Genomic DNA, 144,179 nt, shown 5'->3' with positions numbered 1-144,179 from the left:
GCAGTGACTTCAATGCAGGCTCGTCTTGCATCTCCCAGGACGAAAGGATGTCTGAATCCCCTGTGGAAAGCACAGAGAAAGACTTAGTTCCCCACCTCATCGCGACCGATAGCCTCACATCCTTTGAAAACTCCAGAGGTACGCGGAGATCAGTGCCTCCAAAGGAGACGATGCCTGACTCCTCGTGAAACTTGATAGGAGTCCCAGGATTCCTGTGGCACTTGGAAAGGGACCCTTGGTCTCCCGCCTCAGCTGGAGAGGCGTCCCAATTGCCCTGCCAAGCCTCGAGGAGAATCCAGAGTTGTCCCTCGCAACTAGGCAGGAGTCCTGACGTCGCTGAAGAAACACGTGGGTGGAAGGGCCATCCCCGTCGTAACTCGAGAATATACCCCAGGTTCCCGCCGCAACTCGAGAAAAACCATGAGACTTCCCCCTCGTCGCGAGATGAGGCCCGATTCCCCTGCACTGCGTGCAGAGCAATTCCGTGTTGCACATCACACATGAAAGGAGCCTTGATTTCCTTGATGGCACTCCAGAGAAACCCCAAGAACACTGTTTCAAGGCTAGAGGGATCCTGAGGTCACTGTAGCAACACGAAAGAGCTCCGTGGGCCAAAAATCAACTCGAGATGAGAGGTTAGTCCCTGGCTTCGACTCCAGAGGGATACCACCTTACCACAAGCACCTCAAGAGGAGGCTTCTCTCAGCTCTAGGTATGTGAGAGGGACCCTGAGTTTGCGGCCTCAAGTGGAATGGACACCGCGATGCCCTGACTCGAAATAAGGCTGGATATCCCTGCAGTGACATGAATGCAGGCTCGTCTTGCATCTCCCAAGATGAAAGGATGTCTGAATCCCCTGTGGAGACCACAGAGAAAGACCTAGTTCCCCACCTCATCGCGACCGGAGGCCTCACATCCTTTGAAAACTCCAGAGGTACGCGGAGATCAGTGCCTCCAAAGGAGACGATGCCTGACTCCTCGTGAAACTTGATAGGAGTCCCAGGATTCCTGTGGCACGTGGAAAGGGACCCTTGGTCTCCCGCCTCAGCTGGAGAGGCGTCCCAATTGCCTTGCCAAGCCTCGAGGAGAATCCCGAGTTGTGTCTCGCAACTAGGCAAGAGTCCTGACGTGGCTGAACAAACACGTGTGTGGAAGGGCCATCCCCGTCGTAACTCGAGAATATACCCCAGGTTCCCGCCGCAACTCGAGGAAAACCATGAGACTTCCCCCTCGCCGCGAGATGAGGCCCGATTCCCCTGCACTGCGTGCAGAGCAATTCTGTGTAGCACATCACACATGAAAGGAGCCTTGATTTCCTTCATGGAACGCCAGAGAAACCCCAAGAACACTGTTTCAAGGCTAGAGGGATCCTGAGGTCACTGTAGCAACACAAAAGAGCTCCGTGGACCAAAAATCAACTCGAGATGAGAGGTTAGTCCCTGGCTTCGTCTCCAGAGGAATACCACCTTACCACAAGCACCTCAAGAGGAGGCTTCTCTCAGCTATAGGTATGTGAGAGGGACCCTGAGTTTGCGGCCTCAAGTGGAATGGACACCGCGAAGCCCTGACTCGAAATAAGGCCGGATATCCCTGCAGTGACTGGAATGCAGGCTCGTCTTCCATCTCCCAAGAAGAAAGGGTGTCTGAATCCCCTGTGGAGACCACAGAGAAAGACCTAGTTCCCCACATCATCGCGACAGGAGGCCTCAAATCCTTTGAAAACTCCAGAGGTATGCGGAGATCAGTGCCTCCAAAGGAGACGATGCCTGACTCCTCGTGAAACTTGATAGGAGACCCAGGATTCCTGTGGCACGTGGAAAGGGACACTTGGTCTCCCGTCTCAGCTGGAGAGGCGTCCCAATTGCCCTGCAAAGCCTCGAGGAGAATCCAGAGTTGTCCCTCGCAACTAGGCAGGAGTCCTGACATGGCTGAACACACACGTGTGTGGAAGGGCCATCCCCGTCGTAACTCGAGAATATACCCCAGGTTCCCGCCGCAACTCGAGAAAAACCATGAGACTTCCCCCTCCCCGCGAGATGAGGCCCGATTCCTCTGCACTGCGTACAGAGCAATTCTGTGTTGCACATCACACATGAAAGGAGCCTTGATTTCCTTCATGGCACTCCAGAGAAACCCCAAGAACACTGTTTCAAGGCTAGAGGGATCCTGAGGTCACTGTAGCAACACGAAAGAGCTCCGTGGACCAAGAATCAACACGAGATGAGAGGTTAGTCCCTGGCTTCGACTCCTGAGGAATACCACCTTACCACAAGCACCTCAAGAGGAGGCTTCTCTCAGCTCTAGGTATGTGAGAGGGATCCTGAGTTTGCGGCCTCAAGTGGAATGGACACCGCGATGCCCTGACTCGAAATAAGGCCGGATATCCCTGCAGTGACTTGAATGCAGGCTCGTCTTGCATCTCCCAAGAAGAAAGGATGTCTGAATCCCCTGTGGAGACCACAGAGAAACACCTAGTTCCCCACCTCATCGCGACCGGAGGCCTCACATCCTTTGAAAACTCCAGAGGTACGCAGAGATCAGTGCCTCCAAAGGAGACGATGCCTGACTCCTCGTGAAACTTGATAGGAGTCCCAGGATTCTTGTGGCACGTGGAAAGGGACCCTTGGTCTCCCGCCTCAGCTGGAGAGGCGTCCCAATTGCCCTGCCAAGCCTCGAGGAGAATCCCGAGTTGTCCCTCGCAACTAGGCAGGAGTCCTGACGTGGCTGAACAAACACTTGGGTGGAAGGGCCATCCCCGTCGTAACTCGAGAATATACCCCAGGTTCCCGCCGCAACTCGAGAAAAACCATGAGACTTGCCCCTCGATGCGAGATGAGGCCCGATTCCCCTGTACTGCGAGCAGAGCAATTCCGTCTTGCACATCACACATGAAAGGAGCCTTGATTTCCTTGATGGCACTCCAGAGAAACCCCAAGAACACTGTTTTAAGGATAGAGGGATCCTGAGGTCACTGTAGCAACACGAAAGAACTCTGTGGACCAAAAATCAACTCGAAAAGAGAGGTTAGTCCCTGGATTCGTCTCCAGAGGAATACCACCTTACCACAAGCACCTCAAGAGGAGGCTTCTCTCAGCTCTAGGTATGTGAGAGGGACCCTGAGTTTGCGGCCTCAAGTGGAATGGACACCGCGATGCCCTGACTCGAAATAAGGCCGGATATCCCTGCAGTGACTTCAATGCAGGCTCGTCTTGCATCTCCCAGGACGAAAGGATGTCTGAATCCCCTGTGGAAAGCACAGAGAAAGACTTAGTTCCCCACCTCATCGCGACCGATAGCCTCACATCCTTTGAAAACTCCAGAGGTACGCGGAGATCAGTGCCTCCAAAGGAGACGATGCCTGACTCCTCGTGAAACTTGATAGGAGTCCCAGGATTCCTGTGGCACTTGGAAAGGGACACTTGGTCTCCCGCCTCAGCTGGAGAGGCGTCCCAATTGCCCTGCCAAGCTTCGAGGAGAATCCAGAGTTGTCCCTCGCAACTAGGCAGGAGTCCTGGCGTCGCTGAAGAAACACGTGGGTGGAAGGGCCATCCCCGTCGTAACTCGAGAATATACCCCAGGTTCCCGCCGCAACTCGAGAAAAACCATGAGACTTCCCCCTCGCCGCGAGATGAGGCCCGATTCCCCTGCACTGCGTGCAGAGCAATTCCGTGTTGCACATCACACATGAAAGGAGCCTTGATTTCCTTGATGGCACTCCAGAGAAACCCCAAGAACACTGTTTCAAGGCTAGAGGGATCCTGAGGTCACTGTAGCAACACGAAAGAGCTCCGTGGGACAAAAATCAACTCGAGATGAGAGCTTAGTCCCTGGCTTCGACTCCAGAGGAATACCACCTTACCACAAGCACCTCAAGAGGAGGCTTCTCTCAGCTCTAGGTATGTGAGAGGGACCCTGAGTTTGCGGCCTCAAGTGGAATGGACACCGCAATGCCCTGACGCGAAATAAGGCTGGATATCCCTGCAGTGACTTGAATGCAGGCTCGTCTTGCATCTCCCAAGATGAAAGGATGTCTGAATCCCCTGTGGAGACCACAGAGAAAGACCTAGTTCCCCACCTCATCGCGACCGGAGGCCTCACATCTTTGAAAACTCCAGAGGTATGCGGAGATCAGTGCCTCCAATGGAGACGATGCCTGACTCCTCGTGAAACTTGATAGGAGTCCCAGGATTCCTGTGGCACGTGGAAAGGGACCCTTGGTCTCCCGCCTCAGCTGGAGAGGCGTCCCAATTGCCCTGCCAAGCCTCGAGGAGAATCCCGAGTTGTCCCTCGCAACTAGGCAGGAGTCCTGACATGGCTGAACACACACGTGGGTGGAAGGGCCATCCCCGTCGTAACTCGAGAATATACCCCAGGTTCCCGCCGCAACTCGAGAAAAATCATGAGACTTCCCCCTCGCCGCGAGATGAGGCCCGATTCCCCTGCACTGCGTGCAGAGCAATTCCGTGTTGCACATCACACATGAAAGGAGCCTTGATTTCCTTGATGGCACTCCAGAGAAACCCCAAGAACACTGTTTCAAGGCTAGAGGGATCCTGAGGTCACTGTGGCAACACGAAAGAGCTCCGTGGACCAAGAATCAACACGAGATGAGAGGTTAGTCCCTGGCTTCGACTCCAGAGGATTACCACCTTACCACAAGCACCTCAAGAGGAGGCTTCTCTCAGCTCTAGGTATGTGAGAGGGACCCTGAGTTTGCGGCCTCAAGTGGAATGGACACCGCGATGCCCTGACGCGAAATAAGGCTGGATATCCCTGCAGTGACTTGAATGCAGGCTCGTCTTGCATCTCCCAAGATGAAAGGATGTCTGAATCCCCTGTGGAGACCACAGAGAAAGACCTAGTTCCCCACCTCATCGCGACCGGAGGCCTCACATCCTTTGAAAACTTCAGAGGTACACGGAGATCAGTGCCTCCAAAGGAGACGATGCCTGACTCCTCGTGAAACTTGACAGGAGTCCCAGGATTCCTGTGGCACGTGGAAAGGGACCCTTGGTCTCCCGCCTCAGCTGGAGAGGCGTCCCAATTGCCTTGCCAAGCCTCGAGGAGAATCCCGAGTTGTGTCTCGCAACTAGGCAAGAGTCCTGACGTGGCTGAACAAACACGTGGGTGGAAGGGCCATCCCCGTCGTAACTCGAGAATATACCCCAGGTTCCCGCCGCAACTCGAGAAAAACCATGAGACTTCCCCCTCGCCGCGAGATGAGGCCCGATTCCCCTGCACTGCGTGCAGAGCAATTCTGTGTGGCACATCACACATGAAAGGAGCCTTGATTTCCTTGATGGCACTCCAGAGAAACCCCAAGAACACTGTTTCAAGGCTAGAGGGATCCTGAGGTCACTGTAGCAACACGAAAGAGCTCCGTGGACCAAAAATCAATTCGAGATGAGAGGTTAGTCCCTGGCTTCGACTCCAGAGGAATACCACCTTACCACAAGCACCTCAAGAGGAGGCTTCTCTCAGCTCTAGGTATGTGAGAGGGACCCTGAGTTTGCGGCCTCAAGTGGAATGGACACCGCGATGCCCTGACTCGAAATAAGGCCGGATATCACTGCAGTGACTGGAATGCAGGCTCGTCTTGCATCTCCCAAGACGAAAGGATGTCTGAATCTCCTGTGGAGACCACAGAGAAAGACCTCGTTCCCCACCTCATAGCGACAGGAGGCCTCACATCCTTTGAAAACTCCAGAGGTATGCGGAGATCAGTGCCTCCAAAGGAGACGATGCCTGACTCCTCGTGAAACTTGATAGGAGACCCAGGATTCCTGTGGCACGTGGAAAGGGACCCTTGGTCTCCCGTCTCAGCTGGAGAGGCGTCCCAATTGCCCTGCAAACCCTCGAGGAGAATCCCGAGTTGTCCCTCGCAACTAGGCAGGAGTCCTGACATGGCTGAACACACACGTGTGTGGAAGGGCCATCCCCGTCGTAACTCGAGAATATACCCCAGGTTCCCGCCGCAACTCGAGAAAAACCATGAGACTTCCCCCTCGCCGCGAGATGAGGCCCGATTCCCCTGCACTGCGTGCAGAGCAATTCCGTGTTGCACATCACACATGAAAGGAGCCTTGATTTCCTTGATGGCACTCCAGAGAAACCCCAAGAACACTGTTTCAAGGCTAGAGGGATCCTGAGGTCACTGTAGCAACACAAAAGAGCTCCGTGGACCAAGAATCAACACGAGATGAGAGGTTAGTCCCTGGCTTCGACTCCTGAGTAATACCACCTTACCACAAGCACCTCAAGAGGAGGCTTCTCTCAGCTCTAGGTATGTGAGAGGAATCCTGAGTTTGCGGCCTCAAGTGGAATGGACACCGCGATGCCCTGATTCGAAATAAGGCCGGATATCCCTGCAGTGACTTCAATGCAGGCTCGTCTTGCATCTCCCAGGACGAAAGGATGTCTGAATCCCCTGTGGAAAGCACAGAGAAAGACTTAGTTCCCCACCTCATCGCGACCGATAGCCTCACATCCTTTGAAAACTCCAGAGGTACACGGAGATCAGTGCCTCCAAAGGAGACGATGCCTGACTCCTCGTGAAACTTGATAGGAGTCCCAGGATTCCTGTGGCACTTGGAAAGGGACACTTGGTCTCCCGCCTCAGCTGGAGAGGCGTCCCAATTGCCCTGCCAAGCCTCGAGGAGAATCCAGAGTTGTCCCTCGCAACTAGGCAGGAGTCCTGACATGGCTGAACACACACGTGGGTGGAAGGGCCACCCCCGTCGTAACTCGAGAATATACCCCAGGTTCCCGCCGCAACTCGAGAAAAACCATGAGACTTCCCCCTCGCCGCGAGATGAGGCCCGATTCCCCTGCACTGCGTGCAGAGCAATTCCGTGTTGCACATCACACATGAAAGGAGCCTTGATTTCCTTGATGGCACTCCAGAGAAACCCCAAGAACACTGTTTCAAGGCTAGAGGGATCCTGAGGTCACTGTAGCAACACAAAAGAGCTCCGTGGACCAAGAATCAACACGAGATGAGAGGTTAGTCCCTGGCTTCGACTCCTGAGGAATACCACCTTACCACAAGCACCTCAAGAGGAGGCTTCTCTCAGCTCTAGGTATGTGAGAGGGATCCTGAGTTTGCGGCCTCAAGTGGAATGGACACCACAATGCCCTGACTCGAAATAAGGCCGGATATCCCTGCAGTGACTTGAATGCAGGCTCGTCTTGCATCTCCCAAGAAGAAAGGATGTCTGAATCCCCTGTGGAGACCACAGAGAAACACCTAGTTCCCCACCTCATCGCGACCGGAGGCCTCACATCCTTTGAAAACTCCAGAGGTACGCGGAGATCAGTGCCTCCAAAGGAGACGATGCCTGACTCCTCGTGTAACTTGATAGGAGTCCCAGGATTCTTGTGGCATGTGGAAAGGGACCCTTGGTCTCCCGCCTCAGCTGGAGAGGCGTTCCAATTGCCCTGCCAAGCCTCGAGGAGAATCCCGAGTTGTCCCTCGCAACTAGGCAGGAGTCCTGACGTGGCTGAACAAACACGTGGGTGGAAGGGCCATCCCCGTCGTAACTCGAGAATATACCCCAGGTTCCCGCCGCAACTCGAGAAAAACCATGAGACTTCCCCCTCGCCGCGAGATGAGGCCCGATTCCCCTGTACTGCGTGCAGAGCAATTCCGTCTTGCACATCACACATGAAAGGAGCCTTGATTTCCTTGATGGCACTCCAGAGAAACCCCAAGAACACTGTTTCAAGGCTAGAGGGATCCTGAGGTCACTGTAGCAACACGAAAGAACTCTGTGGACCAAAAATCAACTCGAAAAGAGAGGTTAGTCCCTGGATTCGTCTCCAGAGGAATACCACCTTACCACAAGCACCTCAAGAGGAGGCTTCTCTCAGCTCTAGGTATGTGAGAGGGACCCTGAGTTTGCGGCCTCAAGTGGAATGGACACCGCGATGCCCTGACTCGAAATAAGGCCGGATATCCCTGCAGTGACTTCAATGCAGACTCGTCTTGCATCTCCCAGGACGAAAGGATGTCTGAATCCCCTGTGGAAAGCACAGAGAAAGACTTAGTTCCCCACCTCATCGCGACCGATAGCCTCACATCCTTTGAAAACTCCAGAGGTACGCGGAGATCAGTGCCTCCAAAGGAGACGATGCCTGACTCCTCGTGAAACTTGATAGGAGTCCCAGGATTCCTGTGGCACTTGGAAAGGGACACTTGGTCTCCCGCCTCAGCTGGAGAGGCGTCCCAATTGCCCTGCCAAGCCTCGAGGAGAATCCAGAGTTGTCCCTCGCAACTAGGCAGGAGTCCTGACGTCGCTGAAGAAACACGTGGGTGGAAGGGCCATCCCCGTCGTAACTCGAGAATATACCCCAGGTTCCCGCCGCAACTCGAGAAAAACCATGAGACTTCCCCCTCGCCGCGAGATGAGGCCCGATTCCCCTGCACTGCGTGCAGAGCAATTCCGTGTTGCACATCACACATGAAAGGAGCCTTGATTTCCTTGATGGCACTCCAGAGAAACCCCTAGAACACTGTTTCAAGGCTAGAGGGATCCTGAGGTCACTGTAGCAACACGAAAGAGCTCCGGGGACGAAAAATCAACTCGAGATGAGAGGTTAGTCCCTGGCTTCGACTCCAGAGGAATACCACCTTACCACAAGCACCTCAAGAGGAGGCTTCTCTCAGCTCTAGGTATGTGAGAGGGACCCTGAGTTTGTGGCCTCAAGTGGAATGGACACCGCGATGCCCTGACTCGAAATAAGGCCGGATATCCCTGCAGTGACTGGAATGCAGGCTCGTCTTGCATCTCCCAAGACGAAAGGGTGTCTGAATCCCCTGTGGAGACCACAGAGAAAGACCTAGTTCCCCACCTCATCGCGACAGGAGGCCTCAAATCCTTTGAAAACTCCAGAGGTATGTGGCGATCAGTGCCTCCAAAGGAGACGATGCCTGACTCCTCGTGAAACTTGATAGGAGACCCAGGATTCCTGTGGCACGTGGAAAGGGACCCTTGGTCTCCGGTCTCAGCTGGAGAGGCGTCCCAATTGCCCTGCAAAGCCTCGAGGAGAATCCCGAGTTGTCCCTCGCAACTAGGCAGGAGTCCTGACATGGCTGAACACACACGTGTGTGGAAGGGCCATCCCCGTCGTAACTCGAGAATATATCCCAGGTTCCCGCCGCAACTCGAGAAAAACCATGAGACTTCCCCCTCGCCGCGAGATGAGGCCCGATTCCCCTGCACTGCGTGCAGAGCAATTCCGTGTTGCACATCACACATGAAAGGAGCCTTGATTTCCTTGATGGCACTCCAGAGAAACCCCAAGAACACTGTTTCAAGGATAGAGGGATCCTGAGGTCACTGTAGCAACACGAAAGAACTCTGTGGACCAAAAATCAACTCGAAAAGAGAGGTTAGTCCCTGGATTCGTCTCCAGAGGAATACCACCTAACCACAAGCACCTCAAGAGGAGGCTTCTCTCAGCTCTAGGTATGTGAGAGGGACCCTGAGTTTGCGGCCTCAAGTGGAATGGACACCGCGATGCCCTGACTCGAAATAAGGCCGGATATCCCTGCAGTGACTTCAATGCAGGCTCGTCTTGCATCTCCCAGGACGAAAGGATGTCTGAATCCCCTGTGGAGACCACAGAGAAAGACTTAGTTCCCCACCTCATCGCGACCGATAGCCTCACATTCTTTGAAAACTCCAGAGGTACGCGGAGATCAGTGCCTCCAAAGGAGACGATGCCTGACTCCTCGTGAAACTTGATAGGAGTCCCAGGATTCCTGTGGCACTTGGAAAGGGACACTTGGTCTCCCGCCTCAGCTGGAGAGGCGTCCCAATTGCCCTGCCAAGCCTCGAGGAGAATCCCGAGTTGTCCCTCGCAACTAGGCAGGAGTCCTGACGTCGCTGAAGAAACACGTGGGTGGAAGGGCCATCCCCGTCGTAACTCGAGAATATACCCCAGGTTCCTGCCGCAACTCGAGAAAAACCATGAGACTTCCCCCTCGCCGCGAGATGAGGCCCGATTCCCCTGCACTGCGTGCAGAGCAATTCCGTGTTGCACATCACACATGAAAGGAGCCTTGATTTCCTTGATGGCACTCCAGAGAAACCCCAAGAACACTGTTTCAAGGCTAGAGGGATCCTGAGGTCACTGTAGCAACACGAAAGAGCTCCGTGGGCCAAAAATCAACTCGAGATGAGAGGTTAGTCCCTGGCTTCGACTCCAGAGGAATACCACCTTACCACAAGCACCTCAAGAGGAGGCTTCTCTCAGCTCTAGGTATGTGAGAGGGACCCTGAGTTTGCGGCCTCAAGTGGAATGGACACCGGGATGCCCTGACTCGAAATAAGGCCGGATATCCCTGCAGTGACTGGAATGCAGGCTCGTCTTGCATCTCCCAAGACGAAAGGGTGCCTGAATCCCCTGTGGAGACCCCAGAGAAAGACCTAGTTCCCCACCTCATCGCGACAGGAGGCCTCAAATCCTTTGAAAACTCCAGAGGTATGCGGAGATCAGTGCCTCCAAAGGAGACGATGTCTGACTCCTCGTGAAACTTGATAGGAGTCCCAGGATTACTGTGGCACGTGGAAAGGGACCCTTGGTCTCCCGCCTCAGCTGGAGAGGCGTCCCAATTGCCTTGCCAAGCCTCGAGGAGAATCCCGAGTTGTGTCTCGCAACTAGGCAAGAGTCCTGACGTGGCTGAACAAAAACGTGTGTGGAAGGGCCATCCCCGTCGGAACTCGAGAATATACCCCAGGTTCCCGCCGCAACTTGAGAAAAACCATGAGACTTCCCCCTCGTCGCGAGATGAGGCCCGATTCCCCTGCACTGCGTGCAGAGCAATTCCGTGTTGCACATCACACATAAAAGGAGCCTTGATTTCCTTGATGGCACTCCAGAGAAACCCCAAGAACACTGTTTCAAGGCTAGAGGGATCCTGAGGTCACTGTAGCAACACAAAAGAGCTCCGTGGACCAAGAATCAACACGAGATGAGAGGTTAGTCCCTGGCTTCGACTCCTGAGGAATACCACCTTACCACAAGCACCTCAAGAGGAGGCTTCTCTCAGCTCTAGGTATGTGAGAGGGATCCTGAGTTTGCGGCCTCAAGTGGAATGGACACCGCGATGCCCTGACTCGAAATAAGTCCGGATATCCCTGCAGTGACTGGAATGCAGGCTCGTCTTGCATCTCCCAAGAAGAAAGGATGTCTGAATCCCCTGTGGAGACAACAGAGAAACACCTAGTTCCCCACCTCATCGCGACCGGAGGCCTCACATCCTTTGAAAACTCCAGAGGTACGCGGAGATCAGTGCCTCCAAAGGAGACGATGCCTGACTCCTCGTGAAACTTGATAGGAGTCCCAGGATTCTTGTGGCACGTGGAAAGGGACCCTTGGTCTCCCGCCTCAGCTGGAGAGGCGTTCCAATTGCCCTGCCAAGCCTCGAGGAGAATCCCGAGTTGTCCCTCGCAACTAGGCAGGAGTCCTGACGTGGCTGAACAAACACGTGGGTGGAAGGGCCATCCCCGTCGCAACTCGAGAATATACCCCAGGTTCCCGCCGCAACTCGAGAAAAACCATGAGACTTCCCCCTCGATGCGAGATGAGGCCTGATTCCCCTGTGCTGCGTGCAGAGCAATTCCGTCTTGAACATCACACATGAAAGAGGCCTTGATTTCCTTGATGGCACTCCAGAGAAACCCCAAGAACACTGTTTCAAGGATAGAGGGATCCTGAGGTCACTGTAGCAACACGAAAGAACTCTGTGGACCAAAAATCAACTCGAAAAGAGAGGTTAGTCCCTGGATTCGTCTCCAGAGGAATACCACCTTACCACAAGCACCTCAAGAGGAGGCTTCTCTCAGCTCTAGGTATGTGAGAGGGATCCTGAGTTTGCGGCCTCAAGTGGAATGGACACCGTGATGCCCTGACTCGAAATAAGGCCGGATATCCCTGCAGTGACCTGAATGCAGGCTCGTCTTGCATCTCCCAAGAAGAAAGGATGTCTGAATCTCATGTGGAGACCACAGAGAAACACCTAGTTCCCCACCTCATCGCGACCGGAGGCCTCACATCCTTTGAAAACTCCAGAGGTACGCGGAGATCAGTGCCTCCAAAGGAGACGATGCCTGACTCCTCGTGAAACTTGATAGGAGTCCCAGGATTCCTGTGGCACTTGGAAAGGGACCCTTGGTCTCCCGCCTCAGCTGGAGAGGCGTCCCAATTGCCCTGCCAAGCCTCGAGGAGAATCCAGAGTTGTCCCTTGCAACTAGGCAGGAGTCCTGACGTGGCTGAACAAACACGTGGGTGGAAGGGCCATCCCCGTCGGAACTCGAGAATATACCCCAGGTTCCCGCCGCAACTCGAGAAAAACCATGAGACTTCCCCCTCGCTGCGAGATGAGGCCCGATTCCCCTGCACTGCATGCAGAGCAATTCCGTGTTGCACATCACACATGAAAGGAGCCTTGATTTCCTTGATGGCACTCCAGAGAAACCCCAAGAACACTGTTTCAAGGCTAGAGGGATCCTGAGGTCACTGTAGCAACACGAAAGAGCTCCGTGGGCCAAAAATCAACTCGAGATGAGAGGTTAGTCCCTGGCTTCGACTCCAGAGGAATACCACCTTACCACAAGCACCTCAAGAGGAGGCTTCTCTCAGCTCTAGGTATGTGAGAGGGACCCTGAATTTGCGGCCTCAAGTGGAATGGACACCGCGATGCCCTGACGCGAAATAAGGCTGGATATCCCTGCAGTGACTTGAATGCAGGCTCGTCTTGCATCTCCCAAGATGAAAGGATGTCTGAATCCCCTGTGGAGACCACAGAGAAAGACCTAGTTCCCCACCTCATCGTGACCGGAGGCCTCACATCCTTTGAAAACTCCAGAGGTACGCGGAGATCAGTGCCTCCAAAGGAGACGATGCCTGACTCCTCGTGAAACTTGATAGGAGACCCAGGATTCCTGTGGCACGTGGAAAGGGACCCTTGGTCTCCCGTCTCAGCTGGAGAGGCGTCCCAATTGCCCTGCCAAGCCTCGAGGAGAATCACGAGTTGTCCCTCACAACTAGGCAGGAGTCCTGACATGGCTGAACACACACGTGTGTGGAAGGGCCATCCCCGTCGGAACTCGAGAATATACCCCAGGTTCCCGCCGCAACTCGAGAAAAACCATGAGACTTCCCCCTCACCGCGAGATGAGGCCCGATTCCCCTGCACTGCGTGCAGAGCAATTCCGTGTTGCACATCACACATGAAAGGAGCCTTGATTTCCTTGATGGCACTCCAGAGAAACCCCAAGAACACTGTTTCAAGGCTAGAGGGATCCTGAGGTCACTGTAGCAACACGAAAGAGCTCCGTGGACCAAGAATCAACCCGAGATGAGAGGTTAGTTCCTGGCTTCGACTCCTGAGGAATACCACCTTACCACAAGCACCTCAAGAGTAGGCCTCTCTCAGCTCTAGGTATGTGAGAGGGACCCTGAGTTTGCGGCCTCAAGTAGAATGGACACCGCGATGCCCTGACTCAAAATAAGGCCGGATATCCCTGCAGTGACTGGAATGCAGGCTCATCTTGCATCTCCCAAGATGAAAGGGTGTCTGAATCCCCTGTGGAGACCACAGAGAAAGACCTAGTTCCCCACCTCATTGCGACCGAAGGCCTCACATCCTTTGAAAACTCCAGAGTTATGCGGAGATCAGTGCCTCCAAAGGAGACGATGCCTGACTCCTCGTGAAACTTGATAGGAGACCCAGGATTCCTGTGGCACGTGGAAAGGGACCCTTGGTCTCCCGTCTCAGCTGGAGAGGCGTCCCAATTGCCCTGCAAAGCCTCGAGGAGAATCCCGAGTTGTCCCTCGCAACTAGGCAGGAGTCCTGACATGGCTGAACACACACGTGGGTGGAAGGGCCATCCCCGTCGTAACTCGAGAATATACCCCAGGTTCCCGCCGCAACTCGAGAAAAACCATGAGACTTCCCCCTCGCCGCGAGATGAGGCCCGATTCCCCTGCACTGCGTGCAGAGCAATTCCGTGTTGCACATCACACATGAAAGGAGCCTTGATTTCCTTGATGGCACTCCAGAGAAACCCCAAGAACACTGTTTCAAGGCTAGAGGGATCCTGAGGTCACTGTAGCAACACGAAAGAGCTCCGTGGGACAAAAATCAACTCGAGATGAGAGGTTAGTCCCTGGCTTCGACTCCAGAGGAATACCACCTTACCACAAGCACCTCAAGAGGAGGCTTCTCTCAGCTCTAGGTATGTGAGAGGGACCCTGAGTTTGCGGCCTCAAGTGGAATGGACACCGCGATGCCCTGACTCGAAATAAGGCCGGATATCCCTGCAGTGACTGGAATGCAGGCTCGTCTTGCATCTCCCAAGAAGAAAGGGTGTCTGAATCCCCTGTGGAGACCACAGAGAAAGACCTAGTTCCCCACCTCATCGCGACAGGAGGCCTCAAATCCTTTGAAAACTCCAGAGGTATGCGGAGATCAGTGCCTCCAAAGGAGACGATGCCTGACTCCTTGTGAAACTTGATAGGAGACCCAGGATTCCTGTGGCACGTGGAAAGGGACCTTTGGTCTCCCGTCTCAGCTGGAGAGGCGTCCCAATTGCCCTGCAAAGCCTCGAGGAGAATCCCGAGTTGTGTCTCGCAACTAGGCAGGAGTCCTGACATGGCTGAACACACACGTGGGTGGAAGGGCCATCCCCGTCGTAACTCGAGAATATACCCCAGGTTCCCGCCGCAACTCGAGAAAAACCATGAGACTTCCCCCTCGCCGCGAGATGAGGCCCGATTCCCCTGCACTGCGTGCAGAGCAATTCCGTGTTGCACATCACACATGAAAGGAGCCTTGATTTCCTTGATGGCACTCCAGAGAAACCCCAAGAACACTGTTTCAAGGCTAGAGGGATCCTGAGGTCACTGTAGCAACACAAAAGAGCTCCGTGGACCAAGAATCAACACGAGATGAGAGGTTAGTCCCTGGCTTCGACTCCTGAGGAATACCACCTTACCACAAGCACCTCAAGAGGAGGCTTCTCTCAGCTCTAGGTATGTGAGAGGTATCCTGAGTTTGCGGCCTCAAGTGGAATGGACACCGCAATGCCCTGACTCGAAATAAGGCCGGATATCCCTGCAGTGACTGGAATGCAGGCTCGTCTTGCATCTCCCAAGAAGAAAGGATGTCTGAATCCCCTGTGGAGACCACAGAGAAACACCTAGTTCCCCACCTCATCGCGACCGGAGGCCTCACATCCTTTGAAAACTCCAGAGGTACGCGGAGATCAGTGCCTCCAAAGGAGACGATGCCTGACTCCTCGTGAAAATTGATAGGAGTCCCAGGATTCTTGTGGCACGTGGAAAGGGACCCTTGGTCTCCCGCCTCAGCTGGAGAGGCGTTCCAATTGCCCTGCCAAGCCTCGAGGAGAATCCCGAGTTGTCCCTCGCAACTAGGCAGGAGTCCTGACGTGGCTGAACAAACACGTGGGTTGAAGGGCCATCCCCGTCGTAACTCGAGAATATACCCCAGGTTCCCGCCGCAACTCGAGAAAAACCATGAGACTTCCCCGTCGATGCGAGATGAGGCCCGATTCCCCTGTACTGCGTGCAGAGCAATTCCGTCTTGCACATCACACATGAAAGGAGCCTTGATTTCCTTGATGGCACTCCAGAGAAACCCCAAGAACACTGTTTCAAGGCTAGAGGGATCCTGAGGTCACTGTAGCAACACGAAAGAACTCTGTGGACCAAAAATCAACTCGAAAAGAGAGGTTAGTCCCTGGATTCGTCTCCAGAGGAATACCACCTTACCACAAGCACCTCAAGAGGAGGCTTCTCTCAGCTCTAGGTATGTGAGAGGGACCCTGAGTTTGCGGCCTCAAGTGGAATGGACACCGCGATGCCCTGACTCGAAATAAGGCCAGATATCCCTGCAGTGACTGGAATGCAGGCTCGTCTTGCATCTCCCAAGAAGAAAGGGTGTCTGAATCCCCTGTGGAGACCACAGAGAAAGACCTAGTTCCCCACCTCATCGCGACAGGAGGCCTCAAATCCTTTGAAAACTCCAGAGGTATGCGGAGATCAGTGCCTCCAAAGGAGACGATGCCTGACTCCTCGTGAAACTTGATTGGAGACCCAGGATTCCTGTGGCACGTGGAAAGGGACCCTTGGTCTCCCGTCTCAGCTGGAGAGGCGTCCCAATTGCCCTGCAAAGCCTCGAGGAGAATCCCGAGTTGTGTCTCGCAACTAGGCAGGAGTCCCGACATGGCTGAACACACACGTGTGTGGAAGGGCCATCCCCGTCGTAACTCGAGAATATACCCCAGGTTCCCGCCGCAACTCGAGAAAAACCATGAGACTTCCCCCTCGCCGCGAGATGAGGCCCGATTCCCCTGCACTGCGTGCAGAGCAATTCCGTGTTGCACATCACACATGAAAGGAGCCTTGATTTCCTTGATGGCACTCCAGAGAAACCCCAAGAACACTGTTTCAAGGCTAGAGGGATCCTGAGGTCACTGTAGCAACACAAAAGAGCTCCGTGGACCAAGAATCAACACGAGATGAGAGGTTAGTCCCTGGCTTCGACTCCTGAGGAATACCACCTTACCACAAGCACCTCAAAAGGAGGCTTCTCTCAGCTCTAGGTATGTGAGAGGTATCCTGAGTTTGCGGCCTCAAGTGGAATGGACACCGCGATGCCCTGACTCGAAATAAGGCCGGATATCCCTGCAGTGACTGGAATGCAGGCTCGTCTTGCATCTCCCAAGAAGAAAGGATGTCTGAATCCCCTGTGGAGACCACAGAGAAACACCTAGTTCCCCACCTCATCGCGACCGGAGGCCTCACATCCTTTGAAAACTCCAGAGGTACGCGGAGATCAGTGCCTCCAAAGGAGACGATGCCTGACTCCTCGTGAAAATTGATAGGAGTCCCAGGATTCTTGTGGCACGTGGAAAGGGACCCTTGGTCTCCCGCCTCAGCTGGAGAGGCGTTCCAATTGCCCTGCCAAGCCTCGAGGAGAATCCCGAGTTGTCCCTCGCAACTAGGCAGGAGTCCTGACGTGGCTGAACAAACACGTGGGTGGAAGGGCCATCCCCGTCGTAACTCGAGAATATACCCCAGGTTCCCGCCGCAACTCGAGAAAAACCATGAGACTTCCCCCTCGATGCGAGATGAGGCCCGATTCCCCTGTACTGCGTGCAGAGCAATTCCGTCTTGCACATCACACATGAAAGGAGCCTTGATTTTCTTGATGGCACTCCAGAGAAACCCCAAGAACACTGTTTCAAGGCTAGAGAGATCCTGAGGTCACTGTAGCAACACGAAAGAACTCTGTGGACCAAAAATCAACTCGAAAAGAGAGGTTAGTCCCTGGATTCGTCTCCAGAGGAATACCACCTTACCACAAGCACCTCAAGAGGAGGCTTCTCTCAGCTCTAGGTATGTGAGAGGGACCCTGAGTTTGCGGCCTCAAGTGGAATGGACACCGCGATGCCCTGACTCGAAATAAGGCCAGATATCCCTGCAGTGACTGGAATGCAGGCTCGTCTTGCATCTCCCAAGAAGAAAGGGTGTCTGAATCCCCTGTGGAGACCACAGAGAAAGACCTAGTTCCCCACCTCATCGCGACAGGAGGCCTCAAATCCTTTGAAAACTCCAGAGGTATGCGGAGATCAGTGCCTCCAAAGGAGACGATGCCTGACTCCTCGTGAAACTTGATTGGAGACCCAGGATTCCTGTGGCACGTGGAAAGGGACCTTTGGTCTCCCATCTCAGCTGGAGAGGCGTCCCAATTGCCCTGCAAAGCCTCGAGGAGCATCCCGAGTTGTGTCTCGCAACTAGGCAGAAGTCCTGACATGGCTGAACACACACGTGTGTGGAAGGGCCATCCCCGTCGTAACTCGAGAATATACCCCAGGTTCCCGCCGCAACTCGAGAAAAACCATGAGACTCCCCCTCGCCGCGAGATGAGGCCCGATTCCCCTGCACTGCGTTCAGAGCAATTCCGTGTTGCATATCACACATGAAAGGAGCCTTGATTTCCTTGATGGCACTCCAGAGAAACCCCAAGAACACTGTTTCAAGGCTAGAGGGATCCTGAGGTCACTGTAGCAACACGAAAGAGCTCCGTGGACCAAGAATCAACACGAGATGAGAGGTTAGTCCCTGGCTTCGACTCCTGAGGAATACCACCTTACCACAAGCACCTCAAGAGGAGGCTTCTCTCAGCTCTAGGTTTGTGAGAGGGATCCTGAGTTTGCGGCCTCAAGTGGAATGGACACCGCGATGCCCTGACTCGAAATAAGGCCGGATATCCCTGCAGTGACTGGAATGCAGGCTCGTCTTGCATCTTCCAAGAAGAAAGGATGTCTGAATCCCCTCTGGAGACCACAGAGAAAGACCTAGTTCCCCACCTCATCGCGACCGGAGGCCTCACATCCTTTGAAAACTCCAGAGGTACGCGGAGATCAGTGCCTCCAAAGGAGACGATGCCTGACTCCTCGTGAAACTTGATAGGAGTCCCAGGATTCCTGTGGCACGTGGAAAGGGACCCTTGGTCTCCCGCCTCAGCTGGAGAGGCGTCCCAATTGCCTTGCCAAGCCTCGAGGAGAATCCTGAGTTGTGTCTCGCAACTAGGCAAGAGTCCTGACGTCGCTGAACAAACACGTGTGTGGAAGGGCCATCCCCGTCGTAACTCGAGAATATACCCCAGGTTCCCGCCGCAACTCGAGAAAAACCATGAGACTTCCCCCTCGCCGCGAGATGAGGCCCGATTCCCCTGCACTGCGTGCAGAGCAATTCTGTGTTGCACATCACACATGAAAGGAGCCTTGATTTCCTTCATGGCACTCCAGAGAAACCCCAAGAACACTGTTTCAAGGCTAGAGGGATCCTGAGGTCACTGTAGCAACACGAAAGAGCTCCGTGGACCAAAAATCAACTCGAAAAGAGAGGTTAGTCCCTGGCTTCGACTCCAGAGGAATACCACCTTACCACAAGCACCTCAAGAGGAGGCTTCTCTCAGCTCTAGGTATGTGAGAGGGACCCTGAGTTTGCGGCCTCAAGTGGAATGGACACCGCGATGCCCTGACTCGAAATAAGGCCGGATATCCCTGTAGTGACTGGAATGCAGGCTCGTCTTGCATCTACCAAGACGAAAGGGTGTCTGAATCCCCTGTGGAGACCACAGAGAAAGACCTAGTTCCCCACCTCATCGCGACAGGAGGCCTCAAATCCTTTGAAAACTCCAGAGGTACGCGGAGATCAGTGCCTCCAAAGGAGACGATGCCTGACTCCTTGTGAAACTTGATAGGAGTCCCAGGATTCCTGTGGCACGTGGAAAGGGACCCTTGGTCTCCCGCCTCAGCTGGAGAGGCGTCCCAATTGCCTTGCCAAGCCTCGAGGAGAATCCCGAGTTGTGTCTCGCAACTAGGCAAGAGTCCTGACGTGGCTGAACAAACACGTGTGTGGAAGGGCCATCCCCGTCGTAACTCGAGAATATACCCCAGGTTCCCGCCGCAACTCGAGAAAAACCATGAGACTTCCCAATCGCCGCGAGATGAGGCCCGATTCCCCTGCACTGCGTGCAGAGCAATTCTGTGTTGCACATCACACATGAAAGGAGCCTTGATTTCCTTCATGGCACTCCAGAGAAACCCCAAGAACACTGTTTCAAGGCTAGAGGGATCCTGAGGTCACTGTAGCAACACGAAAGAGCTCTGTGGACCAAAAATCAACTCGAGATGAGAGGTTGGTCCCTGGCTTCGACTCCAGAGGAATACCACCTTACCACAAGCACCTCAAGAGGAGGCTTCTCTCAGCTCTAGGTATGTGAGAGGGACCCTGAGTTTGCGGCCTCAAGTGGAATGGACACCGCGATGTCCTGACTCGAAATAAGGCCAGATATCCCTGCAGTGACTGGAATGCAGGCTCGTCTTGCATCTCCCAAGAAGAAAGGGTGTCTGAATCCCCTGTGGAGACCACAGAGAAAGACCTAGTTCCCCACCTCATCGCGACAGGAGGCCTCAAATCCTTTGAAAACTCCAGAGGTATGCGGAGATCAGTGCCTCCAAAGGAGACGATGCCTGACTCCTCGTGAAACTTGATAGGAGACCCAGGATTCCTGTGACACGTGGAAAGGGACCTTTGGTCTCCCGTTTCAGCTGAAGAGGCGTCCCAATTGCCCTGCAAAGCCTCGAGGAGAATCCCGAGTTGTGTCTCGCAACTAGGCAGGAGTCCTGACATGGCTGAACACACACGTGTGTGGAAGGGCCATCCCCGTCGTAACTCGAGAATATACCCCAGGTTCCCGCCGCAACTCGAGAAAAACCATGAGACTTCCCCCTCGCCGCGAGATGAGGCCCGATTCCCCTGCACTGCGTGCAGAGCAATTCCGTGTTGCACATCACACATGAAAGGAGCCTTGATTTCCTTGATGGCACTCCAGAGAAACCCCAAGAACACTGTTTCAAGGCTAGAGGGATCCTGAGGTCACTGTAGCAACACGAAAGAGCTCCGTGGACCAAGAATCAACACGAGATGAGAGGTTAGTCCCTGGCTTCGACTCCTGAGGAATACCACCTTACCACAAGCACATCAAGAGGAGGCTTCTCTCAGCTCTAGGTATGTGAGAGGTATCCTGACTTTGCGGCCTCAAGTGGAATGGACACCGCGATGCCCTGACTCGAAATAAGGCCGGATATCCCTGCAGTGACTGGAATGCAGGCTCGTCTTGCATCTCCCAAGAAGAAAGGATGTCTGAATCCCCTGTGGAGACCACAGAGAAAGACCTAGTTCCCCACCTCATCGCGTCCGGAGGCCTCACATCCTTTGAAAACTCCAGAGGTACGCGGAGATCAGTGCCTCCAAAGGAGACGATGCCTGACTCCTCGTGAAACTTGATAGGAGCCCCAGGATTCCTGTGGCACGTGGAAAGGGACCCTTGGTCTCCCGCCTCAGCTGGAGAGGCGTCCCAATTGCCTTGCCAAGCCTCGAGGAGAATCCCGAGTTGTGTCTCGCAACTAGGCAAGAGTCCTGACATGGCTGAACAAACACGTGTGTGGAAGGGCCATCCCCGTCGTAACTCGAGAATATACCCCAGGTTCCCGCCGCAACTCGAGAAAAACCATGAGACTTCCCCCTCGCCGCGAGATGAGGCCCGATTCCCCTGCACTGCGTGCAGAGCAATTCTGTGTTGCACATCACACATGAAAGGAGCCTTGATTTCCTTGATGGCACTCCAGAGAAACCCCAAGAACACTGTTTCAAGGCTAGAGGGATCCTGAGGTCACTGTAGCAACACGAAAGAGCTCCGTGGACCCAAAATCAACTCGAGATGAGAGGTTAGTCCCTGGCTTCGAATCCAGAGGAATACCACCTTACCACAAGCACCTCAAGAGGAGGCTTCTCTCAGCTCTAGGTATGTGAGAGGGACCCTGAGTTTGCGGCCTCAAGTGGAATGGACACCGCGATGCCCTGACTCGAAATAAGGCCGCATATCCCTGCAGTGACTGGAATGCAGGCTCGTCTTGCATCTACCAAGACGAAAGGGTGTCTGAATACCCTGTGGAGACCACAGAGAAAGACCTAGTTCCCCACCTCATCGCGACAGGAGGCCTCAAATCCTTTGAAAACTCCAGAGGTATGCGGAGATTAGTGCCTCCAAAGGAGACGATGCCTGACTCCTCGTGAAACTTGATAGGAGACCCAGGATTCCTGTGGCACGTGGAAAGGGACCCTTGGTCTGCCGTCTCAGCTGGAGAGGCGTCCCAATTGCCCTGCAAAGCCTCGAGGAGAATCCCGATTTGTCCCTCGCAACTACTCAGGAGTCCTGACGTCGCTGAAGAAACACGTGTGTGGAAGGGCCATCCGCGTCGTAACTCGAGAATATACCGCAGGTTCCCGCCGCAACTCGAGAAAAACCATGAGTCTTCCCCCTCGCCGCGTGATGAGGCCCGATTCCCCTGCACTGCGTGCAGAGCAATTCCGTGTTGCACATCACACATGAAAGGAGCCTTGATTTCCTTCATGGCACTCCAGAGAAACCCCAAGAACACTGTTTCAAGGCTAGAGGGATCCTGAGGTCACTGTAGCAACACGAAAGAGCTCCGTGGACCAAGAATCAACACGAGATGAGAGGTTAGTCCCTGGCTTCGACTCCAGAGGAATACCACCTTACCACAAGCACCTCAAGAGGAGGCTTCTCTCAGCTCTAGGTATGTGAGAGGGATCCTGAGTTTGCGGCCTCAAGTGGAATGGACACCGCGATGCCCTGACTCGAAATAAGGCCGGATATCCATGCAGTGACTTGAATGCAGGCTCGTCTTGCATCTCCCAAGATGAAAGGTTGTCTGAATCCCCTGTGGAGACCACAGAGAAACACCTAGTTCCCCACCTCATCGCGACCGATAGCCTCACATCCTTTGAAAACTCCAGAGGTACGCGGAGATCAGTGCCTCCAAAGGAGACGATGCCTGACTCCTCGTGAAACTTGATAGGAGTCCCAGGATTCTTGTGGCACGTGGAAAGAGACCCTTGGTCTCCCGCCTCAGCTGGAGAGGCGTTCCAATTGCCCTGCTAAGCCTCGAGGAGAATCACGAGTTGTCCCTCGCAACTAGGCAGGAGTCCTGACGTGGCTGAACAAACACGTGTGTGGAAGGGCCATCCCCGTCGTAACTCGAGAATATACCCCAGGTTCCCGCCGCAACTCGAGAAAAACCATGAGACTTCCCCCTCGCCGCGAGATGAGGCCCGATTCCCCTGCACTGCGTGCAGAGCAATTCTGTGTTGCACATCACACATGAAAGGAGCCTTGATTTCCTTCATGGCACTCCAGAGAAACCCCAAGAACACTGTTTCAAGGCTAGAGGGATCCTGAGGTCACTGTAGCAACAGGAAAGAGCTCTGTGGACCAAAAATCAACTCGCGATGAGAGGTTAGTCCCTGGCTTCGACTCCAGAGGAATACCTCCTTACCACAAGCACCTCAAGCGGAGGCTTCTCTCAGCTCTAGGTATGTGAGAGGGACCCTGAGTTTGCGGCCTCAAGTGGAATGGACACCGCGATGCCCTGACTCGAAATAAGGCCGGATATCCCTGCAGTGACTTGAATGCAGGCTCGTCTTGCATCTCCCAAGACGAAAGGGTGTCTGAATCCCCTGTGGAGACCACAGAGAAACACCAAGTTCCCCACCTTATCGCGACCGGAGGCCTCACATCCTTTGAAAACTCCAGAGGTACTCAGAGATCAGTGCCTCCAAAGGAGACGATGCCTGACTCCTCGTGAAACTTGATAGGAGTCCCAGGATTCTTCTGGCACGTGGAAAGGGACACTTGGTCTCCCGCCTCAGCTGGAGAGGCGTTCCAATTGCCCTGCCAAGCCTCGAGGAGAATCCCGAGTTGTCCCTCGCAACTAGGCAGGAGTCCTGACGTGGCTGAACAAACACTTGGGTGGAAGGGCCATCCCCGTCGTAACTCGAGAATATACCCCAGGTTCCCGCCGCAACTCGAGAAAAACCATGAGACTTCCCCCTCGATGCGAGATGAGGCCCGATTCCCCTGTACTGCATGCAGAGCAATTCCGTCTTGCACATCACACATGAAAGGAGCCTTGATTTCCTTGATGGCACTCCAGAGAAACCCCAAGAACACTGTTTCAAGGATAGAGGGATCCTGAGGTCACTGTAGCAACACGAAAGAACTCTGTGGACCAAAAATCAACTCGAAAAGAGAGGTTAGTCCCTGGATTCGTCTCCAGAGGAATACCACCTTACCACAAGCACCTCAAGAGGAGGCTTCTCTCAGCTCTAGGTATGTGAGAGGGACCCTGAGTTTGCGGCCTCAAGTGGAATGGACACCGCGATGCCCTGACTCGAAATAAGGCCGGATATCCCTGCAGTGACTTCAATGCAGGCTCGTCTTGCATCTCCCAGGACGAAAGGATGTCTGAATCCCCTGTGGAAAGCACAGAGAAAGACTTAGTTTCCCACCTCATCGCGACCGATAACCTTACATCCTTTGAAAACTCCAGAGGTACGCGGAGATCAGTGCCTCCAAAGGAGACGATGCCTGACTCCTCGTGAAACATGATAGGAGTCCCAGGATTCCTGTGGCACTTGGAAAGGGACCCTTGGCCTCCCGCCTCTGCTGGAGAGGCGTCCCAATTGCCCTGCCAAGCCTCGAGGAGAATCCAGAGTTGTCCCTCTCAACTAGGCAGGAGTCCTGACTTCGCTGAAGAAACACGTGGGTGGAAGGGCCATCCCCGTCGTAAGTCGAGAATATACCCCAGGTTCCCGCCGCAACTCGAGAAAAACCATGAGACTTCCCCCTCGCCGCGAGATGAGGCCCGATTCCCCTGCACTGCGTGCAGAGCAATTCCGTGTTGCACATCACACATGAAAGGAGCCTTGATTTCCTTGATGGCACTCCAGAGAAACCCCAAGAACACTGTTTCAAGGCTAGAGGGATCCTGGGGTCACTGTAGCAACACGAAAGAGCTCCGTGAGCCAAAAATCAACTCGAGATGAGAGGTTAGTCCCTGGCTTCGACTCCAGAGGAATACCACCTTACCACAAGCACCTCAAGAGGAGGCTTCTCTAAGCTCTAGGTATGTGAGAGGGACCTTGAGTTTGCGGCCTCAAGTGGAATGGACACCACGATGCCCTGACGCGAAATAAGGCTGGATATCCCGGCAGTGACTGGAATGCAGGCTCGTCTTGCATCTCCCAAGACGAAATGGTGTCTGAATCCCCTGTGGAGACCACAGAGAAAGACCTAGTTCCCCACCTCATCGCGACCGGAGGCCTCACATCCTTTGAAAACTCCAGAGGTACGCGGAGATCAGTGCCTCCAATGGAGAGGATGCCTGACTCCTCGTGAAACTTGATAGGAGTCCCAGGATTCCTGTGGCACTTGGAAAGGGACCCTTGGTCTCCCGCCTCAGCTGGAGAGGCGTCCCAATTGCCTTGCCAAGCCTCGAGGAGAATCCCGAGTTGTGTCTCGCAACTAGGCAAGAGTCCTGACGTGGCTGAACAAACACGTGTGTGGAAGGGCCATCCCCATCGTAACTCGAGAATATACCCCAGGTTCCCGCCTCAACTCGAGAAAAACCATGAGACTTCCCCCTCGCCGCGAGATGAGGCCCGATTCCCCTGCACTGCGTGCAGAGCAATTCCGTGTTGCACATCACACATGAAAGGAGACTTGATTTCCTTCATGGCACTCCAGAGAAACCCCAAGAACACTGTTTCAAGGCTAGAGGGATCCTGAGGTCACTGTAGCAACACGAAAGAGCTCTGTGGACCAAAAATCAACTCGAGATGAGAGGTTAGTCCCTGGCTTCGACTCCAGAGGAATACCACCTTACCACAAGCACCTCAAGAGGAGGCTTCTCTCAGCTCTAGGTATGTGAGAGGGACCCTGAGTTTGCGGCCTCAAGTGGAATGGACACCGCGATGCCCTGACTCGAAATAAGGCCGGATATCCCTGTAGTGACTTCAATGCAGGCTCGTCTTGCATCTCCCAGGACGAAAGGATGTCTGAATCCCCTGTGGAAAGCACAGAGAAAGACTTAGCTCCCCACCTCATCGCGACCGATAGCCTCACATCCGTTGAAAACTCCAGAGGTATGCGGAGATCAGTGCCTCCAAAGGAGACGATGCCTGACTCCTCGTGAAACTTGATAGGAGTCCCAGGATTCCTGTGGCACTTGGAAAGGGACACTTGGTCTCCCGCCTCAGCTGGAGAGGCGTCCCAATTGCCCTGCCAAGCCTCGAGGAGAATCCAGAGTTGTCCCTCGCAACTAGGCAGGAGTCCTGACGTCGCTGAAGAAACACGTGGGTGGAAGGGCCATCCCCGTCGTAAGTCGAGAATATACCCCAGGTTCCCGCCGCAACTCGAGAAAAACCATGAGACTTCCCCCTCGCCGCGAGATGAGGCCCGATTCCCCTGCACTGCGTGCAGAGCAATTCCGTGTTGCGCATCACACATGAAAGGAAACTTGATTTCCTTCATGGCACTCCAGAGAAACCCCAAGAACACTGTTTCAAGGCTAGAGGGATCCTGAGGTCACTGTAGCAACACGAAAGAGCTCCGTGGACCAAAAATCAACTCGAGATGAGAGGTTAGTCCCTGGCTTCGACTCCAGAGGAATACCACCTTACCACAAGCACCTCAAGAGGAGGCTTCTCTCAGCTCTAGGTATGTGAGAGGGACCCTGAGTTTGCGGCCTCAAGTGGAATGGACACCGCGATGCCCTGACTCGAAATAAGGCCGGATATCCCTGTAGTGACTTCAATGCAGGCTCGTCTTGCATCTCCCAGGACGAAAGGATGTCTGAATCCCCTGTGGAAAGCACAGAGAAAGACTTAGCTCCCCACCTCATCGCGACCGATAGCCTCACATCCGTTGAAAACTCCAGAGGTATGCGGAGATCAGTGCCTCCAAAGGAGACGATGCCTGACTCCTCGTGAAACTTGATAGGAGTCCCAGGATTCCTGTGGCACTTGGAAAGGGACACTTGGTCTCCCGCCTCAGCTGGAGAGGCGTCCCAATTGCCCTGCCAAGCCTCGAGGAGAATCCAGAGTTGTCCCTCGCAACTAGGCAGGAGTCCTGACGTCGCTGAAGAAACACGTGGGTGGAAGGGCCATCCCCGTCGTAAGTCGAGAATATACCCCAGGTTCCCGCCGCAACTCGAGAAAAACCATGAGACTTCCCCCTCGCCGCGAGATGAGGCCCGATTCCCCTGCACTGCGTGCAGAGCAATTCCGTGTTGCACATCACACATGAAAGGAGACTTGATTTCCTTCATGGGACTCCAGAGAAACCCCAAGAACACTGTTTCAAGGCTAGAGGGATCCTGAGGTCACTGTAGCAACACGAAAGAGCTCCGTGGACCAAAAATCAACTCGAGATGAGAGGTTAGTCCCTGGCTTCGACTCCAGAGGAATACCACCTTACCACAAGCACCTCAAGAGGAGGCTTCTCTCAGCTCTAGGTATGTGAGAGGGACCCTGAGTTTGCGGCCTCAAGTGGAATGGACACCGCGATGCCCTGACTCGAAATAAGGCCGGATATCCCTGTAGTGACTTCAATGCAGGCTCGTCTTGCATCTCCCAGGACGAAAGGATGTCTGAATCCCCTGTGGAAAGCACAGAGAAAGACTTAGCTCCCCACCTCATCGCGACCGATAGCCTCACATCCGTTGAAAACTCCAGAGGTATGCGGAGATCAGTGCCTCCAAAGGAGACGATGCCTGACTCCTCGTGAAACTTGATAGGAGTCCCAGGATTCCTGTGGCACTTGGAAAGGGACACTTGGTCTCCCGCCTCAGCTGAAGAGGCGTCCCAATTGCCCTGCCAAGCCTCGAGAAGAATCCCGAGTTGTGTCTCGCAACTAGGCAAGAGTCCTGACGTGGCTGAACAAACACGTGAGTGGAAGGGCCATCCCCGTCGTAACTCGAGAATATACCCCAGGTTCCCGCCGCAACTCGAGAAAAACCATGAGACTTCCCCCTCGCCGCGAGATGAGGCCCGATTCCCCTGCACTGCGTGCAGAGCAATTCTGTGTTGCACATCACACATGAACGGAGCCTTGATTTCCTTCATGGCACTCCAGAGAAACCCCAAGAACACTGTTTCAAGGCTAGAGGGATCCTGAGGTCACTGTAGCAACATGAAAGAGCTCCGTGGACCAAAAATCAACTCGAGATGAGAGGTTAGTCCCTGGCTTCGACTCCAGAGGAATACCACCTTACCACAAGCACCTCAAGAGGAGGCTTCTCTCAGCTCTAGGTATGTGAGAGGGATCCTGAGTTTGCGGCCTCAAGTGGAATGGACACCGCGATGCCCTGACTCGAAATAAGGCCGGATATCCCTGCAGTGACTTGAATGCAGGCTCGTCTTGCATCTCCCAAGAAGAAAGGATGTCTGAATCCCCTGTGGAGACCACAGAGAAAGACCTAGTTCCCCACCTCATCGCGACCGGAGGCCTCACATCCTTTGAAAACTCCAGAGGTACGCGGAGATCAGTGCCTCTAAAGGAGACGATGCCTGACTCCTCGTGAAACTTGATAGGAGTCCCAGGATTCTTGTGGCACGTGGAAAGGGACCCTTGGTCTCCTGCCTCAGCTGGAGAGCCGTTCCAGTTGCCCTGCCAAGCCTCGAGGAGAATCCCGAGTTGTCCCTCGCAACTAGGCAGGAGTCCTGACGTGGCTGAACAAACACGTGGGTGGAAGGGCCATCCCCGTCGTAACTCGAGAATATACCCCAGGTTCCCGCCGCAACTCGAGAAAAACCATGAGACTTCCCCCTCGATGCGAGATGAGGCCCGATTCCCCTGTACTGCGTGCAGAGCAATTCCGTCTTGCATATCACACATGAAAGGAGCCTTGATTTCCTTCATGGCACTCCAGAGAAACCCCAAGAACTCTGTTTCAAGGATAGAGGGATCCTGAGGTCACTGTAGCAACACGAAAGAACACTGTGGACCAAAAATCAACTCGAAAAGAGAGGTTAGTCCCTGGATTCGTCTCCAGAGGAATACCACCTTACCACAAGCACCTCAAGAGGAGGCTTCTCTCAGCTCTAGGTATGTGAGAGGGACCCTGAGTTTGCGGCGTCAAGTGGAATGGACAACGCGATGCCCTGACTCGAAATAAGGCCGGATATCCCTGCAGTGACTTCAATGCAGGCTCGTCTTGCATCTCCCAGGACGAAAGGATGTCTGAATCCCCTGTGGAAAGCACAGAGAAAGACTTAGTTCCCCACCTCACGGCGACCGATAGCCTCACATCCTTTGAAAACTCCAGAGGTACGCGGAGATCAGTGCCTCCAAAGGAGACGATGCCTGACTCCTCGTGAAACTTGATAGGAGTCCCAGGATACCTGTGGCACGTGGAAAGGGACCCTTGGTCTCCCGCCTCAGCTGGAGAGGCGTCCCAATTGCCTTGCCAAGCCTCGAGGAGAATCCCGAGTTGTGTCTCGCAACTAGGCAAGAGTCCTGATGTGGCTGAACAAACACGTGAGTGGAAGGGCCATCCCCGTCGTAACTCGAGAATATACCCCAGGTTCCCGCCGCAACTCGAGAAAAACCATGAGACTTCCCCCTCGCCGCGAGATGAGGCCCGATTCCCCTGCACTGCGTGCAGAGCAATTCTGTGTTGCACATCACACATGAACGGAGCCTTGATTTCCTTCATGGCACTCCAGAGAAACCCCAAGAACACTGTTTCAAGGCTAGAGGGATCCTGAGGTCACTGTAGCAACATGAAAGAGCTCCGTGGACCAAAAATCAACTCGAGATGAGAGGTTAGTCCCTGGCTTCGACTCCAGAGGAATACCACCTTACCACAAACACCTCAAGAGGAGGCTTCTCTCAGCTCTAGGTATGTGAGAGGGACCCTGAGTTTGCGGCCTCAAGTGGAATGGACACCACGATGCCCTGACTTGAAATAAGGCCGGATATCCCTGCAGTGACTGGAATGCAGGCTCGTCTTGCATCTCCCAAGACGAAAGGGTGTCTGAATCCCCTCTGGAGAACACAGAGAAATACCTAGTTCCCCACCTCATCGCGACAGGAGGCCTCAAATCCTTTGAAAACTCCAGAGGTATGCGGAGATCAGTGCCTCCAAAGGAGACGATGCCTGACTCCTCGTGAAACTTGATAGGAGACCCAGGATTCCTGTGGCACGTGGAAAGGGACCCTTGGTCTCCCGTCTCAGCTGGAGAGGCGTCCCAATTGCCCTGCAAAGCCTCGAGGAGAATCCCGAGTTGTCCCTCACAACTAGGCAGGAGTCCTGACATGGCTGAACACACACGTGTGTGGAAGGGCCATCCCCGTCGTAACTCGAGAATATACCCCAGGTTCCCGACGCAACTCGAGAAAAACCATGAGACTTCCCCCTCGCCGCGAGATGAGGCCCGATTCCCCTGAACTGCGTGCAGAGCAATTCCGTGTTGCACATCACACATGAAAGGAGCCTTGATTTCCTTGATGGCACTCCAGAGAAACCCCAAGAACACTGTTTCAAGGCTAGAGGGATCCTGAGGTCACTGTAGCAACACGAAAGAGCTCCGTGGACCAAGAATCAACACGAGATGAGAGGTTAGTCCCTGGCTTCGACTCCTGAGGAATACCACCTTACCACAAGCACCTCAAGAGGAGGCTTCTCTCAGCTCTAGGTATGTGAGAGGGACCCTGAGTTTGCGGCCTCAAGTGGAATGGACACCGCGATGCGCTGACTCGAAATAAGGCCGGATATCCCTGCAGTGACTTCAATGCAGGCTCGTCTTGCATCTCCCAGGACGAAAGGATGTCTGAATCCCCTGTGGAAAGCACAGAGAAAGACTTAGTTCCCCACCTCATCGCGACCGATAGCCTCACATCCTTTGAAAACTCCAGAGGTACGCGGAGATCAGTGCCTCCAAAGGAGACGATGCCTGACTTCTCGTGAAACTTGATAGTAGTCCCAGGATTCCTGTGGCACTTGGAAAGGGACCCTTGGTATCCCGCCTCAGCAGGAGAGGCGTCCCAATTGCCCTGCCAAGCCTCGAGGAGAATCCAGAGTTGTCCCTCGCAACTAGGCAGGAGTCCTGACGTCGCTGAAGAAACACGTGGGTGGAAGGGCCATCCCCGTCGTAACTCGAGAATATACCCCAGGTTCCCGCCGCAACTCGAGAAAAACCATGAGACTTCCCCCTCGCCGCGAGATGAGGCCCGATTCCCCTGCACTGCGTGCAGAGCAATTCCGTGTTGCACATCACACATGAAAGGAGCCTTGATTTCCTTGATGGCACTCCAGAGAAACCCCAAGAACACTGTTTCAAGGCTAGAGGGATCCTGAGGTCAATGTAGCAACACGAAAGAGCTCCGTGGGCCAAAAATCAACTCGAGATGAGAGGTTAGTCCCTGGCTTCGACTCCAGAGGAATACCACCTTACCACAAGCACCTCAAGAGGAGGCTTCTCTCAGCTCTAGGTATGTGAGAGGGACCCTGAGTTTGCGGCCTCAAGTGGAATGGACACCGCGATGCCCTGAGGCGAAATAAGGCTGGATATCCCTGCAGTGACTTCAATGCAGGCTCGTCTTGCATCTCCCAAGATGAAAGGATGTCTGAATCCCCTGTGGAGACCACAGAGAAAGACCTAGTTCCCCACCTCATCGCGACCGGAGGCCTCACATCCTTTGAAAACTCCAGAGGTACGCGGAGATCAGTGCCTCCAAAGGAGACGATGCCTGACTCCTCGTGAAACTTGATAGGAGTCCCAGGATTCCTGTGGCACTTGGAAAGGGACACTTGGTCTCCCGCCTCAGCTGGAGAGGCGTCACAATTGCCCTGCCAAGCCTCGAGGAGAATCCAGAGTTGTCCCTCGCAACTAGGCAGGAGTCCTGACGTCGCTGAAGAAACACGTGGGTGGGAGGGCCATCCCCGTCGTAACTCGAGAATATACCCCAGGTTCCCGCCGCAACTCGAGAAAAACCATGAGACTTCCCCCTCGCCGCGAGATGAGGCCCGATTCCCCTGCACTGCGTGCAGAGCAATTCCGTGTTGCACATCACACATGAAAGGAGCCTTGATTTCCTTGATGGCACTCCAGAGAAACCCCAAGAACACTGTTTCAAGGCTAGAGGGATCCTGAGGTCATTGTAGCAACACGAAAGAGCTCCGTGGGCCAAAAATCAACTCGAGATGAGAGGGTAGTCCCTGGCTTTAACTCCAGAGGAATACCACCTTACCACAAGCACCTCAAGAGGAGGCTTCTCTCAGCTCTAGGTATGTGAGAGGGACCCTGAGTTTGCGGCCTCAAGTGGAATGGACACCGCGATGCCCTGACGCGAAATAAGGCTGGATATCCCTGCAGTGACTTGAATGCAGGCTCGTCTTGCATCTCCCAAGATGAAAGGATGTCTGAATCCCCTGTGGAGACCACAGAGAAAGACCTAGGTCCCCACCTCATCGCGACCGGAGGACTCACATCCTTTGAAAACTCCAGAGGTACGCGGAGATCAGTGCCTCCAAAGGAGACGATGCCTGACTCCTCGTGAAACTTGATAGGAGTCCCAGGATTCCTGTGGCACGTGGAAAGGGACCCTTGGTCTCCCGCCTCAGCTGGAGAGGCGTCCCAATTGCCTTGCCAAGCCTCGAGGAGAATCCCGAGTTGTCCCTCGCAAGTAGGCAGGAGTCCTGACGTCGCTGAAGAAACACGTGGGTGGAAGGGCCATCCCCGTCGGAACTCGAGAATATACCCCAGGTTCCCGACGCAACTCGAGAAAAACCATGAGACTTCGCCCTCGCCGCGAGATGAGGCCCGATTCCCCTGCACTGCGTGCAGAGCAATTCTGTGTTGCACATCACACATGAAAGGAGCCTTGATTTCCTTGATGGCACTCCAGAGAAACCCCAAGAACACTGTTTCAAGGCTAGAGGGATCCTGAGGTCACTGTAGCAACACGAAAGAGCTCCGTGGACCAAGAATCAACACGAGATGAGAGGTTAGTCCCTGGCGTCGACTCCTGAGGAATACCACCTTACCACAAGCACCTCAAGAGGAGGCTTCTCTCAGCTCTAGGTATGTGAGAGGGATCCTGAATTTGCGGCCTCAAGTGGAATGGACACCGCGATGCCCTGACTCGAAATAAGGCCGGATATCCCTGCAGTGACTTGAATGCAGGCTCGTCTTGCATCTCCTAAGAAGAAAGGATGTCTGAATCCCCTGTGGAGACCACAGAGAAAGACCTAGTTCCCCACCTCATCGCGACCGGAGGCCTCACATCCTTTGAAAACTCCAGAGGTACGCGGAGATCAGTGCCTCCAAAGGAGACGATGCCTGACTCCTCGTGAAACTTGATAGGAGTCCCAGGATTCTTGTGGCACGTGGAAAGGGACCCTTGGTCTCCCGCCTCAGCTGGAGAGGCGTTCCAATTGCCCTGCCAAGCCTCGAGGAGAATCCCGAGTTGTCCCTCGCAACTAGGCAGGAGTCCTGACGTGGCTGAACAAACACGTGGGTGGAAGGGCCATCCCCGTCGTAACTCGAGAATATACCCCAGGTTCCCGCCGCAACTCGAGAAAAACCATGAGACTTCCCCCTCGATGCGAGATGAGGCCCGATTCCCCTGTACTGCGTGCAGAGCAATTCCGTCTTGCATATCACACATGAAAGGAGCCTTGATTTCCTTGATGGCACTCCAGAGAAACCCCAAGAACTCTGTTTCAAGGATAGAGGGATCCTGAGGTCACTGTAGCAACACGAAAGAACACTGTGGACCAAAAATCAACTCGAAAAGAGAGGTTAGTCCCTGGATTCGTCTCCAGAGGAATACCACCTTACCACAAGCACCTCAAGAGGAGGCTTCTCTCAGCTCTAGGTATGTGAGAGGGACCCTGAGTTTGCGGCCTCAAGTGGAATGGACACCGCGATGCCCTGACTCGAAATAAGGCCGGATATCCCTGCAGTGACTTCAATGCAGGCTCGTCTTGCATCTCCCAGGACGAAAGGATGTCTGAATCCCCTGTGGAAAGCACAGAGAAAGACTTAGTTCCCCACCTCACGGCGACCGATAGCCTCACATCCTTTGAAAACTCCAGAGGTACGCGGAGATCAGTGCCTCCAAAGGAGACGATGCCTGACTCCTCGTGAAACTTGACAGGAGTCCCAGGATACCTGTGGCACGTGGAAAGGGACCCTTGGTCTCCCGCCTCAGCTGGAGAGGCGTCCCAATTGCCTTGCCAAGCCTCGAGGAGAATCCCGAGTTGTGTCTCGCAACTAGGAAAGAGTCCTGATGTGGCTGAACAAACACGTGAGTGGAAGGGCCATCCCCGTCGTAACTCGAGAATATACCCCAGGTTCCCGCCGCAACTCGAGAAAAACCATGAGACTTCCCCCTCGCCGCGAGATGAGGCCCGATTCCCCTGCACTGCGTGCAGAGCAATTCTGTGTTGCACATCACACATGAACGGAGCCTTGATTTCCTTCATGGCACTCCAGAGAAACCCCAAGAACACTGTTTCAAGGCTAGAGGGATCCTGAGGTCACTGTAGCAACATGAAAGAGCTCCGTGGACCAAAAATCAACTCGAGATGAGAGGTTAGTCCCTGGCTTCGACTCCAGAGGAATACCACCTTACCACAAACACCTCAAGAGGAGGCTTCTCTCAGCTCTAGGTATGTGAGAGGGACCCTGAGTTTGCGGCCTCAAGTGGAATGGACACCACGATGCCCTGACTGGAAATAAGGCCGGATATCCCTGCAGTGACTGGAATGCAGGCTCGTCTTGCATCTCCCAAGACGAAAGGGTGTCTGAATCCCCTCTGGAGAACACAGAGAAATACCTAGTTCCCCACCTCATCGCGACAGGAGGCCTCAAATCCTTTGAAAACTCCAGAGGTATGCGGAGATCAGTGCCTCCAAAGGAGACGATGCCTGACTCCTCGTGAAACTTGATAGGAGACCCAGGATTCCTGTGGCACGTGGAAAGGGACCCTTGGTCTCCCGTCTCAGCTGGAGAGGCGTCCCAATTGCCCTGCAAAGCCTCGAGGAGAATCCCGAGTTGTCCCTCACAACTAGGCAGGAGTCCTGACATGGCTGAACACACACGTGTGTGGAAGGGCCATCCCCGTCGTAACTCGAGAATATACCCCAGGTTCCCGCCGCAACTCGAGAAAAACCATGAGACTTCCCCCATGCCGCGAGATGAGGCCCGATTCCCCTGAACTGCGTGCAGAGCAATTCCGTGTTGCACATCACACATGAAAGGAGCCTTGATTTCCTTGATGGCACTCCAGAGAAACCCCAAGAACACTGTTTCAAGGCTAGAGGGATCCTGAGGTCACTGTAGCAACACGAAAGAGCTCCGTGGACCAAGAATCAACACGAGATGAGAGGTTAGTCCCTGGCTTCGACTCCTGAGGAATACCACCTTACCACAAGCACCTCAAGAGGAGGCTTCTCTCAGCTCTAGGTATGTGAGAGGGACCCTGAGTTTGCGGCCTCAAGTGGAATGGACACCGCGATGCCCTGACGCGAAATAAGGCTGGATATCCCTGCAGTGACTTCAATGCAGGCTCGTCTTGCATCTTCCAAGATGAAAGGATGTCTGAATCCCCTGTGGAGACCACAGAGAAAGACCTAGTTCCCCACCTCATCGCGACCGGAGGCCTCACATCCTTTGAAAACTCCAGAGGTACGTGGAGATCAGTGCCTCCAAAGGAGACGATGCCTGACTCCTCGTGAAACTTGATAGGAGTCCCAGGATTCCTGTGGCACGTGGAAAGGGACCCTTGGTCTCCCGCCTGAGCTGGAGAGGCGTCCCAATTGCCTTGCCAAGCCTCGAGGAGAATCCCGAGTTGTGTCTCGCAACTAGGCAAGAGTCCTGACGTGGCTGAACAAACACGTGTGTGGAAGGGCCATCCCCGTCGTAACTCGAGAATATACCCCAGGTTCCCGCCGCAACTCGAGAAAAACCATGAGACTTCCCCCTCGCAGCGAGATGAGGCCCGATTCCCCTGCACTGCGTGCAGAGCAATTCCGTGTTGTACATCACACATGAAAGGAGCCTTGATTTCCTTGATGGCACTCCAGAGAAACCCCAAGAACACTGTTTCAAGGCTAGAGGGATCCTAAGGTCACTGTAGCAACACGAAAGAGCTCCGTGGACCAAGAATCAACACGAGATGAGAGGTTAGTCCCTGGCTTCGACTCCTGAGGAATACCACCTTACCACAAGCACCTCAAGAGGAGGCTTCTCTCAGCTCTAGGTATGTGAGAGGGATCCTGAGTTTGCGGCCTCAAGTGGAATGGACACCGCGATGCCCTGACTCGAAATAAGGCCGGATATCCCTCCAGTGACTTGAATGCAGGCTCGTCTTGCATCTCCCAAGATGAAAGGATGTTTGAATCCCCTGTGGAGACCACAGAGAAACACCTAGTTCCCCACCTCATCGCGACCGGAGGCCTCACATCCTTTGAAAACTCCAGAGGTACGCGGAGATCAGTGCCTCCAAAGGAGACGATGCCTGACTCCTCGTGAAACTTGATAGGAGTCCCAGGATTCTTGTGGCACGTGGAAAGTGACCCTTGGTCTCCCGCCTCAGCTGGAGAGGCGTCCCAATTGCCCTGCCAAGCCTCGAGGAGAATCCCGAGTTGTCCCTCGCAACTAGGCAGGAGTCCTGACGTGGCTGAACAAACACGTGGGTGGAAGGGCCATCCCCGTCGTAACTCGAGAATATACCCCAGGTTCCCGCCGCAACTCGAGAAAAACCATGAGACTTCCCCCTCGCCGCGAGATGAGGCCCGATTCCCCTGCACTGCATGCAGAGCAATTCCGTCTTGCACATCACACATGAAAGGAGCCTTGATTTCCTTGATGGCACTCCAGAGAAACCCCAAGAACACTGTTTCAAGGATAGAGGGATCCTGAGGTCACTGTAGCAACACGAAAGAACTCTGTGGACCAAAAATCAACTCGAAAAGAGAGGTTAGTCCCTGGATTCGTCTCCAGAGGAATACCACCTTACCACAAGCACCTCAAGAGGAGGCTTCTCTCAGCTCTAGGTATGTGAGAGGGACCCTGAGTTTGCGGCCTCAAGTGGAATGGACACCGCGATGCCCTGACTCGAAATAAGGCTGGATATCCCTCCAGTGACTTCAATGCAGGCTCGTCTTGCATCTCCCAGGACGAAAGGATGTCTGAATCCCCTGTGGAAAGCACAGAGAAAGACTTAGTTCCCCACCTCATCGCGACCGATAGCCTCACATCCTTTGAAAACTCCAGAGGTACGCGGAGATCAGTGCCTCCAAAGGAGACGATGCCTGACTTCTCGTGAAACTTGATAGTAGTCCCAGGATTCCTGTGGCACTTGGAAAGGGACCCTTGGTATCCCGCCTCAGCAGGAGAGGCGTCCCAATTGCCCTGCCAAGCCTCGAGGAGAATCCAGAGTTGTCCCTCGCAACTAGGCAGGAGTCCTGACGTCGCTGAAGAAACACGTGGGTGGAAGGGCCATCCCCGTCGTAACTCGAGAATATACCCCAGGTTCCCGCCGCAACTCGAGAAAAACCATGAGACTTCCCCCTCGCCGCGAGATGAGGCCCGATTCCCCTGCACTGCGTGCAGAGCAATTCCGTGTTGCACATCACACATGAAAGGAGCCTTGATTTCCTTGATGGCACTCCAGAGAAACCCCAAGAACACTGTTTCAAGGCTAGAGGGATCCTGAGGTCACTGTAGCAACACGAAAGAGCTCCGTGGGCCAAAAATCAACTCGAGATGAGAGGTTAGTCCCTGGCTTCGACTCCAGAGGAATACCACCTTACCACAAGCACCTCAAGAGGAGGCTTCTCTCAGCTCTAGGTATGTGAGAGGGACCCTGAGTTTGCGGCCTCAAGTGGAATGGACACCGCGATGCCCTGACGCGAAATAAGGCTGGATATCCCTGCAGTGACTTGAATGCAGGCTCGTCTTGCATCTCCCAAGATGAAAGGATGTCTGAATCCCCTGTGGAGACCACAGAGAAAGACCTAGTTCCCCACCTCATCGCGACCGGAGGCCTCACATCCTTTGAAAACTCCAGAGGTACGCGGAGATCAGTGCCTCCAAAGGAGACGATGCCTGACTCCTCGTGAAACTTGATAGGAGTCCCAGGATTCCTGTGGCACTTGGAAAGGGACACTTGGTCTCCCGCCTCAGCTGGAGAGGCGTCACAATTGCCCTGCCAAGCCTCGAGGAGAATCCAGAGTTGTCCCTCGCAACTAGGCAGGAGTCCTGACGTGGCTGAAGAAACACGTGGGTGGGAGGGCCATCCCCGTCGTAACTCGAGAATATACCCCAGGTTCCCGCCGCAACTCGAGAAAAACCATGAGACTTCCCCCTCGCCGCGAGATGAGGCCCGATTCCCCTGCACTGCGTGCAGAGCAATTCTGTGTTGCACATCACACATGAAAGGAGCCTTGATTTCCTTGATGGTACTCCAGAGAAACCCCAAGAACACTGTTTCAAGGCTAGAGGGATCCTGAGGTCACTGTAGCAACACGAAAGAGCTCCGTGGACCAAGAATCAACACGAGATGAGAGGTTAGTCCCTGGCGTCGACTCCTGAGGAATACCACCTTACCACAAGCACCTCAAGAGGAGGCTTCTCTCAGCTCTAGGTATGTGAGAGGGATCCTGAGTTTGCGGCCTCAAGTGGAATGGACACCGCGATGCCCTGACTCGAAATAAGGCCGGATATCCCTGCAGTGACTTGAATGCAGGCTCGTCTTGCATCTCCCAAGAAGAAAGGATGTCTGAATCCCCTGTGGAGACCACAGAGAAAGACCTAGTTCCCCACCTCATCGCGACCGGAGGCCTCACATCCTTTGAAAACTCCAGAGGTACGCGGAGATCAGTGCCTCCAAAGGAGACGATGCCTGACTCCTCGTGAAACTTGATAGGAGTCCCAGGATTCCTGTGGCACGTGGAAAGGGACCCTTGGTCTCCCGCCTCAGCTGGAGAGGCGTCCCAATTGCCCTGCCAAGCCTCGAGGAGAATCCCTAGTTGTCCCTCGCAACTAGGCAGGAGTCCTGACGTGGCTGAACAAACACGTGGGTGGAAGGGCCATCCCCGTCGTAACTCGAGAATATACCCCAGGTTCCCGCCGCAACTCGAGAAAAACCATGAGACTTCCCCCTCGATGCGAGATGAGGCCCGATTCCCCTGTACTGCGTGCAGAGCAATTCCGTCTTGCATATCACACATGAAAGGAGCCTTGATTTCCTTGATGGCACTCCAGAGAAACCACAAGAACTCTGTTTCAAGGATAGAGGGATCCTGAGGTCACTGTAGCAACACGAAAGAACACTGTGGACCAAAAATCAACTCGAAAAGAGAGGTTAGTCCCTGGATTCGTCTCCAGAGGAATACCACCTTACCACAAGCACCTCAAGAGGAGGCTTCTCTCAGCTCTAGGTATGTGAGAGGGACCCTGAGTTTGCGGCCTCAAGTGGAATGGACACCGCGATGCCCTGACTCGAAATAAGGCCGGATATCCCTGCAGTGACTTCAATGCAGGCTCGTCTTGCATCTCCCAGGACGAAAGGATGTCTGAATCCCCTGTGGAAAGCACAGAGAAAGACTTAGTTCCCCACCTCACGGCGACCGATAGCCTCACATCCTTTGAAAACTCCAGAGGTACGCGGAGATCAGTGCCTCCAAAGGAGACGATGCCTGACTCCTCGTGAAACTTGATAGGAGTCCCAGGATACCTGTGGCACGTGGAAAGGGACCCTTGGTCTCCCGCCTCAGCTGGAGAGGCGTCCCAATTGCCTTGCCAAGCCTCGAGGAGAATCCCGAGTTGTGTCTCGCAACTAGGCAAGAGTCCTGATGTGGCTGAACAAACACGTGTGTGGAAGGGCCATCCCCGTCGGAACTCGAGAATATACCCCAGGTTCCCGCCGCAACTCGAGAAAAACCATGAGACTTCCCCCTCGCCGCGAGATGAGGCCCGATTCCCCTGCACTGCGTGCAGAGCAATTCTGTGTTGCACATCACACATGAACGGAGCTTTGATTTCCTTCATGGCACTCCAGAGAAACCCCAAGAACACTGTTTCAAGGCTAGAGGGATCCTGAGGTCACTGTAGCAACATGAAAGAGCTCCGTGGACCAAAAATCAACTCGAGATGAGAGGTTAGTCCCTGGCTTCGACTCCAGAGGAATACCACCTTACCACAAGCACCTCAAGAGGAGGCTTCTCTCAGCTCTAGGTATGTGAGAGGGACCCTGAGTTTGCGGCCTCAAGTGGAATGGACACCACGATGCCCTGACTTGAAATAAGGCCGGATATCCCTGCAGTGACTGGAATGCAGGCTCGTCTTGCATCTCCCAAGACGAAAGGGTGTCTGAATCCCCTCTGGAGACGACAGAGAAAGACCTAGTTCCCCACCTCATCGCGACAGGAGGCCTCAAATCCTTTGAAAACTCCAGAGGTATGCGGAGATCAGTGCCTCCAAAGGAGACGATGCCTGACTCCTCGTGAAACTTGATAGGAGACCCAGGATTCCTGTGGCACGTGGAAAGGGACCCTTGGTCTCCCGTCTCAGCTGGAGAGGCGTCCCAATTGCCCTGCAAAGCCTCGAGGAGAATCCCGAGTTGTCCGTCACAACTAGGCAGGAGTCCTGACATGGCTGAACACACACGTGTGTGGAAGGGCCATCCCCGTCGTAACTCGAGAATATACCCCAGGTTCCCGCCGCAACTCGAGAAAAACCATGAGACTTCCCCCTCGCCGCGAGATGAGGCCCGATTCCCCTGAACTGCGTGCAGAGCAATTCCGTGTTGCACATCACACATGAAAGGAGCCTTGATTTCCTTGATGGCACTCCAGAGAAACCCCAAGAACACTGTTTCAAGGCTAGAGGGATCCTGAGGTCACTGTAGCAACACGAAAGAGCTCCGTGGACCAAGAATCAACACGAGATGAGAGGTTAGTCCCTGGCTTCGACTCCTGAGGAATACCACCTTACCACAAGCACCTCAAGAGGAGGCTTCTCTCAGCTCTAGGTATGTGAGAGGGACCCTGAGTTTGCGGCCTCAAGTGGAATGGACACCGCGATGCCCTGACGCGAAATAAGGCTGGATATCCCTGCAGTGACTTCAATGCAGGCTCGTCTTGCATCTTCCAAGATGAAAGGATGTCTGAATCCCCTGTGGAGACCACAGAGAAAGACCGAGTTCCCCACCTCATCGCGACCGGAGGCCTCACATCCTTTGAAAACTCCAGAGGTACGCGGAGATCAGTGCCTCCAAAGGAGACGATGCCTGACTCCTCATGAAACTTGATAGGAGTCCCAGGATTCCTGTGGCACGTGGAAAGGGACCCTTGGTCTCCCGCCTGAGCTGGAGAGGCGTCCCAATTGCCTTGCCAAGCCTCGAGGAGAATCCCGAGTTGTGTCTCGCAACTAGGCAAGAGTCCTGACGTGGCTGAACAAACACGTGTGTGGAAGGGCCATCCCCGTCGTAACTCGAGAATATACCCCAGGTTCCCGCCGCAACTCGAGAAAAACCATGAGACTTCCCCCTCGCCGCGAGATGAGGCCCGATTCCCCTGCACTGCGTGCAGAGCAATTCCGTGTTGCACATCACACATGAAAGGAGCCTTGATTTCCTTGATGGCACTCCAGAGAAACCCCAAGAACACTGTTTCAAGGCTAGAGGGATCCTGAGGTCACTGTAGCAACACGAAAGAGCTCCGTGGACCAAGAATCAACACGAGATGAGAGGTTAGTCCCTGGCTTCGACTCCTGAGGAATACCACCTTACCACAAGCACCTCAAGAGGAGGCTTCTCTCAGCTCTAGGTATGTGAGAGGGACCCTGAGTTTGCGGCCTCAAGTGGAATGGACACCGCGATGCCCTGACGCGAAATAAGGCTGGATATCCCTGCAGTGACTTCAATGCAGGCTCGTCTTGCATCTCCCAAGATGAAAGGATGTCTGAATCCCCTGTGGAGACCACAGAGAAAGACCTAGTTCCCCACCTCATCGCGACCGGAGGCCTCACATCCTTTGAAAACTCCAGAGGTACGCGGAGATCAGTGCCTCCAAAGGAGACGATGCCTGACTCCTCGTGAAACTTGATAGGAGTCCCAGGATTCCTGTGGCACGTGGAAAGGGACCCTTGGTCTCCCGCCTCAGCTGGAGAGGCGTCCCAATTGCCTTGCCAAGCCTCGAGGAGAATCCCGAGTTGTGTCTCGCAACTAGGCAAGAGTACTGACGTGGCTGAACAAACACGTGTGTGGAAGGGCCATCCCCGTCGTAACTCGAGAATATACCCCAGGTTCCCGCCGCAACTCGAGAAAAACCATGAGACTTCCCCCTCGCCGCGAGATGAGGCCCGATTCCCCTGCACTGCGTGCAGAGCAATTCCGTGTTGCACATCACACATGAAAGGAGCCTTGATTTCCTTGATGGCACTCCAGAGAAACCCCAAGAACACTGTTTCAAGGCTAGAGGGATCCTGAGGTCACTGTAGCAACACAAAAGAGCTCCGTGGAACAAGAATCAACACGAGATGAGAGGTTAGTCCCTGGCTTCGACTCCAGAGGAATACCACCATACCACAAGCACCTCAAGAGGAGGCTTCTCTCAGCTCTAGGTATGTGAGAGGGATCCTGAGTTTGCGGCCTCAAGTGGAATGGACACCGCGATGCCCTGACTCGAAATAAGGCTGGATATCCCTCCAGTGACTTGAATGCAGGCTCGTCTTGCATCTCCCAAGAAGAAAGGATGTTTGAATCCCGTGTGGAGACCACAGAGAAACTCCTAGTTCCCCACCTCATCGCGACCGGAGGCCTCACATCCTTTGAAAACTCCAGAGGTACGCGGAGATCAGTGCCTCCAAAGGAGACGATGCCTGACTCCTCGTGAAACTTGATAGGAGTCCCAGGATTCTTGTGGCACGTGGAAAGGGACCCTTGGTCTCCCGCCTCAGCTGGAGAGGCGTCCCAATTGCCCTGCCAAGCCTCGAGGAGAATCCCGAGTTGTCCCTCGCAACTAGGCAGGAGTCCTGACGTGGCTGAACAAACACGTGGGTGGAAGGGCCATCCCCGTCGTAACTCGAGAATATACCCCAGGTTCCCGCCGCAACTCGAGAAAAACCATGAGACTTCCCCCTCGCCGCGAGATGAGGCCCGATTCCCCTGCACTGCATGCAGAGCAATTCCGTCTTGCACATCACACATGAAAGGAGCCTTGATTTCCTTGATGGCACTCCAGAGAAACCCCAAGAACACTGTTTCAAGGATAGAGGGATCCTGAGGTCACTGTAGCAACACGAAAGAACTCTGTGGACCAAAAATCAACTCGAAAAGAGAGGTTAGTCCCTGGATTCGTCTCCAGAGGAATACCACCTTACCACAAGCACCTCAAGAGGAGTCTTCTCTCAGCTCTAGGTATGTGAGAGGGACCCTGAGTTTGCGGTCTCAAGTGGAATGGACACCGCGATGCCCTGACTCGAAATAAGGCCGGATATCCCTGCAGTGACTTCAATGCAGGCTCGTCTTGCATCTCCCAGGACGAAAGGATGTCTGAATCCCCTGTGGAAAGCACAGCGAAAGACTTAGTTCCCCACCTCATCGCGACCGATAGCCTCACATCCTTTGAAAACTCCAGAGGTACGCGGAGATCAGTGCCTCCAAAGGAGACGATGCCTGACTCCTCGTGAAACTTGATAGGAGTCCCAGGATTCCTGTGGCACTTGGAAAGGGACCCTTGGTATCCCGCCTCAGCAGGAGAGGCGTCCCAATTGCCCTGCCAAGCCTCGAGGAGAATCCAGAGTTGTTCCTCGCAACTAGGCAGGAGTCCTGACGTCGCTGAAGAAACACGTGGGTGGAAGGGCCATCCCCGTCGTAACTCGAGAATATACCCCAGGTTCCCGCCGCAACTCGAGAAAAACCATGAGACTTCCCCCTCGCCGCGAGATGAGGCCCGATTCCCCTGCACTGCATGCAGAGCAATTCCGTGTTGCACATCACACATGAAAGGAGCCTTGATTTCCTTGATGGCACTCCAGAGAAACCCCAAGAACACTGTTTCAAGGCTAGAGGGATCCTGAGGTCACTGTAGCAACACGAAAGAGCTCCGTTGGCCAAAAATCAACTCGAGATGAGAGGTTAGTCCCTGGCTTCGACTCCAGAGGAATACCACCTTACCACAAGCACCTCAAGAGGAGGCTTCTCTCAGCTCTAGGTATGTGAGAGGGACCCTGAGTTTGCGGCCTCAAGTGGAATGGACACCGCGATGCCCTGACGCGAAATAAGGCTGGATATCCCTGCAGTGACTTGAATGCAGGCTCGTCTTGCATCTCCCAAGATGAAAGGATGTCTGAATCCCCTGTGGAGACCACAGAGAAAAACCTAGTTCCCCACCTCATCGCGACCGGAGGCCTCACATCCTTTGAAAACTCCAGAGGTACGCGGAGATCAGTGCCTCCAAAGGAGACGATGCCTGACTCCTCGTGAAACTTGATAGGAGTCCCAGGATTCCTGTGGCACTTGGAAAGGGACACTTGGTCTCCCGCCTCAGCTGGAGAGGCGTCACAATTTCCCTGCCAAGCCTCGAGGAGAATCCAGAGTTGTCCCTCGCAACTAGGCAGGAGTCCTGACGTCGCTGAAGAAACACGTGGGTGGGAGGGCCATCCCCGTCGTAACTCGAGAATATACCCCAGGTTCCCGCCGCAACTCGAGAAAAACCATGAGACTTCCCCCTCGCCGCGAGATGAGGCCCGATTCCCCTGCACTGCGTGCAGAGCAATTCCGTGTTGCACATCACACATGAAAGGAGCCTTGATTTCCTTGATGGCACTCCAGAGAAACCCCAAGAACACTGTTTCAAGGCTAGAGGGATCCTGAGGTCACTGTAGCAACACGAAAGAGCTCCGTGGGCCAAAAATCAACTCGAGATGAGAGGGTAGTCCCTGGCTTCAACTCCAGAGGAATACCACCTTACCAAAAGCACCTCAAGAGGAGGCTTCTCTCAGCTCTAGGTATGTGAGAGGGACCCTGAGTTTGCGGCCTCAAGTGGAATGGACACCGCGATGCCCTGACGCGAAATAAGGCTGGATATCCCTGCAGTGACTTGAATGCAGGCTCGTCTTGCATCTCCCAAGATGAAAGGATGTCTGAATCCCCTGTGGAGACCACAGAGAAAGACCTAGGTCCCCACCTCATCGCGACCGGAGGACTCACATCCTTTGAAAACTCCAGAGGTACGCGGAGATCAGTGCCTCCAAAGGAGACGATGCCTGACTCCTCGTGAAACTTGATAGGAGTCCCAGGATTCCTGTGGCCCGTGGAAAGGGACTCTTGGTCTCCCGCCTCAGCTGGAGAGGCGTCCCAATTGCCCTGCAAAGCCTCGAGGAGAATCCCGAGTTGTCCCTCGCAACTAGGCAGGAGTCCTGACGTCGCTGAAGAAACACGTGGGTGGAAGGGCCATCCCCGTCGGAACTCGAGAATATACCCCAGGTTCCCGCCGCAACTCGAGAAAAACCATGAGACTTCCCCCTCGCCGCGAGATGAGGCCCGATTCCCCTGCACTGCGTGCAGAGCAATTCCGTCTTGCACATCACACATGAAAGGAGCCTTGATTTCCTTGATGGCACTCCAGAGAAACCCCAAGAACACTGTTTCAAGGCTAGAGGGATCCTGAGGTCACTGTAGCAACACGAAAGAGCTCCGTGGACCAAGAATCAACACGAGATGAGAGGTTAGTCCCTGGCGTCGACTCCTGAGGAATACCACCTTACCACAAGCACCTCAAGAGGAGGCTTCTCTCAGCTCTAGGTATGTGAGAGGGATCCTGAGTTTGCGGCCTCAAGTGGAATGGACACCGCGATGCCCTGACTCGAAATAAGGCCGGATATCCCTGCAGTGACTTGAATGCAGGCTCGTCTTGCATCTCCCAAGAAGAAAGGATGTCTGAATCCCCTGTGGAGACCACAGAGAAAGACCTAGTTCCCCACCTCATCGCGACCGGAGGCCTCACATCCTTTGAAAACTCCAGAGGTACGCGGAGATCAGTGCCTCTAAAGGAGACGATGCCTGACTTCTCGTGAAACTTGATAGGAGTCCCAGGATTCTTGTGGCACGTGGAAAGGGACCCTTGGTCTCCCGCCTCAGCTGGAGAGCCGGTCCAGTTGCCCTGCCAAGCCTCGAGGAGAATCCCGAGTTGTCCCTCGCAACTAGGCAGGAGTCCTGACGTGGCTGAACAAACACGTGGGTGGAAGGGCCATCCCCGTCGTAACTCGAGAATATACCCCAGGTTCCCGCCGCAACTCGAGAAAAACCATGAGACTTCCCCCTCGATGCGAGATGAGGCCCGATTCCCCTGTACTGCGTGCAGAGCAATTCCGTCTTGCATATCACACATGAAAGGAGCCTTGATTTCCTTCATGGCACTCCAGAGAAACCCCAAGAACTCTGTTTCAAGGATAGAGGGATCCTGAGGTCACTGTAGCAACACGAAAGAACACTGTGGACCAAAAATCAACTCGAAAAGAGAGGTTAGTCCCTGGATTCGTCTCCAGAGGAATACCACCTTACCACAAGCACCTCAAGAGGAGGCTTCTCTCAGCTCTAGGTATGTGAGAGGGACCCTGAGTTTGCGGCCTCAAGTGGAATGGACACCGCGATGCCCTGACTCGAAATAAGGCCGGATATCCCTGCAGTGACTTCAATGCAGGCTCGTCTTGCATCTCCCAGGACGAAAGGATGTCTGAATCCCCTGTGGAAAGCACAGAGAAAGACTTAGTTCCCCACCTCATCGCGACCGATAGCCTCACATCCTTTGAAAACTCCAGAGGTACGCGGAGATCAGTGCCTCCAAAGGAGACGATGCCTGACTTCTCGTGAAACTTGATAGTAGTCCCAGGATTCCTGTGGCACTTGGAAAGGGACCCTTGGTATCCCGCCTCAGCAGGAGAGGCGTCCCAATTGCCCTGCCAAGCCTCGAGGAGAATCCAGAGTTGTCCCTCGCAACTAGGCAGGAGTCCTGACGTCGCTGAAGAAACACGTGGGTGGAAGGGCCATCCCCGTCGTAACTCGAGAATATACCAGAGGTTCCCGCCGCAACTCGAGAAAAACCATGAGACTTCCCCCTCGCCGCGAGATGAGGCCCGATTCCCCTGCACTGCGTGCAGAGCAATTCCGTGTTGCACATCACACATGAAAGGAGCCTTGATTTCCTTGATGGCACTCCAGAGAAACCCCAAGAACACTGTTTCAAGGCTAGAGGGATCCTGAGGTCACTGTAGCAACACGAAAGAGCTCCGTGGGCCAAAAATCAACTCGAGATGAGAGGTTAGTCCCTGGCTTCGACTCCAGAGGAATACCACCTTACCACAAGCACCTCAAGAGGAGGCTTCTCTCAGCTCTAGGTATGTGAGAGGGACCCTGAGTTTGCGGCCTCAAGTGGAATGGACACCGCGATGCCCTGACGCGAAATAAGGCCGGATATCCCTGCAGTGACTTCAATGCAGGCTCGTCTTGCATCTCCCAAGATGAAAGGATGTCTGAATCCCCTGTGGAGACCACAGAGAAAGACCTAGTTCCCCACCTCATCGCGACCGGAGGCCTCACATCCTTTGAAAACTCCAGAGGTACGCGGAGATCAGTGCCTCCAAAGGAGACGATGCCTGACTCCTCGTGAAACTTGATAGGAGACCCAGGATTCCTGTGGCACGTGGAAAGGGACCCTTGGTCTCCCGTCTCAGCTGGAGAGGCGTCCCAATTGCCCTGCAAAGCCTCGAGGAGAATCCCGAGTTGTCCCTCACAACTAGGCAGGAGTCCTGACGTGGCTGAACAAACACGTGGGTGGAAGGGCCATCCCCGTCGTAACTCGAGAATATACCCCAGGTTCCCACCGCAACTCGAGAAAAACTATGAGACTTCCCCCTCGATGCGAGATGAGGCCCGATTCCCCTGTACTGCGTGCAGAGCAATTCCGTCTTGCATATCACACATGAAAGGAGCCTTGATTTCCTTGATGGCACTCCAGAGAAACCCCAAGAACACTGTTTCAAGGATAGAGGGATCCTGAGGTCACTGTAGCAACACGAAAGAACTCTGTGGACCAAAAATCAACTCGAAAAGAGAGGTTAGTCCCTGGATTCGTCTCCAGAGGAATACCACCTTACCACAAGCACCTCAAGAGGAGGCTTCTCTCAGCTCTAGGTATGTGAGAGGGACCCTGAGTTTGCGGCCTCAAGTCGAATGGACACCGCGATGCCCTGACTCGAAATAAGGCCGGATATCCCTGCAGTGACTTCAATGCAGGCTCGTCTTGCATCTCCCAGGACGAAAGGATGTCTGAATCCCCTGTGGAAAGCACAGAGAAAGACTTAGTTCCCCACCTCATCGCGACCGATAGCCTCACATCCTTTGAAAACTCCAGAGGTACGCGGAGATCAGTGCCTCCAAAGGAGACGATGCCTGACTCCTCGTGAAACTTGATAGGAGTCCCAGGATTCCTGTGGCACTTGGAAAGGGACACTTGGTCTCCCGCCTCAGCTGGAGAGGCGTTCCAATTGCCCTGCCAAGCCTCGAGGAGAATCCCGAGTTGTCCCTCGCAACTAGGCAGGAGTCCTGACGTGGCTGAACAAACACGTGGGTGGAAGGACCATCCCCGTCGTAACTCGAGAATATACCCCAGGTTCCCGCCGTAACTCGAGAAAAACCATGAGACTTCCCCCTCGATGCGAGATGATGCCCGATTCCCCTGTACTGCGTGCAGAGCAATTCCGTCTTGCACATCACACATGAAAGGAGCCTTGATTTCCTTGATGGCACTCCAGAGAAACCCCAAGAACACTGTTTCAAGGATAGAGGGATCCTGAGGTCACTGTAGCAACACGAAAGAACTCTGTGGACCAAAAATCAACTCGAAAAGAGAGGTTAGTCCCTGGATTCGTCTCCAGAGGAATACCACCTTACCACAAGCACCTCAAGAGGAGGCTTCTCTCAGCTCTAGGTATGTGAGAGGGACCCTGAGTTTGCGGCCTCAAGTGGAATGGACACCGCGATGCCCTGACTCGAAATAAGGCCGGATATCCCTGCAGTGACTTCAATGCAGGCTCGTCTTGCATCTCCCAGGACGAAAGGATGTCTGAATCCCCTGTGGATAGCACAGAGAAAGACTTAGTTCCCCACCTCATCGCGACCGATAGCCTCACATCCTTTGAAAACTCCAGAGGTACGCGGAGATCAGTGCCTCCAAAGGAGACGATGCCTGACTCCTCGTGAAACTTGATAGGAGTCCCAGGATTCCTGTGGCACTTGGAAAGGGACCCTTGGTATCCCGCCTCAGCTGGAGAGGCGTCCCAATTGCCCTGCCAAGCCTCGAGGAGAATCCAGAGTTGTCCCTCGCAACTAGGCAGGAGTCCTGACGTCGCTGAAGAAACACGTGGGTGGAAGGGCCATCCCCGTCGTAACTCGAGAATATACCCCAGGTTCCCGCCGCAACTCGAGAAAAACCATGAGACTTCCCCCTCGCCGCGAGATGAGGCCCAATTCCCCTGCATTGCGTGCAGAGCAATTCCGTGTTGCACATCACACATGAAAGGAGCCTTGATTTCCTTGATGGCACTCCAGAGAAACCCCAAGAACACTGTTTCAAGGCTAGAGGGATCCTGAGGTCACTGTAGCAACACGAAAGAGCTCCGTGGGCCAAAAATCAACTCGAGATGAGAGGTTAGTCCCTGGCTTCGACTCCAGAGGAATACCACCTTACCACAAGCACCTCAAGAGGAGGCTTCTCTCAGCTCTAGGTATGTGAGAGGGACCCTGAGATTGCGGCCTCAAGTGGAATGGACACCGCGATGCCCTGACGCGAAATAAGGCTGGATATCCCTGCAGTGACTTGAATGCAGGCTCGTCTTGCATCTCCCAAGAAGAAAGGATGTCTGAATCCCCTGTGGAGACCACAGAGAAAGACCTAGTTCCCCACCTCATCGCGACCGGAGGCCTCACATCCTTTGAAAACTCCAGAGGTACGCGGAGATCAGTGCCTCCAAAGGAGACGATGCCTGACTCCTCGTGAAACTTGATAGGAGTCCCAGGATTCCTGTGGCACGTGGAAAGGGACCCTTGGTCTCCCGCCTCAGCTGGAGAGGCGTCCCAATTGCCTTGCCAAGCCTCGAGGAGAATCCCGAGTTGTGTCTCGCAACTAGGCAAGAGTCCTGACGTGGCTGAACAAACACGTGTGTGGAAGGGCCATCCCCGTTGTAACTCGAGAATATACCCCAGGTTCCCGCCGCAACTCGAGAAAAACCATGAGACTTCCCCCTCGCCGCGAGATGAGGCCCGATTCCCCTGCACTGCGTGCAGAGCAATTCTGTGTTGCACATCACACATGAAAGGAGCCTTGATTTCCTTCATGGCACTCCAGAGAAACCCCAAGAACACTGTTTCAAGGATAGAGGGATCCTGAGGTCACTGTAGCAACACGAAAGAGCTCCGTGGACCAAAAATCAACTCGAGATGAGAGGTTAGTCCCTGGCTTCGACTCCAGAGGAATACCACCTTACCACAAGCACCTCAAGAGGAGGCTTCTCTCAGCTCTAGGTATGTGAGAGGGACCCTGAGTTTGCGGCCTCAAGTGGAATGGACACCGCGATGCCCTGACTCGAAATAAGGCCGGATATCCCTGCAGTGACTTGAATGCAGGCTCGTCTTGCATCTCCCAAGAAGAAAGGATGTCTGAATCCCCTGTGGAGACCACAGAGAAACACCTAGTTCCCCACCTCATCGCGACCGGAGGCCTCACATCCTTTGAAAACTCCAGAGGTACGCGGAGATCAGTGCCTCCAAAGGAGACGATGCCTGACTCCTCGTGAAACTTGATAGGAGACCCAGGATTCTTGTGGCACGTGGAAAGGGACTCTTGGTCTCCCGCCTCAGCTGGAGAGGCGTTCCAATTGCCCTGCCAAGCCTCGAGGAGAATCCCGAGTTGTCCCTCGCAACTAGGCAGGAGTCCTGACGTGGCTGAACAAACACGTGGGTGGAAGGGCCATCCCCGTCGTAACTCGAGAATATACCCCAGGTTCCCGCCGCAACTCGAGAAAAACCATGAGACTTCCCCCTCGATGCGAGATGAGGCCCGATTCCCCTGTACTGCGTGCAGAGCAATTCCGTCTTGCACATCACACATGAAAGGAGCCTTGATTTCCTTGATGGCACTCCAGAGAAACCCCAAGAACACTGTTTCTAGGATAGAGGGATGCTGAGGTCACTGTAGCAACACGAAAGAACTCTGTGGACCAAAAATCAACTCAAAAAGAGAGGTTAGTCCCTGGATTCATCTCCAGAGGAATACCACCTTACCACAAGCACCTCAAGAGGAGGCTTCTCTCAGCTCTAGGTATGTGAGAGGGACCCTGAGTTTGCGGCCTCAAGTGGAATGGACACCGCGATGCCCTGACTCGAAATAAGGCCGGATATCCCTGCAGTGACTTCAATGCAGGCTCGTCTTGCATCTCCCAGGATGAAAGGATGTCTGAATCCCCTGTGGAAAGCACAGAGAAAGACTTAGTTCCCCACCTCATCGCGACCGATAGCCTCACATCCTTTGAAAACTCCAGAGGTACGCGGAGATCAGTGTCTCCAAAGGAGACGATGCCTGACTCCTCGTGAAACTTGATAGGAGTCCCAGGATTCCTGTGGCACTTGGAAAGGGACACTTGGTCTCCCGCCTCAGCTGGAGAGGCGTCCCAATTGCCCTGCCAAGCCTCGAGGAGAATCCAGAGTTGTCCCTCGCAACTAGGCAGGAGTCCTGACGTCGCTGAAGAAACACGTGGGTGGAAGGGCCATCCCCGTTGTAACTCGAGAATATACCCCAGGTTCCCGCCGCAACTCGAGAAAAACCATGAGACTTCCCCCTCGCTGCGAGATGAGGCCCGATTCCCCTGCACTGCGTGCAGAGCAATTCCGTGTTGCACATCACACATGAAAGGAGCCTTGATTTCCTTGATGGCACTCCAGAGAAACCCCAAGAACACTGTTTCAAGGCTAGAGGGATCCTGACGTCACTGTAGCAACACGAAAGAGCTCCGTGGGCCAAAAATCAACTCGAGATGAGAGGTTAGTCCCTGGCTTCGACTCCAGAGGAATACCACCTTACCACAAGCACCTCAAGAGGAGGCTTCTCTCAGCTCTAGGTATGTGAGAGGGACCCTGAATTTGCGGACTCAAGTGGAATGGACACCGCGATGCCCTGACGCGAAATAAGGCTGGATATCAATGCAGTGACTTGAATGCAGGCTCGTCTTGCATCTCCCAGGACGAAAGGATGTCTGAATCCCCTGTGGAAAGCACAGAGAAAGACTTAGTTCCCCACCTCATCTCGACCGATAGCCTCACATCCTTTGAAAACTCCAGAGGTACGCGGAGATCAGTGCCTCCAAAGGAGACGATGCCTGACTCCTCGTGAAACTTGATAGGAGTCCCAGAATTCCTGTGGCACGTGGAAAGGGACCCTTGGTCTCCCGCCTCAGCTGGAGAGGCGTCCCAATTGCCTTGCCAAGCCTCGAGGAGAATCCCGAGTTGTGTCTCGCAACTAGGCAGGAGTCCTGACGTGGCTGAACAAACACGTGTGTGGAAGGGCCATCCCCGTCGTAACTCGAGAATATACCCCAGGTTCCCGTCGCAACTCGAGAAAAACCATGAGACTTCCCCCTCGCCGCGAGATGAGGCCCGATTCCCCTGCACTGCGTGCAGAGCAATTCTGTGTTGCACATCACACATGAAAGGAGCCTTGATTTCCTTCATGGCACTCCAGAGAAACCCCAAGAACACTGTTTCAAGGCTAGAGGGATCCTGAGGTCACTGTAGCAACACGAAAGAGCTCCGTGGACCAAAAATCAACTCGAGATGAGAGGTTAGTCCCTGGCTTCGACTCCAGAGGAAAACCACCTTACCACAAGCACCTCAAGAGGAGGCTTCTCTCAGCTCTAGGTATGTGAGAGGGACCCTAGGTTTGCGGCCTCAAGTGGAATGGACACCGCGATGCCCTGACTCGAAATAAGGCCGGATATCCCTGCAGTGACTGGAATGCAGCCTCGTCTTGCATCTCCCAAGACGAAAGGGTGTCTGAATCCCCTGTGGAGACGACAGAGAAAGACCTAGTTCCCCACCTCATCGCGACAGGAGGCCTCAAGTCCTTTGAAAACTCCAGAGGTATGCGGAGATCAGTGCCTCCAAAGGAGACGATGCCTGACTCCTCGTGAAACTTGATAGGAGACCCAGGATTCCTGTGGCACGTGGAAAGGGACCCTTGGTCTCCCGTCTCAGCTGGAGAGGCGTCCCAATTGCCCTGCAAAGCCTCGAGGAGAATCCCGAGTTGTCCCTCGCAACTAGGCAGGAGTCCTGACATGGCTGAACACACACGTGTGTGGAAGGGCCATCCCCGTCGTAACTCGAGAATATAACCCAGGTTCCCGCCGCAACTCGAGAAAAACCATGAGACTTCCCTCTCGCCGCGAGATGAGGCCCGATTCCCCTGCACTGCGTGCAGAGCAATTCCGTGTTGCACATCACACATGAAAGGAGCCTTGATTTCCTTGATGGTACTCCAGAGAAACCCCAAGAACACTGTTTCAAGGCTAGAGGGATCCTGAGGTCACTGTAGCAACACGAAAGAGCTCCGTGGACCAAGAATCAACACGAGATGAGAGGTTAGTCCCTGGCTTCGACTCCTGAGGAATACCACCTTACCACAAGCACCTCAAGAGGAGGCTTCTCTCAGCTCTAGGTATGTGAGAGGGATCCTGAGTTTGAGGCCTCAAGTGGAATGGACACCGCGATGCCCTGACTCGAAATAAGGCCGGATATCCCTGCAGTGACTTGAATGCAGGCTCGTCTTCCATCTCCCAAGAAGAAAGGATGTCTGAATCCCCTGTGGAGACCACAGAGAAACACCTAGTTCCCCACCTCATCGCGACCGGAGGCCTCACATCCTTTGAAAACTCCAGAGGTACGCGGAGATCAGTGCCTCCAAAGGAGACGATGCCTGACTCCTCGTGAAACTTGATAGGAGTCCCAGGATTCTTGTGGCACGTGGAAAGGGACCCTTGGTCTCCCGCCTCAGCTGGAGAGGCGTTCCAATTGCCCTGCCAAGCCTCGAGGAGAATCCCGAGTTGTCCTTCGCAACTAGGCAGGAGTCCTGACGTGGCTGAACAAACACGTGGGTGGAAGGGCCATCCCCGTCGTAACTCGAGAATATACCCCAGGTTCCCGCCGCAACTCGAGAAAAACCATGAGACTTCCCCATCGATGCGAGATGAGGCCCGATTCCCCTGTACTGCGTGCAGAGCAATTCCGTCTTGCACATCACACATGAAAGGAGCCTTGATTTCCTTGATGGCACTCCAGAGAAACCCCAAGAACACTGTTTCAAGGATAGAGGGATCCTGAGGTCACTGTAGCAACACGAAAGAACTCTGTGGACGAAAAATCAACTCGAAAAGAGAGGTTAGTCCCTGGATTCGTCTCCAGAGGAATACCACCTTACCACAAGCACCTCAAGAGGAGGCTTCTCTCAGCTCTAGGTATGTGAGAGGGACCCTGAGTTTGCGGCCTCAAGTGGAATGGACACCGCGATGCCCTGACTCGAAATAAGGCCGGATATCCCTGCAGTGACTTCAATGCAGGCTCGTCTTGCATCTCCCAGGACGAAAGGATGTCTGAATCCCCTGTGGAAAGCACAGAGAAAGACTTAGTTCCCCACCTCATCGCGACCGATAGCCTCACATCCTTTGAAAACTCCAGAGGTACGCGGAGATCAGTGCCTCCAAAGGAGACGATGCCTGACTCCTCGTGAAATTTGATAGGAGTCCCAGGATTCCTGTGGCACTTGGAAAGGGACACTTGGTCTCCCGCCTCAGCTGGAGAGGCGTCCCAATTGTCCTGCCAAGCCTCGAGGAGAATCCAGAGTTGTCCTTCGCAACTAGGCAGGAGTCCTGACGTCGCTGAAGAAACACGTGGGTGGAAGGGCCATCCCCGTCGTAACTCGAGAATATACCCCAGGTTCCCGCCGCAACTCGAGAAAAACTATGAGACTTCCCCCTCGATGCGAGATGAGGCCCGATTCCCCTGTACTGCGTGCAGAGCAATTCCGTCTTGCATATCACACATGAAAGGAGCCTTGATTTCCTTGATGGCACTCCAGAGAAACCCCAAGAACACTGTTTCAAGGATAGAGGGATCCTGAGGTCACTGTAGCAACACGAAAGAACTCTGTGGACCAAAAATCAACTCGAAAAGAGAGGTTAGTCCCTGGATTCGTCTCCAGAGGAATACCACCTTACCACAAGCACCTCAAGAGGAGGCTTCTCTCAGCTCTAGGTATGTGAGAGGGACCCTGAGTTTGCGGCCTCAAGTCGAATGGACACCGCGATGCCCTGACTCGAAATAAGGCCGGATATCCCTGCAGTGACTTCAATGCAGGCTCGTCTTGCATCTCCCAGGACGAAAGGATGTCTGAATCCCCTGTGGAAAGCACAGAGAAAGACTTAGTTCCCCACCTCATCGCGACCGATAGCCTCACATCCTTTGAAAACTCCAGAGGTACGCGGAGATCAGTGCCTCCAATGAGACGATGCCTGACTCCTCGTGAAACTTGATAGGAGTCCCAGGATTCCTGTGGCACTTGGAAAGGGACACTTGGTCTCCCGCCTCAGCTGGAGAGGCGTTCCAATTGCCCTGCCAAGCCTCGAGGAGAATCCCGAGTTGTCCCTCGCAACTAGGCAGGAGTCCTGACGTGGCTGAACAAACACGTGGGTGGAAGGGCCATCCCCGTCGTAACTCGAGAATATACCCCAGGTTCCCGCCGCAACTCGAGAAAAACCATGAGACTTCCCCCTCGATGCGAGATGAGGCCCGATTCCCCTGTACTGCGTGCAGAGCAATTCCGTCTTGCACATCACACATGAAAGGAGCCTTGATTTCCTTGATGGCACTCCAGAGAAACCCCAAGAACACTGTTTCAAGGCTAGAGGGATCCTGAGGTCACTGTAGCAACACGAAAGAACTCTGTGGACCAAAAATCAACTCGAAAAGAGAGGTTAGTCCCTGGATTCGTCTCCAGAGGAATACCACCTTACCACAAGCACCTCAAGAGGAGGCTTCTCTCAGCTCTAGGTATGTGAGAGGGACCCTGAGTTTGCGGCCTCAAGTGGAATGGACACCTCGATGCCCTGACTCGAAATAAGGCCGGATATCCCTGCAGTGACTTCAATGCAGGCTCGTCTTGCATCTCCCAGGACGAAAGGATGTCTGAATCCCCTGTGGAAAGCACAGAGAAAGACTTAGTTCCCCACCTCATCGCGACCGATAGCCTCACATCCTTTGAAAACTCCAGAGGTACGCGGAGATCAGTGCCTCCAAAGGAGACGATGCCTGACTCCTCGTGAAACTTGATAGGAGTCCCAGGATTCCTGTGGCACTTGGAAAGGGACCCTTGGTATCCCGCCTCAGCTGGAGAGGCGTCCCAATTGCCCTGCCAAGCCTCGAGGAGAATCCAGAGTTGTCCCTCGCAACTAGGCAGGAGTCCTGACGTCGCTGAAGAAACACGTGGGTGGAAGGGCCATCCCCGTCGTAACTGGAGAATATACCCCAGGTTCCCGCCGCAACTCGAGAAAAACCATGAGACTTCCCCCTCGCCGCGAGATGAGGCCCGATTCCCCTGCATTGCGTGCAGAGTAATTCCGTGTTGCACATCACACATGAAAGGAGCCTTGATTTCCTTGATGGCACTCCAGAGAAACCCCAAGAACACTGTTTCAAGGCTAGAGGGATCCTGAGGTCACTGTAGCAACACGAAAGAGCTCCGTGGGCCAAAAATCAACTCGAGATGAGAGGTTAGTCCCTGGCTTCGACTCCAGAGGAATACCACCTTACCACAAGCACCTCAAGAGGAGGCTTCTCTCAGCTCTAGGTATGTGAGAGGGACCCTGAGATTGCGGCCTCAAGTGGAATGGACACCGCGATGCCCTGACGCGAAATAAGGCTGGATATCCCTGCAGTGACTTGAATGCAGGCTCGTCTTGCATTTCCCAAGAAGAAAGGATGTCTGAATCCCCTGTGGAGACCACAGAGAAAGACCTAGTTCCCCACCTCATCGCGACCGGAGGCCTCACATCCTTTGAAAACTCCAGAGGTACGCGGAGATCAGTGCCTCCAAAGGAGACGATGCCTGACTCCTCGTGAAACTTGATAGGAGTCCCAGGATTCCTGTGGCACGTGGAAAGGGACCCTTGGTCTCCCGCCTCAGCTGGAGAGGCGTCCCAATTGCCTTGCCAAGCCTCGAGGAGAATCCCGAGTTGTGTCTCGCAACTAGGCAAGAGTCCTGACGTGGCTGAACAAACACGTGTGTGGAAGGGCCATCCCCGTCGTAACTTGAGAATATACCCCAGGTTCCCGCCGCAACTCGAGAAAAACCATGAGACTTCCCCCTCGCTGCGAGATGAGGCCCGATTCCCCTGCACTGCGTGCAGAGCAATTCTGTGTTGCACATCACACATGAAAGGAGCCTTGATTTCCTTCATGGCACTCCAGAGAAACCCCAAGAACACTGTTTCAAGGCTAGAGGGATCCTGAGGTCACTGTAGCAACACGAAAGAGCTCCGTGGACCAAAAATCAACTCGAGATGAGAGGTTAGTCCCTGGCTTCGACTCCAGAGGAATACCACCTTACCACAAGCACCTCAAGAGGAGGCTTCTCTCAGCTCTAGGTATGTGAGAGGGACCCTGAGTTTGCGGCCTCAAGTGGAATGGACACCGCGATGCCCTGACTCGAAATAAGGCCGGATATCCCTGCAGTGACTTGAATGCAGGCTCGTCTTGCATCTCCCAAGAAGAAAGGATGTCTGTATCCCCTGTGGAGACCACAGAGAAACACCTAGTTCCCCACCTCATCGCGACCGGAGGCCTCACATCCTTTGAAAACTCCAGAGGTACGCTGAGATCAGTGCCTCCAAAGGAGACGATGCCTGACTCCTCGTGAAACTTGATAGCAGTCCCAGGATTCTTGTGGCACGTGGAAAGGGACCCTTGGTCTCCCGCCTCAGCTGGAGAGGCGTTCCAATTGCCCTGCCAAGCCTCGAGGAGAATCCCGAGTTGTCCCTCGCAACTAGGCAGGAGTCCTGACGTGGCTGAACAAACACGTGGGTGGAAGGGCCATCCCCGTCGTAACTCGAGAATATACCCCAGGTTCCCGCCGCAACTCGAGAAAAACCATGAGACTTCCCCCTCGATGCGAGATGAGGCCCGATTCCCCTGTACTGCGTGCAGAGCAATTCCGTCTTGCACATCACACATGAAAGGAGCCTTGATTTCCTTGATGGCACTCCAGAGAAACCCCAAGAACACTGTTTCTAGGATAGAGGGATGCTGAGGTCACTGTAGCAACACGAAAGAACTCTGTGGACCAAAAATCAACTCAAAAAGAGAGGTTAGTCCCTGGATTCATCTCCAGAGGAATAACACCTTACCACAAGCACCTCAAGAGGAGGCTTCTCTCAGCTCTAGGTATGTGAGAGGGACCCTGAGTTTGCGGCCTCAAGTGGAATGGACACCGCGATGCCCTGACTCGAAATAAGGCCGGATATCCCTGCAGTGACTTCAATGCAGGCTCGTCTTGCATCTCCCAGGATGAAAGGATGTCTGAATCCCCTGTGGAAAGCACAGAGAAAGACTTAGTTCCCCACCTCATCGCGACCGGAGGCCTCACATCCTTTGAAAACTCCAGAGGTACGCGGAGATCAGTGTCTCCAAAGGAGACGATGCCTGACTCCTCGTGAAAGTTGATAGGAGTCCCAGGATTCCTGTGGCACTTGGAAAGGGACACTTGGTCTCCCGCCTCAGCTGGAGAGGCGTCCCAATTGCCCTGCCAAGCCTCGAGGAGAATCCAGAGTTGTCCCTCGCAACTAGGCAGGAGTCCTGACGTCGCTGAAGAAACACGTGGGTGGAAGGGCCATCCCCGTTGTAACTCGAGAATATACCCCAGGTTCCCGCCGCAACTCGAGAAAAACCATGAGACTTCCCCCTCGCTGCGAGATGAGGCCCGATTCCCCTGCACTGCGTGCAGAGCAATTCCGTGTTGCACATCACACATGAAAGGAGCCTTGATTTCCTTGATGGCACTCCAGAGAAACCCCAAGAACACTGTTTCAAGGCTAGAGGGATCCTGAGGTCACTGTAGCAACACGAAAGAGCTCCGTGGGCCAAAAATCAACTCGAGATGAGAGGTTAGTCCCTGGCTTCGACTCCAGAGGAATACCACCTTACCACAAGCACCTCAAGAGGAGGCTTCTCTCAGCTCTAGGTATGTGAGAGGGACCCTGAATTTGCGGACTCAAGTGGAATGGACACCGCGATGCCCTGACGCGAAATAAGGCTGGATATCAATGCAGTGACTTGAATGCAGGCTCGTCTTGCATCTCTCAAGATGAAAGGATGTCTGAATCCCCTGTGGAGACCACAGAGAAAGACCTAGTTCCCCACCTCATCGCGACCGGAGGCCTCACATCCTTTGAAAACTCCAGATGTACGCGGAGATCAGTGCCTCCAAAGGAGACGATGCCTGACTCCTCGTGAAACTTGATAGGAGTCCCAGGATTCCTGTGGCACGTGGAAAGGGACCCTTGGTCTCCCGCCTCAGCTGGAGAGGCGTCCCAATTGCCTTGCCAAGCCTCGAGGAGAATCCCGAGTTGTGTCTCGCAACTAGGCAGGAGTCCTGACGTGGCTGAACAAACACGTGTGTGGAAGGGCCATCCCCGTCGTAACTCGAGAATATACCCCAGGTTCCCGTCGCAACTCGAGAAAAAGCATGAGACTTCCCCCTCGCCGCGAGATGAGGCCCGATTCCCCTGCACTGCGTGCAGAGCAATTCTGTGTTGCACATCACACATGAAAGGAGCCTTGATTTCCTTCATGGCACTCCAGAGAAACCCCAAGAACACTGTTTCAAGGATAGAGGGATCCTGAGGTCACTGTAGCAACACGAAAGAGCTCCGTGGACCAAAAATCAACTCGAGATGAGAGGTTAGTCCCTGGCTTCGACTCCAGAGGAAAACCACCTTACCACAAGCACCTCAAGAGGAGGCTTCTCTCAGCTCTAGGTATGTGAGAGGGACCCTGAGTTTGCGGCCTCAAGTGGAATGGACACCGCGATGCCCTGACTCGAAATAAGGCCGGATATCCCTGCAGTGACTGGAATGCAGCCTCGTCTTGCATCTCCCAAGACGAAAGGGTGTCTGAATCCCCTGTGGAGACCACAGAGAAAGACCTCGTTCCCCACCTCATCGCGACCGGAGGCCTCAAGTCCTTTGAAAACTCCAGAGGTATGCGGAGATCAGTGCCTCCAAAGGAGACGATGCCTGACTCCTCGTGAAACTTCATAGGAGACCCAGGATTCCTGTGGCACGTGGAAAGGGACCCTTGGTCTCCCGTCTCAGCTGGAGAGGCGTCCCAATTGCCCTGCAAAGCCTCGAGGAGAATCCCGAGTTGTCCCTCGCAACTAGGCAGGAGTCATGACATGGCTGAACACACACGTGTGTGGAAGGGCCATCCCCGTCGTAACTCGAGAATATACCCCAGGTTCCCGCCGCAACTCGAGAAAAACCATGAGACTTCCCTCTCGCCGCGAGATGAGGCCCGATTCCCCTGCACTGCGTGCAGAGCAATTCCGTGTTGCACATCACACATGAAAGGAGCCTTGATTTCCTTGATGGTACTCCAGAGAAACCCCAAGAACACTGTTTCAAGGCTAGAGGGATCCTGAGGTCACTGTAGCAAAACGAAAGAGCTCCGTGGACCAAGAATCAACACGAGATGAGAGGTTAGTCCCTGGCTTCGACTCCTGAGGAATACCACCTTACCACAAGCACCTCAAGAGGAGGCTTCTCTCAGCTCTAGGTATGTGAGAGGGATCCTGAGTTTGAGGCCTCAAGTGGAATGGACACCGCGATGCCCTGACTCGAAATAAGGCCGGATATCCCTGCAGTGACTTGAATGCAGGCTCGTCTTGCATCTCCCAAGAAGAAAGGATGTCTGAATCCCCTGTGGAGACCACAGAGAAACACCTAGTTCCCCACCTCATCGCGACCGGAGGCCTCACATCCTTTGAAAACTCCAGAGGTACGCGGAGATCAGTGCCTCGAAAGGAGACGATGCCTGACTCCTCGTGAAACTTGATAGGAGTCCCAGGATTCTTGTGGCACGTGGAAAGGGACCCTTGGTCTCCCGCCTCAGCTGGAGAGGCGTTCCAATTGCCCTGCCAAGCCTCGAGGAGAATCCCGAGTTGTCCTTCGCAACTAGGCAGGAGTCCTGACGTGGCTGAACAAACACGTGGGTGGAAGGGCCATCCCCGTCGTAACTCGAGAATATACCCCAGGTTCCCGCCGCAACTCGAGAAAAACCATGAGACTTCCCCCTCGATGCGAGATGAGGCCCGATTCCCCTGTACTGCGTGCAGAGCAATTCCGTCTTGCACATCACACATGAAAGGAGCCTTGATTTCCTTGATGGCACTCCAGAGAAACCCCAAGAACACTGTTTCAAGGATAGAGGGATCCTGAGGTCACTGTAGCAACACGAAAGAACTCTGTGGACGAAAAATCAACTCGAAAAGAGAGGTTAGTCCCTGGATTCGTCTCCAGAGGAATACCACCTTACCACAAGCACCTCAAGAGGAGGCTTCTCTCAGCTCTAGGTATGTGAGAGGGACCCTGAGTTTGCGGCCTCAAGTCGAATGGACACCGCGATGCCCTGACTCGAAATAAGGCCGGATATCCCTGCAGTGACTTCAATGCAGGCTCGTCTTGCATCTCCCAGGACGAAAGGATGTCTGAATCCCCTGTGGAAAGCACAGAGAAAGACTTAGTTCCCCACCTCATCGCGACCGATAGCCTCACATCCTTTGAAAACTCCAGAGGTACGCGGAGATCAGTGCCTCCAAAGGAGACGATGCCTGACTCCTCGTGAAACTTGATAGGAGTCCCAGGATTCCTGTGGCACTTGGAAAGGGACACTTGGTCTCCCGCCTCAGCTGGAGAGGCGTCCCAATTGTCCTGCCAAGCCTCGAGGAGAATCCAGAGTTGTCCTTCGCAACTAGGCAGGAGTCCTGACGTCGCTGAAGAAACACGTGGGTGGAAGGGCCATCCCCGTCGTAACTCGAGAATATACCCCAGGTTCCCGCCGCAACTCGAGAAAAACCATGAGACTTCCCCCTCGCCGCGAGATGAGGCCCGATTCCCCTGCACTGCGTGCAGAGCAATTCTGTGTTGCACATCACACATGAAAGGAGCCTTGATTTCCATCATGGCACTCCAGAGAAACCCCAAGAACACTGTTTCCAGGCTAGAGGGATCCTGAGGTCACTGTAGCAACACGAAAGAGCTCCGTGGACCAAAAATCAACTCGAGATGAGAGGTTAGTCCCTGGCTTCGACTCCAGAGGAATACCACCTTACCACAAGCACCTCAAGAGGAGGCTTCTCTCAGCTCTAGGTATGTGAGAGGGACCCTGAATTTGCGCCCTCAAGTGGAATGGACACCGCGATGGGCTGACTCGAAATAAGGCCGGATATCCCTACAGTGACTGAAATACAGCCTCGTCTTGCATCTCCCAAGACGAAAGGGTGTCTGAATCCCCTGTGGAGACCACAGAGAAAGACCTCGTTCCCCACCTCATCGCGACCGGAGGCCTCAAATCCTTTGAAAACTCCAGAGGTATGCGGAGATCAGTGCCTCCAAAGGAGACGATGCCTGACTCCTCGTGAAACTTGATAAGAGACCCAGGATTCCTGTGGCACGTGGAAAGGGACCCTTGGTCTCCCGTCTCAGCTGGAGAGGCGTCCCAATTGCCCTGCAAAGCCTCGAGGAGAATCCCGAGTTGTCCCTCGCAACTAGGCAGGAGTCCTGACATGGCTGAACACACACGTGTGTGGAAGGGCCGTCCCCGTCGTAACTCGAGAATATACCCCAGGTTCCCGCCGCAACTCGAGAAAAACCATGAGACTTCCCCCTCTCCGCAAAATGAGGACCGATTCCCCTGCGCTGCGAGCAGAGCAATTCCGTCTTGCACATCACACATGAAAGGAGCCTTGATTTCCTTGATGGTACTCCAGAGAAACCCCAAGAACACTGTTTCAAGGCTAGAGGGATCCTGAGGTCACTGTAGCAACACGAAAGAGCTCCGTGGACCAAGAATCAACACGAGATGAGAGGTTAGTCCCTGGCTTCGACTCCTGAGGAATACCACCTTACCACAAGCACCTCAAGAGGAGGCTTCTCTCAGCTCTAGGTATGTGAGAGGGACCCTGAGTTTTTGGCCTCAAGTGGAATGGACACCGCGATGCCCTGACTCGAAATAAGGCCGGATATCCCTGCAGTGACTGGAATGCAGGCTTGTCTTGCATCTCCCAAGACGAAAGGGTGTCTGAATCCCCTGTGGAGACCACAGAGAATGACCTAGTTACCCACGTCATCGCGACAGGAGGCCTCAAATCCTTTGAAAACTCCAGAGGTATGCGGAGATCAGTGCCTCCAAAGGAGACGATGCCTGACTCCTCGTGAAACTTGATAGGAGACCCAGGAATCCTGTGGCACGTGGAAAGGGACCCTTGGTCTCCTGTCTCAGCTGGAGAGGCGTCCCAATTGCCCTGCAAAGCCTTGAGGAGAATCCCGAGTTGTGCCTCGCAACTAGGCAGGAGTCCTGACATGGCTGAACACACACGTGTGTGGAAGGGCCATCCCCGTCGGAACTCGAGAATATACCCCAGGTTCCCGCCGCAACTCGAGAAAAACCATGAGACTTCCCCCTCGCCGCGAGATGAGGCCCGATTCCCCTGCACTGCGTGCAGAGCAATTCCGTGTTGCACATCACACATGAAAGGAGCCTTGATTTCCTTGATGGCACTCCAGAGAAACCCCAAGAACACTGTTTCAAGGCTAGAGGGATCCTGAGGTCACTGTAGCAACACGAAAGAGCTCCGTGGACCAAGAATCAACACGAGATGAGAGGTTAGTCCCTGGCTTCGACTCCTGAGGAATACCACCTTACCACAAGCACCTCAAGAGGAGGCTTCTCTCAGCTCTAGGTATGTGAGAGGGACCCTGAATTTGCGGCCTCAAGTGGAATGGACACCGCGATGCCCTGACTCGAAATAAGGCCGGATATCCCTGCAGTGACTTCAATGCAGGCTCGTCTTGCATCTCCCAGGACGAAAGGATGTCTGAATCCCCTGTGGAAAGCACAGAGAAAGACTTAGTTCCCCACCTCATCGCGACCGATAGCCTCACATCATTTGAAAACTCCAGAGGTACGCGGAGATCAGTGCCTCCAAAGGAGACGATGCCTGACTTCTCGTGAAACTTGATAGGAGTCCCAGGATTCCTGTGGCACGTGGAAAGGGACACTTGGTCTCCCGCCTCAGCTGGAGAGGCGTCCCAATTGCCCTGCAAAGCCTCGAGGAGAATCCCGAGTTGTCCCTCGCAACTAGGCAGGAGTCCTGACGTCGCTGAAGAAACACGTGGGTGGAAGGGCCATCCCCGTCGTAACTCGAGAATATACCCCAGGTTCCCGCCGCAACTCGAGAAAAACCATGAGACTTCCCCCTCGCTGCGAGATGAGGCCCGATTCCCCTGCACTGCGTGCAGAGCAATTCCGTGCTGCACATCACACATGAAAGGAGCCTTGATTTCCTTGATGGCACTCCAGAGAAACCCCAAGAACACTGTTTCAAGGCTAGAGGGATCCTGAGGTCACTGTAGCAACACGAAAGAGCTCCGTGGGCCAAAAATCAACTCGAGATGAGAGGTTAGTCCCTGGCTTCGACTCCAGAGGAATACCACCTTACCACAAGCACCTCAAGAGGAGGCTTCTCTCAGCTCTAGGTATGTGAGAGGGACCCTGAGTTTGCGGCCTCAAGTGGAATGGACACCGCGATGCTCTGACGCGAAATAAGGCTGGATATCCCTGCAGTGACTTGAATGCAGGCTCGTCTTGCATCTCCCAAGATGAAAGGATGTCTGAATCCCCTGTGGAGACCACAGAGAAAGACCTAGTTCACCACCTCATCACGACCGGACGCCTCACATCCTTTGAAAACTCCAGAGGTACGCGGAGATCAGTGCCTCCAAAGGAGACGATGCCTGACTCCTCGTGAAACTTGATAGGAGTCCCAGGATTCCTGTGGCATGTGGAAAGGGAACCTTGGTCTCCCGCCTCAGCTGGAGAGGCGTCCCAATTGCCTTGCCAAGCCTCGAGGAGAATCCCGAGTTGTGTCTCGCAACTAGGCAAGAGTCCTGACGTGGCTGAACAAACACGTGTGTGGAAGGGCCATCCCCGTCGTAACTCGAGAATATACCCCAGGTTCCCGCCGCAACTCGAGAAAAACCATGAGACTTCCCCCTCGCCGCGAGATGAGGCCCGATTCCCCTGCACTGCGTGCAGAGCAATTCTGTGTTGCACATCACACATGAAAGGAGCCTTGATTTCCTTCATGGCACTCCAGAGAAACCCCAAGAACACTGTTTCAAGGCTAGAGGGATCCTGAGGTCACTGTAGCAACACGAAAGAGCTCCGTGGACCAAAAATCAACTCGAGATGAGAGGTTAGTCCCTGGCTTCGACTCCAGAGGAATACCACCATACCACAAGCACCTCAAGAGGAGGCTTCTCTCAGCTCTAGGTATGTGAGAGGGACCCTGAGTTTGTGGCCTCAAGTGGAATGGACATCGCGATGCCCTGACTTGATATAAGGCCGGATATCCCTGCAGTGACTGGAATGCAGGCTTGTCTTGCATCTCCCAAGACGAAAGGGTGTCTGAATCCCCTGTGGAGACCACAGAGAAAGACCTAGTTCCCCACCTCATCGCGACAGGAGGCCTCAAATCCTTTGAAAACTCCAGAGGTATGCGGAGATCAGTGCCTCCAAAGGAGACGATGCCTGACTCCTCGTGAAACTTGATAGGAGACCCAGGATTCCTGTGGCACGTGGAAAGGGACACTTGGTCTCCCGTCTCAGCTGGAGAGGCGTCCCAATTGCCCTGCAAAGCCTCGAGGAGAATCCCGAGTTGTCCCTCGCAACTAGGCAGGAGTCCTGACATGGCTGAACACACACGTGTGTGGAAAGGCCATCCCCGTCGGAACTCGAGAATATACCCCAGGTTCCCGCCGCAACTCGAGAAAAACCATGAGACTTCCCCCTCTCCGCAAAATGAGGCCCGATTCCCCTGCACTGCGTGAAGAGCAATTCCGTCTTGCACATCACACATGAAAGGAGCCTTGATTTCCTTGATGGCACTCCAGAGAAACCCCAAGAACACTGTTTCAAGGCTAGAGGGATCCTGAGGTCACTGTAGCAACACGAAAGAGCTCCGTGGACCAAGAATCAACACGAGATGAGAGGTTAGTCCCTGGCTTCGACTCCTGAGGAATACCACCTTACCACAAGCACCTCAAGAGGAGGCTTCTCTCAGCTCTAGGTATGTGAGAGGGACCCTGAGTTTGCGGCCTCAAGTGGAATGGACACCGGGATGCCCTGACTCGAAATAAGGCCGGATATCCCTCCAGTGACTTGAATGCAGGCTCGTCTTGCATCTCCCAAGAAGAAAGGATGTCTGAATCCCCTGTGGAGACCACAGAGAAAGACCTAGTTCCCCACCTCATCGCGACCGGAGGCCTCACATCCTTTGAAAACTCCAGAGGTACGCGGAGATCAGTGCCTCCAAAGGAGACGATGCCTGACTCCTCGTGAAACTTGATAGGAGTCCCAGGATTCCTGTGGCACTTGGAAAGGGACACTTGGTCTCCCGCCTCAGCTGGAGAGGCGTCCCAATTGCCCTGCCAAGCCTCGAGGAGAATCCAGAGTTGTCCCTCGCAACTAGGCAGGAGTCCTGACGTCGCTGAAGAAACACGTGTGTGGAAGGGCCATCCCCGTCGTAACTCGAGAATATACCCCAGGTTCCCGCCGCAACTCGAGAAAAACCATGAGACTTCCCCCTCGCTGCGAGATGAGGCCCGATTCCCCTGCACTGCGTGCAGAGCAATTCCGTGTTGCACATCACACATGAAAGGAGCCTTGATTTCCTTGATGGCACTCCAGAGAAACCCCAAGAACACTGTTTCAAGGCTAGAGGGATTCTGAGGTCACTGTAGCAACACGAAAGAGCTCCGTGGGCCAAAAATCAACTCGAGATGAGAGGTTAGTCCCTGGCTTCGACTCCAGAGGAATACCACCTTAACACAAGCACCTCAAGAGGAGGCTTCTCTCAGCTCTAGGTATGTGAGAGGGACCCTGAGTTTGCGGCCTCAAGTGGAATGGACACCGCGATGCCCTGACGCGAAATAAGGCTGGATATCCCTGCAGTGACTTGAATGCAGGCTCGTCTTGCATCTCCCAAGAAGAAAGGATGTCTGAATCCCCTGTGGAGACCACAGAGAAAGACCTAGTTCCCCACCTCATCGCGACCGGAGGCCTCACATCCTTTGAAAACTCCAGAGGTACGCGGAGATCAGTGCCTCCAAAGGAGACGATGCCTGACTCCTCGTGAAACTTGATAGGAGTCCCAGGATTCCTGTGGCACGTGGAAAGGGACCCTTGGTCTCCCGCCTGAGCTGGAGAGGCGTCCCAATTGCCTTGCCAAGCCTCGAGGAGAATGCCGAGTTGTGTCTCGCAACTAGGCAAGAGTCCTGACGTGGCTGAACAAACACGTGTGTGGAAGGGCCATCCTCGTCGTAACTCGAGAATATACCCCAGGTTCCCGCCGCAACTCGAGAAAAACCATGAGACTTCCCCCTCGCCGCGAGATGAGGCCCGATTCCCCTGCACTGCGTGCAGAGCAATTCTGTGTTGCACATCACACATGAAAGGAGCCTTGATTTCCTTCATGGCACTCCAGAGAAACCCCAAGAACACTTTCAAGGCTAGAGGGATCCTGAGGTCACTGTAGCAACACGAAAGAGCTCCGTGGACCAAAAATCAACTCGAGATGAGAGGTTAGTCCCTGGCTTCGACTCCAGAGGAATACCACCTTACCACAAGCACCTCAAGAGGAGGCTTCTCTCAGCTCTAGGTATGTGAGAGGGACCCTGAGTTTGCGGCCTCAAGTGGAATGGACACCGCGATGCCCTGACTCGAAATAAGGCCGGATATCCCTGCAGTGACTGGAATGCAGGCTTGTCTTGCATCTCCCAAGACGAAAGGGTGTCTGAATCCCCTGTGGAGACCACAGAGAAAGACCTAGTTCCCCACCTCATCGCGACAGGAGGCCTCAAATCCTTTGAAAACTCCAGAGGTATGCGGAGATCAGTGCCTCGAAAGGAGACGATGCCTGACTCCTCGTGAAACTTGATAGGAGACCCAGGATTCCTGTGGCACGTGGAAAGGGACACTTGGTCTCCCGCCTCAGCTGGAGAGGCGTCCCAATTGCCCTGCAAAGCCTCGAGGAGAATCCCGAGTTGTCCCTCGCAACTAGGCAGGAGTCCTGACGTCGCTGAAGAAACACGTGGGTGGAAGGGCCATCCCCGTCGTAACTCGAGAATATACCCCAGGTTCCCGCCGCAACTCGAGAAAAACCATGAGACTTCCCCCTCGCCGCGAGATGAGGCCCGATTCCCCTGCACTGCGTGCAGAGCAATTCCGTGTTGCACATCACACATGAAAGGAGCCTTGATTTCCTTGATGGCACTCCAGAGAAACCCCAAGAACACTGTTTCAAGGCTAGAGGGATCCTGAGGTCACTGTAGCAACACGAAAGAGCTCCGTGGACCAAGAATCAACACGAGATGAGAGGTTAGTCCCTGGCTTCGACTCCTGAGGAATGCCACCTTTCCACAAGCACCTCAAGAGGAGGCTTCTCTCAGCTCTAGGTATGTGAGAGGGACCCTGAGTTTGCGGCCTCAAGTGGAATGGACACCGCGATGCCCTGACTCGAAATAAGGCCGGATATCCCTGCAGTGACTTCAATGCAGGCTCGTCTTGCATCTCCCAGGATGAAAGGATGTCTGAATCCCCTGTGGAAAGCACAGAGAAAGACTTAGTTCCCCACCTCATCGCGACCGATAGCCTCACATCATTTGAAAACTCCAGAGGTACGCGGAGATCAGTGCCTCCAAAGGAGACGATGCCTGACTCCTCGTGAAACTTGATAGGAGTCCCAGGATTCCTGTGGCACTTGGAAAGGGACACTTGGTCTCCCGCCTCAGCTGGAGAGGCGTCCCAATTGCCCTGCCAAGCCTCGAGGAGAATCCAGAGTTGTCCCTCGCAACTAGGCAGGAGTCCTGACGTCGCTGAAGAAACACGTGGGTGGAAGGGCCATCCCCGTCGTAACTCGAGAATATACCCCAGGTTCCCGCCGCAACTCGAGAAAAACCATGAGACTTCCCCCTCGCTGCGAGATGAGGCCCGATTCCCCTGCACTGCGTGCAGAGCAATTCCGTGTTGCACATCACACATGAAAGGAGCCTTGATTTCCTTGATGGCACTCCAGAGAAACCCCAAGAACACTGTTTCAAGGCTAGAGGGATTCTGAGGTCACTGTAGCAACACGAAAGAGCTCCGTGGGCCAAAAATCAACTCGAGATGAGAGGTTAGTCCCTGGCTTCGACTCCAGAGGAATACCACCTTACCACAAGCACCTCAAGAGGAGGCTTCTCTCAGCTCTAGGTATGTGAGAGGGACCCTGAGTTTGCGGCCTCAAGTGGAATGGACACCGCGATGCCCTGACGCGAAATAAGGCTGGATATCCCTGCAGTGACTTGAATGCAGGCTCGTCTTGCATCTCCCAAGATGAAAGGATGTCTGAATCCCCTGTGGAGACCACAGAGAAAGACCTAGTTCCCCACCTCATCGCGACCGGAGGCCTCACATCCTTTGAAAACTCCAGAGGTACGCGGAGATCAGTGCCTCCAAAGGAGACGATGCCTGACTCCTCGTGAAACTTGATAGGAGTCCCAGGATTCCTGTGGCACGTGGAAAGGGACCCTTGGTCTCCCGCCTGAGCTGGAGAGGCGTCCCAATTGCCTTGCCAAGCCTCGAGGAGAATGCCGAGTTGTGTCTCGCAACTAGGCAAGAGTCCTGACGTGGCTGAACAAACACGTGTGTGGAAGGGCCATCCTCGTCGTAACTCGAGAATATACCCCAGGTTCCCGCCGCAACTCGAGAAAAACCATGAGACTTCCCCCTCGCCGCGAGATGAGGCCCGATTCCCCTGCACTGCGTGCAGAGCAATTCTGTGTTGCACATCACACATGAAAGGAGCCTTGATTTCCTTCATGGCACTCCAGAGAAACCCCAAGAACACTGTTTCAAGGCTAGAGGGATCCTGAGGTCACTGTAGCAACACGAAAGAGCTCCGTGGACCAAAAATCAACTCGAGATGAGAGGTTAGTCCCTGGCTTCGACTCCAGAGGAATACCACCTTACCACAAGCACCTCAAGAGGAGGCTTCTCTCAGCTCTAGGTATGTGAGAGGGACCCTGAGTTTGCGGCCTCAAGTGGAATGGACACCGCGATGCCCTGACTCGAAATAAGGCCGGATATCCCTGCAGTGACTGGAATGCAGGCTTGTCTTGCATCTCCCAAGACGAAAGGGTGTCTTAATCCCCTGTGGAGACCACAGAGAAAGACCTAGTTCCCCACCTCATCGCGACAGGAGGCCTCAAATCCTTTGAAAACTCCAGAGGTATGCGGAGATCAGTGCCTCGAAAGGAGACGATGCCTGACTCCTCGTGAAACTTGATAGGAGACCCAGGATTCCTGTGGCACGTGGAAAGGGACCCTTGGTCTCCCGTCTCAGCTGGAGAGGCGTCCCAATTGCCCTGCAAAGCCTCGAGGAGAATCCCGAGTTGTCCCTCGCAACTAGGCAGGAGTCCTGACGTCGCTGAAGAAACACGTGGGTGGAAGGGCCATCCCCGTCGTAACTCGAGAATATACCCCAGGTTCCCGCCGCAACTCGAGAAAAACCATGAGACTTCCCCCTCGCCGCGAGATGAGGCCCGATTCCCCTGCACTGCGTGCAGAGCAATTCCGTGTTGCACATCACACATGAAAGGAGCCTTGATTTCCTTGATGGCACTCCAGAGAAACCCCAAGAACACTGTTTCAAGGCTAGAGGGATCCTGAGGTCACTGTAGCAACACGAAAGAGCTCCGTGGACCAAGAATCAACACGAGATGAGAGGTTAGTCCCTGGCTTCGACTCCTGAGGAATACCACCTTTCCACAAGCACCTCAAGAGGAGGCTTCTCTCAGCTCTAGGTATGTGAGAGGGACCCTGAGTTTGCGGCCTCAAGTGGAATGGACACTGCGATGCCCTGACTCGAAATAAGGCCGGATATCCCTGCAGTGACTTCAATGCAGGCTCGTCTTGCATCTCCCAGGATGAAAGGATGTCTGAATCCCCTGTGGAAAGCACAGAGAAAGACTTAGTTCCCCACCTCATCGCGACCGATAGCCTCACATCATTTGAAAACTCCAGAGGTACGCGGAGATCACTGCCTCCAAAGGAGACGAGGCCTGACTTCTCGTGAAACTTGATAGGAGTCCCAGGAATCCTGTGGCACTTGGAAAGGGACACTTGGTCTCCCGCCTCAGCTGGAGAGGCGTCCCAATTGCCCTGCCAAGCCTCGAGGAGAATCCCGAGTTGTCCCTCGCAACTAGGCAGGAGTCCTGACGTCGCTGAAGAAACACGTGTGTGGAAGGGCCATCCCCGTCGTAACTCGAGAATATACCCCAGGTTCCCGCCGCAACTCGAGAAAAACCATGAGACTTCCCCCTCGCTGCGAGATGAGGCCCGATTCCCCTGCACTGCATGCAGAGCAATTCCGTGTTGCACATCACACATGAAAGGAGCCTTGATTTCCTTGATGGCACTCCAGAGAAACCCCAAGAACACTGTTTCAAGGCTAGAGGGATACTGAGGTCACTGTAGCAACACGAAAGAGCTCCGTGGGCCAACAATCAACTCGAGATGAGAGGTTAGTCCCTGGCTTCGACTCCAGAGGAATACCACCTTACCACAAGCACCTCAAGAGGAGGCTTCTCTCAGCTCTAGGTATGTGAGAGGGACCCTGAGTTTGCGGCCTCAAGTGGAATGGACACCGCGATGCCCTGACGCGAAATAAGGCTGGATATCCCTGCAGTGACTTGAATGCAGGCTCGTCTTGCATCTCCCAAGATGAAAGGATGTCTGAATCCCCTGTGGAGACCACAGAGAAAGACCTAGTTCCCCACCTCATCACGACCGGACGCCTCACATCCTTTGAAAACTCCAGAGGTACGCGGAGATCAGTGCCTCCAAAGGAGACGATGCCTGACTCCTCGTGAAACTTGATAGGAGTCCCAGGATTCCTGAGGCACGTGGAAAGGGACCCTTGGTCTCCCGCCTCAGCTGGAGAGGCGTTCCAATTGCCTTGCCAAGCCTCGAGGAGAATCCCGAGTTGTGTCTCGCAACTAGGCAAGAGTCCTGACCTGGCTGAACAAACCCGTGTGTGGAAGGGCCATCCCCGTCGGAACTCGAGAATATACCCCAGGTTCCCGCCGCAACTCGAGAAAAACCATGAGACTTCCCCCTCGCCGCGAGATGAGGCCCGATTCCCCTGCACTGCGTGCAGAGCAATTCTGTGTTGCACATCACACATGAAAGGAGCCTTGATTTCCTTCATGGCACTCCAGAGAAACCCCAAGAACACTGTTTCAAGGCTAGAGGGATCCTGAGGTCACTGTAGCAACACGAAAGAGCTCCGTGGACCAAGAATCAACTCGAGATGAGAGGTTAGTCCCTGGCTTCGACTCCAGAGGAATACCACCTTACCACAAGCACCTCAAGAGGAGGCTTCTCTCAGCTCTAGGTATGTGAGAGGGACCCTGAGTTTGTGGCCTCAAGTGGAATGGACACCGCGATGTCCTGACTCGAAATAAGGCCGGATATCCCTGCAGTGACTGGAATGCAGGCTCGTCTTGCATCTCCCAAGACGAAAGGGTGTCTGAATCCCCTGTGGAGACCACAGAGAAAGACCTAGTTCCCCACCTCATCGCGACAGGAGGCCTCAAATCCTTTGAAAACTCCAGAGGTATGCGGAGATCAGTGAATCCAAAGGAGACGATGCCTGACTCCTCGTGAAACTTGATAGGAGACCCAGGATTCCTGTGGCACGTGGAAAGGGACACTTGGTCTCCCGTCTCAGCTGGAGAGGCGTCCCAATTGCCCTGCAAAGCCTCGAGGAGAATCCCGAGTTGTCCGTCGCTACTAGGCAGGTGTCCTGGCGTCGCTGAAGAAACACGTGTGTGGAAGGGCCATCCCCGTCGTAACTCGAGAATATACCCCAGGTTCCCGCCGCAACTCGAGAAAAACCATGAGACTTCCCCCTCGCCGCGAGATGAGGCCCGATTCCCCTGCACTGCGTGCAGAGCAATTCCGTGTTGCACATCACACATGAAAGGAGCCTTGATTTCCTTGATGGCACTCCAGAGAAACCCCAAGAACACTGTTTCAAGGCTAGAGGGATCCTGAGGTCACTGTAGCAACACGAAAGAGCTCCGTGGACCAAGAATCAACACGAGATGAGAGGTTAGTCCCTGGCTTCGACTCCTGAGGAATACCACCTTACCACAAGCACCTCAAGAGGAGGCTTCTCTCAGCTCTAGGTATGTGAGAGGGACCCTGAGTTTGCGGCCTCAAGTGGAATGGACACCGCGATGCCCTGACGCAAAATAAGGCTGGATATCCCTGCAGTGACTTGAATGCAGGCTCGTCTTGCATCTCCCAAGATGAAAGGATGTCTGAATCCCCTGTGGAGACCACAGAGAAAGACCTAGTTCCCCACCTCATCGCGACCGGAGGCCTCACATCCTTTGAAAACTCCGGATGTACGCGGAGATCAGTGCCTCCAAAGGAGACGATGCCTGACTCCTCGTGAAACTTGATAGGAGTCCCAGGATTCCTGTGGCACGTGGAAAGGGACCCTTGGTCTCCCGCCTCAGCTGGAGAGGCGTCCCAATTGCCTTGCCAAGCCTCGAAGAGAATCCCGAGTTGTGTCTCGCAACTAGGCAAGAGTCCTGACGTGGCTGAACAAACACGTGTGTGGAAGGGCCATCCCCGTCGTAACTCGAGAATATACCCCAGGTTCCCACCGCAACTCGAGAAAAACCATGAGATTTCCCCTCGCTGCGAGATGAGGCCCGATTCCCCTGCACTGCGTGCAGACCAATTCTGTGTTGCACATCACACATGAAAGGAGCCTTGATTTCCTTCATGGCACGCCAGAGAAACCCCAAGAACACTGTTTCAAGGCTAGAGGGATCCTGAGGTCACTGTAGCAACACGAAAGAGCTCCGTGGACCAAAAATCAACTCGAGATGAGAGGTTAGTCCCTGGCTTCGACTCCAGAGGAATACCACCTTACCACAAGCACCTCAAGAGGAGGCTTCTCTCAGCTCTAGGTATGTGAGAGGGACCCTGAGTTTGTGGCCTCAAGTGGAATGGACACCGCGATGCCCTGACTCGAAATAAGGCCGGATATCCCTGCAGTGACTGAAATACAGCCTCGTCTTGCATCTCCCAAGACGAAAGGGTGTCTGAATCCCCTGTGGAGACCACAGAGAAAGACCTAGTTCCCCACCTCATCGCGACAGGAGGCCTCAAATCCTTTGAAAACTCCAGAGGTATGCGGAGATCAGTGCCTCCAAAGGAGACGATGCCTGACTCCTCGTGAAACTTGATAGGAGACCCAGGATTCCTGTGGCACGTGGAAAGGGAACCTTGGTCTCCCGTCTCAGCTGGAGATGCGTCCCAATTGCCCTGCAAAGCCTCGAGGAGAATCCCGAGTTGTCCCTCGCAACTAGGCAGGAGTCCTGACATGGCTGAACACACACGTGTGTGGAAGGGCCATCCCCGTCGGAACTCGAGAATATACCCCAGGTTCCCGCCGCAACTCGAGAAAAACCATGAGACTTCCCCCTCTCCGCAAAATGAGGCCCGATTCCCCTGCGCTGCGTGCAGAGCAATTCCGTCTTGCACATCACACATGAAAGGAGCCTTGATTTCCTTGATGGCACTCCAGAGAAACCCCAAGAACACTGTTTCAAGGCTAGAGGGATCCTGAGGTCACTGTAGCAACACGAAAGAGCTCCGTGGACCAAGAATCAACACGAGATGAGAGGTTAGTCCCTGGCTTCGACTCCTGAGGAATACCACCTTACCACAAGCACCTCAAGAGGAGGCTTCTCTCAGCTCTAGGTATGTGGGAGGGATCCTGAGTTTGCGGCCTCAAGTGGAATGGACACCGCGATGCCCTGACTCGAAATAAGGCTGGATATCCCTGCAGTGACTTCAATGCAGGCTCGTCTTGCATCTCCCAGGACGAAAGGATGTCTGAATCTCCTGTGGAAAGCACAGAGAAAGACTTAGTTCCCCACCTCATCGCGACCGATAGCCTCACAACATTTGAAAACTCCAGAGGTACGCGGAGATCAGTGCCTCCAAAGGAGACGATGCCTGACTTCTCGTGAAACTTGATAGGAGTCCCAGGATTCCTGTGGCACTTGGAAAGGGACACTTGGTCTCCCGCCTCAGCTGGAGAGGCGTCCCAATTGCCCTGCCAAGCCTCGAGGAGAATCCCGAGTTGTCCCTCGCAACTAGGCAGGAGTCCTGACGTCGCTGAACAAACACGTGTGTGGAAGGGCCATCCCCGTCGTAACTCGAGAATATACCCCAGGTTCCCGCCGCAACTCGAGAAAAACCATGAGACTTCCCCCTCGCCGCGAGATGAGGCCCGATTCCCCTGCACTGCGTGCAGAGCAATTCCGTGTTGCACATCACACATGAAAGGAGCCTTGATTTCCTTCATGGCACTCCAGAGAAAACCCAAGAACACTGTTTCAAGGCTAGAGGGATCCTGAGGTCACTGTAGCAACACGAAAGAGCTCCGTGGACCAAGAATCAACACGAGATGAGAGGTTAGTCCCTGGCTTCGACTCCTGAGGAATACCACCTTACCACAAGCACCTCAAGAGGAGGCTTCTCTCAGCTCTAGGTATGTGAGAGGGACCCTGAGTTTGCGGCCTCAAGTGGAATGGACACCGAGATGCCCTGACGCGAAATAAGGCTGGATATCCCAGCAGTGACTGAAATGCAGCCTCGTCTTGCATCTCCCAAGACGAAAGGGTGTCTGAATCCCCTGTGGAGACCACAGAGAAAGACCTAGTTCCCCACCTCATCGCGACAGGAGGCCTCAAATCCTTTGAAAACTCCAGAGGTATGCGGAGATCAGTGCCTCCAAAGGAGACGATGCCTGACTGCTCGTGAAACTTGATAGGAGACCCAGGATACCTGTGGCACGTGGAAAGGGAACCTTGGTCTCCCGTCTCAGCTGGAGAGGCGTCCCAATTGCCCTGCAAAGCCTCGAGGAGAATCCCGAGTTGTCCCTCGCAACTAGGCAGGAGTCCTGACATGGCTGAACACACACGTGTGTGGAAGGGCCATCCCCGTCGGAACTCGAGAATATACCCCAGGTTCCCGCCGCAACTCGAGAAAAACCATGAGACTTCCCCCTCTCCGCAAAATGAGGCCCGATTCCCCTGCGCTGCGTGCAGAGCAATTCCGTCTTGCACATCACACATGAAAGGAGCCTTGATTTCCTTGATGGCACTCCAGAGAAACCCCAAGAACACTGTTTCAAGGCTAGAGGGATCCTGAGGTCACTGTAGCAACACGAAAGAGCTCCGTGGGCCAAAAATCAACTCGAGATGAGAGGTTAGTCCCTGGCTTCGACTCCAGAGGAATACCACCTTACCACAAGCACCTCAAGAGGAGGCTTCTCTCAGCTCTAGGTATGTGAGAGGGACCCTGAGTTTGCGGCCTCAAGTGGAATGAACACCGCGATGCCCTGACTCGAAATAAGGCCGGATATCCCTGCAGTGACTTGAATGCAGGCTCGTCTTGCATCTCCCAAGATGAAAGGATGTCTGAATCCCCTGTGGAGACCACAGAGAAACACCTAGTTCCCCACCTCATCGCGACCGGAGGCCTCACATCCTTTGAAAACTCCAGAGGTACGCGGAGATCAGTGCCTCCAATGGAGACGATGCCTGACTCCTCGTGAAACTTGATAGGAGTCCCAGGATTCTTGTGGCACGTGGAAAGGGACCCTTGGTCTCCCGCCTCAGCTGGAGAGGCGTTCCAATTGCCCTGCCAAGCCTCGAGGAAAATCCCGAGTTGTCCCTCGCAACTAGGCAGGAGTCCTGACATGGCTGAACAAACACGTGTGTGGAAGGGCCATCCCCGTCGTAACTGGAGAATATACCCCAGGTTCCCGCCGCAACTCGAGAAAAACCATGAGACTTACCCCTCGCCGCGAGATGAGGCCCGATTCCCCTGTACTGCGTGCAGAGCAATTCCGTGTTGCACATCACACATGAAAGGAGCCTTGATTTCCTTGATGGCACTCCAGAGAAACCCCAAGAACACTGTTTCAAGGCTAGAGGGATCCTGAGGTCACTGTAGCAACACGAAAGAACTCTGTGGACCAAAAATCAACTCGAAAAGAGAGGTTAGTCCCTGGATTCGTCTCCAGAGGAATACCACCTTACCACAAGCACCTCAAGAGGAGGCTTCTCTCAGCTCTAGGTATGTGAGAGGGATCCTGAGTTTGCGGCCTCAAGTGGAATGGACACCACGATGCCCTGACTCGAAATAAGGCCGGATATCCCTGCAGTGACTTCAATGCAGGCTCGTCTTGCATCTCCCAGGACGAAAGGATGTCTGAATCCCCTGTGGAAAGCACAGAGAAAGACTTAGTTCCCCACCTCATCGCGACCGATAGCCTCACATCCTTTGAAAACTCCAGAGGTACGCGGAGATCAGTGCCTCCAAAGGAGACGATGCCTGACTTCTCGTGAAACTTGATAGGAGTCCCAGGATTCCTGTGGCACTTGTAAAGGGACACTTGGTCTCCCGCCTCAGCTGGAGAGGCGTCCCAATTGCCCTGCCAAGCCTCGAGGAGAATCCCGAGTTGTCCCTCGCAACTAGGCAGGAGTCCTGACGTCGCTGAAGAAACACGTGTGTGGAAGGGCCATCCCCGTCGTAACTCGAGAATATACCCCAGGTTCCCGCCGCAACTCGAGAAAAACCATGAGACTTCCCCCTCGCCGCGAGATGAGGCCCGATTCCCCTGCACTGCGTGCAGAGCAATTCCGTGTTGCACATCAGACATGAAAGGAGCCTTGATTTCCTTGATGGCACTCCAGAGAAACCCCAAGAACACTGATTCAAGGCTAGAGGGATCCTGAGGTCACTGTAGCAACACAAAAGAGCTCCGTGGGCCAACAATCAACTCGAGATGAGAGGTTAGTCCCTGGCTTCGACTCCAGAGGAATACCCCCTTAACACAAGCACCTCAAGAGGAGGCTTCTCTCAGCTCTAGGTATGTGAGAGGGACCCTGAGTTTGCGGCCTCAAGTGGAATGGACACCGCGATGCCCTGACTCGAAATAAGGCCGGATATCCCTGCAGTGACTGGAATGCAGGCTCGTCTTGCATCTCCCAAGACGAAAGGTTGTCTGAATCCCCTGTGGAGACCACAGAGAAAGACCTAGTTCCCCACCTCATCGCGACAGGAGGCCTCAAATCCTTTGAAAACTCCAGAGGTATGCGGAGATAAGTGCCTCCAAAGGAGACGATGCCTGACTCCTCGTGAAACTTGATAGGAGACCCAGGATTCCTGTGGCACGTGGAAAGGGACCCTTGGTCTCCCGCCTCAGCTGGAGAGGCGTCCCAATTGCCTTGCCAAGCCTCGAAGAGAATCCCGAGTTGTGTCTCGCAACTAGGCAAGAGTCCTGACGTGGCTGAACAAACACGTGTGTGGAAGGGCCATCCCCGTCGTAACTCGAGAATATACCCCAGGTTCCCGCCGCAACTCGAGAAAAACCATGAGATTTCCCCTCGCCGCGAGATGAGGCCCGATTCCCCTGCACTGCGTGCAGACCAATTCTGTGTTGCACATCACACATGAAAGGAGCCTTGATTTCCTTCATGGCACTCCAGAGAAACCCCAAGAGCACTGTTTCAAGGCTAGAGGGATCCTGAGGTCACTGTAGCAACACGAAAGAGCTCCGTGGACCAAAAATCAACTCGAGATGAGAGGTTAGTCCCTGGCTTCGACTCCAGAGGAATACCACCTTACCATAAGCACCTCAAGAGGAGGCTTCTCTCAGCTCTAGGTATGTGAGAGGGACTCTGAGTTTGCGGCCTCAAGTGGAATGGACACCGCGATGCCCTGACTCGAAATAAGGCCGGATATCCCTGCAGTGACTGGAATGCAGGCTCGTCTTGCATTTCCCAAGAGGAAAGGGTGTCTGAATCCCCTGTGGAGACCACAGAGAAAGACCTAGTTCTCCACCTCATCGCGACAAGAGGCCTCAAATCCTTTGAAAACTCCAGAGGTATGCGGAGATCAGTGCCTCCAAAGGAGACGATGCCTGACTCCTCGTGAAACTTGATAGGAGACCCAGGATTCCTGTGGCACGTGGAAAGGGACACCTGGTCTCCCGTCTCAGCTGGAGAGGCGTCCCAATTGCCCTGCAAAGCCTCGAGGAGAATCCCGAGTTGTCCCTCGCAACTAGGCAGGAGTCCTGACGTCGCTGAAGAAACACGTGGGTGGAAGGGCCATCCCCGTCGTAACTCGAGAACATACCCCAGGTTCCCGCCGCAACTCGAGAAAAACCATGAGACTTCCCCCTCGCCGAGAGATGAGGCCCGATTCCCCTGCACTGCGTGCAGAGCAATTCCGTGTTGCACATCACACATGAAAGGAGCCTTGATTTCCTTGATGGCACTCCAGAGAAACCCCAAGAACACTGTTTCAAGGCTAGAGGGATCCTGAGGTCACTGTAGCAACACGAAAGAGCTCCGTGGACCAAGAATCAACACGAGTTGAGAGGTTAGTCCCTGGCTTCGACTCCTGAGGAATACCACCTTACCACAAGCACCTCAAGAGGAGGCTTCTCTCAGCTCTAGGTATGTGAGAGGGACCCTGAGTTTGCGGCCTCAAGTGGAATGGACACCGCGATGCCCTGACTCGAAATAAGGCCGGATATCCCTGCAGTGACTTGAATGCAGGCTCGTCTTGCATCTCCCAAGAAGAAAGGATGTCTGAATCCCCTGTGGAGACCACAGAGAAACACCTAGTTCCCCACCTCATCGCGACCGGAGGCCTCACATCCTTTGAAAACTCCAGAGGTACGCGGAGATCAGTGCCTCCAAAGGAGACGATGCCTGACTCCTCGTGAAACTTGATAGGAGTCCCAGGATTCCTGTGGCACTTGGAAAGGGACACTTGGTCTCCCGCCTCAGCTGGAGAGGCGTCCCAATTGCCCTGCCAAGCCTCGAGGAGAATCCCGAGTTGTCCCTCGCAACTAGGCAGGAGTCCTGACGTCGCTGAAGAAACACGTGTGTGGAAGGGCCATCCCCGTCGTAACTCGAGAATATACCCCAGGTTCCCGCCGCAACTCGAGAAAAACCATGAGACTTCCCCCTCGCCGCGAGATGAGGCCCGATTCCCCTGCACTGCGAGCAGAGCAATTCCGTGTTGCACATCACACATGAAAGGAGCCTTGATTTCCTTGATGGCACTCCAGAGAAACCCCAAGAACACTGTTTCAAGGCTAGAGGGATCCTGAGGTCACTGTAGCAACACGAAAGAGCTCCGTGGGCCAAAAATCAACTCGAGATGAGAGGTTAGTCCCTGGCTTCGACTCCAGAGGAATACCACCTTACCACAAGCACCTCAAGAGGAGGCTTCTCTCAGCTCTAGGTATGTGAGAGGGACCCTGAGTTTGCGGCCTCAAGTGGAATGAACACCGCGATGCCCTGACTCGAAATAAGGCCGGATATCCCTGCAGTGACTTGAATGCAGGCTCGTCTTGCATCTCCCAAGAAGAAAGGATGTCTGAATCCCCTGTGGAGACCACAGAGAAACACCTAGTTCCCCACCTCATCGCGACCGGAGGCCTCACATCCTTTGAAAACTCCAGAGGTACGCGGAGATCAGTGCCTCCAATGGAGACGATGCCTGACTCCTCGTGAAACTTGATAGGAGTCCCAGGATTCTTGTGGCACGTGGAAAGGGACCCTTGGTCTCCCGCCTCAGCTGGAGAGGCGTTCCAATTGCCCTGCCAAGCCTCGAGGAAAATCCCGAGTTGTCCCTCGCAACTAGGCAGGAGTCCTGACATGGCTGAACAAACACGTGTGTGGAAGGGCCATCCCCGTCGTAACTCGAGAATATACCCCAGGTTCCCGCCGCAACTCGAGAAAAACCATGAGACTTACCCCTCGCCGCGAGATGAGGCCCGATTCCCCTGTACTGCGTGCAGAGCAATTCCGTGTTGCACATCACACATGAAAGGAGCCTTGATTTCCTTGATGGCACTCCAGAGAAACCCCAAGAACACTGTTTCAAGGCTAGAGGGATCCTGAGGTCACTGTAGCAACACGAAAGAACTCTGTGGACCAAAAATCAACTCGAAAAGAGAGGTTAGTCCCTGGATTCGTCTCCAGAGGAATACCACCTTACCACAAGCACCTCAAGAGGAGGCTTCTCTCAGCTCTAGGTATGTGAGAGGGATCCTGAGTTTGCGGCCTCAAGTGGAATGGACACCACGATGCCCTGACTCGAAATAAGGCCGGATATCCCTGCAGTGACTGGAATGCAGGCTCGTCTTGCATCTCCCAAGAGGAAAGGGTGTCTGAATCCCCTGTGGAGACCACAGAGAAAGACGTAGTTCCCCACCTCATCGCGACAAGAGGCCTCAAATCCTTTGAAAACTCCAGAGGTATGCGGAGATCAGTGCCTCCAAAGGAGACGATGCCTGACTCCTCGTGAAACTTGATAGGAGACCCAGGATTCCTGTGGCACGTGGAAAGGGACACTTGGTCTCCCGTCTCAGCTGGAGAGGCGTCCCAATTGCCCTGCAAAGCCTCGAGGAGAATCCCGAGTTGTCCCTCACAACTAGGCAGGAGTCCTGACGTCGCTGAAGAAACACGTGGGTGGAAGGGCCATCGCCGTCGTAACTCGAGAACATACCCCAGGTTCCCGCCGCAACTCGAGAAAAACCATGAGACTTCCCCCTCGCCACGAGATGAGGCCCGATTCCCCGGCACTGCGTGCAGAGCAATTCCGTGTTCCACATCACACATGAAAGGAGCCTTGATTTCCTTGATGGCACTCCAGAGAAACCCCAAGAACACTGTTTCAAGGCTAGAGGAATCCTGAGGTCACTGTAGCAACACGAAAGAGCTCCGTGGACCAAGAATCAACACGAGATGAGAGGTTAGTCCCTGGCTTCGACTCCTGAGGAATACCACCTTACCACAAGCACCTCAAGAGGACGCTTCTCTCAGCTCTAGGTATGTGAGAGGGATCCTGAGTTTGCGGCCTCAAGTGGAATGGACACCGCGATGCCCTGACTCGAAATAAGGCCGGATATCCCTGCAGTGACTTGAATGCAGGCTCGTCTTGCATCTCCCAAGAAGAAAGGATGTCTGAATCCCCTGTGGAGACCACAGAGAAACACCTAGTTCCCACCTCATCGCGACCGGAGGCCTCACATCCTTTGAAAACTCCAGAGGTACGCGGAGATCAGTGCCTCCTATGGAGACGATGCCTGACTCCTCGTGAAACTTGATAGAAGTCCCAGGATTCTTGTGGCACGTGGAAAGGGACCCTTGTTCTCCCGCCTCAGCTGGAGAGGCGTTCCAATTGCCCTGCCAAGCCTCGAGGAGAATCCCGAGTTGTCCCTCGCAACTAGGCAAGAGTCCTGACGTGGCTGAACAAACACGTGGGTGGAAGGGCCATCCCCGTCGTAACTCGAGAGTATACCCCATGTTCCCGCCACAACTCGAGAAAAACCATGAGACTTCCCCCTCGATGCGAGATGAGGCCCGATTCCCCTGTACTGCGTGCAGAGCAATTCCGTCTTGCACATCACACATGAAAGGAGCCTTGATTTCCTTGATGGCACTCCAGAGAAACCCCAAGAACACTGTTTCAAGGCTAGAGGGATCCTGAGGTCACTGTAGCAACACGAAAGAGCTCCGTGGACCAAGAATCAACACGAGATGAGAGGTTAGTCCCTGGCTTCGACTCCTGAGGAATACCACCTTACCACAAGCACCTCAAGAGGAGGCTTCTCTCAGCTCTAGGTATGTGAGAGGGACCCTGAGTTTGTGGCCTCAAGTGGAATGGACACCGCGATGCCCTGACTCGAAATAAGGCCGGATATCCCTGCAGTGACTGGAATGCAGGCTCGTCTTGCATCTCCCAAGACGAAAGGGTGTCTGAATCCCCTGTGGAGACCACAGAGAAAGACCTAGTTCCCCACCTCATCGCGACAGGAGGCCTCAAATCCTTTGAAAACTCCAGAGGTATGCGGAGATCAGTGCCTCCAAAGGAGACGATGCCTGACTCCTCGTGAAACTTGATAGGAGACCCAGGATTCCTGTGGCACGTGGAAAGGGACCCTTGGTCTCCCGTCTCAGCTGTAGAGGCGTCCCAATTGCCCTGCAAAGCCTCGAGGAGAATCCCGAGTTGTCCCTCGCAACTAGGCAGGAGTCCTGACGTGGCTGAACACACACGTGTGTGGAAGGGCCATCCCCGTCGTAACTCGAGAATATACCCCACGTTCCCGCCGCAACTCGAGAAAAACCATGAGACTTCTCCCTCGCCGCGAGATGAGGCCCGATTCCCCTGCACTGCGTGCAGAGCAATTCCGTGTTGCACATCACACATGAAAGGAGCCTTGATTTCCTTCATGGCACTCCAGAGAAACCCCAAGAACACTGTTTCAAGGCTAGAGGGATCCTGAGGTCACTGTAGCAACACGAAAGAGCTCCGTGGACCAAGAATCAACACGAGATGAGAGGTTAGTCCCTGGCTTCGACTCCTGAGGAATACCACCTTACCACAAGCACCTCAAGAGGAGGCTTCTCTCAGCTCTAGGTATGTGAGAGGGACCCTGAGTTTGCGGCCTCAAGTGGAATGGACACCGCGATGCCCTGACGCGAAATAAGGCTGGATATCCCTGCAGTGACTTGAATGCAGGCTCGTCTTGCATCTCCCAAGATGAAAGGATGTCTGAATCCCCTGTGGAGACCACAGAGAAAGACCTAGTTCCCCACCTCATCGCGACCGGAGGCCTCACATCCTTTGAAAACTCCGGATGTACGCGGAGATCAGTGCCTCCAAAGGAGACGATGCCTGACTCCTCGTGAAACTTGATAGGAGTCCCAGGATTCCTGTGGCACGTGGAAAGGGACCCTTGGTCTCCCGCCTCAGCTGGAGAGGCGTCCCAATTGCCTTGCCAAGCCTCGAAGAGAATTCCGAGTTGTGTCTCGCAACTAGGCAAGAGTCCTGACGTGGCTGAACAAACACGTGTGTGGAAGGGCCATCCCCGTCGTAACTCGAGAATATACCCCAGGTTCCCACCGCAACTCGAGAAAAACCATGAGATTTCCCCTCGCCGCGAGATGAGGCCCGATTCCCCTGCACTGCGTGCAGTCCAATTCTGTGTTGCACATCACACATGAAAGGAGCCTTGATTTCCTTCATGGCCCTCCAGAGAAATCCCCAAGAGCACTGTTTCAAGGCTAGAGGATTCCTGAGGTCACTGTAGCAACACGAAAGAGCTCCGTGGACCAAAAATCAACTCGAGATGAGAGGTTAGTCCCTGGCTTCGACTCCAGAGGAATACCACCTTACCACAAGCACCTCAAGAGGAGGCTTCTCTCAGCTCTAGGTATGTGAGAGGGACTCTGAGTTTGCGGCCTCAAGTGGAATGGACACCGAGATGCCCTGACTCGAAATAAGGCCGGATATCCCTGCAGTGACTGGAATGCAGGCTCGTCTTGCATTTCCCAAGAGGAAAGGGTGTCTGAATCCCCTGTGGAGACCACAGAGAAAGACCTAGTTCCCCACCTCATCGCGACAAGAGGCCTCAAATCCTTTGAAAACTCCAGAGGTATGCGGAGATCAGTGCCTCCAAAGGAGACGATGCCTGACTCCTCGTGAATCTTGATAGGAGACCCAGGATTCCTGTGGCACGTGGAAAGGGACACTTGGTCTCCCGTCTCAGCTGGAGAGGCGTCCCAATTGCCCTGCAAAGCCTCGAGGAGAATCCCGAGTTGTCCCTCGCAACTAGGCAGGAGTCCTGACGTCGCTGAAGAAACACGTGTGTGGAAGGGCCATCCCCGTCGTAACTCGAGAACATACCCCAGGTTCCCGCCGCAACTCGAGAAAAACCATGAGACTTCCCCCTCACCACGAGATGAGGCCCGATTCCCCTGCACTGCGTGCAGAGCAATTCCGTGTTGCACATCACACATGAAAGGAGCCTTGATTTCCTTGATGGCACTCCAGAGAAACCCCAAGAACACTGTTTCAAGGCTAGAGGGATCCTGAGGTCACTGTAGCAACACGAAAGAGCTCCGTGGACCAAGAATCAACACGAGATGAGAGGTTAGTCCCTGGCTTCGACTCCTGAGGAATACCACCTTACCACAAGCACCTCAAGAGGAGGCTTCTCTCAGCTCTAGGTATGTGAGAGGGACCCTGAGTTTGTGGCCTCAAGTGGAATGGACACCGCGATGCCCTGACTCGAAATAAGGCCGGATATCCCTGCAGTGACTGGAATGCAGGCTCGTCTTGCATCTCCCAAGACGAAAGGGTGTCTGAATCCCCTGTGGAGACCACAGAGAAAGACCTAGTTCCCCACCTCATCGCGACAGGAGGCCTCAAATCCTTTGAAAACTCCAGAGGTATGCGGAGATCTGTGCCTCCAAAGGAGACGATGCCTGACTCCTCGTGAAACTTGATAGGAGACCCAGGATTCCTGTGGCACGTGGAAAGGGACCCTTGGTCTCCCGTCTCAGCTGTAGAGGCGTCCCAATTGCCCTGCAAAGCCTCGAGGAGAATCCCGAGTTGTCCCTCGCAACTAGGCAGGAGTCCTGACGTGGCTGAACAAACACGTGGGTGGAAGGGCCATCCCCGTCGTAACTCGAGAATATACCCCAGGTTCCCGCCGCAACTCGAGAAAAACCATGAGACTTCCCCCTCGCCGCGAGATGAGGCCCGATTCCCCTGTACTGCGTGCAGAGCAATTCCGTCTTGCACATCACACATGAAAGGAGCCTTGATTTCCTTGATGGCACTCCAGAGAAACCCCAAGAACACTGTTTCAAGGATAGAGGGATCCTGAGGTCACTGTAGCAACACGAAAGAACTCTGTGGACCAAAAATCAACTCGATAAGAGAGGTTAGTCCCTGGATTCGTCTCCAGAGGAATACCACCTTACCACAAGCACCTCAAGAGGAGGCTTCTCTCAGCTCTAGGTATGTGAGAGGGACCCTTAGTTTGCGGCCTCAAGTGGAATGGACACCGCGATGCCCTGACTCGAAATAAGGCCGGATATCCCTGCAGTGACTTCAATGCAGGCTCGTCTTGCATCTCCCAGGACGAAAGGATGTCTGAATCCCCTGTGAAAAGCACAGAGAAAGACTTAGTTCCCCAACTCATTGCGACCGATAGCCTCACATCCTTTGAAAACTCCAGAGGTACGCGGAGATCAGTGCCTCCAAAGGAGACAATGCCTGACTCCTCGTGAAACTTGATAGGAGTCCCAGGATTCCTGTGGCACTTGGAAAGGGACACTTGGTCTCCCGCCTCAGCTGGAGAGGCGTCCCAATTGCCCTGCCAAGCCTCGAGGAGAATCCAGAGTTGTCCCTCGCAACTAGGCAGGAGTCCTGACGTCGCTGAAGAAACACGTGGGTGGAAGGGCCATCCCCGACGTAACTCGAGAATATACCCCAGGTTCCCGCCGCAACTCGAGAAAAACCATGAGACTTCCCCCTCCCCGCGAGATGAGGCCCGATTCCCCTGCACTGCGTGCAGAGCAATTCCGTGTTGCACATCACACATGAAAGGAGCCTTGATTTCCTTGATGGCACTCCAGAGAAACCCCAAGAACACTGTTTCAAGGCTAGAGGGATCCTGACGTCACTGTAGCAACACGAAAGAGCTCCGTGGGCCAAAAATCAACTCGAAAAGAAAGGTTAGTCCCTGGTTTCGACTCCAGAGGAATACCACCTTACCACAAGCACCTCAAGAGGAGGCTTCTCTCAGCTCTAGGTATGTGAGAGGGACCCTGAGTTTGCGGCCTCAAGTGGAATGGACACCGCGATGCCCTGACGCGAAATAAGGCTGGATATCCCTGCAGTGACTTGAATGCAGGCTCGTCTTGCATCTCCCAAGAAGAAAGGATGTCTGAATCCCCTGTGGAGACCACAGAGAAAGACCTAGTTCCCCACCTCATCGCGACCGGAGGCCTCACATCCTTTGAAAACTCCAGAGGTACGCGGAGATCAGTGCCTCCAAAGGAGACGATGCCTGACTCCTCGTGAAACTTGATAGGAGTCCCAGGATTCCTGTGGCACGTGGAAAGGGACCCTTGGTCTCCCGCCTCAGCTGGAGAGGCGTCCCAATTGCCTTGCCAAGCCTCGAGGAGAATCCCGAGTTGTGTCTCGCAACTAGGCAAGAGTCCTGACTTGGCTGAACAAACACGTGTGTGGAAGGGCCATCCCCGTCGTAACTCGAGAATATACCCCCGGTTCCCGCCGCAACTCGAGAAAAACCATGAGACTTCCCCCTTGCCGCGAGATGAGGCCCGATTCCCCTGCACTGCGTGCAGAGCAATTCTGTGTTGCACATCACACATGAAAGGAGCCTTGATTTCCTTCATGGCACTCCAGAGAAACCCCAAGAACACTGTTTCAAGGCTAGAGGGATCCTGAGGTCACTGTAGCAACACGAAAGAGCTCCGTGGACCAAAAATCAACTCGAGATGAGAGGTTAGTCCCTGGCTTCGACTCCAGAGGAATACCACCTTACCACAAGCACCTCAAGAGGAGGCTTCTCTCAGCTCTAGGTATGTGAGAGGGACCCTGAGTTTGCGGCCTCAAGTGGAATGGACACCGCGATGCCCTGACTCGAAATAAGGCCGGATATCCCTGCAGTGACTGGAATGCAGGCTCGTCTTGCATCTCCCAAGACGAAAGGATGTCTGAATCCCCTGTGGAAAGCACAGAGAAAGACTTAGTTCCCCACCTCATCGCGACCGATAGCCTCACATCCTTAGAAAACTCCAGAGGTACGCGGAGATCAGTGCCTCCAAAGGCGACGATGCCTGACTTCTCGTGAAACTTAATAGGAGTCCCAGGATTCCTGTGGCACTTGGAAAGGGACACTTGGTCTCCTGCCTCAGCTGGAGAGGCGTCCCAATTGCCCTGCCAAGCCTCGAGGAGAATCCCGAGTTGTCCCTCGCTACTAGGCAGGAGTCCTGGCGTCGCTGAAGAAACACGTGGGTGGAAGGGCCATCCCCGTCGTAACTCGAGAATATACCCCAGGTTCCCGCCGCAACTCGAGAAAAACCATGAGACTTCCCCCTCGCCGCGAGATGAGGCCCGATTCCCCTGCACTGCGTGCAGAGCAATTCCGTGTTGCACATCACACATGAAAGGAGCCTTGATTTCCTTGATGGCACTCCAGAGAAACCCCAAGAACACTGTTTCAAGGCTAGAGGGATCCTGAGGTCACTGTAGCAACACGAAAGAGCTCCGTGGGCCAAAAATCAACTCGAGATGAGAGGTTAGTCCCTGGCTTCGACTCCTGAGGAATACCACCTTACCATAAGCACCTCAAGAGGAGGCTTCTCTCAGCTCTAGGTATGTGAGAGGGACCCTGAGTTTGCGGCCTCAAGTGGAATGGACACCGCGATGCCCTGACGCGAAATAAGGCTGGATATCCCTGCAGTGACTTGAATGCAGGCTCTTCTTGCATCTCCCAAGATGAAAGGATGTCTGAACCCCTGTGGAGACCACAGAGAAAGACCTAGTTCCCCACCTCATCGCGACCGGAGGCCTCAGATCCTTTGAAAACTCCAGAGGTACGCGGAGATCAGTGCCTCCAAAGGAGACGATGCCTGACTCCTCGTGAAACTTGATAGGAGTCCCAGGATTCCTGTGGCACGTGGAAAGGGACCCTTGGTCTCCCGCCTCAGCTGGAGAGGCGTCCCAATTGCCTTGCCAAGCCTCGAGGAGAATCCCGAGTTGTGTCTCGCAACTAGGCAAGAGTCCTGATGTGGCTGAACAAACACGTGTGTGGAAGGGCCATCCCCGTCGTAACTCGAGAATATACCCCAGGTTCCCGCCGCAACTCGAGAAAAACCATGAGACTTCCCCCTCGCCGCGAGATGAGGCCCGATTTCCCTGCACTGCGTGCAGAGCAATTCTGTGTTGCACATCACACATGAAAGGAGCCTTGATTTCCTTGATGGCACTCCAGAGAAACCCCAAGAACACTGTTTCAAGGCTAGAGGGATCCTGAGGTCACTGTAGCAACACGAAAGAGCTCCGTGGACCAAAAATCAACTCGAGATGAGAGGTTAGTCCCTGGCTTCGACTCCAGAGGAATACCACCTTACCACAAGCACCTCAAGAGGAGGCTTCTCTCAGCTCTAGGTATGTGAGAGGGACCCTGAGTTTGTGGCCTCAAGTGGAATGGACACCGCGATGCCCTGACTCGAAATAAGGCCGGATATCCCTGCAGTGACTGGAATGCAGGCTCGTCTTGCATCTCCCAAGACGAAAGGGTGTCTGAATCCCCTGTGGAGACCACAGAGAAAGACCTAGTTCCCCACCTCATCGCGACAGGAGGCCTCAAATCCTTTGAAAACTCCAGAGGTATGCGGAGATCAGTGCCTCCAAAGGAGACGATGCCTGACTCCTCGTGAAACTTGATAGGAGAACCAGTATTCCTGTGGCACGTGGAAAGGGACTCCTGGTCTCCCGTCTCAGCTGGAGAGGCGTCCCAATTGCCCTGCCAAGCCTCGAGGAGAATCCCGAGTTGTCCCTCGCTACTAGGCAGGAGTCCTGGCGTCGCTGAAGAAACACGTGGGTGGAAGGGCCATCCCCGTCGTAACTCGAGAATATACCCCAGGTTCCCGCCGCAACTCGAGAAAAACCATGAGACTTCCCCCTCGCCGCGAGATGAGGCCCGATTCCCCTGCACTGCGTGCAGAGCAATTCCGTGTTGCACATCACACATGAAAGGAGCCTTGATTTCCTTGATGGCACTCCAGAGAAACCCCAAGAACACTGTTTCAAGGCTAGAGGGATCCTGAGGTCACTGTAGCAACACGAAAGAGCTCCGTGGACCAAGAATCAACACGAGATGAGAGGTTAGTCCCTGGCTTCGACTCCTGAGGAATACCACCTTACCACAAGCACCTCAAGAGGAGGCTTCTCTCAGCTCTAGGTATGTGAGAGGGACCCTGAGTTTGCGGCCTCAAGTGGAATGGACACCGCGATGCCCTGACGCGAAATAAGGCTGGATATCCCTGCAGTGACTTGAATGCAGGCTCATCTTGCATCTCCCAAGATGAAAGGATGTCTGAATCCCCTGTGGAGACCACAGAGAAAGACCTAGTTCCCCACCTCATCGCGACCGGAGGCCTCACATCCTTTGAAAACTCCAGATGTACGCGGAGATCAGTGCCTCCAAAGGAGACGATGCCTGACTCCTCGTGAAACTTGATAGGAGTCCCAGGATTCCTGTGGCACGTGGAAAGGGACACTTGGTCTCCCGCCTCAGCTGGAGAGGCGTCCCAATTGCCTTGCCAAGCCTCGAGGAGAATCCCGAGTTGTGTCTCGCAACTAGGCAAGAGTCCTGACGTGGCAGAACAAACACGTGTGTGGAAGGGCCATCCCCGTCGTAACTCGAGAATATACCCCAGGTTCCCGCCGCAACTCGAGAAAAACCATGAGACTTCCCCCTCGCCGCGAGATGAGGCCCGATTCCCCTGCACTGCGTGCAGAGCAATTCCGTGTTGCACATCACACATGAAAGGAGCCTTGATTTCCTTGATGGCACTCCAGAGAAACCCCAAGAACACTGTTTCAAGGATAGAGGGATCCTGAAGTCACTGTAGCAACACGAAAGAGCTCCGTGGACCAAGAATCAACACGAGATGAGAGGTTAGTCCCTGGCTTCGACTCCAGAGGAATACCACCTTACCACAAGCACCTCAAGAGGAGGCTTCGCTCAGCTCTAGGTATGTGAGAGGGATCCTGAGTTTGCGGCCTCAAGAGGAATGGACACCGCGATGCCCTGACTCGAAATAAGGCCGGATATCCCTGCAGTGACTTGAATGCAGGCTCGTCTTGCATCTCCCAAGAAGAAAGGATGTCTGAATCCCCTGTGGAGACCACAGAGAAACACCTAGTTCCACACCTCATCGCGACCGGGGGCCTCACATCCTTTGAAAACTCCAGAGGTACGCGGAGATCAGTGCCTCCAAAGGAGACGATGCCTGACTCCTCATGAAACTTGATAGGAGTCCCAGGATTCTTGTGACCCGTGGAAAGGGACCCTTGGTCTCCCGCCTCAGCTGGAGAGGCGTTCCAATTGCCCTGCCAAGCCTCGAGGAGAATCCAGAGTTGTCCCTCACAACTAGGCAGGAGTCCTGACGTGGCTGAACAAACACGTGGGTGGAAGGGCCATCCCCGTCGTAACTCGAGAATATACCCCAGGTTGCCGCCGCAACTCGAGAAAAACCATGAGACTTCCCCCTCGATGCGAGATGAGGCCCGATTCCCCTGTACTGCGTGCAGAGCAATTCCGTCTTGCACATCACACATGAAAGGAGCCTTGATTTCCTTGATGGCACTCCAGAGAAACCCAAAGAACACTGTTTCAAGGATAGAGGGATCCTGAGGTCACTGTAGCAAAACGAAAGAACTCTGTGGACCAAAAATCAACTCGAAAAGAGAGGTTAGTCCCTGGATTCGTCTCCAGAGGAATACCACCTTACCACAAGCACCTCAAGAGGAGGCTTCTCTCAGCTCTAGGTATGTGAGAGGGACCCTGAGTTTGCGGCCTCAAGTGGAATGGACACCGCGATGCCCTGACTCGAAATAAGGCCGGATATCCCTGCAGTGACTTCAATGCAGGCTCGTCTTGCATCTCCCAGGACGAAAGGATGTCTGAATCCCCTGTGGAAAGCACAGAGAAAGACTTAGTTCCCCACCTCATCGCGACCGATAGCCTCACATCCTTTGAAAACTCCAGAGGTACGCGGAGATCAGTGCCTCCAAAGGAGACGACGCCTGACTCCTCGTGAAACTTGATAGGAGTCCCAGGATTCCTGTGGCACTTGGAAAGGGACACTTGGTCTCCCGCCTCAGCTGGAGAGGCGTCCCAATTGCCCTGCCAAGCCTCGAGGAGAATCCAGAGTTGTCCCTCGCAACTAGGCAGGAGTCCTGACGTCGCTGAAGAAACACGTGGGTGGAAGGGCCATCCCCGTCGTAACTCGAGAATATACCCCAGGTTCCCGCCGCAACCCGAGAAAAACCATGAGACTTCCCCCTCGCCGCGAGATGAGGCCCGATTCCCCTGCACTGCGTGCAGAGCAATTCCGTGTTACACATCACACATGAAAAGAGCCTTGATTTCCTTCATGGCACTCCAGAGAAACCCCAAGAACACTGTTTCAAGGCTAGAGGGATCCTGAGGTCACTGTAGCGACAAGAAAGAGCTCCGTGGGCCAAAAATCAACTCGAGATGAGAGGTTAGTCCCTGGCTTCGACTCCAGAGGAATACCACCTTACCACAAGCACCTCAAGAGGAGGCTTCTCTCAGCTCTAGGTATGTGAGAGGGACCCTGAGTTTGCGGCCTAAAGTGGAATGGACACCGCGATGCCCTGACTCGAAATAAGGCCGGATATCCCTGCAGTGACTGGAATGCAGGCTCGTCTTGCATCTCCCAAGACGAAAGGGTGTCTGAATCCCCTGTGGAGACCACAGAGAAACACCTAGTTCCCCACCTCATCGCGACAGGCGGCCTCAAATCCTTTGAAAACTCCAAAGGTATGCGGAGATCAGTGCCTCCAAAGGAGACGATGCCTGACTCCTCGTGAAACTTGATAGGAGACCCAGGATTCCTGTGGCACGTGGAAAGGGACACTTGGTCTCCCGTCTCAGCTGGAGAGGCGTCCCAATTGCCCTGCAAATCCTCGAGGAGAATCCCGAGTTGTCCCTCGAAACTAGGCAGGAGTCCTGACGTCGCTGAACACACACGTGTGTGGAAGGGCCATCCCCGTCGTAACTCGAGAATATACCCCAGGTTCCCGCCGCAACTCCAGAAAAACCATGAGACTTCCCCCTCGCCGCGAGATGAGGCCCGATTCCCCTGCACTGCGTGCAGAGCAATTCCGTGTTGCACATCACACATGAAAGGAGCCTTGATTTCCTTGATGGCACTCCAGAGAAACCCCAAGAACACTGTTTCAAGGCTAGAGGGATCCTGAGGTCACTGTAGCAAAACGAATGAGCTCCGTGGACCAAAAATCAACTCGAGATGAGAGGTTAGTCCCTGGCTTCGACTCCAGAGGAATACCACCTTACCACAAGCACCTCAAGAGGAGGCTTCTCTCAGCTCTAGGTATGTGAGAGGGACCCTGAGTTTGTGGCCTCAAGTGGAATGGACACCGCGATGCCCTGACTCGAAATAAGGCCTGATATCCCTGCAGTGACTGGAATGCAGGCTCGTCTTGCATCTCCCAAGACGAAAGGGTGTCTGAATCCCCTGTGAAGACCACAGAGAAAGACCTAGTTCCCCACCTCATCGCGACAGGAGGCCTCAAATCCTTTGAAAACTCCAGAGGTATGCGGAGATCAGTGCCTCCAAAGGAGACGATGCCTGACTCCTCGTGAAACTTGATAGGAGACCCAGGATTCCTGTGGCACGTGGAAAGGGACACTTGGTCTCCCGTCTCAGCTGGAGAGGCGTCCCAATTGCCCTGCAAAGCCTCGAGGAGAATCCCGAGTTGTCCCTCGCAACTAGGCAGGAGTCCTGGCGTCGCTGAAGAAACACGTGGGTGGAAGGGCCATCCCCGTCGTAACTCGAGAATATACCCCAGATTCCCGCCGCAACTCGAGAAAAACCATGAGACTTCCCCCTCCCCGCGAGATGAGGCCCGATTCCCCTGCACTGCGTGCAGAGCAATTCCGTGTTGCACATCACACATGAAAGGAGCCTTGATTTCCTTGATGGCACTCCAGAGAAACCCCAAGAACACTGTTTCAAGGCTAGAGGGATCCTGAGGTCACTGTAGCAACACGAAAGAGCTCCGTGGGCCAAAAATCAACTCGAGATGAGAGGTCAGTCCCTGGCTTCGACTCCAGAGGAATACCACCTTACCACAAGCACCTCAAGAGGAGGCTTCTCTCAGCTCTAGGTATGTGAGAGGGACCCTGAGTTTGCGGCCTCAAGTGGAATGGACACCGCGATGCCCTGACGCGAAATAAGGCTGGATATCCCTGCAGTGACTTGAATGCAGGCTCGTCTTGCATCTCCCAAGATGAAAGGATGTCTGAATCCCCTGTGAAGACCACAGAGAAAGACCTAGTTCCCCACCTCATCGCGACCGGGGGCCTCACATCCTGTGAAAACTCCAGAGGTACGCGGAGATCAGTGCCTCCAAAGGAGACGATGCCTGACTCCTCGTGAAACTTGATAGGAGTCCCAGGATTCTTGTGGCCCGTGGAAAGGGACCCTTGGTCTCCCGCCTCAGCTGGAGAGGCGTTCCAATTGCCCTGCCAAGCCTCGAGGAGAATCCCGAGTTGTCCGTCACAACTAGGCAGGAGTCCTGACGTGGCTGAACAAACACGTGGGTGGAAGGGCCATCCCCGTCGTAACTCGAGAATATACCCCAGGTTGCCGCCGCACTTCGAGAAAAACCATGAGACTTCCCCCTTGATGCGAGATGAGGCCCGATTCCCCTGTACTGCGTGCAGAGCAATTCCGTCTTGCACATCACACATGAAAGGAGCCTTGATTTCCTTGATGGCACTCCAGAGAAACCCCAAGAACACTGTTTCAAGGATAGAGGGATCCTGAGGTCACTGTAGCAACACGAAAGAACTCTGTGGACCAAAAATCAACTCGAAAAGAGAGGTTAGTCCCTGGATTCGTCTCCAGAGGAATACCACCTTACCACAAGCACCTCAAGAGGAGGCTTCTCTCAGCTCTAGGTATGTGAGAGGGACCCTGAGTTTGCGGCCTCAAGTGGAATGGACACCGCGATGCCCTGACTCGAAATAAGGCCGGATATCCCTGCAGTGACTTCAATGCAGGCTCGTCTTGCATCTCCCAGGACGAAAGGATGTCTGAATCCCCTGTGGAAAGCACAGAGAAAGACTTAGTTCCCCACCTCATCGCGACCGATAGCCTCACATCCTTTGAAAACTCCAGAGGTACGCGGAGATCAGTGCCTCCAAAGGAGATGACGCCTGACTCCTCGTGAAACTTGATAGGAGTCCCAGGATTCCTGTGGCACTTGGAAAGGGACACTTGGTCTCCCGCCTCAGCTGGAGAGGCGTCCCAATTGCCCTGCCAAGCCTCGAGGAGAATCCAGAGTTGTCCCTCGCAACTAGGCAGGAGTCCTGACGTCGCTGAAGAAACACGTGGGTGGAAGGGCCATCCCCGTCGTAACTCGAGAATATACCCCAGGTTCCCGCCACAACTCGAGAAAAACCATGAGACTTCCCCCTCGCCGCGATATGAGGCCCGATTCCCCTGCACTGCGTGCAGAGCAATTCCGTGTTACACATCACACATGAAAGGAGCCTTGATTTCCTTCATGGCACTCCAGAGAAACCCCAAAACACTGTTTCAAGGCTAGAGGGATCCTTAGGTCACTGTAGCGACAAGAAAGAGCTCCGTGGGCCAAAAATCAACTCGAGATGAGAGGTTAGTCCCTGGCTTCGACTCCAGAGGAATACCACCTTACCACAAGCACCTCAAGAGGAGGCTTCTCTCAGCTCTAGGTATGTGAGAGGTATCCTGAGTTTGCGGCCTCAACTGGAATGGACACCGCGATGCCCTGACTCGAAATAAGGCCGGATATCCCTGCAGTGACTTGAATGCAGGCTCGTCTTGCATCTTCCAAGAAGAAAGGATGTCTGAATCCCCTGTGGAGACCACAGAGAAACACCTAGTTCCCCACCTCATCGCGACCGGAGGCCTCACATCCTTTGAAAACTCCAGAGGTACGCGGAGATCAGTGCCTCCAAAGGAGACGATGCCTGACTCCTCGTGAAACTTGATAGGAGTCCCAGGATTCTTGTGGCACGTGGAAAGGGACCCTTGGTCTCCCGCCTCAGCTGGAGAGGCGTTCCAATTGCCCTGCCAAGCCTCGAGGAGAATCCCGAGTTGTCCCTCGCAACTAGGCAGGAGTCCTGACGTGGCTGAAGAAACACGTGGGTGGAAGGGCCATCCCCGTCGTAACTCGAGAATATACCCCAGGTTCCCGCCGCAACTCGAAAAAAACCATGAGACTTCCCCCTCGCCGCGAGATGAGGCCCAATTCCCCTGTACTGCGTGCAGAGCAATTCCGTCTTGCACATCACACATGAAAGGAGCCTTGATTTCCTTGATGGCACTCCAGAGAAACCCCAAGAACACTGTTTCAAGGATAGAGGGATCCTGAGGTCACTGTAGCAACACGAAAGAACTCTGTGGACCAAAAATCAACTCGAAAAGAGAGGTTAGTCCCTGGATTCGTCTCCAGAGGAATACCACCTTACCACAAGCACCTCAAGAGGAGGCTTCTCTCAGCTCTAGGTATGTGAGAGGGACCCTGAGTTTGCGGCCTCAAGTGGAATGGACACCGCGATGCCCTGATGCGAAATAAGGCTGGATATCCCTGCAGTGACTTGAATGCAGGCTCGTCTTGCATCTCCCAAGATGAAAGGATGTCTGAATCCCCTATGGAGACCACAGAGAAAGACCTAGTTCCCCACCTCATCGCGACCGGAGGCCTCACATCCTTTGAAAACTCCAGAGGTACGCGGAGATCAGTGCCTCCAAAGGAGACGATGCCTGACTCCTCGTGAAACTTGATAGGAGTCCCAGGATTCCTGTGGCACGTGGAAAGGGACCCTTGGTCTCCCGTCTCAGCTGGAGAGGCGTCCCAATTGCCTTGCCAAGCCTCGAGGAGAATCCCGAGTTGTGTCTCGCAACTAGGCAGGAGTCCTGACGTGGCTGAAGAAACACGTGTGTGGAAGGGCCATCCCCGTCGGAACTCGAGAATATACCCCAGGTTCCCGCCGCAACTCGAGAAAAACCATGAGACTTCCCCCTCGATGCGAGATGAGGCCCGATTCCCCTGTACTGCGTGCAGAGCACTTCCGTCTTGCACATCACACATGAAAGGAGCCTTGATTTCCTAGATGGCACTCCAGAGAAACCCCAAGAACACTGTTTCAAGGATAGAGGGATCCTGAGGTCACTGTAGCAACACGAAAGAACTCTGTGGACCAAAAATCAACTCGAAAAGAGAGGTTAGTCCCTGAATTCGTCTCCAGAGGAATACCACCTTACCACAAGCACCTCAAGAGGAGGCTTCTCTCAGCTCTAGGTATGTGAGAGGGACCCTCAGTTTGCGGCCTCAAGTGGAATGGACACCACGATGCCCTGACTCGAAATAAGGCCGGATATCCCTGCAGTGACTTCAATGCAGGCTCGTCTTGCATCTCCCAGGACGAAAGGATGTCTGAATCCCCTGTGGAAAGCACAGAGAAAGACTTAGTTCCCCACCTCATCGCGACCGATAGCCTCACATCCTTTGAAAACTCCAGAGGTACGCGGAGATCAGTGCCTCCAAAGGAGACGATGCCTGACTCCTCGTGAAACTTGATAGGAGTCCCAGGATTCCTGTGGCACTTGGAAAGGGACACTTGGTCTCCCGCCTCAGCTGGAGAGGCGTCCCAATTGCCCTGCCAAGCCTCGAGGAGAATCCAGAGTTGTCCCTCGCAACTAGCCAGGAGTCCTGACGTCGATGAAGAAACACGTGGGTGGAAGGGCCATCCCCGACGTAACTCGAGAATATACCCCAGGTTCCCGCCGCAACTCGAGAAAAACCATGAGACTTCCCCCTCGCCGCGAGATGAGGCCCGATTCCCCTGCACTGCGTGCAGAGCAATTCCGTGTTGCACATCACACATGAAAGGAGCCTTGATTTCCTTGATGGCACTCCAGAGAAACCCCAAGAACACTGTTTCAAGGCTAGAGGGATCCTGAGGTCACTGTAGCAACACGAAAGAGCTCCGTGGGCCAAAAATCAACTCGAAAAGAGAGGTTAGTCCCTGGTTTCGACTCCAGAGGAATACCACCTTACCACAAGCACCTCAAGAGGAGGCTTCTCTCAGCTCTAGGTATGTGAGAGGGACCCTGAGTTTGCGGCCTCAAGTGGAATGGACACCGCGATGCCCTGACGCGAAATAAGGCTGGATATCCCTGCAGTGACTTGAATGCAGGCTCGTCTTGCATCTCCCAAAATGAATGGATGTCTGAATCCCCTGTGGAGACCACAGAGAAAGACCTAGTTCCCCACCTCATCGCGACCGGAGGCCTCACATCCTTTGAAAACTCCAGAGGTACGCGGAGATCAGTGCCTCCAAAGGAGACGATGCCTGACTCCTCGTGAAACTTGATAGGAGTCCCAGGATTCCTGTGGCACGTGGAAAGGGACCCTTGGTCTCCCGCCTCAGCTGGAGAGGCGTCCCAATTGCCTTGCCAAGCCTCGAGGAGAATCCCGAGTTGTGTCTCTCAACTAGGCAAGAGTCCTGACGTGGCTGAACAAACACGTGTGTGGAAGGGCCATCCCCGTCGTAACTCGAGAATATACCCCAGGTTCCCGCCGCAACTCGAGAAAAACCATGAGACTTCCCCCTCGCCGCGAGATGAGGCCCGATTCCCCTGCACTGCGTGCAGAGCAATTCTGTGTTGCACATCACACATGAAAGGAGCCTTGATTTCCTTGATGGCACTCCAGAGAATCCCCAAGAACACTGTTTCAAGGCTAGAGGGATCCTGAGGTCACTGTAGCAACACGAAAGAGCTCCGTGGACCAAAAATCAACTCGAGATGAGAGGTTCGTCCCTGGCTTCGACTCCAGAGGAATACCACCTTACCACAAGCACCTCAAGAGGAGGCTTCTCTCAGCTCTAGGTATGTGAGAGGGACCCTGAGTTTGCGGCCTCAAGTGGAATGGACACCGCGATGCCCTGACTCGAAATAAGGCCGGATATCCCTGCAGTGACTGGAATGCAGGCTCGTCTTGCATCTCCCAAGACGAAAGCATGTCTGAATCCCCTGTGGAAAGCACGGAGAAAGACTTAGTTCCCCACCTCATCGCGACCGATAGCCTCACATCCTTTGAAAACTCCAGAGGTACGCGGAGATCAGTGCCTCCAAAGGAGACGATGCCTGACTTCTCGTGAAACTTAATAGGAGTCCCAGGATTCCTGTGGCACTTGGAAAGGGACACTTGGTCTCCCGCCTCAGCTGGAGAGGCGTCCCAATTGCCCTGCCAAGCCTCGAGGAGAATCCAGAGTTGTCCCTCGCAACTAGGCAGGAGTCCTGACGTCGCTGAAGAAACACGTGGGTGGAAGGGCCATCCCCGTCGTAACTCGAGAATATACCCCAGGTTCCCGCCGCAACTCGAGAAAAACCATGAGACTTCCCCCTCGCCGCGAGATGAGGCCCGATTCCCCTGCACTGCGTGCAGAGCAATTCCGTGTTGCACATCACACATGAAAGGAGCCTTGATTTCCTTGATGGCACTCCAGAGAAACCCCAAGAACACTGTTTCAAGGCTAGAGGGATCCTGAGGTCACTGTAGCAACACGAAAGAGCTCCGTGGGCCAAAAATCAACTCGAAAAGATAGGTTAGTCCCTGGTTTCGACTCCAGAGGAATACCACCTTACCACAAGCACCTCAAGAGGAGGCTTCTCTCAGCTCTAGGTATGTGAGAGGGACCCTGAGTTTGCGGCCTCAAGTGGAATGGACACCGCGATGCCCTGACGCGAAATAAGGCTGGATATCCCTACAGTGACTTGAATGCAGGCTCGTCTTGCATCTCCCAAAATGAATGGATGTCTGAATCCCCTGTGGAGACCACAGAGAAAGACCTAGTTCCCCACCTCATCGCGACCGGAGGCCTCACATCCTTTGAAAACTCCAGAGGTACGCGGAGATCAGTGCCTCCAAAGGAGACGATGCCTGACTCCTCGTGAAACTTGATAGGAGACCCAGGATTCCTGTGGCACGTGGAAAGGGACCCTTGGTCTCCCGCCTCAGCTGGAGAGGCGTCCCAATTGCCTTGCCAAGCCTCGAGGAGAATCCCGAGTTGTGTCTCGCAACTAGGCAAGAGTCCTGACGTGGCTGAACAAACACGTGTGTGGAAGGGCCATCCCCGTCGTAACTCGAGAATATACCCCAGGTTCCCGCCGCAACTCGAGAAAAACCATGAGACTTCCCCCTTGCCGCGAGATGAGGCCCGATTCCCCTGCACTGCATGCAGAGCAATTCTGTGTTGCACATCACACATGAAAGGAGCCTTGATTTCCTTCATGGCACTCCAGAGAATCCCCAAGAACACTGTTTCAAGGCTAGAGGGATCCTGAGGTCACTGTAGCAACACGAAAGAGCTCCGTGGACCAAAAATCAACTCGAGATGAGAGGTTAGTCCCTGGCTTCGACTCCAGAGGAATACCACCTTACCACAAGCACCTCAAGAGGAGGCTTCTCTCAGCTCTAGGTATGTGAGAGGGACCCTGAGTTTGCGGCCTCAAGTGGAATGGACACCGCGATGCCCTGACTCGAAATAAGGCCGGATATCCCTGCAGTGACTGGAATGCAGGCTCGTCTTGCATCTCCCAAGACGAAAGGGTGTCTGAATCCCCTGTGGAGACCACAGAGAAAGACCTAGTTCCCCACCTCATCGCGACAGGAGGCCTCAAATCCTTTCAAAACTCCAGAGGTATGCGGAGATCAGTGCCTCCAAAGGAGACGATGCCTGACTCCTCGTGAAACTTGATAGGAGACCCAGTATTCCTGTGGCACGTGGAGAGGGACACCTGGTCTCCCGTCTCAGCTGGAGAGGCGTCCCAATTGCCCTGCCAAGCCTCGAGGAGAATCCCGAGTTGTCCGTCGCTACTAGGCAGGAGTCCTGGCGTCACTGAAGAAACACGTGTGTGGAAGGGCCATCCCCGTCGTAACTCGAGAATATACCCCAGGTTCCCGCCGCAACTCGAGAAAAACCATGAGACTTCCCCCTCGCCGCGAGATGAGGCCCGATTCCCCTGCACTGCGTGCAGAGCAATTCCGTGTTGCACATCACACATGAAAGGAGCCTTGATTTCCTTGATGGCACTCCAGAGAAACCCCAAGAACACTGTTTCAAGGCTAGAGGGATCCTGAGGTCACTGTAGCAACACGAAAGAGCTCCGTGGGCCAAAAATCAACTCGAGATGAGAGGTTAGTCCCTGGCTTCGACTCCAGAGGAATACCACCTTACCACAAGCACCTCAAGAGGAGGCTTCTCTCAGCTCTAGGTATGTGAGAGGGACCCTGAGTTTGCGGCCTCAAGTGGAATGGACACCGCAATGCCCTGACACGAAATAAGGCTGGATATCCCTGCAGTGACTTGAATGAAGGCTCGTCTTGCATCTCCCAAGATGAAAGGATGTCTGAATCCCCTGTGGAGACCACAGAGAAAGACCTAGTTCCCCACCTCATCGCGACCGGAGGCCTCACATCCTTTGAAAACTCCAGATGTACGCGGAGATCAGTGCCTCCAAAGGAGACGATGCCTGACTCCTCGTGAAACTTGATAGGAGTCCCAGGATTCCTGTGGCACGTGGAAAGGGACCCTTGGTCTCCCGCCTCAGCTGGAGAGGCGTCCCAATTGCCTTGCCAAGCCTCGAGGAGAATCCCGAGTTGTGTCTCGCAACTAGGCAAGAGTCCTGACATGGCTGAACAAACACGTGTGTGGAAGGGCCATCCCCGACGTAACTCGAGAATATACCCCAGGTTCCCGCCGCAACTCGAGAAAAACCATGAGATTTCCCCTCGCCGCGAGATGAGGCCCGATTCCCCTGCACTGCGTGCAGAGCAATTCTGTGTTGCACATCACACATGAAAGGAGCCTTGATTTCCTTCATGGCACTCCAGAGAAACCCCAAGAACACTGTTTCAAGGCTAGAGGGATCCTGAGGTCACTGTAGCAACACGAAAGAGCTCCGTGGACCAAAAATCAACTCGAGATGAGAGGTTAGTCCCTGGCTTCGACTCCAGAGGAATACCACCTTACCACAAGCACCTCAAGAGGAGGCTTCTCTCAGCTCTAGGTATGTGAGAGGGACCCTGAGTTTGCGGCCTCAAGTGGAATGGACACCGCGATGCCCTGACTCGAAATAAGGCCGGATATCCCTGCAGTGACTGGAATGCAGGCTCCTCTTGCATCTCCCAAGACGAAAGGGTGTCTGAATCCCCTGTGGAGACCACAGAGAAAGACCTAGTTCCCCACCTCATCGCGACAGGAGGCCTCAAATCCTTTGAAAACTCCAGAGGTATGCGGAGATCAGTGCCTCCAAAGGAGACGATGCCTGACTCCTCGTGAAACTTGATAGGAGACCCAGGATTCCTGTGGCACGTGGAAAGGGACCCTTGGTCTCCCGTCTCAGCTGGAGAGGCGTCCCAATTGCCCTGCAAAGCCTCGAGGAGAATCCCGAGTTGTCCCTCGCAACTAAGCAAGAGTCCTGACATGGCTGAACACACACGTGTGTGGAAGGGCCATCCCCGTCGTAATTCGAGAATATACCCCAGGTTCCCGCCGCAACTCGAGAAAAACCATGAGACGTCCCCCTCGCCGCGACATGAGGCCCGATTCCCCTGTACTGCGTGCAGAGCAATTCCGTCTTGCACATCACACATGAAAGGAGCCTTGATTTCCTTGATGGCACTCCAGAGAAACCCCAAGAACACTGTTTCAAGGATAGAGGGATCCTGAGGTCACTGTAGCAATACGAAAGAACTCTGTGGACCAAAAATCAACTCGAAAAGAGAGGTTAGTCCCTGGATTCGTCTCCAGAGGAATACCACCTTACCACAAGCACCTCAAGAGGAGGCTTCTCTCAGCTCTAGGTATGTGAGAGGGACCCTGAGTTTGCGGCCTCAAGTGGAATGGACACCGCGATGCCCTGACTCGAAATAAGGCCGGATATCCCTGCAGTGACTTCAATGCAGGCTCGTCTTGCATCTCCCAGGACGAAAGGATGTCTGAATCCCCTGTGGAAAGCACAGAGAAAGACTTAGTTCCCCACCTCATCGCGACCGATAGCCTCACATCCTTAGAAAACTCCAGAGGTACGCGGAGATCAGTGCCTCCAAAGGAGACGATGCCTGACTTCTCGTGAAACTTGATAGGAGTCCCAGGATTCCTTTGGCACTTGAAAAGGGACACTTGGTCTCCCGCCTCAGCTGGAGAGGCGTCCCAATTGCCCTGCCAAGCCTCGAGGAGAATCCAGAGTTGTCCCTCGCAACTAGGCAGGAGTCCTGACATCGCTGAAGAAACACGTGGGTGGAAGGGCCATCCCCGTCGTAACTCGAGAATATACCCCAGGTTCCCGCCGCAACTCGAGAAAAACCATGAGACTTCCCCCTCGCCGCGAGATGAGGCCCAATTCCCCTGCACTGCGTGCAGAGCAATTCCGTGTTGCACATCACACATGACAGGAGCCTTGATTTCCTTGATGGCACTCCAGAGAAACCCCAAGAACACTGTTTCAAGGCTAGAGGGATCCTGAGGTCACTGTAGCAACACGAAAGAGCTCCGTGGGCCAAAAATCAACTCGTGATGAGAGGTTAGTCCCTGGCTTCGACTCCAGAGGAATACCACCTTACCACAAGCACCTCAAGAGGAGGCTTCTCTCAGCTCTAGGTATGTGAGAGGGACCCTGAGTTTGCGGCCTCAAGTGGAATGGACACCGCGATGCCCTGACGCGAAATAAGGCTGGATATCCCTGCAGTGACTTGAATGCAGGCTCGTCTTGCATCTCCCAAGATGAAAGGATGTCTGAATCCCCTGTGGAGACCACAGAGAAAGAACTAGTTCCCCACCTCATCGCGACCGGAGGCTTCACAGCCTTTGAAAACTCCAGTGGTACGCGGAGATCAGTGCCTCCAAAGGAGACGATGCCTGACTCCTCGTGAAACTTGATAGGAGTCCCAGGATTCCTGTGGCACGTGGAAAGGGACCCTTGGTCTCCCGCCTCAGCTGGAGAGGCGTCCCAATTGCCTTGCCAAGCCTCGAGGAGAATCCCGAGTTGTGTCTCGCAACTAGGCAAGAGTCCTGACGTGGCAGAACAAACACGTGTGTGGAAGGGCCATCCCCGTCGTAACTCGAGAATATACCCCAGGTTCCCGCCGCAACTCGAGAAAAACCATGAGACTTCCCCCTCGCCGCGAGATGAGGCCCGATTCCCCTGCACTGCATGCAGAGCAATTCCGTGTTGCACATCACACATGAAAGGAGCCTTGATTTCCTTGATGGCACTCCAGAGAAACCCCAAGAACACTGTTTCAAGGCTAGAGGGATCCTGAGGTCACTGTAGCAAAACGAATGAGCTCCGTGGACGAAAAATCAACTCGAGATGAGAGGTTAGTCCCTGGCTTCGACTCCAGAGGAATACCACCTTACCACAAGCACCTCAAGAGGAGGCTTCTCTCAGCTCTAGGTATGTGCGAGGGACCCTGAGTTTGTGGCCTCAAGTGGAATGGACACCGCGATGCCCTGACTCGAAATAAGGCCTGATATCCCTGCAGTGACTGGAATGCAGGCTCGTCTTGCATCTCCCAAGACGAAAGGGTGTCTGAATCCCCTGTGAAGACCACAGAGAAAGACCTAGTTCCCCACCTCATCGCGACCGGAGGCCTCACATCCTTTGAAAACTCCAGAGGTACGCGGAGATCAGTGCCTCCAAAGGAGACGATGCCTGACTCCTCGTGAAACTTGATAGGAGTCCCAGGATTCCTGTGGCACGTGGAAAGGGACCCTTGGTCTCCCGCCTCAGCTGGAGAGGGGTCCCAATTGCCTTGCCAAGCCTCGAGGAGAATCCCGAGTTGTGTCTCGCAACTAGGCAAGAGTCCTGACGTGGCTGAACAAACACGTGTGTGGAAGGGCCATCCCCGTCGTAACTCGAGAATATACCCCAGGTTCCCGCCGCAACTCGAGAAAAACCATGAGATTTCCCCTCGCCGCGAGATGAGGCCCGATTCCCCTGCACTGCGTGCAGACCAATTCTGTGTTGCACATCACACATGAAAGGAGCCTTGATTTCCTTCATGGCACTCCAGGGAAACCCCAAGAACACTGTTTCAAGGATAGAGGGATCCTGAGGTCACTGTAGCAACACGAAAGAGCTCCGTGGACCAAGAATCAACACGAGATGAGAGGTTAGTCCCTGGCTTCGACTCCAGAGGAATACCACCTTACCACAAGCACCTCAAGAGGAGGCTTCTCTCAGCTCTAGGTATGTGAGAGGGATCCTGAGTTTGCGGCCTCAAGAGTAATGGACACCGCAATGCCCTGACTCGAAATAAGGCCGGATATCCCTGCAGTGACTTGAATGCAGGCTCGTCTTGCATCTCCCAAGAAGAAAGGATGTCTGAATCCCCTGTGGAGACCACAGAGAAACACCTAGTTCCCCACCTCATCGCGACCGGGGGCCTCACATCCTTTGAAAACTCCAGAGGTACGCGGAGATCAGTGCCTCCAAAGGAGACGATGCCTGACTCCTCGTGAATCTTGATAGGAGTCCCAGGATTCTTGTGGCACGTGGAAAGGGACCCTTGGTCTCCCGCCTCAGCTGGAGAGGCGATCCAATTGCCCTGCCAAGCCTCGAGGAGAATCCCGAGTTGTCCCTCACAACTAGGCAGGAGTCCTGACGTGGCTGAACAAACACGTGGGTGGAAGGGCCATCCCCGTCGTAACTCGAGAATATACCCCAGGTTCCCGCCGCAACTCGAGAAAAACCATGAGACTTCCCCCTCGATGCGAGATGAGGCCCGATTCCCCTGTACTGCGTGCAGAGCAATTCCGTCTTGCACATCACACATGAAAGGAGCCTTGATTTCCTTGATGGCACTCCAGAGAAACCCCAAGAACACTGTTTCAAGGCTAGAGGGATCCTGAGGTCACTGTAGCAACACGAAAGAAATCTGTGGACCAAAAATCAACTCGAAAAGAGAGGTTAGTCCCTGGATTCGTCTCCAGAGGAATACCACCTTACCACAAGCACCTCAAGAGGAGGCTTCTCTCAGCTCTAGGTATGTGAGAGGGACCCTGAGTTTGCGGCCGCAAGTGGAATGGACACCGCGATGCCCTGACTCGAAATAAGGCCGGATATCCCTGCAGTGACTTCAATGCAGGCTCGTCTTGCATCTCCCAAGACGAAAGGGTGTCTGAATCCCCTGTGGAGACCACAGAGAAAGACCTAGTTCCCCACCTCATCGCGACAGGAGGCCTCACATCCTTTGAAAACTCCAGAGGTACGCGGAGATCAGTGCCTCCAAAGGAGACGATGCCTGACTCCTCGTGAAACTTGATAGGAGACCCAGGATTCCTGTGGCACGTGGAAAGGGACCCTTGGCCTCCCGTCTCAGCGGGAGAGGCGTCCCAATTGCCCTGCAAAGCCTCGAGGAGAATCCCGAGTTGTCCCTCGCAACTAGGCAGGAGTCCTGACATGGCTGAACACACACGTGTGTGGAAGGGCCATCCCCGTCGTAACTCGAGAATATACCCCAGGTTCCCGCCGCAACTCGAGAAAAACCATGAGACTTCCCCCTCTCCGCAAAATGAGGCCCGATTCCCCTGCACTGCGTGCAGAGCAATTCCGTCTTGCACATCACACATGAAAGGAGCCTTGATTTCCTTGATGGCACTCCAGAGAAACCCCAAGAACACTGTTTCAAGGATAGAGGGATCCTGAGGTCACTGTAGCAACACGAAAGAACTCTGTGGACCAAAAATCAACTCGAAAAGAGAGGTTAGTCCCTGGATTCGTCTCCAGAGGAATACCACCTTACCACAAGCACCTCAAGAGGAGGCTTCTCTCAGCTCTAGGTATGTGAGAGGGACCTTGAGTTTGCGGTCTCAAGTGGAATGGACACCGCGATGCCCTGACTCGAAATAAGGCCGTATATCCCTGCAGTGACTTCAACGCAGGCTCGTCTTGCATCTCCCAAGACGAAAGGATGTCTGAATCCCCTGTGGAAAGCACAGAGAAAGACTTAGTTCCCCACCTCATCGCGACCGATAGCCTCACATCCTTTGAAAACTCCAGAGGTACGCGGAGATCAGTGCCTCCAAAGGAGACGATGCCTGACTTCTCGTGAAACTTGATAGGAGTCCCAGGATTCCTGTGGCACTTGGAAAGGGAAACTTGGTCTCCCGCCTCAGCTGGAGAGGCGTCCCAATTGCCCTGCCAAGCCTCGAGGAGAATCCCGAGTTGTCCCTCGCAACTAGGCTGGAATACTGACGTCGCTGATGAAACACGTGGGTGGAAGGGCCATCCCCGTCGTAACTCGAGAGTATACCCCAGGTTCCCGCCGCAACTCGAGAAAAATCATGAGACTTCCCCCTCGCTGCGAGATGAGGCCCGATTCCCCGGCACTGCGTGCAGAGCAATTCCGTGTTGCACATCACACATGAAAGGAGCCTTGATTTCCTTGATGGCACTCCAGAGAAACCCCAAGAACACTGTTTCAAGGCTAGAGGGATCCTGAGGTCACTGTAGCAACACGAAAGAGCTCCGTGGGCCAAAAATCAACTTGAGATGAGAGGTTAGTCCCTGGCTTCGACTCCAGAGAAATACCACCTTACCAAAAGCACCTCAAGAGGAGGCTTCTCTCAGCTCTAGGTATGTGAGAGGGACCCTGAGTTTGCGGCCTCAAGTGGAATGGACACCGCGATGCCCTGACTCGAAATAAGGCCGGATATCCCTGCAGTGACTTCAACGCAGGCTCGTCTTGCATCTCCCAGGACGAAAGGATGTCTGAATCACCTGTGGAAAGCACAGAGAAAGACTTAGTTCCCCACCTCATCACGACCGATAGCCTCACATCCTTTGAAAACTCCAGAGGTACGCGGAGATCAGTGCCTCCAAAGGAGACGATGCCTGACTCCTCGTGAAACTTGATAGGAGTCCCAGGATTCCTGTGGCACGTGGAAAGGGACCCTTGGTCTCCCGCCTCAGCTGGAGAGGCGTCCCAATTGCCTTGCCAAGCCTCTAGGAGAATCCCGAGTTGTGTCTCGCAACTAGGCAAGAGTCCTGACGTGGCTGAACAAACACGTGTGTGGAAGGGCCATCCCCGTCGTAACTCGAGAATATACCCCAGGTTCCCGCCGCAACTCGAGAAAAACCATGAGACTTCCCCCTCGCCGCGAGATGAGGCCCGATTCCCCTGCACTGCGTGCAGAGCAATTCTGTGTTGCACATCACACATGAAAGGAGCCTTGATTTCCTTGATGGCACTGCAGAGAAACCCCAAGAACACTGTTTCAAGGATAGAGGGATCCTGAGGTCACTGTAGCAACACGAAAGAACTCTGTGGACCAAAAATCAACTCGAAAAGAGAGGTTAGTCCCTGGATTCATCTCCAGAGGAATACCACCTTACTACAAGCACCTCAAGAGGAGGCTTCTCTCAGCTCTAGGTATGTGAGAGGGACCCTGAGTTTGCGGCCTCAAGTGGAATGGACACCGCGATACCGTGACTCGAAATAAGGCCGGATATCCCTGCAGTGACTGGAATGCAGGCTCGTCTTGCATCTCCCAGGACGAAAGGATGTCTGAATCCCCTGTGGAAAGCACAGAGAAAGACTTAGTTCCCCACCTCATCGCGACCGATAGCCTCACATCCTTTGAAAACTCCAGAGGTACGCGGAGATCAGTGCCTCCAAAGGAGACGATGCCTGACTCCTCGTGAAACTTGATAGGAGTCCCAGGATTCCTGTGGCACTTGGAAAGGGACACTTGGTCTCCCGCCTCAGCTGGAGAGGCGTCCCAATTGCCCTGCCAAGCCTCGAGGAGAATCCAGAGTTGTCCCTCGCAACTAGGCAGGAGTCCTGACGTCGCTGAAGAAACACGTGTGTGGAAGGGCCATCCCCGTCGTAACTCGAGAATATACCCCAGGTTCCCGCCGCAACTCCAGAAAAACCATGAGACTTCCCCCTCGCCGCGAGATGAGGCCCGATTCCCCTGCATTGCGTGCAGAGCAATTCCGTGTTGCACATCACACATGAAAGGAGCCTTGATTTCCTTGATGGCACTCCAGAGAAACCCCAAGAACACTGTTTCAAGGCTAGAGGGATCCTGAGGTCACTGTAGCAACACCAAAGAGCTCCGTGGACCAAGAATCAACACGAGATGAGAGGTTAGTCCCTGGCTTCGACTCCTGAGGAATACCACCTTACCACAAGCACCTCAAGAGGAGGCTTCTCTCAGCTCTAGGTATGTGAGAGGGACCCTGAGTTTGCGGCCTCAAGTGGAATGGACACCGCGATGCCCTGACTCGAAATAAGGCCGGATATCCCTGCAGTAACTTCAATGCAGGATCGTCTTGCATCTCCCAGGACGAAAGGATGTCTGAATCCCCTGTGGAAAGCACAGAGAAAGACTTAGTTCCCCACCTCATCGCGACCGATAGCCTCACATCCTTTGAAAACTCCAGAGGTACGTGGAGATCAGTGCCTCCAAAGGAGACGATGCCTGACTCCTCGTGAAACTTGATAGGAGTCCCAGGATTCCTGTGGCACTTGGAAAGGGACCCTTGGTCTCCCGCCTCAGCTGGAGAGGCGTCCCAATTGCCTTGCCAAGCCTCGAGGAGAATCCCGAGTTGTGTCTCGCAACTAGGCAAGAGTCCTGACGTGGCTGAACAAACACGTGTGTGGAAGGGCCATCCCCGTCGTAACTCGAGAATATACCCCAGGTTCCCGGCACAACTCGAGAAACACCATGAGACTTCCCCCTCGCCGCGAGATGAGGCCCGATTCCCCTGCACTGCGTGCAGAGCAATTCTGTGTTGCACATCACACATGAAAGGAGCCTTGATTTCCTTGATGGCACTCCTGAGAAACCCCAAGAACACTGTTTCAAGGCTAGAGGGATCCTGAGGTCACTGTAGCAACACGAAAGAGCTCCGTGGACCAAAAATCAACTCGAGATGAGAGGTTAGTCCCTGGCTTCGACTCCAGAGGAATACCACCTTACCACAAGCACCTGAAGAGGAGGCTTCTCTCAGCTCTAGGTATGTGAGAGGGACCCTGAGTTTGCGGCCTCAAGTGGAATGGACACCGCGATGCCCTGACTCGAAATAAGGCCGGATATCCCTGCAGTGACTGGAATGCAGGCTCGTCTTGCATCTCCCAAGACGAAAGGGTGTCTGAATCCCCTGTGGAGACCACAGAGAAAGACCTAGTTCCCCACCTCATCGCGAAAGGCGGCCTCAAATCCTTTGAAAACTCCAGAGGTATGCGGAGATCAGTTCCTCCAAAGGAGACGATGCCTGACTCCTCGTGAAACTTGATAGGAGACCCAGGATTCCTGTGGCACGTGGAAAGGGACACTTGGTCTCCCGTCTCAGCTGGAGAGGCGTACCAATTGCCCTGCAAAACCTCGAGGAGAATCCCGAGTTGTCCCTCGCAACTAGGCAGGAGTCCTGACGTCGCTGAACACACACGTGTGTGGAAGGGCCATCCCCGTCGTAACTCGAGAATATAACCCAGGTTCCCGCCGCAACTCGAGAAAAACCATGAGACTTCCCCCTCGCCGCGAGATGAGGCCCGATTCCCATGCACTGCGTGCAGAGCAATTCCGTGTTGCACATCACACATGAAAGGAGCCTTGATTTCCTTGATGGCACTCCAGAGAAACCCCAAGAACACTGTTTCAAGGCTAGAGGGATCCTGAGGTCACTGTAGCAACACGAAAGAGCTCCGTGGACCAAGAATCAACACGAGATGAGAGGTTAGTCCCTGGCTTCGACTCCTGAGGAATACCACCTTACCACAAGCACCTCAAGAGGAGGCTTCTCTCAGCTCTAGGTATGTGAGAGGGACCCTGAATTTGTGGCCTCAAGTGGAATGGACACCGCGATGCCCTGACTCGAAATAAGGCCGGATATCCCTGCAGTGACTGGAATGCAGGCTCGTCTTGCATCTCCCAAGACGAAAGGGTGTCTGAATCCCCTGTGGAGACCACAGAGAAAGACCTAGTTCCCCACCTCATCGCGACAGGAGGCCTCAAATCCTTTGAAAACTCCAGAGGTATGCGGAGATCAGTGCCTCCAAAGGAGACGATGCCTGACTCCTCGTGAAACTTGATAGGAGACCCAGGATTCCTGTGGCACGTGGAAAGGGACACTTGGTCTCCCGTCTCAGCTGGAGAGGCGTCCCAATTGCCCTGCAAAGCCTCGAGGAGAATCCCGAGTTGTCCCTCGCAACTAGGCAGGAGTCCTGACGTGGCTGAACAAACACGTGGGTGGAAGGGCCATCCCCGTCGTAACTCGAGAATATACCCCAGGTTCCCGCCGCAACTCGAGAAAAACCATGAGACTTCCCCCTCGCCGCGAGATGAGGCCCGATTCCCCTGCACTGCGTGCAGAGCAATTCCGTGTTGCACATCACACATGAAAGGAGCCTTGATTTCCTTCATGGCACTCCAGAGAAACCCCAAGAACACTGTTTCAAGGCTAGAGGGATCCTGAGGTCACTGTAGCAACACGAAAGAGCTCCGTGGACCAAGAATCAACACGAGATGAGAGGTTAGTCCCTGGCTTCGACTCCTGAGGAATACCACCTTACCACAAGCACCTCAAGAGGAGGCTTCTCTCAGCTCTAGGTATGTGAGAGGGACCCTGAGTTTGCGGCCTCAAGTGGAATGGACACCGCGATGCCCTGACGCGAAATAAGGCTGGATATCCCTGCAGTGACTTGAATGCAGGCTCGTCTTGCATCTCCCAAGATGAAAGGATGTCTGAATCCCATGTGGAGACCACAGAGAAAGACCTAGTTCCCCACCTCATCGCGACCGGAGGCCTCACATCCTTTGAAAACTCCGGATGTACGCGGAGATCAGTGCCTCCAAAGGAGACGATGCCTGACTCCTCGTGAAACTTGATAGGAGTCCCAGGATTCCTGTGGCACGTGGAAAGGGACCCTTGGTCTCCCGCCTCAGCTGGAGAGGCGTCCCAATTGCCTTGCCAAGCCTCGAAGAGAATCCCGAGTTGTGTCTCGCAACTAGGCAAGAGTCCTGACGTGGCTGAACAAACACGTGTGTGGAAGGGCCATCCCCGTCGTAACTCGAGAATATACCCCAGGTTCCCACCGCAACTCGAGAAAAACCATGAGATTTCCCCTCGCCGCGAGATGAGGCCCGATTCCCCTGCACTGCGTGCAGACCAATTCTGTGTTGCACATCACACATGAAAGGAGCCTTGATTTCCTTCATGGCCCTCCAGAGAAACCCCAAGAGCACTGTTTCAAGGCTAGAGGGATCCTGAGGTCACTGTAGCAACACGAAAGAGCTCCGTGGACCAAAAATCAACTCGAGATGAGAGGTTAGTCCCTGGCTTGGACTCCAGAGGAATACCACCTTACCACAAGCACCTCAAGAGGAGGCTTCTCTCAGCTCTAGGTATGTGAGAGGGACTCTGAGTTTGCGGCCTCAAGTGGAATGGACACCGCGATGCCCTGACTCGAAATAAGGCCGGATATCCCTGCAGTGACTGGAATGCAGGCTCGTCTTGCATTTCCCAAGAGGAAAGGATGTCTGAATCCCCTGTGGAGACCACAGAGAAAGACGTAGTTCCCCACCTCATCGCGACAAGAGGCCTCAAATCCTTTGAAAACTCCAGAGGTATGCGGAGATCAGTGCCTCCAAAGGAGACGATGCCTGACTCCTCGTGAAACTTGATAGGAGACCCAGGATTCCTGTGGCACGTGGAAAGGGACACTTGGTCTCCCGTCTCAGCTGGAGAGGCGTCCCAATTGCCCTGCAAAGCCTCGAGGAGAATCCCGAGTTGTCCCTCGCAACTAGGCAGGAGTCCTGACGTCGCTGAAGAAACACGTGTGTGGAAGGGCCATCCCCGTCGTAACTCGAGAACATACCCCAGGTTCCCGCCGCAACTCGAGAAAAACCATGAGACTTCCCCCTCGCCGCGAGATGAGGCCCGATTCCCCTGCACTGCGTGCAGAGCAATTCCGTGTTGCACATCACACATGAAAGGAGCCTTGATTTCCTTCATGGCACTCCAGAGAAACCCCAAGAACACTGTTTCAAGGCTAGAGGGATCCTGAGGTCACTGTAGCAACACGAAAGAGCTCCGTGGACCAAGAATCAACACGAGATGAGAGGTTAGTCCCTGGCTTCGACTCCTGAGGAATACCACCTTACCACAAGCACCTCAAGAGGAGGCTTCTCTCAGCTCTAGGTATGTGAGAGGGACCCTGAGTTTGCGGCCTCAAGTGGAATGGACACCGCGATGCCCTGACGCGAAATAAGGCTGGATATCCCTGCAGTGACTTGAATGCAGGCTCGTCTTGCATCTCCCAAGATGAAAGGATGTCTGAATCCCATGTGGAGACCACAGAGAAAGACCTAGTTCCCCACCTCATCGCGACCGGAGGCCTCACATCCTTTGAAAACTCCGGATGTACGCGGAGATCAGTGCCTCCAAAGGAGACGATGCCTGACTCCTCGTGAAACTTGATAGGAGTCCCAGGATTCCTGTGGCACGTGGAAAGGGACCCTTGGTCTCCCGCCTCAGCTGGAGAGGCGTCCCAATTGCCTTGCCAAGCCTCGAAGAGAATCCCGAGTTGTGTCTCGCAACTAGGCAAGAGTCCTGACGTGGCTGAACAAACACGTGTGTGGAAGGGCCATCCCCGTCGTAACTCGAGAATATACCCCAGGTTCCCACCGCAACTCGAGAAAAACCATGAGATTTCCCCTCGCCGCGAGATGAGGCCCGATTCCCCTGCACTGCGTGCAGACCAATTCTGTGTTGCACATCACACATGAAAGGAGCCTTGATTTCCTTCATGGCCCTCCAGAGAAACCCCAAGAGCACTGTTTCAAGGCTAGAGGGATCCTGAGGTCACTGTAGCAACACGAAAGAGCTCCGTGGACCAAAAATCAACTCGAGATGAGAGGTTAGTCCCTGGCTTCGACTCCAGAGGAATACCACCTTACCACAAGCACCTCAAGAGGAGGCTTCTCTCAGCTCTAGGTATGTGAGAGGGACTCTGAGTTTGCGGCCTCAAGTGGAATGGACACCGCGATGCCCTGACTCGAAATAAGGCCGGATATCCCTGCAGTGACTGGAATGCAGGCTCGTCTTGCATTTCCCAAGAGGAAAGGATGTCTGAATCCCCTGTGGAGACCACAGAGAAAGACGTAGTTCCCCACCTCATCGCGACAAGAGGCCTCAAATCCTTTGAAAACTCCAGAGGTATGCGGAGATCAGTGCCTCCAAAGGAGACGATGCCTGACTCCTCGTGAAACTTGATAGGAGACCCAGGATTCCTGTGGCACGTGGAAAGGGACACTTGGTCTCCCGTCTCAGCTGGAGAGGCGTCCCAATTGCCCTGCAAAGCCTCGAGGAGAATCCCGAGTTGTCCCTCGCAACTAGGCAGGAGTCCTGACGTCGCTGAAGAAACACGTGTGTGGAAGGGCCATCCCCGTCGTAACTCGAGAACATACCCCAGGTTCCCGCCGCAACTCGAGAAAAACCATGAGACTTCCCCCTCGCCGCGAGATGAGGCCCGATTCCCCTGCACTGCGTGCAGAGCAATTCCGTGTTGCACATCACACATGAAAGGAGCCTTGATTTCCTTGATGGCACTCCAGAGAAACCCCAAGAACACTGTTTCAAGGCTAGAGGGATCCTGAGGTCACTGTAGCAACACGAAAGAGCTCCGTGGACCAAAAATCAACTCGAAAAGAGAGGTTAGTCCCTGGATTCGTCTCCAGAGGAATACCACCTTACCACAAGCACCTCAAGAGGAGGCTTCTCTCAGCTCTAGGTATGTGAGAGGGACCCTGAGTTTGCGGCCTCAAGTGGAATGGACACCGAGATGCCCTGACGCGAAATAAGGCTGGATATCCCTGCAGTGACTTGAATGCAGGCTCGTCTTGAATCTCCCAAAATGAATGGATGTCTGAATCCCCTGTGGAGACCACAGAGAAAGACCTAGTTCCCCACCTCATCGCGACCGGAGGCCTCACATCCTTTGAAAACTCCAGAGGTACTCGGAGATCAGTGCCTCCAAAGGAGACGATGCCTGACTCCTCGTGAAACTTGATAGGAGTCCCAGGATTCCTGTGGCACGTGGAAAGGGACCCTTGGTCTCCCGCCTCAGCTGGAGAGGGGTCCCAATTGCCTTGCCAAGCCTCGAGGAGAATCCCGAGTTGTGTCTCGCAACTAGGCAAGAGTCCTGACGTGGCTGAACAAACACGTGTGTGGAAGGGCCATCCCCGTCGTAACTCGAGAATATACCCCAGGTTCCCGCCGCAACTCGAGAAAAACCATGAGACTTCCCCCTTGCCGCGAGATGAGGCCCGATTCCCCTGCACTGCGTGCAGAGCAATTCTGTGTTGCACATCACACATGAAAGGAGCCTTGATTTCCTTCATGGCACTCCAGAGAAACCCCAAGAACACTGTTTCAAGGCTAGAGGGATCCTGAGGTCACTGTAGCAACACGAAAGAGCTCCGTGGACCAAAAATCAACTCGAGATGAGAGGTTAGTCCCTGGCTTCGACTCCAGAGGAATACCACCTTACCACAAGCACCTCAAGAGGACGCTTCTCTCAGCTCTAGGTATGTGAGAGGGACCCTGAATTTGCGGCCTCAAGTGGAATGGACACCGCGATGCCCTGACTCGAAATAAGGCCGGATATCCCTGCAGTGACTGGAATGCAGGCTCGTCTTGCATCTCCCAAGACGAAAGGATGTCTGAATCCCCTGTGGAAAGCACAGAGAAAGACTTAGTTCCCCACCTCATCGCGACCGATAGCCTCACATCCTTTGAAAACTCCAGAGGTACGCGGAGATCAGTGCCTCCAAAGGAGACGATGCCTGACTTCTCGTGAAACTTAATAGGAGTCCCAGGATTCCTGTGGCACTTGGAAAGGGACACTTGGTCTCCCGCCTCAGCTGGAGAGGCGTCCCAATTGCCCTGCCAAGCCTCGAGGAGAATCCAGAGTTGTCCCTCGCAACTAGGCAGGAGTCCTGAAGTCGCTGAAGAAACACGTGCGTGGAAGGGCCATCCCCGTCGTAACTCGAGAATATACCCCAGGTTCCCGCCGCAACTCGAGAAAAACCATGAGACTTCCCCCTCGCTGCGAGATGAGGCCCGATTCCCCTGCACTGCGTGCAGAGCAATTCCGTGTTGCACATCACACATGAAAGGAGCCTTGATTTCCTTGATGGCACTCCAGAGAAACCCCAAGAACACTGTTTCAAGGCTAGAGGGATCCTGAGGTCACTGTAGCAACACGAAAGAGCTCCGTGGGCCAAAAATCAACTCGAGATGAGAGGTTAGTCCCTGGCTTCGACTTCTGAGGAATACCACCTTACCATAAGCACCTCAAGAGGAGGCTTCTCTCAGTTCTAGGTATGTGAGAGGGACCCTGAGTTTGCGGCCTCAAGTGGAATGGACACCGCGATGCCCTGACGCGAAATAAGGCTGGATATCCCTGCAGTGACTTGAATGCAGGCTCTTCTTGCATCTCCCAAGATGAAAGGATGTCTGAATCCCCTGTGGAGACCACAGAGAAAGACCTAGTTCCCCACCTCATCGCGACCGGAGGCCTCACATCCTTTGAAAACTCCAGAGGTACGCGGAGATCAGTGCCTCCAAAGGAGACGATGCCTGACTCCTCGTGAAACTTGATAGGAGTCCCAGGATTCCTGTGGCACGTGGAAAGGGACCCTTGGTCTCCCGCCTCAGCTGGAGAGGCGTCCCAATTGCCTTGCCAAGCCTCGAGGAGAATCCCGAGTTGTGTCTCGCAACTAGGCAAGAGTACTGACGTGGCTGAACAAACACGTGTGTGGAAGGGCCATCCCCGTCGTAACTCGAGAATATACCCCAGGTTCCCGCCGCAACTCGAGAAAAACCATGAGACTTCCCACTCGACGCGAGATGAGGCCCGATTCCCCTACACTGCGTGCAGAGCAATTCTGTGTTGCACATCACACATGAAAGGAGCCTTGATTTCCTTCATGGCACTCCAGAGAAACCCCAAGAACACTGTTTCAAGGCTAGAGGGATCCTGAGGTCACAGTAGCAACACGAAAGAGCTCCGTGGACCAAAAATCAACTCGAGATGAGAGGTTAGTCCCTGGCTTCGACTCCAGAGGAATACCACATTACCACAAGCACCTCAAGAGGAGGCTTCTCTCAGCTCTAGGTATGTGAGAGGGACCCTGAGTTTGTGGCCTCAAGTGGAATGGACACCGCGATGCCCTGACTCGAAATAAGGCCGGATATCCCTGCAGTGACTGGAATGCAGGCTCGTCTTGCATCTCCCAAGACGAAAGGGTGTCTGAATTCCCTGTGGAGACCACGGAGAAACACCTAGTTCCCCACCTCATCGCGACAGGAGGCCTCAAATCCTTTGAAAACTCCAGAGGTATGCGGAGATCAGTGCCTCCAAAGGAGACGATGCCTGACTCCTCGTGAAACTTGATAGGAGACCCAGTATTCCTGTGGCACGTGGAAAGGGACCCCTGGTCTCCCGTCTCAGCTGGAGAGGCGTCCCAATTGCCCTGCCAAGGCTCGAGGAGAATCCCGAGTTGTCCCTCGCTATTAGGCAGGAGTCCTGACATGGCCGAAACACACGTGTGTGGAAGGGCCATCCCCGTCGTAACTCGAGAATATACCCCAGGTTCCCGCCGCAACTCGAGAAAAACCATGAGACTTCCCCCTCGCCGCGAGATGAGGCCCGATTCCCCTGCACTGCGTGCAGAGCAATTCCGTGTTGCACATCACACATGAAAGGAGCCTTGATTTCCTTCATGGCACTCCAGAGAAACCCCAAGAACACTGTTTCAAGGCTAGAGGGATCCTGAGGTCACTGTAGCAACACGAAAGAGCTCCGTGGACCAAGAATCAACACGAGATGAGAGGTTAGTCCCTGGCTTCGACTCCTGAGGAATACCACCTTACCACAAGCACCTCAAGAGGAGGCTTCTCTCAGCTCTAGGTATGTGAGAGGGACCCTGAGTTTGCGGCCTCAAGTGGAATGGACACCGCGATGCCCTGACGCGAAATAAGGCTGGATATCCCTGCAGTGACTTGAATGCAGGCTCATCTTGCATCTCCCAAGATGAAAGGATGTCTGAATCCCCTGTGGAGACCATAGAGAAAGACCTAGTTCCCCACCTCATCGCGACCGGAGGCCTCACATCCTTTGAAATCTCCAGATGTACGCGGAGATCAGTGCCTCCAAAGGAGACGATGCCTGACTCCTCGTGAAACTTGATAGGAGTCCCAGGATTCCTGTGGCACGTGGAAAGGGACACTTGGTCTCCCGCCTCAGCTGGAGAGGCGTCCCAATTGCCCTGCAAAGCCTCGAGGAGAATCCCGAGTTGTCCCTCGCAACTAAGCAAGAGTCCTGACATGGCTGAACACACACGTGTGTGGAAGGGCCATCCCCGTCGTAACTCGAGAATATACCCCAGGTTCCCGCCGCAACTCGAGAAAAACCATGAGACGTCCCCCTCGCCGCGAGATGAGGCCCGATTCCCCTGCACTGCGTGCAGAGCAATTCCGTCTTGCACATCACACATGAAAGGAGCCTTGATTTCCTTGATGGCACTCCAGAGAAACCCCAAGAACACTGTTTCAAGGCTAGAGGGATCCTGAGGTCACTGTAGCAACACGAAAGAACTCTGTGGACCAAAAATCAACTCGAAAAGAGAGGTTAGTCCCTGGATTCGTCTCCAGAGGAATACCACCTTACCACAAGCACCTCAAGAGGAGGCTTCTCTCAGCTCTAGGTATGTGAGAGGGACCCTGAGTTTGCGGCCTCAAGTGGAATGGACACCGCGATGCCCTGACTCGAAATAAGGCCGGATATCCCTGCAGTGACTTCAATGCAGGCTCGTCTTGCATCTCCCAGGACGAAAGGATGTCTGAATCCCCTGTGGAAAGCACAGAGAAAGACTTAGTTCCCCACCTCATCGCGACCGATAGCCTCACATCCTTTGAAAACTCCAGAGGTACGCGGAGATCAGTGCCTCCAAAGGAGACGATGCCTGACTTCTCGTGAAACTTGATAGGAGTCCCAGGATTCCTTTGGCACTTGGAAAGGGACACTTGGTCTCCCGCCTCAGCTGGAGAGGCGTCCCAATTGCCCTGCCAAGCCTCGAGGAGAATCCAGAGTTGTCCCTCGCAACTAGGCAGGAGTCCTGACGTCGCTGAAGAAACACGTGGGTGGAAGGGCCATCCCCGTCGTAACTCGAGAATATACCCCAGGTTCCCGCCGCAACTCGAGAAAAACCATGAGACTTCCGCCTCGATGCGAGATGAGGCCCGATTCCCCTGTACTGCGTGCAGAGCAATTCCGTCTTGCACATCACACATGAAAGGAGCCTTGATTTCCTTGATGGCACTCCAGAGAAACCCCAAGAACACTGTTTCAAGGCTAGAGGGATCCTGAGGTCACTGTAGCAACACGAAAGAAATCTGTGGACCAAAAATCAACTCGAAAAGAGAGGTTAGTCCCTGGATTCGTCTCCAGAGGAATACCACCTTACCACAAGCACCTCAAGAGAAGGCTTCTCTCAGCTCTAGGTATGTGAGAGGGACCCTGAGTTTGCGGCCTCAAGTGGAATGGACACCGCGATGCCCTGACTCGAAATAAGGCCGGATATCCCTGCAGTGACTGGAATGCAGGCTCGTCTTGCATCTCCCAAGACGAAAGGGTGTCTGAATCCCCTGTGGAGACCACAGAGAAAGACCTAGTTCCCCACCTCATCGCGACAGGAGGCCTCAAATCCTTTGAAAACTCCAGAGGTACGCGGAGATTAGTGCCTCCAAAGGAGACGATGCCTGACTCCTCGTGAAACTTGATAGGAGACCCAGGATTCCTGTGGCACGTGGAAAGGGACCCTTGGTCTCCCGCTTCAGCGGGAGAGGCGTCCCAATTGCCCTGCAAAGCCTCGAGGAGAATCCCGAGTTGTCCCTCGCAACTAGGCAGGAGTCCTGACATGGCTGAACACACACGTGTGTGGAAGGGCCATCCCCGTCATAACTCGAGAATATACCCCAGGTTCCCGCCGCAACTCGAGAAAAACCATGAGACTTCCCCCTCTCCGCAAAATGAGGCCCGATTCCCCTGCACTGCGTGCAGAGCAATTCCGTCTTGCACATCACACATGAAAGGAGCCTTGATTTCCTTGATGGCACTCCAGAGAAACCCCAAGAACACTGTTTCAAGGATAGAGGGATCCTGAGGTCACTGTAGCAACACGAAAGAACTCTGTGGACCAAAAATCAACTCGAAAAGAGAGGTTAGTCCCTGGATTCGTCTCCAGAGGAATACCACCTTACCACAAGCACCTCAAGAGGAGGCTTCTCTCAGCTCTAGGTATGTGAGAGGGACCCTGAGTTTGCGGTCTCAAGTGGAATGGACACCGCGATGCCCTGACTCGAAATAAGGCCGTATATCCCTGCAGTGACTTCAACGCAGGCTCGTCTTGCATCTCCCAAGACGAAAGGATGTCTGAATCCCCTGTGGAAAGCACAGAGAAAGACTTAGTTCCCCACCTCATCGCGACCGATAGCCTCACATCCTTTGAAAACTCCAGAGGTACGCGGAGATCAGTGCCTCCAAAGGAGACGATGCCTGACTTCTCGTGAAACTTGATAGGAGTCCCAGGATTCCTGTGGCACTTGGAAAGGGACACTTGGTCTCCCGCCTCAGCTGGAGAGGCGTCCCAATTGCCCTGCCAAGCCTCGAGGAGAATCCCGAGTTGTCCCTCGCAACTAGGCAGGAGTCCTGGCGTCGCTGAAGAAACACGTGGGTGGAAGGGCCATCCCCGTCGTAACTCGAGTATATACCCCAGGTTCCCGCCGCAACTCGAGAAAAACCATGAGACATCCCCCTCGCCGCGAGATGAGGCCCGATTCCCCTGCACTGCGTGCAGAGCAATTCCGTGTTGCACATCACACATGAAAGGAGCCTTGATTTCCTTGATGGCACTCCAGAGAAACCCCAAGAACACTGTTTCAAGGCTAGAGGGATCCTGAGGTCACTGTAGCAACACGAAAGAGCTCCGTGGACCAAGAATCAACACGAGATGAGAGGTTAGTCCCTGGCTTCGACTCCTGAGGAATACCACCTTACCACAAGCACCTCAAGAGGAGGCTTCTCTCAGCTCTAGGTATGTGAGAGGGATCCTGAGTTTGCGGCCTCAAGAGGAATGGACACCGCGATGCCCTGACTCGAAATAAGGCCGGATATCCCTGCAGTGACTTGAATGCAGGCTCGTCTTGCATCTCCCAAGAAGAAAGGATGTCTGAATCCCCTGTGGAGACCACAGAGAAACACCTAGTTCCCCACCTCATCGCGACCGGAGGCCTCACATCCTTTGAAAACTCCAGAGGTACGCGGAGATCAGTGCCTCCAAAGGAGACGATGCCTGACTCCTCGTGAAACTTGATAGGAGTCCCAGGATTCTTGTGGCACGTGGAAAGGGACCCTTGGTCTCCCGCCTCAGCTGGAAAGGCGTTCCAATTGCCCTGCCAAGCCTCGAGGAGAATTCCGAGTTGTCCCTCGCAACTAGGCAGGAGTCCTGACGTGGCTGAACAAACACGTGGGTGGAAGGGCCATCCCCGTCGTAACTCGAGAATATACCCCAGGTTCCCGCCGCAACTCGAGAAAAACCATGAGACTTCCCCCTCGATGCGAGATGAGGCCCGATTCCCCTGTACTGCGTGCAGAGCAATTCCGTCTTGCACATCACACATGAAAGGAGACTTGATTTCCTTGATGGCACTCCAGAGAAACCCCAAGAACACTGTTTCAAGGCTAGAGGGATCCTGAGGTCACTGTAGCAACACGAAAGAGCTCCGTGGGCCAAAAATCAACTCGAGATGAGAGGTCAGTCCCTGGCTTCGACTCCAGAGGAATACCACATTACCACAAGCACCTCAAGAGGAGGCTTCTCTCAGCTCTAGGTATGTGAGAGGGACCCTGAGTTTGCGGCCTCAAGTGGAATGGACACCGCGATGCCCTGACTCGAAATAAGGCCGGATATCCCTGCAGTGACTGGAATGCAGGCTCGTCTTGCATCTCCCAAGACGAAAGGGTGTCGGAATCCCCTGTGGAGACCACAGAGAAAGACCTAGTTCCCCACCTCATCGCGACAGGAGGCCTCAAATCCTTTGAAAACTCCAGAGGTACGCGGAGATTAGTGCCTCCAAAGGAGACGATGCCTGACTCCTCGTGAAACTTGATAGGAGACCCAGGATTCCTGTGGCACGTGGAAAGGGACCCTTGGTCTCCCGTCTCAGCGGGAGAGGCGTCCCAATTGCCCTGCAAAGCCTCGAGGAGAATCCCGAGTTGTCCCTCGCAACTAGGCAGGAGTCCTGACATGGCTGAACACACACGTGTGTGGAAGGGCCATCCCCGTCGTAACTCGAGAATATACCCCAGGTTCCCGCCGCAACTCGAGAAAAACCATGAGACTTCCCCCTCTCCGCAAAATGAGGCCCGATTCCCCTGCACTGCGTGCAGAGCAATTCCGTCTTGCACATCACACATGAAAGGAGCCTTGATTTCCTTGATGGCACTCCAGAGAAACCCCAAGAACACTGTTTCAATGATAGAGGGATCCTGAGGTCACTGTAGCAACACGAAAGAACTCTGTGGACCAAAAATCAACTCGAAAAGAGAGGTTAGTCCCTGGCTTCGACTCCAGAGGAATACCACCTTACCATAAGCACCTCAAGAGGAGGCTTCTCTCAGCTCTAGGTATGTGAGAGGGACCCTGAGTTTGCGGCCTCAAGTGGAATGGACACCGCGATGCCCTGACTCGAAATAAGGCCGGATATCCCTGCAGTGACTGGAATGCAGGCTCGTCTTGCATCTCCCAAGACGAAAGGGTGTCTGAATCCCCTGTGGAGACCACAGAGAAAGACCTAGTTCCCCACCTCATCGCGACAGAAGGCCTCAAATCCTTTGAAAACTCCAGAGGTATGCGGAGATCAGTGCCTCCAAAGGAGACAATGCCTGACTCCTCGTGAAACTTGATAGGAGACCCAGGATTCCTGTAGCACGTGGAAAGGGACACTTGGTCTCCCGTCTCAGCTGGAGAGGCGTCCCAATTGCCCAGCAAAGCCTCGAGGAGAATCCCGAGTTGTCCCTCGCAACTAGGCAGGAGTCCTGACATGGCTGAACACACACGTGTGTGGAAGGGCCATCCCCGTCGTAACTCGAGAATATACCCCAGGTTCCCGCCGCAACTCGAGAAAAACCATGAGACTTCCCCCTCTCCGCAAAATGAGGCCCGATTCCCCTGCACTGCGTGCAGAGCAATTCCGTCTTGCACATCACACATGAAAGGAGCCTTGATTTCCTTGATTGCATTCCAGAGAAACCCCAAGAACACTGTTTCAAGGATAGAGGGATCCTGAGGTCACTGTAGCAACACGAAAGAACTCTGTGGACCAAAAATCAACTCGAAAAGAGAGGTTAGTCCCTGGATTCGTCTCCAGAGAAATACCACCTTACCACAAGCACCTCAAGAGGAGGCTTCTCTCAGCTCTAGGTATGTGAGAGGGACCCTGAGTTTGCGGCCTCAAGTGGAATGGACACCGCGATGCCCTGACTCGAAATAAGGCCGGATATCCCTGCAGTGACTTCAACGCAGGCTCGTCTTGCATCTCCCAGGACGAAAGGATGTCTGAATCACCTGTGGAAAGCACAGAGAAAGACTTAGTTCCCCACCTCATCACGACCGATAGCCTCACATCCTTTGAAAACTCCAGAGGTACGCGGAGATCAGTGCCTCCAAAGGAGACGATGCCTGACTCCTCGTGAAACTTGATAGGAGTCCCAGGATTCCTGTGGCATGTGGAAAGGGACCCTTGGTCTCCCGCCTCAGCTGGAGAGGCGTCCCATTTGCCTTGCCAAGCCTCGAGGAGAATCCCGAGTTGTGTCTCGCAACTAGGCACGAGTCCTGACGTGGCTGAACAAACACGTGTGTGGAAGGGCCATCCCCGTCGTAACTCGAGAATATACCCCAGGTTCCCGCCGCAACTCGAGAAAAACCATGAGACTTCCCCCTCGCCGCGAGATGAGGCCCGATTCCCCTGCACTGCGTGCAGACCAATTCCGTGTTGCACATCACACATGAAAGGAGCCTTGATTTCCTTGATGGCACTCCAGAGAAACCCCAAGAACACTGTTTCAAGGCTAGAGGGATCCTGAGGTCACTGTAGCAACACGAAAGAGCTCCGTGGACCAAGAATCAACACGAGATGAGAGGTTAGTCCCTGGCTTCGACTCCTGAGGAATACCACCTTACCACAAGCACCTCAAGAGGAGGCTTCTCTCAGCTCTAGGTATGTGAGAGGGACCCTGAATTTGTGGCCTCAAGTGGAATGGACACCGCGATGCCCTGACTCGAAATAAGGCCGGATATCCCTGCAGTGACTGGAATGCAGGCTCGTCTTGCATCTCCCAAAACGAAAGGGTGTCTGAATCCCCTGTGGAGACCACAGAGAAAGACCTAGTTCCCCACCTCATCGCGACAGGAGGCCTCAAATCCTTTGAAAACTCCAGAGGTATGCGGAGATCAGTGCCTCCAAAGGAGACGATGCCTGACTCCTCGTGAAACTTGATAGGAGACCCAGGATTCCTGTGGCACGTGGAAAGGGACACTTGGTCTCCCGTCTCAGCTGGAGAGGCGTCCCAATTGCCCTGCAAAGCCTCGAGGAGAATCCCGAGTTGTCCCTCGCAACTAGGCAGGAGTCCTGTCGTGGCTGAACAAACACGTGGGTGGAAGGGCCATCCCCGTCGTAACTCGAGAATATACCCCAGGTTCCCGCCGCAACTCGAGAAAAACCATGAGACTTCCCCCTCGCCGCGAGATGAGGCCCGATTCCCCTGCACTGCGTGCAGAGCAATTCCGTGTTGCACATCACACATGAAAGGAGCCTTGATTTCCTTCATGGCACTCCAGAGAAACCCCAAGAACACTGTTTCAAGGCTAGAGGGATCCTGAGGTCACTGTAGCAACACGAAAGAGCTCCGTGGACCAAGAATCAACACGAGATGAGAGGTTAGTCCCTGGCTTCGACTCCTGAGGAATACCACCTTACCACAAGCACCTCAAGAGGAGGCTTCTCTCAGCTCTAGGTATGTGAGAGGGACCCTGAGTTTGCGGCCTCAAGTGGAATGGACACCGCGATGCCCTGACGCGAAATAAGGCTGGATATCCCTGCAGTGACTTGAATGCAGGCTCGTCTTGCATCTCCCAAGATGAAAGGATGTCTGAATCCCATGTGGAGACCACAGAGAAAGACCTAGTTCCCCACCTCATCGCGACCGGAGGCCTCACATCCTTTGAAAACTCCGGATGTACGCGGAGATCAGTGCCTCCAAAGGAGACGATGCCTGACTCCTCGTGAAACTTGATAGGAGTCCCAGGATTCCTGTGGCACGTGGAAAGGGACCCTTGGTCTCCCGCCTCAGCTGGAGAGGCGTCCCAATTGCCTTGCCAAGCCTCGAAGAGAATCCCGAGTTGTGTCTCGCAACTAGGCAAGAGTCCTGACGTGGCTGAACAAACACGTGTGTGGAAGGGCCATCCCCGTCGTAACTCGAGAATATACCCCAGGTTCCCACCGCAACTCGAGAAAAACCATGAGATTTCCCCTCGCCGCGAGATGAGGCCCGATTCCCCTGCACTGCGTGCAGACCAATTCTGTGTTGCACATCACACATGAAAGGAGCCTTGATTTCCTTCATGGCCCTCCAGAGAAACCCCAAGAGCACTGTTTCAAGGCTAGAGGGATCCTGAGGTCACTGTAGCAACACGAAAGAGCTCCGTGGACCAAAAATCAACTCGAGATGAGAGGTTAGTCCCTGGCTTGGACTCCAGAGGAATACCACCTTACCACAAGCACCTCAAGAGGAGGCTTCTCTCAGCTCTAGGTATGTGAGAGGGACTCTGAGTTTGCGGCCTCAAGTGGAATGGACACCGCGATGCCCTGACTCGAAATAAGGCCGGATATCCCTGCAGTGACTGGAATGCAGGCTCGTCTTGCATTTCCCAAGAGGAAAGGATGTCTGAATCCCCTGTGGAGACCACAGAGAAAGACGTAGTTCCCCACCTCATCGCGACAAGAGGCCTCAAATCCTTTGAAAACTCCAGAGGTATGCGGAGATCAGTGCCTCCAAAGGAGACGATGCCTGACTCCTCGTGAAACTTGATAGGAGACCCAGGATTCCTGTGGCACGTGGAAAGGGACACTTGGTCTCCCGTCTCAGCTGGAGAGGCGTCCCAATTGCCCTGCAAAGCCTCGAGGAGAATCCCGAGTTGTCCCTCGCAACTAGGCAGGAGTCCTGACGTCGCTGAAGAAACACGTGTGTGGAAGGGCCATCCCCGTCGTAACTCGAGAACATACCCCAGGTTCCCGCCGCAACTCGAGAAAAACCATGAGACTTCCCCCTCGCCGCGAGATGAGGCCCGATTCCCCTGCACTGCGTGCAGAGCAATTCCGTGTTGCACATCACACATGAAAGGAGCCTTGATTTCCTTCATGGCACTCCAGAGAAACCCCAAGAACACTGTTTCAAGGCTAGAGGGATCCTGAGGTCACTGTAGCAACACGAAAGAGCTCCGTGGACCAAGAATCAACACGAGATGAGAGGTTAGTCCCTGGCTTCGACTCCTGAGGAATACCACCTTACCACAAGCACCTCAAGAGGAGGCTTCTCTCAGCTCTAGGTATGTGAGAGGGACCCTGAGTTTGCGGCCTCAAGTGGAATGGACACCGCGATGCCCTGACGCGAAATAAGGCTGGATATCCCTGCAGTGACTTGAATGCAGGCTCGTCTTGCATCTCCCAAGATGAAAGGATGTCTGAATCCCATGTGGAGACCACAGAGAAAGACCTAGTTCCCCACCTCATCGCGACCGGAGGCCTCACATCCTTTGAAAACTCCGGATGTACGCGGAGATCAGTGCCTCCAAAGGAGACGATGCCTGACTCCTCGTGAAACTTGATAGGAGTCCCAGGATTCCTGTGGCACGTGGAAAGGGACCCTTGGTCTCCCGCCTCAGCTGGAGAGGCGTCCCAATTGCCTTGCCAAGCCTCGAAGAGAATCCCGAGTTGTGTCTCGCAACTAGGCAAGAGTCCTGACGTGGCTGAACAAACACGTGTGTGGAAGGGCCATCCCCGTCGTAACTCGAGAATATACCCCAGGTTCCCACCGCAACTCGAGAAAAACCATGAGATTTCCCCTCGCCGCGAGATGAGGCCCGATTCCCCTGCACTGCGTGCAGACCAATTCTGTGTTGCACATCACACATGAAAGGAGCCTTGATTTCCTTCATGGCCCTCCAGAGAAACCCCAAGAGCACTGTTTCAAGGCTAGAGGGATCCTGAGGTCACTGTAGCAACACGAAAGAGCTCCGTGGACCAAAAATCAACTCGAGATGAGAGGTTAGTCCCTGGCTTCGACTCCAGAGGAATACCACCTTACCACAAGCACCTCAAGAGGAGGCTTCTCTCAGCTCTAGGTATGTGAGAGGGACTCTGAGTTTGCGGCCTCAAGTGGAATGGACACCGCGATGCCCTGACTCGAAATAAGGCCGGATATCCCTGCAGTGACTGGAATGCAGGCTCGTCTTGCATTTCCCAAGAGGAAAGGATGTCTGAATCCCCTGTGGAGACCACAGAGAAAGACGTAGTTCCCCACCTCATCGCGACAAGAGGCCTCAAATCCTTTGAAAACTCCAGAGGTATGCGGAGATCAGTGCCTCCAAAGGAGACGATGCCTGACTCCTCGTGAAACTTGATAGGAGACCCAGGATTCCTGTGGCACGTGGAAAGGGACACTTGGTCTCCCGTCTCAGCTGGAGAGGCGTCCCAATTGCCCTGCAAAGCCTCGAGGAGAATCCCGAGTTGTCCCTCGCAACTAGGCAGGAGTCCTGACGTCGCTGAAGAAACACGTGTGTGGAAGGGCCATCCCCGTCGTAACTCGAGAACATACCCCAGGTTCCCGCCGCAACTCGAGAAAAACCATGAGACTTCCCCCTCGCCGCGAGATGAGGCCCGATTCCCCTGCACTGCGTGCAGAGCAATTCCGTGTTGCACATCACACATGAAAGGAGCCTTGATTTCCTTGATGGCACTCCAGAGAAACCCCAAGAACACTGTTTCAAGGCTAGAGGGATCCTGAGGTCACTGTAGCAACACGAAAGAGCTCCGTGGACCAAAAATCAACTCAAAAAGAGAGGTTAGTCCCTGGATTCGTCTCCAGAGGAATACCACCTTACCACAAGCACCTCAAGAGGAGGCTTCTCTCAGCTCTAGGTATGTGAGAGGGACCCTGAGTTTGCGGCCTCAAGTGGAATGGACACCGAGATGCCCTGACGCGAAATAAGGCTGGATATCCCTGCAGTGACTTGAATGCAGGCTCGTCTTGAATCTCCCAAAATGAATGGATGTCTGAATCCCCTGTGGAGACCACAGAGAAAGACCTAGTTCCCCACCTCATCGCGACCGGAGGCCTCACATCCTTTGAAAACTCCAGAGGTACGCGGAGATCAGTGCCTCCAAAGGAGACGATGCCTGACTCCTCGTGAAACTTGATAGGAGTCCCAGGATTCCTGTGGCACGTGGAAAGGGACCCTTGGTCTCCCGCCTCAGCTGGAGAGGGGTCCCAATTGCCTTGCCAAGCCTCGAGGAGAATCCCGAGTTGTGTCTCGCAACTAGGCAAGAGTCCTGACGTGGCTGAACAAACACGTGTGTGGAAGGGCCATCCCCGTCGTAACTCGAGAATATACCCCAGGTTCCCGCCGCAACTCGAGAAAAACCATGAGACTTCCCCCTTGCCGCGAGATGAGGCCCGATTCCCCTGCACTGCGTGCAGAGCAATTCTGTGTTGCACATCACACATGAAAGGAGCCTTGATTTCCTTCATGGCACTCCAGAGAAACCCCAAGAACACTGTTTCAAGGCTAGAGGGATCCTGAGGTCACTGTAGCAACACGAAAGAGCTCCGTGGACCAAAAATCAACTCGAGATGAGAGGTTAGTCCCTGGCTTCGACTCCAGAGGAATACCACCTTACCACAAGCACCTCAAGAGGACGCTTCTCTCAGCTCTAGGTATGTGAGAGGGACCCTGAGTTTGCGGCCTCAAGTGGAATGGACACCGCGATGCCCTGACTCGAAATAAGGCCGGATATCCCTGCAGTGACTGGAATGCAGGCTCGTCTTGCATCTCCCAAGACGAAAGGATGTCTGAATCCCCTGTGGAAAGCACAGAGAAAGACTTAGTTCCCCACCTCATCGCGACCGATAGCCTCACATCCTTTGAAAACTCCAGAGGTACGCGGAGATCAGTGCCTCCAAAGGAGACGATGCCTGACTTCTCGTGAAACTTAATAGGAGTCCCAGGATTCCTGTGGCACTTGGAAAGGGACACTTGGTCTCCCGCCTCAGCTGGAGAGGCGTCCCAATTGCCCTGCCAAGCCTCGAGGAGAATCCAGAGTTGTCCCTCGCAACTAGGCAGGAGTCCTGAAGTCGCTGAAGAAACACGTGCGTGGAAGGGCCATCCCCGTCGTAACTCGAGAATATACCCCAGGTTCCCGCCGCAACTCGAGAAAAACCATGAGACTTCCCCCTCGCTGCGAGATGAGGCCCGATTCCCCTGCACTGCGTGCAGAGCAATTCCGTGTTGCACATCACACATGAAAGGAGCCTTGATTTCCTTGATGGCACTCCAGAGAAACCCCAAGAACACTGTTTCAAGGCTAGAGGGATCCTGAGGTCACTGTAGCAACACGAAAGAGCTCCGTGGGCCAAAAATCAACTCGAGATGAGAGGTTAGTCCCTGGCTTCGACTTCTGAGGAATACCACCTTACCATAAGCACCTCAAGAGGAGGCTTCTCTCAGTTCTAGGTATGTGAGAGGGACCCTGAGTTTGCGGCCTCAAGTGGAATGGACACCGCGATGCCCTGACGCGAAATAAGGCTGGATATCCCTGCAGTGACTTGAATGCAGGCTCTTCTTGCATCTCCCAAGATGAAAGGATGTCTGAATCCCCTGTGGAGACCACAGAGAAAGACCTAGTTCCCCACCTCATCGCGACCGGAGGCCTCACATCCTTTGAAAACTCCAGAGGTACGCGGAGATCAGTGCCTCCAAAGGAGACGATGCCTGACTCCTCGTGAAACTTGATAGGAGTCCCAGGATTCCTGTGGCACGTGGAAAGGGACCCTTGGTCTCCCGCCTCAGCTGGAGAGGCGTCCCAATTGCCTTGCCAAGCCTCGAGGAGAATCCCGAGTTGTGTCTCGCAACTAGGCAAGAGTACTGACGTGGCTGAACAAACACGTGTGTGGAAGGGCCATCCCCGTCGTAACTCGAGAATATACCCCAGGTTCCCGCCGCAACTCGAGAAAAACCATGAGACTTCCCACTCGACGCGAGATGAGGCCCGATTCCCCTACACTGCGTGCAGAGCAATTCTGTGTTGCACATCACACATGAAAGGAGCCTTGATTTCCTTCATGGCACTCCAGAGAAACCCCAAGAACACTGTTTCAAGGCTAGAGGGATCCTGAGGTCACTGTAGCAACACGAAAGAGCTCCGTGGACCAAAAATCAACTCGAGATGAGAGGTTAGTCCCTGGCTTCGACTCCAGAGGAATACCACATTACCACAAGCACCTCAAGAGGAGGCTTCTCTCAGCTCTAGGTATGTGAGAGGGACCCTGAGTTTGTGGCCTCAAGTGGAATGGACACCGCGATGCCCTGACTCGAAATAAGGCCGGATATCCCTGCAGTGACTGGAATGCAGGCTCGTCTTGCATCTCCCAAGACGAAAGGGTGTCTGAATTCCCTGTGGAGACCACGGAGAAACACCTAGTTCCCCACCTCATCGCGACAGGAGGCCTCAAATCCTTTGAAAACTCCAGAGGTATGCGGAGATCAGTGCCTCCAAAGGAGACGATGCCTGACTCCTCGTGAAACTTGATAGGAGACCCAGTATTCCTGTGGCACGTGGAAAGGGACCCCTGGTCTCCCGTCTCAGCTGGAGAGGCGTCCCAATTGCCCTGCCAAGGCTCGAGGAGAATCCCGAGTTGTCCCTCGCTATTAGGCAGGAGTCCTGACATGGCCGAAACACACGTGTGTGGAAGGGCCATCCCCGTCGTAACTCGAGAATATACCCCAGGTTCCCGCCGCAACTCGAGAAAAACCATGAGACTTCCCCCTCGCCGCGAGATGAGGCCCGATTCCCCTGCACTGCGTGCAGAGCAATTCCGTGTTGCACATCACACATGAAAGGAGCCTTGATTTCCTTCATGGCACTCCAGAGAAACCCCAAGAACACTGTTTCAAGGCTAGAGGGATCCTGAGGTCACTGTAGCAACACGAAAGAGCTCCGTGGACCAAGAATCAACACGAGATGAGAGGTTAGTCCCTGGCTTCGACTCCTGAGGAATACCACCTTACCACAAGCACCTCAAGAGGAGGCTTCTCTCAGCTCTAGGTATGTGAGAGGGACCCTGAGTTTGCGGCCTCAAGTGGAATGGACACCGCGATGCCCTGACGCGAAATAAGGCTGGATATCCCTGCAGTGACTTGAATGCAGGCTCATCTTGCATCTCCCAAGATGAAAGGATGTCTGAATCCCCTGTGGAGACCATAGAGAAAGACCTAGTTCCCCACCTCATCGCGACCGGAGGCCTCACATCCTTTGAAATCTCCAGATGTACGCGGAGATCAGTGCCTCCAAAGGAGACGATGCCTGACTCCTCGTGAAACTTGATAGGAGTCCCAGGATTCCTGTGGCACGTGGAAAGGGACACTTGGTCTCCCGCCTCAGCTGGAGAGGCGTCCCAATTGCCCTGCAAAGCCTCGAGGAGAATCCCGAGTTGTCCCTCGCAACTAAGCAAGAGTCCTGACATGGCTGAACACACACGTGTGTGGAAGGGCCATCCCCGTCGTAACTCGAGAATATACCCCAGGTTCCCGCCGCAACTCGAGAAAAACCATGAGACGTCCCCCTCGCCGCGAGATGAGGCCCGATTCCCCTGCACTGCGTGCAGAGCAATTCCGTCTTGCACATCACACATGAAAGGAGCCTTGATTTCCTTGATGGCACTCCAGAGAAACCCCAAGAACACTGTTTCAAGGCTAGAGGGATCCTGAGGTCACTGTAGCAACACGAAAGAACTCTGTGGACCAAAAATCAACTCGAAAAGAGAGGTTAGTCCCTGGATTCGTCTCCAGAGGAATACCACCTTACCACAAGCACCTCAAGAGGAGGCTTCTCTCAGCTCTAGGTATGTGAGAGGGACCCTGAGTTTGCGGCCTCAAGTGGAATGGACACCGCGATGCCCTGACTCGAAATAAGGCCGGATATCCCTGCAGTGACTTCAATGCAGGCTCGTCTTGCATCTCCCAGGACGAAAGGATGTCTGAATCCCCTGTGGAAAGCACAGAGAAAGACTTAGTTCCCCACCTCATCGCGACCGATAGCCTCACATCCTTTGAAAACTCCAGAGGTACGCGGAGATCAGTGCCTCCAAAGGAGACAATGCCTGACTTCTCGTGAAACTTGATAGGAGTCCCAGGATTCCTTTGGCACTTGGAAAGGGACACTTGGTCTCCCGCCTCAGCTGGAGAGGCGTCCCAATTGCCCTGCCAAGCCTCGAGGAGAATCCAGAGTTGTCCCTCGCAACTAGGCAGGAGTCCTGACGTCGCTGAAGAAACACGTGGGTGGAAGGGCCATCCCCGTCGTAACTCGAGAATATACCCCAGGTTCCCGCCGCAACTCGAGAAAAACCATGAGACTTCCCCCTCGCCGCGAGATGAGGCCCGATTCCCCTGCACTGCGTGCAGAGCAATTCCGTGTTGCACATCACACATGAAAGGAGCCTTAATTTCCTTGATGGCACTCCAGAGAAACCCCAAGAACACTGTTTCAAGGCTAGAGGGATCCTGAGGTCACTGTAGCAACACGAAAGAGCTCCGTGGGCCAAAAATCAACTCGAGATGAGAGGTTAGTCCCTGGCTTCGACTCCAGAGGAATACCACCTTACCACAAGCACCTCAAGAGGAGGCTTCTCTCAGCTCTAGGTATGTGAGAAGGACCCTGAGTTTGCGGCCTCAAGTGGAATGGACACCGCGATGCCCTGACGCGAAATAAGGCTGGATATCCCTGCAGTGACTTGAATGCAGGCTCGTCTTGCATCTCCCAAGATGAAGGGATGTCTGAATCCCCTGTGGAGACCACAGAGAAAGACCTAGTTCCCCACCTCATCGCGACCGGAGGCCTCACATCCTTTGAAAACTCCAGTGGTACGCGGAGATCAGTGCCTCCAAAGGAGACGATGCCTGACTCCTCGTGAAACTTGATAGGAGTCCCAGGATTCCTGTGGCACGTGGAAAGGGACCCTTGGTCTCCCGCCTCAGCTGGAGAGGCGTCCCAGTTGCCTTGCCAAGCCTCGAGGAGAATCCCGAGTTGTGTCTCGCAACTAGGCAAGAGTCCTGACGTGGCAGAACAAACACGTGTGTGGAAGGGCCATCCCCGTCGTAACTCGAGAATATACCCCAGGTTCCCGCCGCAACTCGAGAAAAACCATGAGACTTCCCCCTCGCCGCGAGATGAGGCCCGATTCCCCTGCACTGCGTGCAGAGCAATTCCGTGTTGCACATCACACATGAAAGGAGCCTTGATTTCCTTGATGGCACTCCAGAGAAACCCCAAGAACACTGTTTCAAGGCTAGAGGGATCCTGAGGTCACTGTAGCAAAACGAATGAGCTCCGTGGACCAAAAATCAACTCGAGATGAGAGGTTAGTCCCTGGCTTCGACTCCAGAGGAATACCACCTTACCACAAGCACCTCAAGAGGAGGCTTCTCTCAGCTCTAGGTATGTGAGAGGGACCCTGAGTTTGTGGCCTCAAGTGGAATGGACACCGCGATGCCCTGACTCGAAATAAGGCCTGATATCCCTGCAGTGACTGGAATGCAGGCTCGTCTTGCATCTCCCAAGACGAAAGGGTGTCTGAATCCCCTGTGAAGACCACAGAGAAAGACCTAGTTCCCCACCTCATCGCGACAGGAGGCCTCAAATCCTTTGAAAACTCCAGAGGTATGCGGAGATCAGTGCCTCCAAAGGAGACGATGCCTGACTCCTCGTGAAACTTGATAGGAGACCCAGGATTCCTGTGGCACGTGGAAAGGGACACTTGGTCTCCCGTCTCAGCTGGAGAGGCGTCCCAATTGCCCTGCAAAGCCTCGAGGAGAATCCCGAGTTGTCCCTCGCAACTAGGCAGGAGTCCTGGCGTCGCTGAAGAAACACGTGGGTGGAAGGGCCATCCCCGTCGTAACTCGTGTATATACCCCAGGTTCCCGCCGCAACTCGAGAAAAACCATGAGACTTCCCCCTCGCCGCGAGATGAGGCCCGATTCCCCTGCACTGCGTGCAGAGCAATTCCGTGTTGCACATCACACATGAAAGGAGCCTTGATTTCCTTGATGGCCCTCCAGAGAAACCCCAAGAACACTGTTTCAAGGCTAGAGGGATCCTGAGGTCACTGTAGCAACATGAAAGAGCTCCGTGGACCAAGAATCAACACGAGATGAGAGGTTAGTCCCTGGCTTCGACTCCTGAGGAATACCACCTTACCACAAGCACCTCAAGAGGAGGCTTCTCTCAGCTCTAGGTATGTGAGAGGGATCCTGAGTTTGCGGCCTCAAGAAGAATGGACACCGCGATGCCCTGACTCGAAATAAGGCCGGATATCCCTGCAGTGACTTGAATGCAGGCTCGTCTTGCATCTCCCAAGAAGAAAGGATGTCTGAATCCCCTGTGGAGACCACAGAGAAACACCTAGTTCCCCACCTCATCGCGACCGGAGGCCTCACATCCTTTGAAAACTCCAGAGGTACGCGGAGATCAGTGCCTCCAAAGGAGACGATGCCTGACTCCTCGTGAAACTTGATAGGAGTCCCAGGATTCTTGTGGCACGTGGAAAGGGACACTTGGTCTCCCGCCTCAGCTGGAAAGGCGTTCCAATTGCCCTGCCAAGCCTCGAGGAGAATCCCGAGTTGTCCCTCGCAACTAGGCAGGAGTCCTGACGTGGCTGAACAAACACGTGGGTGGAAGGGCCATCCCCGTCGTAACTCGAGAATATACCCCAGGTTCCCGCCGCAACTCGAGAAAAACCATGAGACTTCCGCCTCGATGCGAGATGAGGCCCGATTCCCCTGTACTGCGTGCAGAGCAATTCCGTCTTGCACATCACACATGAAAGGAGCCTTGATTTCCTTGATGGCACTCCAGAGAAACCCCAAGAACACTGTTTCAAGGCTAGAGGGATCCTGAGGTCACTGTAGCAACACGAAAGAAATCTGTGGACCAAAAATCAACTCGAAAAGAGAGGTTAGTCCCTGGATTCGTCTCCAGAGGAATACCACCTTACCACAAGCACCTCAAGAGAAGGCTTCTCTCAGCTCTAGGTATGTGAGAGGGACCCTGAGTTTGCGGCCTCAAGTGGAATGGACACCGCGATGCCCTGACTCGAAATAAGGCCGGATATCCCTGCAGTGACTGGAATGCAGGCTCGTCTTGCATCTCCCAAGACGAAAGGGTGTCTGAATCCCCTGTGGAGACCACAGAGAAAGACCTAGTTCCCCACCTCATCGCGACAGGAGGCCTCAAATCCTTTGAAAACTCCAGAGGTACGCGGAGATTAGTGCCTCCAAAGGAGACGATGCCTGACTCCTCGTGAAACTTGATAGGAGACCCAGGATTCCTGTGGCACGTGGAAAGGGACCCTTGGTCTCCCGCTTCAGCGGGAGAGGCGTCCCAATTGCCCTGCAAAGCCTCGAGGAGAATCCCGAGTTGTCCCTCGCAACTAGGCAGGAGTCCTGACATGGCTGAACACACACGTGTGTGGAAGGGCCATCCCCGTCGTAACTCGAGAATATACCCCAGGTTCCCGCCGCAACTCGAGAAAAACCATGAGACTTCCCCCTCTCCGCAAAATGAGGCCCGATTCCCCTGCACTGCATGCAGAGCAATTCCGTCTTGCACATCACACATGAAAGGAGCCTTGATTTCCTTGATGGCACTCCAGAGAAACCCCAAGAACACTGTTTCAAGGATAGAGGGATCCTGAGGTCACTGTAGCAACACGAAAGAACTCTGTGGACCAAAAATCAACTCGAAAAGAGAGGTTAGTCCCTGGATTCGTCTCCAGAGGAATACCACCTTACCACAAGCACCTCAAGAGGAGGCTTCTCTCAGCTCTAGGTATGTGAGAGGGACCCTGAGTTTGCGGTCTCAAGTGGAATGGACACCGCGATGCCCTGACTCGAAATAAGGCCGTATATCCCTGCAGTGACTTCAACGCAGGCTCGTCTTGCATCTCCCAAGACGAAAGGATGTCTGAATCCCCTGTGGAAAGCACAGAGAAAGACTTAGTTCCCCACCTCATCGCGACCGATAGCCTCACATCCTTTGAAAACTCCAGAGGTACGCGGAGATCAGTGCCTCCAAAGGAGACGATGCCTGACTTCTCGTGAAACTTGATAGGAGTCCCAGGATTCCTGTGGCACTTGGAAAGGGACACTTGGTCTCCCGCCTCAGCTGGAGAGGCGTCCCAATTGCCCTGCCAAGCCTCGAGGAGAATCCCGAGTTGTCCCTCGCAACTAGGCAGGAGTCCTGGCGTCGCTGAAGAAACACGTGGGTGGAAGGGCCATCCCCGTCGTAACTCGAGTATATACCCCAGGTTCCCGCCGCAACTCGAGAAAAACCATGAGACATCCCCCTCGCCGCGAGATGAGGCCCGATTCCCCTGTACTGCGTGCAGAGCAATTCCGTGTTGCACATCACACATGAAAGGAGCCTTGATTTCCTTGATGGCACTCCAGAGAAACCCCAAGAACACTGTTTCAAGGCTAGAGGGATCCTGAGGTCACTGTAGCAACACGAAAGAGCTCCGTGGACCAAGAATCAACACGAGATGAGAGGTTAGTCCCTGGCTTCGACTCCTGAGGAATACCACCTTACCACAAGCACCTCAAGAGGAGGCTTCTCTCAGCTCTAGGTATGTGAGAGGGATCCTGAGTTTGCGGCCTCAAGAGGAATGGACACCGCGATGCCCTGACTCGAAATAAGGCCGGATATCCCTGCAGTGACTTGAATGCAGGCTCGTCTTGCATCTCCCAAGAAGAAAGGATGTCTGAATCCCCTGTGGAGACCACAGAGAAACACCTAGTTCCCCACCTCATCGCGACCGGAGGCCTCACATCCTTTGAAAACTCCAGAGGTACGCGGAGATCAGTGCCTCCAAAGGAGACGATGCCTGACTCCTCGTGAAACTTGATAGGAGTCCCAGGATTCTTGTGGCACGTGGAAAGGGACCCTTGGTCTCCCGCCTCAGCTGGAAAGGCGTTCCAATTGCCCTGCCAAGCCTCGAGGAGAATTCCGAGTTGTCCCTCGCAACTAGGCAGGAGTCCTGACGTGGCTGAACAAACACGTGGGTGGAAGGGCCATCCCCGTCGTAACTCGAGAATATACCCCAGGTTCCCGCCGCAACTCGAGAAAAACCATGAGACTTCCCCCTCGATGCGAGATGAGGCCCGATTCCCCTGTACTGCGTGCAGAGCAATTCCGTCTTGCACATCACACATGAAAGGAGACTTGATTTCCTTGATGGCACTCCAGAGAAACCCCAAGAACACTGTTTCAAGGCTAGAGGGATCCTGAGGTCACTGTAGCAACACGAAAGAGCTCCGTGGGCCAAAAATCAACTCGAGATGAGAGGTCAGTCCCTGGCTTCGACTCCAGAGGAATACCACATTACCACAAGCACCTCAAGAGGAGGCTTCTCTCAGCTCTAGGTATGTGAGAGGGACCCTGAGTTTGCGGCCTCAAGTGGAATGGACACCGCGATGCCCTGACGCGAAATAAGGCTGGATATCCCTGCAGTGACTTGAATGCAGGCTCGTCTTGCATCTCCCAAGATGAAAGGATGTCTGAATCCCCTGTGGAGACCACAGAGAAAGACCTAGTTCCCCACCTCATCGCGACCGGAGGCCTCACATCCTTTGAAAACTCCAGAGGTACGCGGAGATCAGTGCCTCCAAAGGAGACGATGCCTGACTCCTCGTGAAACTTGATAGGAGTCCCAGGATTCCTGTGGCACGTGGAAAGGGACCCTTGGTCTCCCGCCTCAGCTGGAGAGGCGTCCCAATTGCCTTGCCAAGCTTCGAGGAGAATCCCGAGTTGTGTCTCGCAACTAGGCAAGAGTCCTGACGTGGCTGAACAAACACGTGTGTGGAAGGGCCATCCCCGTCGTAACTCGAGAATATACCCCAGGTTCCCGCCGCAACTCGAGAAATACCATGAGACTTCCGCCTCGATGCGAGATGAGGCCCGATTCCCCTGTACTGCGTGCAGAGCAATTCCGTCTTGCACATCACACATGAAAGGAGCCTTGATTTCCTTGATGGCACTCCAGAGAAACCCCAAGAACACTGTTTCAAGGCTAGAGGGATCCTGAGGTCACTGTAGCAACACGAAAGAAATCTGTGGACCAAAAATCAACTCGAAAAGAGAGGTTAGTTCCTGGATTCGTCTCCAGAGGAATACCACCTTACCACAAGCACCTCAAGAGGAGGCTTCTCTCAGCTCTAGGTATGTGAGAGGGACCCTGAGTTTGCGGCCTCAAGTGGAATGGACACCGCGATGCCCTGACTCGAAATAAGGCCGGATATCCCTGCAGTGACTGGAATGCAGGCTCGTCTTGCATCTCCCAAGACGAAAGGGTGTCGGAATCCCCTGTGGAGACCACAGAGAAAGACCTAGTTCCCCACCTCATCGCGACAGGAGGCCTCAAATCCTTTGAAAACTCCAGAGGTACGCGGAGATTAGTGCCTCCAAAGGAGACGATGCCTGACTCCTCGTGAAACTTGATAGGAGACCCAGGATTCCTGTGGCACGTGGAAAGGGACCCTTGGTCTCCCGTCTCAGCGGGAGAGGCGTCCCAATTGCCCTGCAAAGCCTCGAGGAGAATCCCGAGTTGTCCCTCGCAACTAGGCAGGAGTCCTGACATGGCTGAACACACACGTGTGTGGAAGGGCCATCCCCGTCGTAACTCGAGAATATACCCCAGGTTCCCGCCGCAACTCGAGAAAAACCATGAGACTTCCCCCTCTCCGCAAAATGAGGCCCGATTCCCCTGCACTGCGTGCAGAGCAATTCCGTCTTGCACATCACACATGAAAGGAGCCTTGATTTCCTTGATGGCACTCCAGAGAAACCCCAAGAACACTGTTTCAATGATAGAGGGATCCTGAGGTCACTGTAGCAACACGAAAGAACTCTGTGGACCAAAAATCAACTCGAAAAGAGAGGTTAGTCCCTGGCTTCGACTCCAGAGGAATACCACCTTACCATAAGCACCTCAAGAGGAGGCTTCTCTCAGCTCTAGGTATGTGAGAGGGACCCTGAGTTTGCGGCCTCAAGTGGAATGGACACCGCGATGCCCTGACTCGAAATAAGGCCGGATATCCCTGCAGTGACTGGAATGCAGGCTCGTCTTGCATCTCCCAAGACGAAAGGGTGTCTGAATCCCCTGTGGAGACCACAGAGAAAGACCTAGTTCCCCACCTCATCGCGACAGAAGGCCTCAAATCCTTTGAAAACTCCAGAGGTATGCGGAGATCAGTGCCTCCAAAGGAGACAATGCCTGACTCCTCGTGAAACTTGATAGGAGACCCAGGATTCCTGTAGCACGTGGAAAGGGACACTTGGTCTCCCGTCTCAGCTGGAGAGGCGTCCCAATTGCCCAGCAAAGCCTCGAGGAGAATCCCGAGTTGTCCCTCGCAACTAGGCAGGAGTCCTGACATGGCTGAACACACACGTGTGTGGAAGGGCCATCCCCGTCGTAACTCGAGAATATACCCCAGGTTCCCGCCGCAACTCGAGAAAAACCATGAGACTTCCCCCTCTCCGCAAAATGAGGCCCGATTCCCCTGCACTGCGTGCAGAGCAATTCCGTCTTGCACATCACACATGAAAGGAGCCTTGATTTCCTTGATTGCATTCCAGAGAAACCCCAAGAACACTGTTTCAAGGATAGAGGGATCCTGAGGTCACTGTAGCAACACGAAAGAACTCTGTGGACCAAAAATCAACTCGAAAAGAGAGGTTAGTCCCTGGATTCGTCTCCAGAGAAATACCACCTTACCACAAGCACCTCAAGAGGAGGCTTCTCTCAGCTCTAGGTATGTGAGAGGGACCCTGAGTTTGCGGCCTCAAGTGGAATGGACACCGCGATGCCCTGACGCGAAATAAGGCCGGATATCCCTGCAGTGACTTCAACGCAGGCTCGTCTTGCATCTCCCAGGACGAAAGGATGTCTGAATCACCTGTGGAAAGCACAGAGAAAGACTTAGTTCCCCACCTCATCACGACCGATAGCCTCACATCCTTTGAAAACTCCAGAGGTACGCGGAGATCAGTGCCTCCAAAGGAGACGATGCCTGACTCCTCGTGAAACTTGATAGGAGTCCCAGGATTCCTGTGGCATGTGGAAAGGGACCCTTGGTCTCCCGCCTCAGCTGGAGAGGCGTCCCATTTGCCTTGCCAAGCCTCGAGGAGAATCCCGAGTTGTGTCTCGCAACTAGGCACGAGTCCTGACGTGGCTGAACAAACACGTGTGTGGAAGGGCCATCCCCGTCGTAACTCGAGAATATACCCCAGGTTCCCGCCGCAACTCGAGAAAAACCATGAGACTTCCCCCTCGCCGCGAGATGAGGCCCGATTCCCCTGCACTGCGTGCAGACCAATTCTGTGTTGCACATCACACATGAAAGGAGCCTTGATTTCCTTGATGGCACTCCAGAGAAACCCCAAGAACACTGTTTCAAGGCTAGAGGGATCCTGAGGTCACTGTAGCAACACGAAAGAGCTCCGTGGACCAAGAATCAACACGAGATGAGAGGTTAGTCCCTGGCTTCGACTCCTGAGGAATACCACCTTACCACAAGCACCTCAAGAGGAGGCTTCTCTCAGCTCTAGGTATGTGAGAGGGACCCTGAATTTGTGGCCTCAAGTGGAATGGACACCGCGATGCCCTGACTCGAAATAAGGCCGGATATCCCTGCAGTGACTGGAATGCAGGCTCGTCTTGCATCTCCCAAAACGAAAGGGTGTCTGAATCCCCTGTGGAGACCACAGAGAAAGACCTAGTTCCCCACCTCATCGCGACAGGAGGCCTCAAATCCTTTGAAAACTCCAGAGGTATGCGGAGATCAGTGCCTCCAAAGGAGACGATGCCTGACTCCTCGTGAAACTTGATAGGAGACCCAGGATTCCTGTGGCACGTGGAAAGGGACACTTGGTCTCCCGTCTCAGCTGGAGAGGCGTCCCAATTGCCCTGCAAAGCCTCGAGGAGAATCCCGAGTTGTCCCTCGCAACTAGGCAGGAGTCCTGACGTGGCTGAACAAACACGTGGGTGGAAGGGCCATCCCCGTCGTAACTCGAGAATATACCCCAGGTTCCCGCCGCAACTCGAGAAAAACCATGAGACTTCCCCCTCGCTGCGAGATGAGGCCCGATTCCCCTGCACTGCGTGCAGAGCAATTCCGTGTTGCACATCACACATGAAAGGAGCCTTAATTTCCTTGATGGCACTCCAGAGAAACCCCAAGAACACTGTTTCAAGGCTAGAGGGATCCTGAGGTCACTGTAGCAACACGAAAGAGCTCCGTGGGCCAAAAATCAACTCGAGATGAGAGGTTAGTCCCTGGCTTCGACTCCAGAGGAATACCACCTTACCACAAGCACCTCAAGAGGAGGCTTCTCTCAGCTCTAGGTATGTGAGAAGGACCCTGAGTTTGCGGCCTCAAGTGGAATGGACACCGCGATGCCCTGACGCGAAATAAGGCTGGATATCCCTGCAGTGACTTGAATGCAGGCTCGTCTTGCATCTCCCAAGATGAAGGGATGTCTGAATCCCCTGTGGAGACCACTGAGAAAGACCTAGTTTCCCACCTCATCGCGACCGGAGGCCTCACATCCTTTGAAAACTCCAGTGGTACGCGGAGATCAGTGCCTCCAAAGGAGACGATGCCTGACTCCTCGTGAAACTTGATAGGAGTCCCAGGATTCCTGTGGCACGTGGAAAGGGACCCTTGGTCTCCCGTCTCAGCGGGAGAGGTGTCCCAATTGCCCTGCAAAGCCTCGAGGAGAATCCCGAGTTGTCCCTCGCAACTAGGCAGGAGTCCTGACATGGCTGAACACACACGTGTGTGGAAGGGCCATCCCCGTCGTAACTCGAGAATATACCCCAGGTTCCCGCCGCAACTCGAGAAAAACCATGAGACTTCCCCCTCTCCGCAAAATGAGGCCCGATTCCCCTGCACTGCGTGCAGAGCAATTCCGTCTTGCACATCACACATGAAAGGAGCCTTGATTTCCTTGATGGCACTCCAGAGAAACCCCAAGAACACTGTTTCAATGATAGAGGGATCCTGAGGTCACTGTAGCAACACGAAAGAACTCTGTGGACCAAAAATCAACTCGAAAAGAGAGGTTAGTCCCTGGCTTCGACTCCAGAGGAATACCACCTTACCATAAGCACCTCAAGAGGAGGCTTCTCTCAGCTCTAGGTATGTGAGAGGGACCCTGAGTTTGCGGCCTCAAGTGGAATGGACACCGCGATGCCCTGACTCGAAATAAGGCCGGATATCCCTGCAGTGACTGGAATGCAGGCTCGTCTTGCATCTCCCAAGACGAAAGGGTGTCTGAATCCCCTGTGGAGACCACAGAGAAAGACCTAGTTCCCCACCTCATCGGGACAGAAGGCCTCAAATCCTTTGAAAACTCCAGAGGTATGCGGAGATCAGTGCCTCCAAAGGAGACAATGCCTGACTCCTCGTGAAACTTGATAGGAGACCCAGGATTCCTGTAGCACGTGGAAAGGGACACTTGGTCTCCCGTCTCAGCTGGAGAGGCGTCCCAATTGCCCAGCAAAGCCTCGAGGAGAATCCCGAGTTGTCCCTCGCAACTAGGCAGGAGTCCTGACATGGCTGAACACACACGTGTGTGGAAGGGCCATCCCCGTCGTAACTCGAGAATATACCCCAGGTTCCCGCCGCAACTCGAGAAAAACCATGAGACTTCCCCCTCTCCGCAAAATGAGGCCCGATTCCCCTGCACTGCGTGCAGAGCAATTCCGTCTTGCACATCACACATGAAAGGAGCCTTGATTTCCTTGATTGCATTCCAGAGAAACCCCAAGAACACTGTTTCAAGGATAGAGGGATCCTGAGGTCACTGTAGCAACACGAAAGAACTCTGTGGACCAAAAATCAACTCGAAAAGAGAGGTTAGTCCCTGGATTCGTCTCCAGAGAAATACCACCTTACCACAAGCACCTCAAGAGGAGGCTTCTCTCAGCTCTAGGTATGTGAGAGGGACCCTGAGTTTGCGGCCTCAAGTGGAATGGACACCGCGATGCCCTGACTCGAAATAAGGCCGGATATCCCTGCAGTGACTTCAACGCAGGCTCGTCTTGCATCTCCCAGGACGAAAGGATGTCTGAATCACCTGTGGAAAGCACAGAGAAAGACTTAGTTCCCCACCTCATCACGACCGATAGCCTCACATCCTTTGAAAACTCCAGAGGTACGCGGAGATCAGTGCCTCCAAAGGAGACGATGCCTGACTCCTCGTGAAACTTGATAGGAGTCCCAGGATTCCTGTGGCATGTGGAAAGGGACCCTTGGTCTCCCGCCTCAGCTGGAGAGGCGTCCCATTTGCCTTGCCAAGCCTCGAGGAGAATCCCGAGTTGTGTCTCGCAACTAGGCACGAGTCCTGACGTGGCTGAACAAACACGTGTGTGGAAGGGCCATCCCCGTCGTAACTCGAGAATATACCCCAGGTTCCCGCCGCAACTCGAGAAAAACCATGAGACTTCCCCCTCGCCGCGAGATGAGGCCCGATTCCCCTGCACTGCGTGCAGACCAATTCTGTGTTGCACATCACACATGAAAGGAGCCTTGATTTCCTTGATGGCACTCCAGAGAAACCCCAAGAACACTGTTTCAAGGCTAGAGGGATCCTGAGGTCACTGTAGCAACACGAAAGAGCTCCGTGGACCAAAAATCAACTCGAGATGAGAGGATAGTCCCTGGCTTCGACTCCAGAGGAAAACCACCTTACCACAAGCACCTCAAGTGGAGCCTTCTCTCAGCTCTAGGTATGTGAGAGGGACCCTGAGTTTGTGGCCTCAAGTGGAATGGACACCGCGATGCCCTGACTCGAAATAAGGCCGGATATCCCTGCAGTGACTTGAATGCAGGCTCGTCTTGCATCTCCCAAGACGAAAGGGTGTCTGAATCCCCTGTGGAGACCACAGAGAAAGACCTAGTTCCCCACCTCATAGCGACAGGAGGCCTCAAATC

Source organism: Cervus elaphus, chromosome 13, assembly GCF_910594005.1.
Source record: "Cervus elaphus chromosome 13, mCerEla1.1, whole genome shotgun sequence".
NCBI lineage: Eukaryota > Metazoa > Chordata > Mammalia > Artiodactyla > Cervidae > Cervus > Cervus elaphus.
The sequence above is the reverse complement of the archived record's forward strand: the minus strand, read 5'-3'. Positions refer to the sequence as shown.